Source organism: Brassica napus, chromosome C9, assembly GCF_020379485.1.
Source record: "Brassica napus cultivar Da-Ae chromosome C9, Da-Ae, whole genome shotgun sequence".
Classification (NCBI taxonomy): domain Eukaryota; kingdom Viridiplantae; phylum Streptophyta; class Magnoliopsida; order Brassicales; family Brassicaceae; genus Brassica; species Brassica napus.
In genome coordinates this window covers 11,828,428-11,948,727 of record NC_063452.1, presented here as the reverse complement: position 1 = coordinate 11,948,727, position 120,300 = coordinate 11,828,428, and the positions used below count along the sequence as shown (strand labels likewise).

The 120,300-nt window shown below is 33.8% G+C and overlaps 10 protein-coding genes and 1 pseudogene across 14 annotated transcripts; 7 read left to right on the top strand and 4 right to left on the bottom strand.

Moving 5' to 3' along the window:
• Nucleotides 1-9,642: 9,642 nt before the first annotated feature.
• On the bottom strand, nucleotides 9,643-13,019 carry LOC106398612. The gene is made up of 7 exons (XM_048767664.1): nucleotides 12,950-13,019; nucleotides 12,288-12,750; nucleotides 11,470-11,801; nucleotides 11,166-11,364; nucleotides 10,545-11,004; nucleotides 9,996-10,446; nucleotides 9,643-9,914 (listed from the first exon to the last, which is right to left on the bottom strand). The coding sequence occupies exons 1-7, from the start codon at nucleotides 13,017-13,019 to the stop codon at nucleotides 9,643-9,645; spliced, it is 2,247 nt and encodes a 748-aa protein (XP_048623621.1).
• An 11,115-nt stretch (nucleotides 13,020-24,134) lies between these two features.
• On the bottom strand, nucleotides 24,135-26,573 carry LOC106431246 (replication protein A 70 kDa DNA-binding subunit B-like). Its single transcript, XM_048767662.1, has 10 exons — nucleotides 26,499-26,573; nucleotides 26,145-26,412; nucleotides 25,965-26,061; nucleotides 25,755-25,879; nucleotides 25,596-25,680; nucleotides 25,331-25,466; nucleotides 25,055-25,233; nucleotides 24,855-24,966; nucleotides 24,596-24,778; nucleotides 24,135-24,516 (listed from the first exon to the last, which is right to left on the bottom strand). The coding sequence occupies exons 1-10, from the start codon at nucleotides 26,571-26,573 to the stop codon at nucleotides 24,355-24,357; spliced, it is 1,422 nt and encodes a 473-aa protein (XP_048623619.1). The 3' UTR covers nucleotides 24,135-24,354.
• A 1,579-nt stretch (nucleotides 26,574-28,152) lies between these two features.
• LOC106363790 (transcription factor bHLH157) lies at nucleotides 28,153-31,122 on the top strand. Its single transcript, XM_022711434.2, has 8 exons — nucleotides 28,153-28,658; nucleotides 28,827-28,916; nucleotides 28,997-29,060; nucleotides 29,169-29,210; nucleotides 29,282-29,341; nucleotides 29,459-30,265; nucleotides 30,346-30,447; nucleotides 30,623-31,122. Exons 1-8 carry the CDS (start codon nucleotides 28,561-28,563, stop codon nucleotides 30,959-30,961), a joined length of 1,602 nt encoding a protein of 533 aa, XP_022567155.2. The 5' UTR covers nucleotides 28,153-28,560; the 3' UTR covers nucleotides 30,962-31,122.
• Nucleotides 31,123-39,981: 8,859 nt separating this feature from the next.
• LOC106368985 (mavicyanin) lies at nucleotides 39,982-40,784 on the bottom strand. Its single transcript, XM_013809074.3, has 2 exons — nucleotides 40,572-40,784; nucleotides 39,982-40,497 (listed from the first exon to the last, which is right to left on the bottom strand). Exons 1-2 carry the CDS (start codon nucleotides 40,741-40,743, stop codon nucleotides 40,115-40,117), a joined length of 555 nt encoding a protein of 184 aa, XP_013664528.1. The 5' UTR covers nucleotides 40,744-40,784; the 3' UTR covers nucleotides 39,982-40,114.
• Nucleotides 40,785-46,463: 5,679 nt separating this feature from the next.
• LOC106368984 (methionine gamma-lyase) lies at nucleotides 46,464-48,331 on the top strand. The gene is made up of 3 exons (XM_013809073.3): nucleotides 46,464-46,923; nucleotides 47,078-47,479; nucleotides 47,589-48,331. The coding sequence occupies exons 1-3, from the start codon at nucleotides 46,473-46,475 to the stop codon at nucleotides 48,137-48,139; spliced, it is 1,404 nt and encodes a 467-aa protein (XP_013664527.2). The 5' UTR covers nucleotides 46,464-46,472; the 3' UTR covers nucleotides 48,140-48,331.
• A 6,473-nt stretch (nucleotides 48,332-54,804) lies between these two features.
• LOC106368983 (probable lysophospholipase BODYGUARD 1) lies at nucleotides 54,805-57,277 on the top strand. Its single transcript, XM_013809072.3, has 4 exons — nucleotides 54,805-55,474; nucleotides 55,979-56,310; nucleotides 56,400-56,599; nucleotides 56,848-57,277. The coding sequence occupies exons 1-4, from the start codon at nucleotides 54,925-54,927 to the stop codon at nucleotides 57,173-57,175; spliced, it is 1,410 nt and encodes a 469-aa protein (XP_013664526.1). The 5' UTR covers nucleotides 54,805-54,924; the 3' UTR covers nucleotides 57,176-57,277.
• A 1,167-nt stretch (nucleotides 57,278-58,444) lies between these two features.
• Nucleotides 58,445-69,039, top strand: LOC106368987. Of its 5 annotated transcripts, none has more exons than XM_048769989.1 (8): nucleotides 58,445-59,063; nucleotides 59,194-59,270; nucleotides 59,378-59,438; nucleotides 59,520-59,589; nucleotides 60,943-61,296; nucleotides 61,802-61,958; nucleotides 62,034-63,834; nucleotides 63,920-69,039. In XM_048769989.1, exon 8 carries the CDS (start codon nucleotides 66,285-66,287, stop codon nucleotides 67,620-67,622), a length of 1,338 nt encoding a protein of 445 aa, XP_048625946.1. In that variant the 5' UTR covers nucleotides 58,445-59,063; nucleotides 59,194-59,270; nucleotides 59,378-59,438; nucleotides 59,520-59,589; nucleotides 60,943-61,296; nucleotides 61,802-61,958; nucleotides 62,034-63,834; nucleotides 63,920-66,284; the 3' UTR covers nucleotides 67,623-69,039. The 5 variants fall into 5 exon arrangements, with proteins under 5 accessions (XP_048625946.1, XP_048625945.1, XP_048625948.1 ...); XM_048769988.1 differs by having other exon boundaries at nucleotides 59,369-59,438; XM_048769991.1 differs by having other exon boundaries at nucleotides 59,369-59,438; nucleotides 62,034-69,039.
• A 6,238-nt stretch (nucleotides 69,040-75,277) lies between these two features.
• Nucleotides 75,278-76,099, top strand: LOC106368986 (mavicyanin-like). The gene is made up of 2 exons (XM_013809075.3): nucleotides 75,278-75,509; nucleotides 75,584-76,099. The coding sequence occupies exons 1-2, from the start codon at nucleotides 75,338-75,340 to the stop codon at nucleotides 75,964-75,966; spliced, it is 555 nt and encodes a 184-aa protein (XP_013664529.1). The 5' UTR covers nucleotides 75,278-75,337; the 3' UTR covers nucleotides 75,967-76,099.
• Nucleotides 76,100-77,743: 1,644 nt separating this feature from the next.
• On the top strand, nucleotides 77,744-78,558 carry LOC106417613 (mavicyanin-like). The gene is made up of 2 exons (XM_013858395.3): nucleotides 77,744-77,945; nucleotides 78,020-78,558. Exons 1-2 carry the CDS (start codon nucleotides 77,774-77,776, stop codon nucleotides 78,400-78,402), a joined length of 555 nt encoding a protein of 184 aa, XP_013713849.1. The 5' UTR covers nucleotides 77,744-77,773; the 3' UTR covers nucleotides 78,403-78,558.
• Nucleotides 78,559-79,506: 948 nt separating this feature from the next.
• Nucleotides 79,507-86,357, top strand: LOC106434300 (annotated as a pseudogene).
• Nucleotides 86,358-87,314: 957 nt separating this feature from the next.
• LOC106368982 (transcription factor bHLH157) lies at nucleotides 87,315-91,575 on the bottom strand. Its single transcript, XM_013809070.3, has 8 exons — nucleotides 90,455-91,575; nucleotides 90,188-90,277; nucleotides 90,040-90,103; nucleotides 89,894-89,935; nucleotides 89,763-89,822; nucleotides 88,844-89,650; nucleotides 88,662-88,763; nucleotides 87,315-87,848 (listed from the first exon to the last, which is right to left on the bottom strand). The coding sequence occupies exons 1-8, from the start codon at nucleotides 90,550-90,552 to the stop codon at nucleotides 87,504-87,506; spliced, it is 1,608 nt and encodes a 535-aa protein (XP_013664524.1). The 5' UTR covers nucleotides 90,553-91,575; the 3' UTR covers nucleotides 87,315-87,503.
• Nucleotides 91,576-120,300: the final 28,725 nt, after the last annotated feature.

Genomic DNA, 120,300 nt, shown 5'->3' with positions numbered 1-120,300 from the left:
TGCGATGAAAGCTGCAAAGAGATGCGAGAATAGAGAGGGAAAGAGAGACGAAACGGAATCAGCAAACTATGGAGCCGCCCTCGAGCTATGAAAGAGAGCATAGAAGTCAGAACACCAAAAACTAGATCTTGAAAACCAAGATGAGCAAAGACTGTTGACGGTAAGCCAACGATGAGGAATAAAACATCAAAGACCACTAAACTCTGACCCAACCAAGGAAATGCAATTCCTAACATCAGCTGAAATCTAAAGAAAAAGATGAGCAATCAATATTGACTGGAACAGCCTACAATACCGTGAGAATCAACTGAACAACTGAAAACTCAGAAATCTGATCTACAACAAATACCATATAATCTCACAGGTGAAGAATCCAAAGAAAAACAAGAGAAAGAAGTGAGTCTTTTTTCGGTGATGGTGAGAAGCACCGCACACCAGAAAGGTAACGAACTACATTGACGGTGACGGCTCAAGTCAAAATGTGGGAAGAGGACAAAAAATATCCTAAAACTTTTAATTTTCAAAAATATGAAAAAATATAATACAATTTTGACGTTGAAACCGTTAATCTTAGAATTATTCAATAAATTTTTTAGATGCAAATTATTGAAATTCAATATTCTTTTACGTTAGAGGTTGACTTCACTATTAACAAGTACTGTACACACAATAACACATTATTTAAAAAAAACAAACACAAAATATATTAACCTATCACCTACTACTACATAACATATTAAAAACACCAAATAATGCTCTTAACAAATAAATCATGTTCTTAACAATAATAAAACAATATTCCGCGCACAGCGCGGACACCCCCTAGTAATCTATATAGTTACAAAATTTCCCTCATAGCCATAAAAAAATTGTGGTTATACCCAATTTTTTCGCTTGTGCGGCCTTACCCAATATATCATAGTTTGAATCACAGATATATATGGTCGGATGTTATAATAAGGCAACTTTCGAATGTCCATCAACATAGAAGTATGAACATTACGTATCTGTTTATTTTTAATCCTGAAATTTTCAATTTTCCTTCATTCTATTTTTTTCTCTCATTTATAGCTATATGGTTGAGTGTAATAACAATAACCATGTATATGTTAGGAAATATACGGTCAAATTTTTGCGGAAAACCGAATTTATGGGAGCGGGAAAACACACACACAATTGTTAACGGAGTTCGGCCAATCTTGCCTACGTCTCCGGACCTGCTACAGATCTTTTATTATCAACCCGGGAAATTTTTACAAGCTCTCAACTCACACCCGACCCCAAATACACTCAAAAAATCATAAATTCGGTTTTCCGCAAATATTTGACCGCATATTTCCTAACAACTGGTATCAGAGCTTGAGTTACGGTGATCGGTCAAAATTTTTTTTGCGGAGTTACTATTCACGTGAACAGTAATTCGTGAATAGTGAATTTTTGTCGGTAACATCGGTTTGTCGACGTAGGTGTTCTAATACACGGTGGTTCCAGAAACGATGGGAGGCGAAGACGGTTCGGCGCACAGTATCGGGAAATTTGACGGTACAGATTATGCATTTTGGAGAATGCAAATTGAAGATTATCTGTACGGAAAGAAGCTTCATCAACCGCTGAGCAAGAAGCCTGAGAAGATGGATCAGGATGAGTGGGAGCTCCTTGACAGACAAGTTCTGGGTGTTATAAGGTTAACACTGTCGAAAAACGTTGCTCACAACGTTGCGAAGGAGAAGACCACTGAAGGGCTCATGAAAGTTCTCTCTGATATGTATGAGAAACCTTCGGCAAACAATAAGGCATTTCTCATGAAGAAACTATTTCATTTGAAGATGGAAGAAGGTGGCCTGGTTGCCGCACATGTGAACGAGTTCAACACGATTGTCAACCAACTGTCATCGGTTGAAATCGAGTTTGATGATGAAGTGCGAGCACTGATTTTGTTGGCATCTCTGCCAAATAGTTGGGAGCCAATGTGAGCAGCGGTTAGTAATTCTATGGGTACTCAAAAGCTCAAATTCAATGATGTTAGAGATCGTATCCTTGCTGAGGAAGTTCGAAGGATAGACTCTGGGGAGGCATCAACGAGCTATGCTTTCAACGTGGAAACCAGAGGGAGAAACCCAGATAGAAATAACCGGAGTAATGGCAGATCGAAGTCAAGGAATGGACAGGGTCAATCCAAATTCAGACAGCCTGCAGAGTGCTGGAATTGTGGAAAGACAGGTCACATCAAGAAGAATTGCCGAGCACCACCGAAGAAGGAAGACAACATTAGAGGCAGAGCCAATGTAGTGACACATGAAATCGCTGATGCATTGGTAGTGTCTGTTGATTCCCCGAGGAAAATTGAAGCTCGTGATGCAACTGCAAATACCACCAAAGCGTCAATCTCCTATGTCGATAGCCCAGTCGATTCATGGGTGCTTGACTGAGGAGCGTCGTTCCACACCACACCGCACCATAACATCATGGAAAATTATGTTGCGGGAAATTACGGAAATGTATATCTTGCTGATGGATTACCTTTGGACATAGTTGGTATTGGAGATATCAACCTGAAGATGTCAGACGGACGTGTGTGGAAGATTACGAAGGTCAGACATGTGCCAAAGTTGATGCAAAATCTGATCTCAGTAGGTCAACTTGATGATACGGGGCACGGTGTTAATTTTTGGTGGTGGAGCCTGGAGAGTTAAGAAAGGTTCCATGGTGGTGGCTAGAGGTCATAAAAGAGACACTCTTTATATGACGATGAGTTATCAAGACATTGTTGCTGTTGTCGAGAATGCCAAACATACCAAGTTGTGGCATTGTAGGTTGGGACACATGAGTGAGAAAGGGATGAAACTCATGGTGGAAAATGGCGCTCTTTCGGATCTGAAGACGGTGGATCATCAGATGTGTGAAAGCTGCATCCTTGGGAAGCAGAAACGAGTTAGTTTCTCTAAAGGAGGAAGAGAGCCAAAATCTGAGAAGTTAGAGCTGGTGCACACTGACGTGTGGGGACCCGCTCCTGTTGTATCGCTGGGAGGTTCATACTACTATGTGACCTTTATCGACGACTCCACAAGAAAGGTGTGGGTTTACTTCATGAAGAACAAGCATGAAGTGTTTTCGGTTTTCAAAATATGGAAAGCCATGGTTGAGATTGAGACGAATCTCAAGTTGAAGTGCTTAAGGTCTGATAATGGTGGAGAGTACATCAGCGACGAGTTCAAGGGATATTGCGCTGATAATGGGATCAAGATGGAAAAGACTATTCCTGGAACGCCTCAACAGAATGGAATAGCGGAAAGGATGAACCGAACCGAACCTTGAATGAGCGTGCAAGGAGCATGAGATTGCACTGTGGATTGCCAAAGACGTTTTGGGCAGATGCAATCAATACCGCAGCCTTCTTAATAAATAGAGGACTGTCTGTACCATTGGGATTTAAGATCTCTGAAGAAGTTTGGAGCGGAAAGAAAGTAAATCTTTCTTATCTAGAGGTGTTCGGATGCTTAGCTTATGTTCATATTGATGATGCTGCAAGAAGTAAACTTGACTCGAAGTCTAAGAAGTGTTACTTCATCGGTTATGGTAACGCGGAGTTTGGTTACCGGTTTTGGGATGATGAAAATCAGAAGATCATCCGCAGCAAGAATGTTGTGTTCAACGAAGAAGCGTTGTACAAGGATAAGCTAAGAGAAGGCTCGGAGAAGAAAGAGCCTGGAGCTGTTGACTTAGAAGATATCCTGACACCGGAGTTGCCACAGGATACCGCAACAGCAGAAGAAGAAATCTCTCAAGACGAGAGTGGCGAGGCTGAAGAAAGTGATGATTCTGAAGTGGTCCCATATACACCAGTCACGGAGTTACGACGGTCAAGCAGAATCATCAGAAAGCCAGTAAGATTCTCTCCATCGCTCAACTACATTCTGCTCACAGACAGAGGCGAGCCTGAATGTTATGAGGAAGCTATGCAAGTTGATGAGTCGATCAAGTGGGAGCTTGCAATGGACGACGAGATGGACTCGTTGTTATCCAATCACACGTGGGAGTTAGCAGATTTGCCTAAGGAAAAAAAGGCATTGCATAACAAGTGGGTCTACCGAATAAAAGAAGAACCTGATGGGAGTAAGCGCTATAAAGCGAGGCTTGTTGTGAAGGGATTCCAACAAAAAGAAGGGGTTGACTACACCGAAATCTTCTCTCCTGTAGTCAAGATGGTGACCATTAGAACGGTTCTTGGGCTGGTAGCACAAGAAGATCTGCATCTTCAACAGATGGATGTGAAGACGACATTTCTTCATGGTGATTTGGATGAGGAAATTTATATGAAGCAACTCGAAGGCTTTGAGATCAAGGGGAAGGAAAGCCTTGTTTGCAAGCTGAAAAGGAGTTTGTACGGCTTAAAACAAGCTCCAAGACAGTGGTATAAACGGTTCGACAACTTTATTAAAGGCGTTGGTTTCTTGAGGTGTGAAGCTGACCACTGTTGTTACTTCAAGACGCTTGAAGAGTCCTACTTGATATTGCTCCTATATGTCGATGACATGCTGATAGTAGGAGCAGACTTGCACGAGATCAATAGCTTGAAGACGAAACTCTCAGAAGAGTTTGCGATGAAAGACCTTGGAGAAGCAAGACAGATTCTAGGGATGAGAATCAGTAGGAGCAAGGAATGTCTTAAGCTATCACAAGAGGAGTATGTGAAGAAAGTCCTCAAGAGATTTAACATGGATGACGCGAAGCCAGTTAGTACTCCCCTGGCAAGTCACTTTCGGTTATCCAGAGAACAGTCTCCAAAGACGGAAGACGAGATGGCATGTATTGATAAAGTTCCATATGCTTCTGCTATAGGAAGCCTGATGTACGCGATGATATGTACAAGGCCAGACATTGCACATGCAGTGGGAGTCGTTAGCAGATTTATGAGCAATCCAGGGAATGAACATTGGGAAGCCGTTAAGTGAATTTTCAGATATCTAAAAGGAAATCCAAGTTTATCGCTATGTTTCACGAAGTCTAAGACGGGATTGCAGGGATATGATGATGCTGACAATGGAGGTGACATTGATAGCACGAAGAGCACAACCGGGTATGTCTACACCTTTGGCGGTACTACAATTTGTTGGGTTTCAAAGTTGCAGAAAATTGTATCTCTATCAAGCTGTGCAGCTGAGTATGTTGCTGTAACGGAGGCAACAAAAGAGATGATATGGCTACAGTCTTTTCTAGAAGAGCTAGGTCATGACCAAGGGAAAGGTGTGTTGTACTGTGACACTAAAAGTGCCATCGATTTGGAAAAGAATCCGGTTTACCATGCTCGGACGAAGCACATACATCGTCGGTATCATTTCATCAGATCAGCGTTGGAAGATGAAATGTTGGTGCTGGAGAAGATCCCAGGAAGCAAGAATCCGGCAGATATGTTGACGAATGTCGTGCCGTATGACAAGCTGAGGTTGTGTGCAACCTCAGTTGGCTTGTTGGAGTAACAAGCTGGGGAGACCTGCTACATTAGTCAAGGTGTGAAGACAGATTAAAACCAGTCTTCAAGTGGGAGATTGTAAAGAACATGTTTTTGGTAGGTACAACAAGAAGTTGTATCAAGAACATGTTTGTTGATTAATTCAACAACACATTTCTTTTGTGTTTTTTGGTAGGTGCAACAAGAAGTTTCACCAACTCCTCATAATCTCCTATAAATAACCACACAATGAGAAGAAAAAATCCATCCCAAAACAAAGAAAAAACAAGAGAAGAAGAGAGTGAGCAAGAGAGAGAAAAAAAAAATGTGTTGTTGAATTAATCAACAAACATGTTCTTGATACAACTTCTTGATGTACCTACCAAAAACATGTTCTTTACGGTATATTCATGACAAGACTCCACAAGCCTTGAACATATTCTAGATGGAGTTATGTATGTAAGCTAATTAATGACATGGCATACATACAAAGTTTGTGCCTCCATATATATATAGATATGGGGTTGTGTGAGAAAGGGGAATGATGATAGTTGATGGTAGTGGGAAATAGCATGATGGTGTTACCATAAGAGTTTCTTAGGAAATATAAGGATACCCGTTGAACTGGTCCTTTCTTTGGGGCAAAGCGTGCCGTATTTTCCCTTTTTATTTATATTTTTTTTTTGAAAAACGTATTGTTTTACATCTTGTGCAAACTTCGGTATTTAAACTTTTTTATCTATGACGTGAAAAGTTCTAATCTTGGAAAAACCGACACTCAAGATGCAGAGATAATCCTAGCCATTGTTGGAGTGTCTTAGAATCTTCTATCCCTTAATCAACATAGGATTTTTTTGTGCGCGTAAAAATGGCATTTTTCACTTTTTTTGTCGAGAACCCAAACATTGTAAAATAATTCTTCCTAGCGCGAATCAAATTTTGATAGCGGAAGCTACAACTACAACTCATTTACCACAAGGTTGATTCGTCTGGTTAATCAACATAAATTGATTTTGTAGAAGTCTATTAACTGTCTTGTACAGTGTTGCAATCGAACGTGGATTCTCGCCACATTTCCTTGCGTTCCTCTATCTCCCTTTTCATCGTTCAAAATTTTAGATACATACCAACATTAAGACTGGCAAAAAAATCGAATCCGAAGAACCGAACCGAATCCGATCTAAAAAAGTAGTAGTGAACCCAAACCGAAATTAATTAAATACCCAAATGGGTTCAAAATTTTAGTATCTAGAAAACCAAAATCGAATCCGATCCGAACCGAAGTATTTCGGGTATCTGAATGTATTCGAAATAGATTTAAATACCTAAATATATTAATTATTTTTAGATTTAATGTATATTAAAAAACTATCCAAAATATATAAGATATTTTTAACCTGTCTAAAATATTTGAAATATATACAAATAGTCAAAAGTAAATGTCTAAAATAGATAAAATACACTCAAAACACTAAAAATACAAGAAATATCTATTGATTCTCTATCAAAATATTCAAACCAAACCAATTTATATATTAAGTTTAGGTATTTTGACATATGTTATTCAAATTTATATGTGATATATTATTTTATTTATAGATTTTGAAAATTTTAAAGTATATAATGAATTTTAAATTTTAAAATTCATTTAAATTAGTTATCCGAACCCGCAAAGATCCAAACCGAACCCAAACCAAAATTTAGAAATACCCAAATGGAGATAAAATCTTTGACCCCAAAAATCCAAAACCCGAATATACCCTAACCGAACCCGAATGAGTATCCCAATGCCCACCCCTAACCGACTTATTACGTGTGAGATATCATATGTACATAAGTAACATAACGATTGAGTGTTTGAAACCCTTCTGTCATACGAAATAGTTCATACCAATGTTTATAAACCCGATCCGAACACTGAATTGGATAAGTTTTTGGATCATCAGGATCACTGGATTGGCCGTTGTTGAACCGCATATCAATAGATTAATAAATTGTAATATATAGTTATATATGAAAAGAAGATTGTTAACCATTAAAAAATATAAGATGATACTAAATTTTTATTTACAAAATATTGTTAAATATTTTTTTTTAATTTCAATTTTCATCCATCATGAAAATAAATTATTTGATTATTTTTAATACCAATAAAGAATTTTATCAAAAAATAAGATAATAAATAATTATAAAAATATTATAAAATTAACTTTTAAATCTAAAATAGATAAACACACAAACTTATAATAGATTATGAATAAAAACTAAAATAATAGTCTAATACTATCATATCAATAAATATTACCATTTTCTTTATTTTTATTGAATGACAGTACAAATTTCATCAAAGTCTAAGAATAAAAAAATGTAATTTATTCAATTTTCTGTAATATTAAAGTGTTTGAAAATTTTAATCAATTTTTTTTAAAAAAATTAACAATTTTTGTAGTTTTTATCGGGTTAGACGGTGTCGGATCACACGTTAATTTTAGTTTTTGGGGGGGGGGAGGGGAATTATCGGGTTTTATTAGATTTTAATTAATGATTTTTTTGTTAAATTTAAACCGAATTATTTACGGATCATCAAATATACCGGGTTGACCATGAAACTGTATCGAATATGAAAACACTAATTTGTACCAAATATCGCATGAAAAATCTAAAAAAATTGTACATGATTGTGAGAATAGTGGTATTAAGTAATAAATAATTATACAAATATAAATTACTACATATTAATAATGTCAAAAAATATACGGGTTAGTTTATTGGTAGGCAAATTATAGAAGGATCCGGTTTTAAAATAACCTCGTGACACTAAAGTCTACGTGGATACAAATTAGTTTGGGTCTTTTCATGAGTTTGGAATATACCAACATTATACTACTAAGAAAAAGTTATTATAGAATTATAAAATATAAAGCAACAAATTGTCAATAATATTCTTAAATTGAAATGATGCTCAAGAAACGAGAAAAGGGAGAAATGTATGAGAAACCCACAAACCCATTATTTTTGTTTTCTTTTTCTCTCGGTGGGGATCACAATCTCCATTTTTTGTGTTTAATAGTTAATCAATATAATATTTTACTAGGTGACCGGTACGCATCCTGTGCGGACATAAGAAAATTCAAAATATAGACTAAATCTTATATGATTTTATAAGTAACGGATTTTATACTATGTCAACAACCGTCTTTGGGAGAATTCATCAGGCGTGGAAAAAAGATCGCACACCAATTTGAGATGGACGAGAGGGAACAAAGTAACTTCAGTATGAAGAGGCAGATATTGTGTGTACCGTGTACGTATAATTGCAACGTCCATATTTTCTTTGTATGTTTACGAAGAAACTTTCATTCAAAATATGGAATAAATATTGCATAATTTTAGAAAATTCAGATTTTATATTATCATTAATTAGAAATGTATTGTATATCTGTCGTTAAAATCTATGGTGGAGAATAAAATATTTTGTTTCCATTAATAATAAAATAAACTTTTGTGTAGACATAGTAAAAGAAAATATATTAAAAAAAAATCAAAAAATTATCCATAAAAATATAAATTATGAAGTACAATTGTCGAAAAATAATGCAAAATAATTTAGAAACCTGCAAAAAATTAAATAAATAATGTAAGTAATTTGTCGGATGAACATTATTTTACAGATTTATAAGTAAGAAAATAAAAGTTAACATGAAATAATATTAAAGTAGACATACTTTCATCGAAATAGTCAGAAAACGGGATGCTCCTGAATACAATCAGTTCCTAACCCATCACTACCCATCTGGAAAATACAAAAAGTAAATAATTGTAGCATACTATATACTTAAAATTTTGTATTTGAAAAGAAAGTAGATTAAAATTACATACCGTGACTATGGAATATTCTGAAAAACATGTTTGTAGACAACATTCAACGTTTCTGTCTGCGTTTTCCCTTCTTTACCAGTTATTAGGATTTTCAATCCAGATCTCGACTTAACTCTTGAAAGTGCAACGTAGAGCTGACCATGAGAGAACACTGGCTTGAGCAGAAACAACCCAACACTTTCCAGTGTTTGACCTTGACTTTTGTTGATGGTCATCGCGAAAACCAAAGTAACTGGAAACTGTCTTCGACGCATTCCGAAGGGGAACTTGGTGTCAGGTGGTGTGACAAACATTCTAGGGATCCAAACCGGATGTCAAGCAATTTTGTTTCCGGTTATAATTCTACCTTCTATCACATGGGGCAGTAACTGAGTAACAATTAGCCTAGTACCATTACATAAACCATCTGCAACATCCATGTTACGAAGACACATGATAGGAGCACCAACCTTGAGCTTCAAGCAATGTCTAGGCAGTCCAGCCACTTTAACACTGTTCAAAAACTCTGCAGGATATACGACATTTTCTTCTATGTCAACATCGGATGGGATAATACTGTCAGAGCTAAGGTAAACCTTCTCTTCTCCTGAAAGCATATGTAAATCCGTTTGTTTAGTGATATGTACAAAGTTAGTTGAACATAAGAATAAATGATAAAACATGTTACCTGGCAACTGTGAAAGCATGTAGTCATTTATTTTATCCACTTCATCATTTGTGGGAGTAAGAATGGCTCGATGTCTATACAAATCCTTATCTGTTGAAGTTTGAAAAGCTTGTCCATAAACCTCTTTTGCCATAGTCTCAATAGGGTCTTCTCCACTATTTTGTATCAGCAAATCAGAAGGGATGTCAATCTCAACTTGACCGTCGTTAGGCAAATTTATTTTTCCATCTCCTATATCCAAAATCCAGTTTGAGAAGGATTCAAGCTCTTTTGCTGCATCATCAGTAAGACCAGCCAGCAATCTCATGTTTTTTGTTAGCTTCAGAACTTTGCAGTGCTCCCAAAGATATGACGAATTCAGAGCCGCCAAAACAGTCTCTGCTCTACCACCTCCAGGTATAACCGGTAAAATCTGTCTGAAATCTCCACCGAAAACAACAACTTTACCCCCCTAAAAGGTTTATCTTCACAAGATCTTATAATATCACGCATAGTGCGATCCAACGTCTCGAAACAGTGTCTGCTCATCATAGGCGCCTCATCCCATACAATTAACTTTGCCGCTTTAACTAATTCTGCACGATCTGATCCTGGCTCCATTTTCTTGCAAGTGCTGAATTCGTCTGCATCTATCGGAATACCAAATCTGGAATGTGCGGTTCTACCTCCTTCCAACAACAATGCTGCAATTCCACTTGATGCGGTATTTAGAACAATCATACCTTTAGATCGGATAGATGACGAGAGTGCTCTGTATACGAAGGTTTTTCCTGTGCCTCCATAACCATAAAGAAAGAACACTCCACCGCTATCATTTAAAACTGCATCCAGAATCTGTTCGTATACCCCTCTTTGCTCATCTGTTATCATCGCCATAAGTCTTTCATTTTCCTTTAGCTGATCTTCCACAACATAATTAAGCTCATCATCTATAAGGCGATTGCCGTTGTAATCTCCAAAATTTTCTGGCTTTGGCATGTGGGGCCATTTCTTGAGGCTACGACCATTGCTGAGCAAATGATTTTCGATCTAAGTAAGAGCAATATTTTTGATCTGCTCTATGGTCAAGTTCATATCTGCAAGTTTGATAATTCTATTAAATTAACATAGACATTCTTACAATAAGAAAGTTTAATTGGACAAAACTCACCAGGTCGTCCAGTTTCTCACCGCTTCTTGTAAAGAATATCGTGGATAAGATACTCCCAAGTAGCTTCCCACACTACATGAGGCTGAGACAACGATTTGGAAACCAACATTCTCGCAAAAATCCTCCTTGCATACGTCGCAGAACTACAGTCACTGGCATCTTTGATAGCTTCTATGAATTCCTTGTCATCATCCATCAATCCCAACGCATAGCAAGCATCTTCGTATGTATGATATAAAACACCATCAACTGTTCTTATATCCTCGTATGATGTCGGCCCTCTTACCTAGTTTAGCAATACTCTTAAGAAATATAGCTCATCACCTGATGGCTGAATATGCGCAATCCTCCCTATCGCAAAGCCTCGTTTCCGTGGTACCCATTCTCTCGTACCTGATTTCCAAACGAATTTTGTTGGAAATTCCGCATATGTCAACTCTCTTGCCTCTGCATATTTTCTGTTTGCTATGAACCAGGCCAAAAATATGGATTGGTTGACAGTCTTTTTGTTGAGAATACTCTCAATAGGTTCGTCTTCATCAAAAAATACCAGTTCCTGATCCGGAAGATGAAAGCCAAGTTTCTCTACAGAAGTAGTACGAAAATGTGTAGGAAAAGCAAGAATCCGCCAAGACGACTCGCATGCAGTAATATATCTAATTAAGAAACACGAAAACATAAATGAGTAAAGATGAACCTTGGCCAGAAAATGTAAAAGATAGATAAACTCTATTTGTTAATAATGTATTTATTTTATTTATAACAAATGAGTTATATAAATTTCATCTATGATATTTGATATTTTTTAAAGTTTATACATATATATTTGTACTAATAGTAATAGATTATTGATGTAATTTCGTTTCCTTTGCAAAGACATAGAGTAGAATACAAATTTTGTATTATCTTAGTATTTTTTTCGTATTATATTTTTTTAATAGCGGATTACTTGCGCAAACTTGGATTGGAGAAATTAATTTAATGTATAAAGTTCAATATTATAATTAGTATTAATTTATTGATCTTCTATAATTAATGAATAGCTTATAGAGTTTCTACTGAATTTTTAATATATTGTTATAAATTTATAGAATATAGTACTTTCTAAATAGTAACACGAATTGGTATAAATATAATAATACCTGCAGTCGTAATATGTTTTGATTTCGTCAATGACGCCATCTTCATCTTCTTTATCCATTGCAGCTGAGGCATAATCAGGTCCCTTATGAATATATTTGAAAAGATACTTAACAGCTCGTGTTTGGACGCACCACTCTACATTCATATGGGCGCGATATCGAAGCATGAGGTCTCTGTTGTATGGTACAACAAATCCATTGTCTAATCTGATTCCATTTTTCTCAATGAACCTACCATCAATCCGACGCATGTAAGCTGGAAATCCATTTGCGTCAATCGATGTCCTGATGTTGAGAGGTTTCGGAAACATCTTAGAACATTTACCGTTAACCATACATACATTATCCTTCTTTGCTGCACCGCAAGGACCATGCATCATACAATCCCCAACGATCACATACAGGTCTGGATCTACTGTCTTGTCTGGTATTTCAGCGGAAATAATCTTATCTATATCATCGGCTGTTGGAAATTTTGATCATTTTTCCATGAAGACAAGAATATGAGCGTGTGGCATTCCTCTTTTTTGAAACTCAATCGTGTACATTACTGACAAAATAAAAAAATAAAATAGTTAGTCAATTTTAATAAACAAAACAGCTATCTACATTAGTTGTTTTGATTAAAAAATTAATATAAGTAATATGTAAAGAAGATTTACCTGCAGCAACAGGACCGAATAAGGAGCCGTTCTTTTTAGTCAACTCGCCGATAAGATTATCGAGTTTCATCTTGAAAACTCTACACAATATTTCTGGCCTGTCTTCGGTGGTCAGGTTATATTTTTCAGATACCTTGTAACTTCAGGCCATTTTGGATTACACGTAAAAGTGATAAAAATATCGGAAAATCCATGGTATTTGCACAGAGCCATGGCATCATAGTAGTGCTGCTTCATATACCTTTTTCCCCCGGTGAAAGTTGCTGGAATGAAAATTCAGCTCCCTTGTTCCGCCATCTTAGCTCCAGCTCTTGTAGCTGCTTTCTGGATTGCAGCGTAACTACTTGACCGGAGCTTTTTCTGATTCAGCCATAAGTAACGTAGTCTACTCGATTCTATCATTGTGTAAGCGTCCACAAGGAACTGATGAAACAATCTGCCTGATCTTGTAATTGTAGGTGCTTCCCACCTCCTCTCTAAAATCCGAAATGCAAAGTACTCACGCATAGTTACATTCTTGCGTTTTCTCGCAGTGCTGTCTTCAAAACCAATAGGAATATTTAATCGAAAGCCATCCTCTCCATATGGAAACAATAGTGGATATTGCAGAGGCAAATACACTGGATGTAATTCACTTATCCTTTGCAACTTTCCACTTGTACTCTCTAGAACAATATCTCGTGTCTCCATATTTAAAACAAAATCTCCAGGTATCAAAGCAGCAACTTCATTTGCAGTCGGCAGATTATGGGTCCGTCCATCAGATTGTCGACTTTCAATCAATCTCATCCTATAACCTGTTGATCCTTCCACGTCGAATCTGTCTCTTGCAGACCTAAAAGCCTTGACATGAGGGTTACACTGATCTAACACATTCTTCAGAAGAAGAACAAGTGGTTCTCTTAGTTTCTTAGCAGCAGCTCTGTCAGACCTGCAAAGTTTTAAAAAAATCCTAATATAAGTTAACAAAACGTCGACCATACTACAAAGCGAACAATATAATCATAGTAACTTCATATAATGAAGTAAATTACCCGGCATAAGCGTCAAGTCTATTTTTGATCTCATTTAAAGTGTCAATGATATAGAGCTGGGAAAAGTTTGGAGCTTGTCCAGGCTCGGGAACTATATCACCAATACGATGATAGTTCTCACCGGACATTCGGAAAACAAATGGTCCACGACCATTGTTAATAGAATGATCTATCTTCCCCCCAAGAGATGTGAAAGAGAACATCATATTGTAAGCTCGTATGAACTCTCGATAATGTTTGCTTAACTCGTCTCCTTTGCATAACAAAGTCATTAACTCCATTGGAGGATTCGCGAGCCGAGGAAGTACAACTTTACCATGTTTACAACACATTGTGAATACAGGATTGGCACTACGCCGGCGTTTTCCAATTCTTTCACCATACCACATATATGCTTGACAAAACTTACAATTCCAACCTGGATCTCCGTCGTCGTAGTAACCTGTGTTTCGTCAAATATCTTCATTAAAAAAAAAACTAATATCGAGGTTATTTATTTGTAAGAAACATTGTAGTAATTTTCAGGTCATCACCGTTTTTTTGTATCCCAATGACAATAGGCGAAGTAACTGTATTATTAGTTTCTTGTGGGATATGTTGTGGTGATGTGTTTATCAAAGTCTCTCCAGCTGGATAGGTAGTGTAAGTCTGATTCTCCTCATCTTCATTATCATTTTCATTTTCAGACTCACTTTCCATTGCATATCGATTATTGTAAACTGCGTGAAAAAGTGTACTACAAAGTCAAAATATATGATCCATAAATATAACGTTTTGTATATGTATAGATGGAATAGACATTTTACCTTCAGGATGATCCTCGACGATGAACCTTGGTGGAGGAATGAATTCATTGGTTTTGGTTTGTTGGAATGGACTTTGAGTAGCTGAAAAAGATTTATTTTAACATATAAACAAAGGTCTAGCGCAAATCAATTCATGAAATAGATATAATATTAATTTTTACCTTTCAGTATACATCATATTAGTACTATTACAAATATCTAAAAAATTACCTTCACGAGGTGCATCTTCTACAGACACTGCTGGACCAGTCGGGATACTATGGCGTGTCATGTTGGGACCTTGTCTTGCTGTATAAATTTGTTTAAGTTTAGTCGCACTTTTGAAATAGTAGCATATAACTTATAATAACGACAAAACATTATTTAAAACCCGTTGTTACCTTCCTTATGTCTTGTCTTTGAATTCACCGATGGAGGTGATCCAATTGTCTTTCGTTTCCTCAAGGTACTCCGGGATATAGTTTCTTGATAACCAATAGTACTTTAAGGAATGATAATTTTTAATTATACGTAACTTGTGCTAAACTATTAATTTATTACTATTTTATTAACTATTTGTATACGATCATACTATATAAGCACTACTTATATAATAAGCAGTAATTAATAAACAATGCTATTACTCGATGGGTGCATGTTGATTCCAGAAACACTCAAATTTGCAAGAGTAGGTGAACTTTGCGTTGAATTATAGAGACCTACAGACATAAATAGAATTCATAAGCTAATTTTCAGAAAGGGTTCCATCATTACTCATTCTTTAAAAAGTCTTCTAACTCTTCCTTTGAACATAAACTTATACCTAGAGGTGGTACAACGGATGTCTTGGTTGGCTTGACAATCATGGTAACTGTACAATGTAATGAAAATGAATTTTTCAGAAATGTTTTTAATCAATACAGTAATAAGAATAAACGTGGGGATAATGAAAGCGTTAGGAGACTAACCTCTATTTGAGGTAGTAAGCCCTATTGTTCTTTTGTTATTCAGTATTCCTTTCGTGCAGCTCTAGCTTGATGTGTTAGTCCATCTTTAAAACTTTGAAAAACACAATTTAATGGGACAGTATGTGTCGATGTATTTTCAACGTTTTTTGACGGATTTGACTTTGGTGGAATTGGAATAATGGGTCGAAATACTTGATTCGTAACATTCTGCAAGGGCGTCCTAAAAGGATTTATACTGGGCAGAGGTGAAACGTTAGTGATAGATGAGTTTTGTGTTATATTCCCCATTGGAGTATTCTCTTTTTCATTGGTACCTGCGTCAACAAACTAAGTCTGTGAATAAACTACAGAAACGTTAGTGATAACGTATCATTCTTTGTATTCACTAGTAGGAAAATTCAACATTTATAAATGTTTTTATTTATTTTATGTAGAACATACACTGTTTTTTTTTTTCTTCTGTGATTTATTCCCCGTGTCTGTAGACAGTGGATTACTTCTCTTCATGTTTCCCACTCAAAATCGAATGCTTGTTTTTCAGTAACACCAAGACACTACGTATAGATTGAATCGTATGCAATTAGAATACAGGCTTGAATAAACTTATATAATTTGAAAGGAAGTCGAAGATATAAAGTTCAGAAGCCGACCTCTTCAGCAAAATATAATTGAAATCGATACATGACCATTAGGTTATATCATCTTCAAAATATACGTATAATCCTTTGTTGCCAAATAAAGTTGCCTTATCAAATTTTTACCATGTATGTATTCCTTGCGCAAGTGAATATGATATTTATTGGTAAACTATTTATGACAATTTAATTCAATATATTACCTTCTTTTACTTTATTCGTTTATTAATTATGCTTTTTTGGAACTTTAACATATATATAACAACCTTTTGTTTGAAATGTCGAATATATAGTTCTATACTATCTTCTAGTGATAAGTTCCGTACTTTTAAAGCTTAAAACAATAATTTTGCTGTAATGTGGAAAAATAAATAGATTAAAGGAGTTGTTATATATAACGAACCAAATAACACCTCATAATTAATTCTCATAAATATAAAACCCAAAAGAGAGACAACGGAAAACATTATGAAATTTGATGAACAGAAAAACAAATTAATTCTTAAACTCTTGCACTTTGACGGGCATATTGGACTTCAACTTAGTTCCTTAAGAAAGGATTAGCATCAGTCCTCGTCCGACTCATAATCATTAAAAATCACAAAATGTGGCTGCAAAAAAAAAAAATTCGTTAGAACTTATACTGGTCACAATTAATTTTGATTTATCACTATTATGATTGTTACATGTGGATCGAAGTGTTGAATTACTCCTGCATTGCAATCACTAAATCAACAACATATGCTGCATTATGTTCTTGTTGACCATTACTTGCGATAGTAATCTTAAATAGAAGTTTTCTCCCAATCAAATCAGTTAGAGACTGAGGTAGAAAATGTGGATTTTCCTGTAAAACAATAATACATCTTTCAAAGAATATATATAAATGCAATTTCCTTAGTTCCCCTAATCTTAAAAACGAAGAAAATACCTGACCAGCCTCTTGGACTAACTCAAACGCAGGTCTTTTAATGAGCCTCTCCACAATATTGTTGAAAAGCAAAAACTTGACTTCTCCCTTTGAGTCATCAAAGACACGTACAACCAAGTAGTAACTAAAAAATACACTATTTAAATTAGTATACAAACATATAATACTGATTTATTACAAAGGCATCAAGATAAATCTTTATAAACGGCCGTACCAGTGAATAGCATGTTCAAAATCCTTGTTGCATGTTTTGCAGTTGTATATAGGATTATGTTGAAGATGTTGCATGTTTCCCTCAAAACCATCTCCTTGTCTGGCCATTTTTCTTTTGCAAAAATTGCAGGCAGTGTAGTACCATGGTTTATCCAAATCAATGGCCTCAATTTTTGTAACAACCATATAAGTTCCAGCCTAATTTGAAGCATTTAAATGACAATAAATTTGTAGTTAAATCATATTTGTCTTCCTCTTTCAGAAAAAAAAACGCTTCATATGATAATTCCAAAAATATTTACCGTTGGTGCTTCAATAATTTCAGAAATTGTTCTCTTCATGGTTAACATTGCTTCAAGAATACTATGTTTTGACAAAGACCTATATACAAACTACTTAGATCGATTTGTATAACATACTAACAACATAATAACAGAGAAGATATAGAGTGGAGATTGTAACCTCTTTGTACTCAATACGATATAACATGTCGAGTAAAGGTTAGTTTTATTTATAGGAGCATATGAAAAACCTAGCGTCAAATTAGAAAATCCAACCACTTAAGTAAAACTGATTTTATTATTCTTGTTTGAGCAACAATTTATTCTTATTCATATGAATAAGGACATGAGTACTGGTCAAGTAAACTTCTAACTTTTATTATCTTTTAAGAATGAAGAAATCTCGGATGAACTTATTCAATTGATTTAATGCATTTCCTAAACTAATACATATCGGATATATTATTACCATAAGTTTAAGTGGTCTATTGTTTGAGAAACTATTCTATTCAAATACATACTATTCAAATACATCTGATGTAATATAAACACATTTAATTATTAATTCGGCAAGTGTGTGATATACAGTTTTAAGAAAGATATCAATATGAATTACGTATTGGTCAAGTTAAATCAGTTCCTAGGTTATACTTTATAAATTTAATATTATGACGGCTTCATGCATGTTACCTATAATATTTCTGATATTAAGGTAACTGATTTTTTCTTTCTTTTAAAAGTTGGTTTTACTAATTTTGATATTTAGCCGCCTAATCACTTGAATATTTAAGATATTATTATGCTTCAAATTAATGTATATAATATAAGCATAATATTACGACGGCTGCATTCATAGTAACAGTAATGGATAAATATATCAGAGAAGCTTATATACGACAAATGAAGATTTTTAATATTAAAATTTAAAAAAACCCAACGAAGTAATAAATAAAACCAAATCCAATAATTAAGAGTTAAATACGGAAAAACATATAGTAACTTCAAATCTCAAATTTAGATGACCATGTTTTAGTCAATGGATCCCAAACAAAGTTACGAACAGCACAATACTTTCTAATCAAAGACTTTAGATTTACTCCTCTACGTATTTGTTTGTTAGTCTCCATCCAATCCATAAAATTGGATTTATCTGGTTCATCGTGGATATTAGCTGAATGTTGGTTTCCGTGTGTAAAGTGCATCATAATGTGAAACTGATACCTCTTAATGACTTTATTGTCTGTATGATTGTCAACTTTTCGTAACACTGTCACATAACAAACATCAAATTATGACTTGTAAGTACTCCAAACGTATAATAGAAACAAAATATTTTATGTGTAAAAAAACTTACATAGCCATAGGAATCCAATGGAGATTTTTCAGGATCAAAAGTGCATAATTCCTATAGGATCATAAAAATTATCTTTTATGCTGAACAAATTTGTATTGCAAAAAAATTTAGTTTAGTAGCTCGCTAATACCTGGGTAGGAATTGACCAATTATATTTGAGCGGCTTCATTGAAAGGGGAGAATGTTCGGACGCTATGATTGTAATTTTTGGTAGCAGATTTATAGAGACCTACTAAACACGTCGCTCAATTTAGGGTTTTGAGTTTTGAAATCCGTCTTCTTTATATTTGGGCTTAACTATGTTTTCAGATCGACTTTTAAAATGGGATTTGACTGTATTAATGCATATAAAAGCCTAAAAACGGGGGATCAGTTCCATTATGATTTTCTACATGTTTAAATTCATAAAACAAAGTTGGTTTCATTTGGATAATAGTGGGTTCTGGGTTTATTTATAATCAGGACTCAATGTCATATTGTATAATAACATGTATAAATCAATGGTATTTTTATTATCGGTTTTGCACATTTGACGTTTGTGCTCTCTTGGTGATACAAAATAGTTAATTAGTATTTCTTATGTTCATGCCATCATTATTTCACAGAAAAATGATGGAACGAAATAAATGTCATATATTTCTCAACTATAACTGAAGAAACTCTTTAACCCAAAAATGAAGTCCTATACCCTAAATCCAAACCGTAAAATTAAAATCCTAAATATATATCCCTGGACCTTGTTCTGTACACCTGAAATTCAAACCCTAAACCCTAAACCAAAGTCCTATACCTTAACTCCTAACCGCATACTTTCTATTCAAATTCTAGACCATAAACCGAAACCGTTAATTTGAAATACGATTTCCCTATATAATTGTCTAAATCCTTGACCTTAATCACAAATCATATGCAATAAACCCGCATCTTAGACTTAAAACCGAAGCCGCAAACACTAAACCCAAACCGAAGTATTTAACAAAATTAGCATGAAGGACATATTTGACAATTTTTAGGTTAAATATAGGGCAATTTTACATATAAGCTGCGTAAAAATTTAAAAATCAGTTAAACCCAATATCTGTAAAACGATATATGCAAATCCCCCCTTTCAAGTAATATTAGTATGTGTCGTTTTATAATTACGAAAATCTAAATCTAATAGTAATGGCTACAAAAAAAATATTTAAAATATTTAAAATATTTGTTTAGTCAGTGAACTGGTTTTATATTTAAAAGGGTTCTTTTCATAATCGCGTGTCAAGTTAAGGCCAAATGATGAACAAAATCATAACTGTTTTTCACGATTTCAACCAAATTCATATCACAAAATACTCTTTAAATAGATCGAAACTACACTGACTGAACACACAAGATCAGCAAAGATTGTGTATAAATCATTTAAACGCATTGTTCAACAATCAATCCCCCTATAATGCAATGATCCAGGCTAATATAAAAGCAGTTCATCAATTCAGTACAATACGTTGAAACTATTGAAAATAACATGTTATTAAACTGGTTTACAAAACCAGAAGATAGATTCCGATATTGGTAGCCGAAACAACACAAAAACTAAAACATTGCAAACTTGGAGATTGTTAAAACAGAGACGTCAGTCAAACATTTGTGGCTCACCCATCTTGAACCAATCAACGTAAGGAATCTTAACCCCATCCATCTTCTCCTTTGCGAGCACCAGTTCAGTCTTTAGTTTATTCTTCTCCTTCCTCCTTGCGTCTTTCTTGAAGAGTTCCTTGAGTAACTCTAATTTACCTTGCACGCGATAAAACTTCACGCTCTTCATCATGCTTGGCTATGATGGCTTCCAATTGGTTCTGATACATAAAGAGCATGGCTCGGTAACGGTCCCTAGTCTCATTCTTTCCCTTGTTGACAGCCTCCTCGAGAGAATAACTGTAATCTTCAACGATCGGTTTTTTGAGCTTTAGATCTCTGTTGAATGCCATCGCGAGATCTTGCCTTGCATGTGGAGCAAAGAAATATTGATTAACATATACGTCGTTTATGTAAGCAACACAATTAAAAACAAAATTATACTATTGCTAATTCAGATCAAACATAGAGACAAAGCGACTAACAGTACTGAAATATATCTATTTATTTTGATCCTCAAAATAAATCAACTAAAGATTATATAAGCAACACAAATTATAACATAATTTAACTATTTACAATTCAGATCAAACATAGAGACAAAGCGATCCACAGTGAAATATATATATTTAGTTAGATTCTCAAAATTAAACAATACATGATACTATAGAGATCTTACAAAACCTTTTTAACTATTCCGATGACACCTTATATTTCCCTAGAAAGATGATCCACATGTATTGAAAACTCCCCAGATTATATTACGTCAAATTGAAGTAACAAACCGTGATTCGATAATCAAATAACTGAGTAATGATATACATGTTTTGCTAAGAAATAAAGAAAATGAAAGCTTACAAAGGATTTCTTTTGAGATTATGAAAGAACTGTAGAGACAATGTCGGCGAAGATGACTGAAATTAGGTTTGATAAAATAGGCGTCAGTCAACAGTTTATATAGAAAGATGGGTTCTAGAAAAATGCCTTTCCGATTGCCCTATAAATGATAAACCCTTTAGATTCGTTTCCAAATATTTATTAAACATTTATATCATTGAAACTATAAAGGTTTCCAATATATATATATTACCTTATAAAAATATATAGTCCGAAAAAAACAGAAAGAAATAGATTTTGAACTAATATATGGATCGCAATGTAGATCGTCTTTTAAAATATTGCCTTCCTTTCCGAAAAGTAGATTCTATCATGTTTAAATATATGTCGAATAATTAGATATTTATAAAATATATTTATAATCTTGCACCCATGTCAATAAATTAAATTATAAAGATTTCAAAAAATATCATCATTTCCATACCTCGATCAAATATATTTAACTTCACAAATCCGATACGAAAAGACCTGTAGTTAAATTAAAGATATAAACTCTTATTACGTAATTATTTTGTCAGTACATTTCCTTCTTAAATTTTATTAAATCAGTTTCCATTGGTATTCTAAGATCTCAAGAATCCAAACATGATGCGATATTTTCTTTGACATACTCACGCTACCTTGACTAATGTGATTTAGACAAATCTATGAACAACTTACCCCACCACTATAGGTATAACCTACTTCCTCTTCCAGTTCAAAAAACCTACTTCCTCTTCGAAAGTCTTATATACAGAAATTTATATTTTGTAACTAAAGCAACTAAATCAAACGAAAGTGTAATTGGAACATGAAAGCCAATTATAACAATAAGAAATAAATTGAGATATGCTAATATAAAGGCAGATTATAATATAACAAACTTAAAATAGTTTAATAACCTACCAAATTTTGCTGGAAAACTGGTTTTAAAAACCATAAAATATGTTCCATATTACAACACCAAAATATAAAAAAGATTAAACGTTTTAACTTGAAGCAAACAAGAAATTGACAAGGTTAATCAAACATCTGTGGCTCATTCAACTTGTACCAATCGATGTAAGGAACCTTCACATCAGCCGCCTTGGCCTCTGCAAGCACGAGTTCCGACTCTATCTTCTCTTTCTCTTCGCTCAATGCAGACATGTTGAAGAGTTCGTCAAAGAGTTCCAGTTTACCTTGTACGCGAGCGACTTCAAGTTCTTCAGCATGCTTCTTGATGAGCGCATCATGTAGTTGCTTGTACATAAAGAGAATGGCTTGGTAATGCGCAGTCGTCCCCTCCATTCTATTTTTGAATGCCTCTTCAAGAGAAGTACCATAATCATCAGTCATTGGAGACTTGCGTTTAAGGTCCTTCTTGAATGCCATCGCGAGATGTTGGTCGATCTGCTTATTATAAACAGTATTAGTTATAAACGTTATATTATGCCAACGGAAAAAATAATTACAACGATCAATAATAAGCAGTTGTACACATAAGATCTCCTAAATATTCATTGATTTTTACAGAAAACAAGCCTACCAAGATCCTAGACAGGTTTTTGAACAAAAAGACGCATGACGGATACAAAACCTAAAAAGTCTTAATTCAATTGGTAACCGCTTATACAGAAAACTGATGGATCTACATGCAATATATTTGAAAGAAAAAACTAAAGAGAAAGAAAATAAACTTACCAAAAGTTGGAGAGACTCAATCGGAAAAGAAGTGAGATGAAAGATTTTGTTCACAATTATTCACTGCTGTCTTTATAATGTCTAGGGCACTCTCGATGAGTCGTGTCTTTTCACATTACTTATCGAAAACATAAATTATAAATATGTTAATTGTATTTACCTCTCCAATTAATTGTTTTATATACCGACTTAATCATATTTTCCGTGTATGTTTTTATTTTAAATATGATAATTATTTTCTTCCAAAATAATCTCGATAACCTTTATCTGAAAAAGGTTATGCATTAAACTCCTGTTTTTTTAATAATTTTTGATTTTCACTTCCTGTACAAAGAATCCATTGTTTGCACTACCTTGGGTTTATATCTATGATCTATTTGCATGATTTTTTCAGATAAATGTTTAGTTAAAGAATCAACAAATTAATATACAAAGAAATTTTCATATTAAAAAATATAGTCTAATACTGTCTATAAAAAAAACGTCAAAAAGTATTTAATAGTATAGCAGCTACAAAATTATGGGCTTAAATACTATTCGGGCAATAAATTGGTTTTTAGTTGGGTATTACAAATGGGCTGAGATTGTATTACTACCAATAAAATTCTAATAAGGGGGATCAGTTTGATAATAATGTTACGATTAGTAAAATTTCGGTTACATTTTTTGTTATTCAGTATTTCAAATGGGCTAACTTTGTATTTATGCCAATTTGAGCTTAATACAAAATCTATTGTCAGAACCAACCAAAGAACTCTCTGAATAAGGAATTTTACCAATGTAATGATTCTAAAACGTTACCGATTGGCATAAATACTAAATCAAAAGTCAGAGCCAACCAAAGAAAAGGTTGTCTGGTTTAGATTGGAACTTGATAAATTTTTATTTCAATTAAAAGCAAAAAACAAAGATGGTCGGACCAAATCTTAAACAAAACCAAAGACAAAGATACTCAGACAAAGTTTTAAAAAATGAAGCAAAAACAAAGCCATGACACTATAAAGGACAGCAACTCATCAAAAAGAGACAGCTCACTCGCCCTTGAGTTTCTTTTGAGAGAGTTTCTTGTTAACAGAGTGTTGATCCTCAAGGCAACTGTCGTCATCTTGTTCGCTTTTTCTTTTGGACAAAGGAGTTGCTGTAAAACCACCAGAACCAGAGGAAATATCATCTGCGGACTCCAACATTAGTACCTGCAAGAAAAGATTTAATCGTATCACTATTATGCTCCTATAACAATCAAATTAATCGCAGGTATAAGCGGAAAATTACCGGGTTAGATTTAGGAGGCAAATCAGCAAATTCCTCAACCATTTCACGGTCATCAGTAGCCAATCGAACAACATACTGAGAACTCTTTCCTTTGATGTTATCAGCGTCAACTGAAATCTCAAAAAGGACTCTCTTACCAAAGAGATCGCTCACTGCTTCAGGTAAGAAGTCTTCATCTTCATTCTACAATTACATAGATAGCGGTCGGCTAATATAATTTACTGTGTTAATTGATGTACAATGGAATTTATAAATGTACCTCGTCATAGAGTTCAGCAGCAGAATGACGCACAATTGCTTGAGCATTAGCATCAAACAACAGAAAATTAGCCTCACCGCTATCGTCCTTGACATTGGCAATTAATTTGAACCTGAACAAATCCAAAGACAAAACGTCACAGACTATTTCAATGACGATCTACCTAACTGATATTTTTGTATATCTAACCCGATCAATACCTGGAAATAACATCACTGTGTTCTTTGTCACACGTATTGCAGAAGAACAAGGGCCGGTCATCAGCATCAACATTGGTTGTAGGCATCACTTTTTTGTTGTGGTATTTGCAACTTAGATATTGCCAGCCACGTTCAGTATCAATTGTTTCAATGGTCCCCAGAGTAACAAAAGTGCCAACCTATTATTACTCAATGAGTATTTTTTAAAAGCACTGATAACACATGGAGTATACAAATGTGTAAGAAATTCAAAAGCGAAGAGTGTAGTCTATATACCACAGAGCTATCAATGATCTCTCCGATGGTTAGCCTCTCATTAAGAACAAAAAACCTGGCACGAATAGAAGTAGCAGTACCAACAGACCATTGGCTACTATCGTTGTTCGTAAGAGCAAGTGAATCATCAGGGAGACTGCCAAATAAAATAATCACACTTTATGTTAAAACGTTTCAGTGAAAACGATGTTCAAAAATCAAAACAAACATCTATATGTAGTGAACTTCTCCATAGGTTTCCATCCGGTGAACATCGGATACGTACCTTGCTTTGAACTCCTCAATAAAATCAAGTGTTGTGTTGAGCAGGATATGGGTTGAATTATACCCGCTAGATATGGAGTAAGAACCTACAAAGTATATTAAGCTTATTAATATGTTATGCTCAGTAACATTTTACACAAATCGGAAGAATATTATTTACCTTTCCACTCTTTAACAGAACAGAATCTGATCACACAAATAATCATGGTGGACATGTTACTCCTACTGTAATCGTATACTTGTTTAGCATAACTACCCCACAGAGTACACATCATCTTCACATTACTGTATAATATAAACTTAAGTTAAATACAGTTAATAGATGTTTTCTTAGCAAAGTATAAATAAGATTAAAAATCTTTCACTTTACTTTGGGTCACGCAACTCAACCAAGAGCCTCATGCTGTCTTTTCCTTTTATTATTTTGTTTTCCAGAGACCCGAAGTTAACTATTTGGCCAACCACATCTACATACCAAAAATAAGACTCAAATCAGAAACATGTAGTAGTAAAGTGAAAGACTCTTTAACTGAGTAAGAAACTAACTCACCAACCAAACAGCTATGGTCCAGATTTCCACCGAGAATATCAGAGAAGTCCGCGAAATACTTTTCGGGAACTGCACTTGAAAAATCATCAGCTATTCCAACAAATGTTGTGTGAAAGAAGCCAATTTTGTAAGGATGTGGCGTCGTACGGTATTCACCAGTAGCATCGTACACTTTGAACAACTGGAGGACAATCGCATCTCCCTCGCGTAGCTTGTCATCGAATTTTTTGATGAGTTGTTCACCAACTGAAGCATGAATTCTTGTCCCCTAGACAAGAAATATGAAGTCTTTATATACGCAGAATAATTATATAAACGATGCTTCCAAAAAAAAGCATATTTAAAGTTACTTACTTCTTTATCAACAACCACCATTTCAATGGTGTTTCCTGATTCTTTGTTATAGTTTCTCCACAAGCGAAGAATCATAACTTCAATACGGGACGTATCTTTACGTGGTTTTAATTCTCTCACTAAAGAAACAATATTTTTTTTGGCTCGCACCATTGCCATTGTTCTTGTTAGACATGAATGTTTGTATTTTAACCATTCGGGTATGCCATATATATATTAAGCCGATTTATTTATCATATTAATGACCCCTAATAAAGATTGAAATCGTTTAAAGAAATATTTTAATTGTGTATTGTCATAAATTGATTTGCATATAATATGATTTTAACTTGCGCAAGTAATATAATAAATACGAAAACAACTTCCGCAAGCAATTGATTAGAATAATAAGGAAAGTTAGTAATATGCAAATCTTGCGCAAGTAATCTAATTATATGGGCTTAATATCTATCTAGTTATCTAATTATATGGGCTTAATATCTCATAATTAAGAAAACCAAAATTGAAAATCAGAAAACCAAAGGACCAGATACAGAAAGGAATGAAACCGACTGAACAAACGGATTTGCATATGCTTTCAGGAGAAGAGAAGGTTTACCTTATCTCTGACAGTATTATCCCATTAAGATCTTAATCGTTCTGCAATTAGCAATGCAACAGACCATTAGAATTGTTTTGTAAAGCTCTAAATCGTGCTAATGAAACAAAAAAAACAAACTTTAAAATCACAAGATAGTACTGTCCAAATATCTGTTGAATTATTAAGGAGAAGGTAATCTTACAGTCCTTCTTCAATTACTGAAGTCGAATGCAAGTTTGTTGTGATAATACTACTGTGGTCGTGGCAATGGTCTTGTTTAAGAGAAGCAAGACCTGAACTGCAAGAAGGTTAATCAATCAATTAGATACAAAAGATTCAAAATGTAAATAAGCAAAATGTAATCAATCAAGAAACATATGTCGATTGGAATCAGTGTTATCCAATAATCTTTGTATCATAGCTTAAAAGTCGAATCCAATCAGAGGTATCAAAAAACCTTCGCATCATATCTTAAAAGTCGAATCCAATCAGAGAAGCAAAAAAAAACCTAAAATTCCGAGAGACCCGATAAACTTCACCTCGTCTGGTTGTCGATGCTGTTAGCGATGGATAGGATTGAGTCTTTATGTTATGAAGAACAAAACTCATCTGATCGGACTGTCTTCATCAGATTGAAACCATCTCCCCCTTCAATTGACACGCGATTGGAAAAAAAAAAAAAACTTCAACATAAACAACTGCGTTTTTAATTACGCGAAAGGGAGTGAAAAAATAAATCAAAAAGAAAAATTCTAAAAATTCAACCAATAGAATTATAACGTTTTTCCTGAGAAGCTCTATATGAGTGCCACCGCAGAAATCACTAAAGTGACTTCTCATTTAATGTACAGGGAGATAATAGACTAATAATAATAAATTCGTATCGAGTTTTCATTAATCCATATTTAAAGTAAAAAATCCCCTTCATAGAAATTATACCTCGAAGATCCTCGGCCGTATTAATTTGTAAAGATAACAAATAAATATCCCCATAAAAGCAAGCAGACTTATGTTAACCGGTGATAGCCGGTGAAGTTATCGTCACTTCCGAGGCAAAAGCGTGACTGGATACCGTCAAGCAAAATTAAAATGCAAACATAATCTTCTATTATATAATACTAGTATTATTGTTTTATTAAAGTCCTGCAACTTCTCAGACAAAAAAGTTCTTCCACTTCCGTTCGAATGACAGACATTTGCTTATATATAGATGGACAGAAGCTTTAAACTCCCCTTTTTAATTGCTTGAACAAAAAGCAAAGGAATTATTTCTGTGTTAGTTATTTTTCTGCAGGTTAAAGAAAACCATAAAAAGACATTTCTTCTTCTCTGTTTCCCCGCTTTTATCTTTGAAGTTTGGTTTCTGGAGAAGACAAAAGGTTTCTACTTTTTGTAAAAGTTCGAGGTCTTACAAAAATAATTTACGGGGTCTTCTCAGCTCAAGTTTCATAAAAACTTTGTGAGCCTTTCTTAAGTTTGGTGATGATGGATATGGAGGTTAAGCAGATATTGAAGAGTCTATGTTTCAGCTATGGATGGTCTTATGCTGTCTTTTGGCGCTCTGACCCCATTAACCCCATGTAATTTCTCCCTCTTTTGCATGCTTCTTTCTTGAATTAGATTTCCATAAACTAGTTTTTTTCTTTCCATTTTTATCTCATTGATTTGCCTTAGGTTCATTTTGCATACTTTGAGCTATTACTGTGAATTAATTTTCTTGGATTGAAAAATATGGATTTCATATTCAGGTTACTGAGAGTTGAAGAAGCACACAATGATGAACAATCAGCCGCACTCGTTGATGATATGATTCTTCAGATTCATGTCTTAGGCCAAGGGTAAGAAGCTCAAATATTCATTCAATGTATATTAATATATTTATGTATCTTCATTAGTCTTCTCTCTTTGATTACTCCAGCATCGTGGGGGAAGCTGCTTTAACCGGAAACCACCAATGGCTGTTCTCAGACACACTGTTTCAGGTTTTGTTCACATTCTTCACATTTATGTTTGATTCTCTTATGTCCAAATTATTATGAAGAAGGATAAGGACGTTTTTGATATTCATCTTTGTTTGATTATTTCTGCAGTGTGAGCATGAGTTTCAGAATCAGTTTCTATCTGGCTTTAAGGTAAATTTTTAATTAGGGTTCACATGATGTATTTGGAATCAGATTCTTATATATGGATGGTAAATGTACAGAGTATCGCAATCATTCCAATAGGATCAAGCGGCGTTGTTCAGTTAGGGTCTACTCAAAAGGTTTTTGCATATAAAAATATAAAAAAATGTTTTCCAATGAAATTTAATATTTTCTTGTTGTGGAAGTCAAAGGACTAATTAGTGTTTTTTTCTTTTTGCATGTATCTCTATGTTGAGATTGTTGAGAGCCGAGAGATGTTGGAAGAAACAGAAAGAGCTCTGCAGGAGAAGCATTCTTTGAAAGTAAAGGATCAGTCGGTGGATCTTGATACTTTGTTTGAGTCTCTAATTCCACTGGTAGACTGTGAGATTGTCCCTGAATCTTTTCAAGGACTCAGCTTCGATGACATCTTCACAGAAGAAGACACTAATCCTCCTTCTTTGCTCTTCGATAAACCAGCCTCTGAAGCATCCCCAAAACCTTCTTCTTCAGACATTAATGGAGATGATGATTCTGTGTTCGACATTCTCAACTCTTACTCTTTGGACGATCTTTACCAGCTGCTGGCTGATGATTCGCCAGAACAGAATTGCCCATCGGGAGGTGATAAGGAATGCTCTATGGTGATCCAAGGAAACGACAAGGATCTTTTGGGGATCCATTCCTATGATTTTCCGCAGAAAGGACAGTTATTCTCTGAGCTCATAAGCACTAGTCTCAGCAACAGCACTAGTTGTACTTCTCTCACAAATGTGCAACAAGAAGACTCTTATTGTGGCCTGAATCAGAGCAAAAGACGGAAACTAGAATCATCAACAATCTCAAGCTTCTTCTTTCCGCAGGCGGAGACACTAACACTTCTTAATCCTCCCCTGTTGATTGATGAAGACGTTGCAGGGAATTGGAAGAAACCTCAAGAAGAAGGAGTGAAGAAGAAGAAAAGATCAAAGGCAGGAGAAAGCAGGAAACCGAGGCCTAAAGACAGGCAGATGATACAAGACCGTATCAAGGAGCTACGAGGGATGATTCCAAATGGAGCAAAGGTAAAACACACTTCTTAATTAACCAAATGATTAGCATTGAGATCACAAAATGAATTTGAATCTTTCTTGTTTGTGTACAGTGTAGCATTGATACGTTGCTTGATCTGACGATAAGACACGTGGTGTTCATGCAAAGCATCGCCAAGTACGCTGACAAACTCAAACAACCATACCAGCCTAAGGCAAGTCTCTTAAAATGATGAAACAAATCTACTATTTTTTTTTTTTTTTTGGCAAACCTTCATTATATTAAGTAAAGAAACATAGTCTCTCCCCTCCAAAAGGGAGGAGTAAAACAAATATATATATATATATTTTTTCTTTTGATAATGATTGAATTGTCAATGTATATAGCAGCTGGTGAAGGAGAAGGAGAGAACATGGGCGTTGGAAGTTGGGGATGATGATGAGTCGGTGGTATGTCCGATCATCGTGGAGGATTTGAAGCCGCAAGGACAAATGCAGATAGAGATGGTGTGCCAGGAAAATGGGGATGAGTTTCTTGAGATTGCACATGTGGTGAGAGGTCTAGGTTTGAACATTTTGAAAGGAGTCATGGAAACGAGACAGGGAAGGATATGGGCACACTTGATCGTCGAGGCAAAGCCACACATCACTAGGCTTCAACTCTTCTACTCACTTGTTCACCTCTTTCAACAACAAAACCCACGAAACTCCTTTGACCACCAAACATGACTTATAGGACTCACTTATTATTATCTGTTGATTGGTTAAACCTGATTCTTTTGGATTGGTGAACGGAAAAAGAAATCTGTTGATATATAGTTTAGTTCCACCAATCCTAAAGCGTTCCTTGTTAGAATCATTTACATGAAGGATTTTGGGCTTTACTGCGATTGTGTGTGTGTAATTCATGGAATGCAAAGTTCCCATAATTCCGTAAGACATTCCAAAAATACCCATTAATGCATTGAATGAATGATAAAGACACAGAAGATATAGGGAAAATGGGCATTTAATTCCCGAAGTATTTGAAATCGGCAGTTTTAATACTTAAGTATTGCTTGCGCATACTTATTCCCCAACTAATAGTTGACTGCGCAAAATTAAGAACAAAATAGTCAACTGTTCTGATGAACGGAAAAATAACGGTTTCCGTCAACTTTTTAACGGTGGAATATTTTAATCATGATTTTGCGCAGTTGATTAGTTGGAGAACAAATATGCGCATATAATACTTGAGTATTTAATTTTCCGATTGAAAATACTTAAGGAATTAAAAACAACACTCTTTTTTTATAGAAAATCATAATTTGAAATATTCTCAAGTTAGATATAACCAATATACGAGAGTTTTATCTATTAGACAATTATATGTTGTACATTGGATCTCTACTTTAGACGATCATATATAATTATATGTACTTTACACATTCATATATTGTATATCAGCAATACAATGCAAATGTAATTATCTTATGTTATTTTAAATGCTTTTATAAACTAAATAAATCTTTTTCTGGGATTAAATATCTTGTATATTATTTCAAATTATGAACCTTTCTAACTATGAATTATTTTAAAAATCATCTAAAGTGATTTAAACATGAAGTACATCAACAATACGATGTAACTGTAATTATTTTGTATTATTTTATATGTCATTGTAAAAAATCAACAATCTATTTCTAAAGGCAAATATCTCGTATAATGATTTTATTTAACTTGAAAAAATTTTTACTTATGTTTTTTTTAAAGGGATTGATGTTAGTGACTTTCAATCTTATACGAAATATAAAGAAAAAATGAGTTTTTAATTCCTCAAGTATTTTCAGTCGGAAAATTAAATATTCAAGTATTATATGAGCATATTTATTCCCCAATTAATCATTGACTGCATAAAATCATGATTAGAATATTTTACCGTTAAAAAGTTGACGGAAACCGTTATTTTCCGTTCATCAGTTAACCGTTGACTATTTTGTTCCCAATTTTGCGCAGTCAACTATTAGTTGAGGAATAAATATGCGTAAGCAATACTTGAGTATTAAAACTGCCGATTTCAAATACTTCGGGAATTAAATGCCTATTTTCCCAGAAGATATACCAAAAAAAGAAGGCCCATTCTTTTTTGAAAAAATGTTAAATTAATTAAAAAAAACAGTTTTATACTTTGTGTTAGATTGGTATATAAATTTTTATAAAATCAGGCTTAAGCTTCAAGAGCTATCTCGTTCCGAACTAAAAGGATAAACCACCCGTGTGCACCTTATCACGAATGGAAGAGAGCCTGTTGCAAATGTTCTTGTCCACCATTTTGATTACATGTCCTGGTGTCATTGGTCCTTCTCCATGCTTACGTTGTTTGTGTTCTCTCCATATAGCATACAAAGTTGCTTGGAACACATATCTCACAATAAAAAGTTCTGTTTTGTCTCTGTTTTGATCAAGCAACAGTGGTATAATTTGGTCCCGTTGGCAGGTATAGTGCGTAGCTAACAACTTCTGGGTTAAACCTTTCCAAACCTCCTCTGAAAATTTGCATATGAAGAAAAGATGATCTCTTGACTCCATCGGATCATTGCATAACACACAAGAGTCGGGGTGTTGAGTGTTCCATTGTTGAATCCTGTCTCAGTTGCAAATATGTTGAGTATTGCAAGCCAAACCATGAAAGAGTATTTAGGTGTATTAAAAGCGAACCAGGTCCCAGGGAATAACTAAATCAGAAAATAGATTACCGTTATTCGTTTGGCCCAGGGTTCGAACCCCAGACTATGCAATTTCTTGCGGATTACAGGAAATCCAGGTTTCAAGTCCCGGAGAAAGCGATTTATTAATGCAGACTACAGAAGAAAAGTTTACAAGGAATCTTCAACATGATGCAAGTAAATCTGGTCAGGAATGGATCTTCGTAGAACGTCTCAGATGATGCAGTTAGACGTAGATCTTCATAAGACAAGTAGTATTGTCGGTTATCGAATCGTCTATGTAATCTTTCTCATAAATGTAATGTCATAATAAATCAGCGTTATAAAAAAAAAAGATTACCGTTATTCAAAGGAATTTTTTAGTTGTTGTCTTTAATATGTCTAAAGTGCATCATTATAAATGAACTCTTTTTAGGAAAACATACATCTCCGTAGTGGCACCGGTTCGAGGAAGGGGTTCTCTACTTTCCCAGGGGTTGTGTTGCTTTTCTTCTGGTTTCACTCAAGCTTGGATGATGGCAAAGTTTGGATCTTTTTTGAAGCCGCTTGCTGGTTCTGGTGCTAAATTCCAGCTCCTTAGAATGCTAATGAGGATGGCTTACTTGGTCTTTAGTTTCAATGGCGATTTTGTTTTGTTCTCATTGATGGAACGATGCTATGTGAAGATAGTTTCTTTAAGTTTATGGTATTGTTGTAGCTCTATAGCTTCTGGGGCTTGTCCAGTTTGTGGCTCCGGGTCTTGTCCGGGTTTTCTAAGGCTTTTGTTTAGTTTCTTTTTGGGAATCACTCTATCCTAGTATAGAATGGGATGGTTGTGTATCTTGAACTCTTGTACCTTTGGTGATTAAGATCAATTCAAAGATGACCAAAAAAAGGAAAACATACATCTCCATATAGTAGATTTTTCTAATGGATCAACTTTTCATTTATAGAAATATGTTCAATTCATTAAGTCAGAAGAGTCTTTGATGGCCAAACGAACACTCAAGAGATCTGAAAACAGAGCTGGATGTGATCAAGTCACAGTATAACCACTTGTTCCACCGTCTCATGAGGCTGGATGCTATAGAGAAAGAAGTGGCTTGTAGTGTTTATAAGCTTCGATTACTTGCATCTACTAGCCCATTCTTTAGCTTGTGTTGATTGATATATGTGTTTGAATGCAAGAAAGTAAGAACACACGATAACACAAAGTTCCAAGTTTATTAACGAAACCTTGGTATGTCTCGGAGAAATAAGTAACAAGTTCTTTAAGTGTTCACCTCACTCACCTTTTTCACCAACCTCACGCCACTCACCCGATGATCTAGAACATAATAACTAAGTACACCCACGAAGAAGATGATCTTACACCCATTTCCCAGTGTTTATCTCACCCATCTCTCTACTAGGCTTCAATGACATTACAACAATGAGGTACATTCATATCTTTCTTAGGCCTAGATCGGTAGAACTGGTGACAAAACAGTAGAATTATGCTATAGAAGTAGTATGTTTCACAAATGTAATTAACAAAATGATTGGTAGACGAGTTGGTGCTTCATATATAAAACTAGTATATGATATATAATTTGTTTATTTTTGAAAAATATAGATATATTATATCTCTAATATATATTGTATATTAACTTTTATATTTTTGACGATAATGAATTATATTTAATTATATTTTAAATGTGAAATAATTTTATTTTAATTTTATTTTAAATGTGAAATATTTTTTTTTTCAATTTTTTTTTAAATATAAATTTTAGTTTTTGGATATAAATATAAGTCTATGATATTATTAGATAAAAAATAAATGATATTAAGTTATTTTAAATTTTTTTATATTCTAAATACAAAATGTTCTACCAAACACTTCGTATGAAAGCATGTGTATTTGGAAAGTACTTAAATATTCTACATGCGTTTTTATAAATAGTTGATTAAATAATAAAAAACATAATTATCATGCTAATGTTCTTCCGATCAAACTCTTAGTTGGGAAATTACCACAAATATCACATTCATATTATCACTTTTCATGTCTACACTAATTTTACTTTCACTTTTAATGAAGGATAGAAGACAGTTATACACATACGATTAACTAATCTAGACTTAGAGTTTAGAGTTGAGGGGTGGAGTAGGGTTTTCGGAATATTAAATTTAGATTTCTAATAAATATATAAATAAATATTTAAAAATTTTTAAAAAATTTAAAAAATAGTTTCAAACATAATTTTCGATTTTCAAAAAGAAAATTTGAAAAAAAAAAATAAAAAAAGCAATTTCGAAAAAAAGAATTCAAAAAATAAAAATTTATAAAAAAAATCGAATTTGAAAAGTATATTTCGAAAACATAAAAAAAATTTATTTTTTTATTTTTTCTTTTATTTTTTATTTATTTAAATTATTATTTATTATATATATAGAGAACAAAGTTATAAGAGTCTTTTGTCACTTAATAAAGAAAATATTTTTGAAAATACCCTTTAGTGGTGGTAAAGATGAAAAGTGGTATCATGAAGTGGTAAACATGAAATTTTTCCATCTTAGTTTTCTATTTCTCTTATATACTATGCTTTGTCGTTTTGATTCATCCTCCACTTGCTTTTGCAATCTCACAAATCTTCAACAGTCGTGCACATGGAGTGTACTGGAAAATTGCCACAAATACCGCATTTATAGTACAATTTTTCATGTTTACACTAATTACTTTTATCTTCACTTTTAATGAAAGGTAAAAGACACTTATACCCCTAAGGTTAACTAATCTAGATTTAGGGTTTAGAGTTTAGCGGTGGAGCTGGTATTTGGAATGTAAAATTTATGATTCTAATAAATATATAAATAAATACTTAAAAATATAAAAAAAAGTTTAAAAAATAGTTTTGAACATAATTTTCGATTCTCAAAAAGAAATGTAGAAAAAAATAAAAACAAAATTTGAAAAAAAAAAATCAAAAAAAAGATCATAAAAAATTCGAATTTGAAAAAAGTAAAATTCGAAAACATAAAAAAAAAATTTTTTTATTTTTTTAAATAATAATTTATTATATATATAGATAACAAGAGTATAAGAGTCTTAAAAGAGGAGAGACTCTCTCTCTAGAAAAAAGCTCCAACTTCTCTCTACGTTCTCAGGCGAGAATAGTGATTCCGGCCGACGGAGTGGGCTTCCACAGCCACCGTCGGTCCGGTTTTCTTCTGATTTCTCCATGCATGTATGGTTCGCGCTGTGTTTTTCCCTTGTTTTGGGTTTCTGATCGGTCTTTTTTGGTTCTGGGTGATGGAGGCTTCTTCAGATCCATCGGCACCGGCTTATGACTTCTGAGGTGGAGGCTTTTTATGCTCTGTGCTTCCGGTTTTTATCTAAAGCCTTGTCTTCTTTTACCCTATGAAGACGAAGCTGTTTGATGTGAATCTCCTATCTTCGATTGACGGCTTGGTTCTTCAGATGAGATCTCAACCAAACTTGGCTGATGCTCTCCGATTGAAATGGCTTAGGCGGTGAAGATAAGATATGGTTTGTTGGTTTAAACTTGTCAGTGGTATTTGAAGGCTCGGGATGAGATCTCGAAACAGTTTCGATGGATGCTCTCTGTAAAAACGAGCTCAAATGAAGAAAGGGTGTGTTTTTAGATTCCGGTTGCTCCGGCGAAACGAGTGTTTCGGTCGTGTTCCGGCGTTGACTTGAAGCGGTGACGGTCAAGATGAGGTGGAAAGGACACGTGTCTCCTCGTTGATGAGGATCTTAACACGTGTCTGTGGCTCTCGATGCGTGGATCTGCCTAAAATCGTTCGGGTTTTGTCGGTTTGAGCTTTAGGCCCATTTCGTCTTTTCTGTACTGCAATTTTATTTGTGGGCTTGATGTTGTTATGTGTAATATGGGCTTCGGTCCTGTACTTTCTGGGCTTGGGCCTTTTATAAATTAAAGATGGCAAAAAAAAGAGTATAAAAATCTTTTGCCACTTAATGAAGAATGTATTTTTGAAAATGTTTCTTTAATGGTAGTAAATAGGCCTGGGCGTTTTTAACTCAACCCGAAGTACCGACCTTAACCCGAACCGGAAAAACCGAATCCGAATCCGAAATGTTTTACAAAAATATCCGAATGGGACTTATGAGCTTACTACTTTGGACTTTGGTTATAACCCGAACCGAATCGAAATCCGAATTAAGATCCGAAGATATCCGAAATTAGTTAAATATGTTAATGTTTTTATATATATTAAGGTGATTTAGATATTTTAGAGTATTCAAAATATTTTTTTAGTTTGTTTTATTTGTTATTTTTAATACTTTTTAGTTAATTTAGATAGTTTAACTAATTTTTAATTAGATTTGTAAATAATTTATATATTTTGAACTTTTTTGTCAATTTTTGAGGTTTTAAAAAATATATTTTTGAACGATTTTAAACATTGGTTAAATCCGATCCGATCCGAACCCGAAAGGAACCGAACCTAATCCGATCCGATAATTAGTAAAAACCGAATGGTACTTATGAGCATAACACCAAAAATCCGAAAATCTGAATCACACGGACCGAAACCGAACGGACCATCGAACGCCCAGACCTAGTAGTAAAGATGAAAAATGGTACCATGAAAATGGTAAACATAAAATATGCCCGAGTGCACTTGTGTTTGTGTTATATAACACGACTAGGTTAAGATCCGCTCAATTGCGCGGGATGAATGTTATATATGAAAATAATTTTTATACATTATTATTATGTGTGCTCATTTACGTATCATGTATACAGTTAGATTAGAGTAATCACATAAATCAAAACAATACATCTCGTTTGTTTATGAATTTTTTTGGTAAATAACTAAATTTCCATGACATGGACATATATATAGTATATTTTAATATAAATATTTATTATTGATAAATACAAAATTTCTTGTGCGATTTTTTCAATGCAAATTTTAAAATTAAAATATTAAGGTTTCAATACTTTTTCAATAAATTTAGAAATTAACATATTTATGTATTTTTATATTTTATATAGTTTAATTTAAACTATATTAATATATAATATGAATGTCTATTAAATGAGACTTCATATCCATACGATTTTATGATCATTTGTATTTTGTTATTACAAAACAATCTAAGCCATTGATCACAAAATTTTAGTGTGAGATATTTAACATTTTTAGTAATTTATAGTCGTTTAAAAATTTCAAAATATAACATATAAGAAAAAATCTTATTTTTATTATTATATGGTTAATGTGATTGTTTAATATCTTTTTAATAATATGAACTTTAAAAAAATAGGTAAAATACAAAAATTGTTATCAAATATTTATTATTCATAATCATTAATTATTATATATACGTTAATCATGTTAGGTAATTTCGTAGCTTTTATTTAAGGAATGTGCGAAAATATACTTTTGTACACTAATAATCAATTTGATAGTTAGTTTAATAAAACGTATAATATATGTTAAGATGGACCAACCTATTTTTTTAAGAATTCTGAATTTCATTCTCATGGTGATACGTGGATACAAAAAAATGTTGTAATGTTTCATAATTAATATATAAGGGATTTGGAAGCGAATACATTACTCGTTTATGAAATTTTTAGAAAATCGAACTGACTAGAAATGGAGATTTGGAGGTAATAATAATAAACGATTTAAGAAATAATAAAATATCCGAAAAAGAGCCAATCACTCCTTAGGTTTGTTCACAGAGCCCACCAACTCATAGTTCTCCAACTCAAAACACACTTTCTGCAATTTGTGAGAATTCATACTCTCTGCTGCCCAGATTAAACCCAAACGTCTAGCCTCCAAAAGCGACGACACACCATTTATAGCTCTTCGGCTATGGAGCAAAGTTTCACCTTCACTATTCCTTACAATCCAGCTCAAATTCGCCATACACGTTGCTTTAGACCATGAGATTCCAATATTGCACTTCACTCTTTCACTCTCTGGTACTGTCCATATGTTACCATCCCTTGGCCTCTTATTCCTATTACCCGTTTCCGCTTTTGCTGCTGCCACAACCTCAGTCCAGCGCCTGGACTCCTCACGACATTTTGTGACCGTATCATCTGCCTCATACTCTTTTCCTTCGAAGTTAAATGCATTCTTGTTCTTCCACAATTATCCATAAAATCCACGGGAAGCTACAACTCACATCCTTTGGCACTCTAGAATCTTTTCCAGTATCCAGCAAATGACTAAAATTTTCATATAAAAATCTATATTCAAAACCTCGTTGCGGAGATGGAAAGCCCGACGTCGCCCACACCAGTCGAGCAGCAGTACATGTGAATAAGACGTGATTAATGGACTCTCCTTCTTCCCCACATCTTTGACATCGGGAATCCACCTTCATCCCTCGAGCAATACACTCCTCTGAAACCGCTAGAGCATTTGAAAGAGCCCTCTACATAAAGATTTTGATTTTGGGAGTAGTGTTCACCTTCCACACTTGGCTAGGCAGGTCATTTAGTGATGGTTTACTCCGAGCCACCACTCTCACTTCAGACTGATCCAGAGAACATGCCAACCAGTACCCCGATTTCACAGAGTAAGCTCCCCATCTGTTATGGACCCACTCATACGAATCCTCCTTACCAACAGCATGCTTCATTTTGAGAACTAGCTCAATATCACTTGGGAAGAAAACTTCCTCCAGCTTTCCTCGATCCCATCCTCTTGTTTGTGGATTAATAAGATCACAAACCTTAAGATCAAGATTAAATAGAATATGTTTTCTTATTGGGCGTTTCGGGCGTACAGTGAAGAGTTAAGGGATGTCTTGAATAAAGTTACAGATTGGAAGGTAAGCTCAATAAAGAGAGTGGCTAACAAAGCTGCTTTTATGATTGCTCGGAGTGTGACAAAGGAAAGGAGATATCAATCATATGTAGCTCAAGGTAGTCCATCTTGGTTAAGGAACTTGCTTTGCGGAAGGTGATGTCAACTGGAGGATTTCATTAGAGTGGAAGAGTATCGGGTGGGAGAACGTGTTTTAGGTCGTGATCCTTTTCTTTATTTAATTTGGGTTGGTTGCTTGATCGATTTGTTTTAGAGAAGTGGTTGTATTCTTTCTTTCACAAACATGTTTTTTCAGAGTAAAAAAAAAAAAAAGAGCCAATCACTGTTTGCTTTTTGGGCAGAACAAAATTAATAAAAAAATCAATAATTGCCATTTTCACATGAGAGCACCGACGACGACAGCGCAGGCCAGCGAAGCAACGACAGTGGAGAATAGCGGCGATGAAGACGAAGATTTCTGAGAGAGCGGGATCGATCCAAATGCGTTTTGGTAAGAGGGAGCGTCGGCATCGGCAGAAGAAGAGGAGGGAGACAAGGCGTCTGCTTCGGCGGAGTAAGGGCCGACGGAGACAATGAGCTTCTGGTACTTTTGACAGTGGCCAGGATGTCCGCTGGTGAAGTAAAAGGTTCCGTTTTGGGTGAGGTTGAAGAGAGAGTTGCCGTCGTTCATGTACAAGATCGGATCTTTGGTGTTGCAGCTCTTGAAGTTGGAAGCTGTCACTTGAATCATTGAATCTTCGCTTGGTGGGTACAAGAACACTGTTTCAGATTTAATGAATTTAGATATATTGTTTAATAATAAATTCATGAATTGAATACTTTTTTTTACTCACAGAGGGAGTCACCGATCTTGAAAGAGTGAGATTTGGGCCATTTCGAGTATACTTTAGCATCAGTCGGGATACCCCATGAGTCCAAGTCCCCAACTTTGTACTGCGTCGAAGACACTTGCACTAGCAGTATCATCAACAAAACCATTACGCTGCTCAAACTCATCATTCCCATCTCTCTCTCTCTCTCTCTCTCTCTCTCTCTCTCTGATTGGTGGGTGAGTTTTGTGTCTGAAAAGCTTAGCTCGTATATATTGGTGAAAGTCAAGGAGTAAGGGAATGGCGGTTTTACCCCTGACTGGAGTATTGGGGCACATGGCCTCAAGTGGGCAGTGTCGAGCATCCTATCAATACAATTCATTTTCTCTAGTGTATGTTTGTGTTGTATTGTTCACATGGCCACCATTACATTATTTATCAAGTTTACGACTACTCCCTCGCGTTGCAATTTCCATCAAGATTGGACTTCCTTTTGAACACCAAAACCGTTTCAGCATTTCTATGGTTTTGGGCCAATATCAACTTCTAAAGATTAGTATTCCAAAGCACAAATAAAAGCTGAAAGAAGAATCCCAAATAAGCTGATTGAAAGTTGCACAGGTTTTTGAGTGTCGGCTACATCTGGTGAAAGCACAAGTAACACGAAATTATGGGGTTTGAGTGGAAAGGCTTTATGACTCAACGTATTAAGACAAGTAGAAAATCATTAAGTGAAAGAAGCCGTCTGAGATCTTTTTTTATGTCATTATGGGTTTAGAGGGTCAGCTTCCGAGGTCATCTCCTTTGCTGCTGACCACTCTGGTGATCCTGCAAATGGTAAATAAGATACACTAGAATCACCAGATGATCCGTAAGATGATCAGATCAAACATGTTCGCGACATGTAACGCCAATATTATTTCCTATATTGAATATTCCCAAGTCCGCTAATTACTTTCTATGAACCCAATGAAAGCGTTTGTACCACATGGCTTTTACTTCCCATTAAACTGTTTCGTGAGTAGTGTTAGAACACTTACTTGACTTGTGGATCTCGGCTACATTCATCAACCTCCTCTGCAGACCGCAATATATAGGCCACAAAAAGGAATACAGAGCACATCACGGTCATTGGAAAAGCATCCACCTTTTTAGCATATACAATAAACAAAAAAAAGCTCGTTAAGTACATCTTTCTGGTACTAGTTTGCATCCAAATAATGAATCCATATGATGGAAATTGAATAGATAACTTTTAGTTGTACCTAACGGCTATACTATCCTTGAATCCATATGATGGATATTGAATGGATAGCTTTTATAATGGTACAGCAAGATATCGAAGCTATAGGTAATAATATAAACCACACTATACTCTAAGGCCGAGCATAAGTATCTAAGCGATAAGTAACACTGTAAACGAAAATATACTCAATATACAAGGCGGAGCATAAGTATCTTAAGCAATATGTAACACCTATAAACGAGAATATACTCTAGATACACTAAAGGCCGAGCAAAGATCTACAAAAAAATGTTTGCAAGTTCACGACACTAGGGATGTAATGAGAACTCGAAAACTCACATTGTACAAGATAAGGTAGACAAAGATGTTGAGTGGGATGCGGAAAATTTTGATTATGATGGTGCTTCTGGCTTCCTCTGGAATGTAATGCGATCTCATTTTCATTATAGATGACATAAGATTCCTACGCAAGATTCAAATGTGCAGAAACCCATTACCTGAATGCACCAAGAGAGACAATTTGGCAGTGCTAAGTTGACACAAATTGAAAATTTATGTATTAAAATGGTTAACATAATTAGTTGGAGTAAGTCGTCAAGATAGAAGAAAAAGTCTTTTGTAGCTTCAAAACGATAGGCTTCTATAGTTCCGACACTGAGTTGATTGATTTGTTTGGTTTGTGTTCCTTTTTTTTACTGTTAATTTATTTTAAATATGTCAAAGTTTTTGGTTATTCTTTTGTGTGTTTCTTTCAATAGATTTTAGGAGACAGAAGCTTCGGTTCAGTTGAATAGTTTAGAAAATATAATTGTATCTAGAATCGGATGGTGTCGACGGTTCTTATTGGTTTCAATTGTTGATGGTTCTTTATTCGATGGTGATAGAGTTTTTATTGCAAACTATTATACTCCGAAAACCATCATGAAATTCCAATTAGTTGACTATTTGGAACAGTGATCTCGTTAACTATGTCATTATTAATAAAAAAATGTAAAAAGTTGTATTATTTCGGTGGAGTTGATAAAAAAGTATTATTTCGGTGGTTCCTATTGGAGCAATAAAAAAAGAGTGACAACTTTGATCAATTTAGGCTGAAGCAACTATAATCATTATCTCCATTGAATTTCAACTATTCCAAAAGCAAAGATTATACGAAAATATTTTAGTTTCATTTATATACAAGATGTGTTGCTTACTTTGGATTTGTAATAGTGTATCTATTTTCTAGTTTTGTTTCTCTAGTTTCTAATGTTTAGAATTTTTTCCGATAAGGTTAACTAAAATAATCCAGCGTTAAACTTTTGTTCCTTAGAGTATTGAACTAAGTTCATTTATTAAAGAAATTTAGTTTGTTTTGCTTCTTTTACAAAAGAAAAGAAAGGTAAAGGGGATACCGTAAATATGGAGGTGAGAAAGTAGTAAAATACAAGACAAAAACAGAAAGAGAAGATGAGTTTGAATGTTCCACACTCACCTAACGCTTATCTAATCAGTACTATCGCGAGTTTGAATGTTCCGCACTCACCCAACGATGAGTGATGACAACTTCACTTTATGTATATTGTATTTTCTTCGTGAACACGGATTGAATACTACCATAATTTTCAGTATTTGTGGTTTGTTTCGTATCTAGCGGATATTTAATTTTCTGATTTTCTTTGTTTTGGACAATTGAATATTCGGAAATTTGCAGAAATTTACGGATATTTACGGATATCACATCCGTTTTGTTCAATACAAACAAAATGTAAAAAAATATACCATATTGTTTAAAAAATATCTTTTATATAATATAAAATAAAAAGTAAAGATTAGTGAAACTATATGTTCATAAATTTTTTTTAAAAAAATTTATAAAACATAAAATTTTAGAAAATTGTAATTTTTATAAAGATTTTATATTTCTTCTTAATTTAATATTTTTATAAGTAACTTTATAAATAAAATTATGTGTACAAATAATAATTATATAAAATTCATATTTAAATTTCTATATTGAATTGTAGATATATATATATATATATATATATATATCTATTTGTATAAAAGTTAGAACGGAGCGGATATCCGAAATTCCCTAATTATTTTGTAATCCTTAAATATGAAAACGTGCGTGGTCGGTATCATATTCATACATCCATTACATTAATTTACATACTACAGTAACATCCAAACAATTTCCTAAATTATTATGTACTTAACCTAACAGAAACATTTATCTGACGACTACAACGAGAACAACAACAAAGCTCCAAAAGGGGTTACCTTCCAAAGAGTTAGACAGGAAACACGGGAATCACTCTAGACACTTTTCTGAGTAATAATAGTACAATTCACTTCTATTTACCGTCGTGTTGTTATTCCTCCATAGCATCTATTATCAAATGTGTAAATTAACAACGTCTTAGTATTGGTGAAATAACTAAAAAAAATAAACAAAATTAGATTTCTAGAAAAAGAATAGAGGGAAATAGGAAGAGAAAGGAAAAGAGAAAAGAAGGATTTGATTATATTCTTAATTTGGGTTTTTTTGTTTAGTTATATGGTACAATTTCTTTATTTTAATCCATAGTATCTAAGAAGGATTTTCAAAAATGAAAAACAAACTTAATATTTTATATTGGATGGATATTTTAAAGCTTGAGAAATTCATGCAATAGCTTCTCTTTTAAGATACCATTGCATGGATTCTTAAGCTTTTGAGATATCCATCAGTTCGGTATAAAAATCATCTAATTCAAGAACAACAAAACAAATTACTTATTTGACCAGTTCAGGTAATATCTGAATCCGAACGGGTAATATCCGAACCCGAATGAATATTCGAAAATAACCAAACATAAGTATACTTAACCCTATATTTCTAGTTTACTTCTCTCATTTTATTCAAAATATTTATATTAATAATGATTATTTCTCAAAATTAGATAATATACATATAATTATGGACAAAATCATTTGCTACTCACTTAAAATACATATCAAGCTCTTGTTTCTTGCATTAACAAAAGTTGCATCTAAATTTTTAAAACAACAACTAAATTTGTGTCTTTCTAATCTATTAATAGTTTAGTCTTTTAAAAATTAGAAAACCAGTTAAGTTAAAATATAGTTTAAATATAAAAAAACTTAAACAATGAATAATTTATTTATTTTTTTCAAAATTTAAATATCTGAACCCAACCCAAAATATCCGAACCCGAACATAAAATACCCAAACCCGACTCGAAATATAAAAATACCCGAATGGGTTCTATAACTTTATACTGAAATACTGGATACGAACCCGAACGTGTATCCGAACGCCTACCCCTAGGATATATGATCATTTTTATTTTGCTTGAACAAAAAAAGTTAAACCATTGATCACAAAATTTTCAATGTAGGACTTTTACCATTTTTAGTAATTTATAGTCGTATTAAAAAATTCAAAATATAACATATAACAAAAAATCTAAATTTTTTTATTATATGATTAATGTGATTGTTTAATTTTTTTAATAGTATAAAATTAAAAAAAAAGAGAGATGTTAGAAAAATTGTTATCAAATATGTATTATTCATAATCATTAATTGTCATATATATGTTAACCATATTAGGTAATTCCGTAGCTTTTGTTTAAGGGAAGAAAAAATATTTTTTGTACAATACTAATTAATTTGATAGTTAGTTTAATAAAAATCATAGTATATGTTTATATGGACCAACTTATTTTTCTAACAATTCTAAGAATCATTCTCGTGATGACACGTAACTACGAAAATATGTTGTAATGCTCTAGGATTAATATATAGGGGATTAAGGCTGTATTTAGATCATTTTCAACCCATTTTTATTTTTAAAATATTTTTTTCTAAAATAGAGAATCTATATTACAAAGGTAGATTTGATCCAGTTTATATTTCTATAGAATTTCTCTATTACATAGGAATATATTCAAAATGCTACTTTTTACTCTAAAATTAGAAGTAAAAAATAATATTCTTCTATATTTTCTCTAAGATAAATATGCATTGGATATAACAAAATTCTTTTATTTTAGAGAAAAAATATAGAAGATAAAATATGATTGGGTTGAAGATGGTCTTTCTTTGAATATTTGATATGAGTAATAAAAAGATATGGTCAACACTAATGGGGGTGTATTCTATACAATATTTGAGGTGATTTGACTTTTAATGGAGTTTTAGATGATTTTAATAAGTTGCAGAGATTTAGGTGATTTTTGTTAAACCATTCTAGAATATAACCTAAAATCATGAGATTTGAGTTTTAATTTTTGTAACTAAAAAACTCCACCCAAACACACTAAAATCACTTGAAAACTTTAAAACTCCACAATTTAAAATATTTTCAATAATAGTAAATGTTGGAGTACTCTACGAAATGTTAAGTTCAATAGCAGTAGATTTTAAATAAGTTTTTAAAATTCATGTGTTAAATAACAATGCATTTATCATTTTAATACAAATCACATAAAACTCTTAGTTGAATACACCCCCTAATTCTATATAGAACCTTGAATATTTGATATCAGTAATAAAAGTATTTGATATCAGTAATAAAAAGATAGGGTCAACACTAATTATATATATGGAACCTTGAATATTTGATGTCAGTAATAAAAAGATATGGTCAACACTACTTCTATATATAGAAGAACTCTCTCCTCGCCTTTATGTTAACAACCAAAATTATTTGTATTTCCCATTTCCAAACAGAGACCCTTTTTAACAAAAAAAAGAAAAAAATCACTATGGCCCATATCCTCAACACCCAACATCTCCTCACAACCTCCGGGAAAAAACGAAACGACCGCGATGACGAAGACGGAGTCTCCACCGTTGCAAAGAAATCTTCACTGATGGCATGTGAAGCTGACCCCGCTGTGGCGCTGGCAAGCATCCGACACGAATTCGGGGAGCACGGCGGAGTGAACATGTCCATCGAGGCCTCCGCCACCTTTACGGTCATGGAACCGGACACCATGAGGCGGATGTTCGCCGGAGAACTTGGACCGGAAAATGACTTCTTCGTATACAGCCGACACTTCAACCCCACCGTGCTCAACCTCAGCCGCCAGATGGCTGCTCTCGAAGGCACCCAAGCCGCCTATTGTACCTCAAGCGGTAAGTTGTAACTATATATATAAAAAGAAGAATTATATTATAATATATATTCAGACCATGGAACCTAGTTGAGTTTGATACGGAATTTTTGGTAGAACTACAATTTTTATTGTTTAGGAGAGGCAAATCTTTATTATTTTGAGACTGACGTCAGGTATGGCGGCGATTTCGTCGGTGCTGCTGCAACTATGCAGCAGTGGTGGACACGTGGTGGCTTCAAAGACGCTCTATGGAGGAACACACGCTTTGCTCTCTCATTTCTTGCCACGGACCTGCAACATAACCACGTCCTTCGTGGACATAACGGACCATGGCGCGGTGGCAGACGCGATCGTCGAGGGTAAAACACAAGTCCTCTATTTTGAGTCGATGGCCAACCCGACGCTGACTGTGGCCGACATACCTGAGCTGAGCCGTATAGCACACGAGAAGGGCGTGATGGTGGTGGTGGACAATACCTTTACCCCCATGGTACTGTCTCCGGCGAAGTTTGGAGCAGATGTGGTGGTTCACAGTATCTCCAAGTTCATTAGTGGTGGGGCCGACATCATCGCAGGTAACGTGACTTAGTTTTGTCGCAAGATACGTATTTAGCATCTCTTTCACGTGAGGGAGCGACGCATAAAGTAACCGTACACGTGTTTTTGGCGTGGCCTAATAAGCAGGGGCCGTGTGTGGGAGCGAGAAGCTGGTGAAAGGGATGATGGATCTGCGTGGCGGGTCTCTGATGCTGCTGGGTCCTACCATGAACGCCAAGGTGGCCTTTGAGCTCTCTGAGCGAATCCCTCACTTGGGCCTCCGCATGAAAGAGCACAGCCGCAGGGCCCAAGTGTATGCAGAGAGAATGAGGGAGCTGGGGATGAAAGTTATATACCCGGGCCTCACGGACCACCCGCAGCACAAGGTGGCTACAGAAATGGTGAACCGAGAGTACGGATACGGAGGGTTGTTGTCAATTGACATGGAGACGGAGGAAAGAGCCAACAAGCTCATGATGTATCTCCAAAACGCCACCCAGTTCGGACTCATGGCCGTCAGTTTGGGTTACTACGAAACTCTCATGTCTTGCTCCGGTAGCAGCACCAGCAGCGAGCTCGACCCCTCCCAGAAAGCAGCCGCAGGTATCTCTCCTGGCCTTATACGAATGTCTGTGGGGTATGCAGGTACACTGGAGCAGAAGTGGACACAATTCGAGAAGGCTTTCATCAGAATGTAATGTCTTCTATCATGTCTATTGTGGCCAACGTTTTCTATCTATGTATGGTTTACTATATTTTTGGCGTATTTATTTCTCATGAATCTTGCTTATAACTTTTATTATTGATGCTATATCTCTTATGTATTAATTAAGAAGAATTTTAATGTAAGCTATATACTAATGTGACATCACCAGAATAATTTTTAGTCATTAGAAAAATATATTTAAATTACTATAATAATAATTACTATACATGTTATTCATTATTTAGTCTATTTTAAATTTTGTATCTTCCATTAAAATAACCATAAAATTAATTAGTAATCTAAAAATAAATTATCACTATTTCTTTAAAATATCTAATATAATTTAAAATAAAATATGACAATTAATGATATTGAATAATAAAGATTTGATAACAATTTGTGTATCATTTTCATTTTTTTAGTTTTATATTAATAAAATAAATTAAATAATTACATTAATCATGCAGTTTTTTTTATAAACTAATAATTTTGAGACTATGATATTTTATTAACTTATAGAGTTATTAATTTACAAAAAGTTTCATGCTCTAGATATTTTTATTTTAAAATATATTTATTCGAAAATAAGAAAAATATTTAATTTAGTGTATAGAAATTAATTTTTGAATACAATATTTCTATTTTATTATATTATTTGGTGTATATAAAATATATTTTATTGAATTTAAATGTGATTAAATCTCATCAAAATATATTAAGTGTTAAAAATATATAAAGATAAGTCATTTTGAATATAAAACAAACAGTATTTATACTTATGAAGTATGTTTTATATTTTTAATGAGACTTTATATTTACATAGGATTTTCTAAAAAAAATATTATCTTATTACCTTATATATCGATTTTTAACAAATTTTAAACCGGTCCACCTTGGAACGAGAAAAATTTATTTACACATGATTTTTTCCTATTTCGTGTATTGAATTGGCAGACAGACCAGTTTTTGATTAAAATGCATAATTTTTTATTTAACCAATGACTCGACCTCAAATCGACATAATTAAAATCTAATTCAGTTCTCCATATTTTGTAAAATTTTGAACTTATTGCACAGTTCTACAGCGGAAAGTATTCAATCTATTGCTAAACTTCTGACGTTCTACATCTTCATTTTTTTTTGTATTAAATTAGTCATGCTTATTCCAAGCAGACCAAAAAACAGTAAAACCTTGATAAAGGAAAAAAAAATCTAAGTGTTTGGCTCAAAAAAAATTGTAATGCCCACCGCCGATGAGTAATGGATCTTCCGTACCTGTTCATTCGACCGTGGACTCTATTCGGTGCAACAAACTGTGCACGCTAGGTCAAGAAAAATATTATCCAACCAAATTATTCAATATTTAACGTTACATTCAAGTAAGCCTCTCCATTAACAGAAGTACTGAACCCAGGAAAATGTAATGAAAGCTCAAAAGGGAAGACCATCGTAAAAACCAAAACTATGTAGTTATAAAGAAAGCTTTCAAAAGAAATGCAAAATTTGGCCAAAAAAAAAAAAATCCAACCATACAAAAAACCTAGTATCTAGCAGACCAAAATTAAAAAAAAAAATTTAGATAGGACTAAGCAACTTATTCGAACCTGAAAAACTAAACTGAATCAGATTCAAAAAAATGTTATGCTGAACCCGAGCCAAAACTAGTAAGATATCTGAATTGATTTAAAATTTTGGTGTCTGATGAACCGAATCTGAATCCGATCAAACCGAAACATTTTGGATACCCGAAAAACTCCAAATCACATTTTATATAATTAAATATGTTAATTATTTTTAGATCAATATCTAAAATTATCTAGAATACTCAAAATATACTCTGAATTATCAAAAGTACTTAAAATAGCTAAAAGTAAATATCCAAAAATACTCAAAACATTGGAAATACTTTAAATACCTAGTGGTTTTATATCCAAATATATAAATTGAACCAATTTTCATGTTAATTTTAAATGTTTAGCCTATATTATTCAAATTTATATGATATATATTATTTTTATTTTAAAATTTTAAATGTTTAAAGTACATTGGGATTTTTAATGTGTTTACATAATTTAAATGGATATCGAATCGAATCGAAACCATAGCCACAAAGATTTAAACCGAAATTTATAAATATGCGAAACTTTTGATCCTTAGCGCAGAAAACGTAAAACCTAAAACATTCGAACTTAATCTGAACCATAACGGAAAACTCACTCCTGTACTTAGTGACATTATATTTGATTTGTTGTGAGTAAATAGGTTAAATAATTAGCAAGTGTGATAAAATAAATAATAGAGGCATTTTCAAGTTTCAAAAGATGTGAAACAATTAAATTAAGACAACTCCCTACCGAACTCCATCGACATCGCATTTACAGCTTCTTTAGTCTTTTGACCTTTCCCGTCACCTACGTTATATTATTATTATTAGTTAGTTACTCAATAGTCTCAATTATGGCAGTCGTCGCTGACCACTGCATTACACTTGTGTCATTGCCTGTACGTAACTTATAGTTGTAGACTTGTAGCCAGCGGCGGAGACAGGATAATTTTTGCTAGGGTCAATTTGATAACAACTACTTTTTCCATTTTATAATATATTATGTTTTGGTTTAAAGTATAAAGATTAAAAAAAATTATTTTAAAAAAAAAAAATTTAAAGATATAATTTTTATATTATTCAAACAATTATATAAAAAAAACTGTAAAATCTAATTGGTCGAACAATTTTCAATAAAGTTAAAGTTAACTTTAAAACCTCAAAACATTATATATTTTGAAACAACATAAACATTCTAACATCGTATAATTTGAAACAGAGAAATTGCAATTTAAAAATAACACTTCATCATATTTTTAGAAGAAAATACAAGTAATTTTTTTTTTATGTGGGTCATTTGACCATCCAGCGCCACTTCTTGTAGCTAACTATTTTTTCAACTGTCAAACTTCTTATCATGCTCTATCAAAACAATCCATATGATTGATGTTGAAGGCGGGTTTCACACCACTCTAGATCTGACCTAAGAATCTGATCCAATGTCACAAAAAGATTGAAAAAAACAATGGACTGACGAAGATAGAGGCTCACTCCCAAAAATATGAAGGCCGGAAGGCCCAACAAAATTATGGACCACTAATAGTTATGTTTATAGACAAATAAAATGATTTGTGTGCAAAATGACTTGAGCCCATGATCTCAAAGTTGTTTTAGGGTCTATTATTACTACACTACACGAGACATAATCAAAATTTTTAGGGACGGTAAATTCATATATTAATGTCGACTGGAGTCTGGAAGCATCAGCTTCTAATGTTTGGTGTCAGGACCGGCTCTCTAGACCCACCCAAGATGAAAGGATGATTACTGACGAGCTAACGTGATCAAACCAAAACGTAAGAAAAAATAGAGCATTAAGAACTACTTTAAAGACACTTGATAGACGACAAAATTTGCTTCGCCGTTACAATCCACCCATCAGCGTTAAGCACAGCTCTTCGACAATCCAAACATAAGACGTTGTTTTCAGTTCAATTAGTTATACATGGTATTCATCTAATTAATAAGTCAACTTTTAGTCACACAATAAATAAGATTAAAAAGCAACACAATAAATAAAGGCTACAATTCTTTTTTTTTTTGTATCTAATAATTACTAGTGCTTGATTCGCATGTTCGTGCGAATGTTTTTTATTGTTTTTTGTAAGTTAATATTTTCTTTATATAAATAGTGGTATATACTTTTAATATTTATCCATATTAAATATTATTTAATATGCAATTTTACAGTTTACAATGAGTAATTTTTTCTAATCGTCAACTATACCATCCATATTTTTATCATATTTTTATCATATATTTATCGTATTTGATTTATATAAACCGCTATTATTTAAATATATTGACTGATTAATTTATACTTTATTAATATATTATATATTAACTATTTATATTCTACAGTTTAGATGAATATAACTTCATATATGAAAAAGGTCAAATACAATAGGTTAGCCCGTTAACTTAGTAAATTTGAGGGAACAACCGAAAAAATCTTTATCTAGTTATATATGGTTTTCACAAATTAAATTACTGTTTTAATTATTTATATGTCTTTATAAATAATGAATATTTAATTAAAAATATTAAAAAGTGACACGGAATATACAAATATGTATTTATATTATGATGTAAGGATAAATATTTGAATTATGAGTAATTATAAAATATATATTTGAGATTAAGTGGTGATTTGGTTGTCTATATTTAGAAATATCCTATAAACATATTAGATTGTCTTCTAAATAAAATTTATAGTGTATTTGAATATAATATTAATTAGTTAGAATAGCAAATTATTAATTAGTTTGATTAAAATATGAATTTGTTATTGAGTAGAAGTATTAATTACTTATAATAGCAAATTAGGTAAGTTTTATGTTTGTTTTAAATGTCCGACAGATAATTAATGATGAAATATATGAGTGGTTAATATCTTAACGAAAAAAATTGTAATAAAACAAATAAAAAGAAGATTAATAAATATTTTCATAATTATTATGGTAAAAACAATTAACGAAGTAGTTCGGAAGAGTGAAAAATGTAAAATAAGTAATAAATCACTTAAAAATAGGTAAACTTAGTTTTATACTTCAATTTTTAGTTGCACGATAAATAAGATTAAAAAGCAACAAAATAAATAAGGGATGGAATTCTTTTTTATCTAATAATTAACTCTTGAAGGTATTTATGTTCTTCGACAATATATATTAAAAAATCATATTTTAAACCTTCAAAATGATACTTACACGCATTTTAAAATTTGAATTTTTTTCACTACCACTTCAAATATTCGAATGAACAACTTTAACAAATAAACCTTCACATATTTCCACCAAAAAAATAGATGACATGGCCTGATAATGCGAAAATGATGATGTAACAAGATAACTACATAAATGCTAATTCAATTAAGTTAATATTTATAATTGATTTTCAATTAAAGTACTACACAAAAATAAGAAAATTTTCAAAAATTTACAAAACTATATTTATAAAGTTAGAACTTAAAAAAAATAATTAAAATTTAATTTTTGATTTTAACTGTAGCAGAACATAATGACATGCTATAAATTATAAAATATAAATATATAGTATAATAAGATTAATTTAAAAAACATAATATTATTTTAAAACCTTACAAACTTCTACATATTCACTTACACGTCTTGAGGATCAGTTTGAAACATGTAAGTGGTTAAAAATGAAATTTATAAGAAAATATTATATGACAAAAATGTGTAAAAAGTGATCCTCAAAACGTGTAAGAAGTGATTTTCAAAACGTCTAAGTGAAACATGTAGATTTTTTCACTGTAAAATCATTTATATAATTTTCATAATTATAATATCATAATAAATGAGTGTTAAAAAACTAGTTACTTGCATTTTATACACATTTTGACAACATAGTGGTAATCAACAGTGTTAACAAAAGTGTATAGATATTGTACAATTGACTAAAAATGGGTCAGCCAGGAAACTGTTTAGATGGACCGGTGGGCATTCAGAGTGATGGCTTTGAGTTAGATAGCCACATGTCACCACTGTTATCACTTCTCATTCTTCTTATTTCGCTATCAACATTTACAACGCTTTCCATCAACATGTACAATTGACTAAAAATGGGTCAGCCAGGAAACTGTTTAGATGGACCGGTGGGCATTCAGAGTGATGGCTTTGAGTTAGATAGCCACATGTCACCACTGTTATCACTTCTCATTCTTCTTATTTCGCTATCAACATTTACAACGCTTTCCATCAATATGCCACTACTTCAGTGATTTGATGTAGATTAGTTTCAGTTTCACATTAATTAATATCATATATATATATATTCGTACATTTAGTTGTGCTCTTCAGCTCTTGTAGTTTTAGACACCTAAAGTCAGTTTGGCCAAATCTCTCATTAACAATCTTACCAAACAATGCATGTAGAGTTTCATATTGACTATCTACGTTTTTATTGTTTATTTATATAAAGAAATTAAACATGTTTTTGACAGAAAAAAAAAATTAAACATGTTGTTTTTGACATTAAACGTTTTTTACTCTGATAATTTGTTTTCCATCAAATAAGTTTACTCTTGTTATTAGTTGTGATTGTTATTTGTTAACTAAGAAACACACTGATGTTGATTGGATTACATTAAACACTTAAACTTATTAGTATATATATTTTTTAAAACTAAGTTTTTTAATTTTTGTGTGTGTTTTATAAATAATATCTTATATTATAAAATTTATTAAATGGTAACTGTTTGAATTCGATTTGTTTGCTCTTTTTATGTTAACAAGTTGGAAACATAAACGCAAAGGAACCCTTCATGCATGCTGGCTTAATTGACATTGTGCTGTGTGTAAATTAAGTAAGAAACTATAATGGTTTGTGGATTGTATCACCCGACACGACCAATGGACACCACATGTTGCCAAGTATTGAAGCTCTGGAACAAATAATAAAAAAATAAAATAAATTTGTTGTCCAAAATAAATAAATAAATGCAAGTGAAGTGTGGTGTGTGCTGGATATGCGTGGGCGAGTGGTGAGAAAAAGATTCAACGACCACCCAATTTCATCATTTAAGCCAACAATGTATGTTAAATGCGATCAATAAATTCATCTATCTGCTACCTGCTCTCTCTCTCTCTCTTTCTTCATGAACATGAGTATGATATTATTTCTCACCCATTTACATACATCACCATCATACATACATGTCATCCTCCACAGGACTCACACTCCACAGCATGGGCTTTTCACGGTGGCTCAACCGCAGTGTGGGCTTCTTCGTCTTCTTCATCCTCGACATTGTCGATTTTTTGCTTTGCTTCATATACAGGACGCTTGATTTCTTCTTCGAGTCGGAGTGGAAACCCTGCTACTGTTGTCCGCCGCCCGAGGCCAAACAAGCGGCGGCCGGAGGGAACAGAGGCCGGAAAATGATAGTCTCGGAAAGATCAGGAGAGTATTCAAAGGTGGTCTCGCTTACAAGAACAAAGATCCATTTGGATGAGATCTCCGACACACTCTACTCACGTCCTTCACTTCTTGCCAAGCTGGTGAAGTGCTTCAAAAAGAATGCAGTGGAATGCAGTGACGAGAGATCACCGTCGACTAAGAAGAAGACACTACTAACCGTAAATTCCACGGTGGTCGAGAAGTTGCAAAGAACACCAAGATGGTCTGATTGCCATTGCACATTCTGCACTTCTTGGCTTTCCTCTTCCAACTCTTCTCTTTTTGTCAACGTCCAACAACCCAAAGGTACATGATCTACATTTTACATAATGTAACTAACAATATAGGTTGTCCAAAAAAAAGAACTAACAATATAGATTTGTGTAACTAAGCTTAACCCCCTGTTTTGATTTTTTAATCTCTCTCTAGTGTCTCGTGCAGCATGCATTCTCAATGCTAACCTTAGGATCATCTAAGAGCAGTTATAAATTACCATGAGAAAGATAAAAAAAATGGTTCTTAAAGAATGCATGCTACCTTAAGATAAAATCAAAGAACAATACTTATATGTATTATTCGTTCTGTTGGGCCGTTTCACTTTGGTACAATAAATTTACTTAGTTGCTAAACTAAAATGGAAAGTCTCATTTCATCATGGTTAAATATCCATCATTGTTAGGAATTGCCTTCAAAGATTTTTTTTACAAAATGGGATAAAAATGAACTAGTATGCAAAAAAGAATCCACATTGTACGTGTAACAGTGTTAAGTTAATTCCTGAGGATAAAGTGAATAATTTTGAATGTGCAGACAACAAGGCACAAGAGAACGTAGTGTTCATACATGGGTTCTTATCATCATCCACGTTTTGGACGGAGACTCTTTTCCCAAACTTCTCAGACTCGGCCAAATCGAATTACAGGTTTTTAGCAGTGGATTTGTTGGGGTACGGGAAAAGTCCAAAGCCAAATGATTCACTGTATACATTGAAAGAGCATTTAGAGATGATAGAGAGATCAGTGATCTCTCAGTTCAGACTCAAGACATTCCACGTAGTCGCTCACTCCTTGGGGTGCATTTTGGCTCTTGCGCTCGCGGCGAAACGCCCAGGAGCCATCAAGTCAATCACTTTATTGGCTCCTGTGAGTCATGACTCGAACTATATATAATTTTCTTGAACAATCCTTCTGGTTACTATTATTAGGTGATTGATACATAAGTGAAAATGCAGCCATATTATTCTGTGCCAAAGGGAGTGCAAGCGACACAGTATGTGATGAGACAAATGGCGCCCAAGGAAGTGTGGCCTCCCATGGCCTTTGCAGCCTCAGTGGCTAGCTGGTACGAGCACCTTAGCCGCACCGTCAGTCTAGTCCTTTGCAAAAACCACCATTTGTTGGAATTTCTCACCAAGCTTCTCACCAGAAACAGGTACCTACCTACTCAGTCATCTACTACTAGACAGACGTAGTGTAATTACTGTCGCATGGGCACTTTTGAATCTTGTCTTCATTCTGACATTAATGTTTGCGACGTGAGGAAACTTTTATTGTGGCATAATAAAATTGCACATAATGTAAATGCGCATAAATATTATTGCATTTTCACCTCTTCCAATAATATATATATATTGTAGCAACGAAAAAGGTAAATAATTGGGATGCTTATGATATATGCAGGATGCGGACGTACTTAATAGAAGGGTTCTTGTGTCACACACACAATGCATCATGGCACACACTACACAACATTATCTTCGGATCGGGGAGCAAGATAGAAGCTTATCTTGACCATGTCCGTGACAACGTGAACTGTGACGTCTCCGTCTTCCACGGCGGCCGTGATGAGCTGATCCCGGTGGAGTGCAGCTACGGCGTCAAGAGAAGAGTTCCACGCGCCAGAATCCACATAGTCCCTGATAAAGACCACATCACCATTGTGGTTGGGAGGCAGAAGGAGTTCGCTGGTGAGCTTGAGCTCATTTGGCGCAGATCCTCTACTACTTAAATTCATTTAAATTAGTTAACCCATCCTCGTTTAAGTATATATAATTATAAAAATACCAAACCCCAGTTCACCACTATCATTCAAATCATTATTTTATACCCATTTACTTTTGCATATTTCATTTACTGCATCATGTTAAGAACACAAATATAACTTTGCCTCTTGATACTTTTTCATTATTAATTTTGAATTTAAGAGAAAAATGGTGATACCGTAGAAACTCTATAAATTAATTCGATAATAAGTACGATAGATTAATAAATATTTGCAGTCTCGAGTTCGACTGATTCAAAATTCGATAAAATAATAAAATTTTATTTTTTACAGATTTATAGTCATGTTAACTCATAAATTAAAAATTATTATATATGAAGTTTATATAAGCATAAAAATATTATAATATTTATATTAATTTACAAGGAAATTCATTTTAATTTCACATGTTTTGTGAAACCACCCATAAGAATTATATTCTGACTTTTATAAGGAGAATAACCAACTATAGCTTCCATTGAATGAATAATGGATCTAGATCCTAAAAGCAATAAAGCTTTCGAATAAGTATGAGTAATCAGGGGCACTACGACGCAATTATCAGGGGCGCACTCTACCACTGAGCTAATAGCCCGTCGTGCGGGCCTCCTGCTGGGGCCGGCTATGCCAAGCCAAAAGCGAGAGAAACCCCATCCATCTCTTTCCTTTTTACGCCCCTCTGCCGCCACACGAGAGGGACATGGGGGGCTCTTTCTAGGGTTCCATACTTTGGGACTTTATGTTCATAATGACGTCATGCTTGCTTTTGGTACTCCCAAAAAACAAATCTTGATCAAACCCACGTTTCTTTTTTTTTCTTAGAATAGAGAAAACTGGTTTTTTTATCCATCCATTTATATTTATTCACCCGACCCAAATTGGAATTCTTCTTTTTTTATGCCGTTTCTTTTTTTGTGAACCATTATTTTCTTTTAATTCTTCGTTCTTTTTTTTTGATTTTCTTAACATTTTAATGTTATTTTATCAGATACATCTAAAATATATGTATTTTTGTATATTACATGTCTTGATACATCTCATAATCTAATAAAAAGATAAAGTTGAATCTATTAAATATAACGAGTAAATAACACTGTAAAGTTATAAAAACACTGTAAAGCTATTATTAGTTTTATTTTACATTAAATTATATAAAATTTTAAAATCTATATTTTATAAATTAAGAACTTTATAAATTGATAAAAATCAAAATTCTTTCATCATTAATTTATAGAGTTTTTAATGTTATAGCGGCCAAGAATAAAGCGGTTTGCAATGACCGTCCAATTCTCTTGAGTCTTGAGTGTAAATGTAATGAATGTACGTAGAGACATTTTCTGGATGAAATTTCTATTCAATTATTTGGGATATAAATAGAAGAAGAAAAACAGGAGATAAACGTGATTCAGGCAGGAAAGAAATAAAGATACCAACAAAGATCTTAACGCATAGAACATTGTGAAATAAACGTTGGCCACAATAGACGTTACATTCTGAGGAATGCCACTTCTGCTCCAAGCCTCCAATGTACCCGCATATCCCATCGACACTATTACAACTCAAAAACTAAGAGCGTGTTTAACGTTGGATCTTAGTTGGGCTCCTAAGCCCAAAATGCCATTTAAAAAAAAAATGTGGTAAGTGCTGGGTTCCAGAAAACCCTACGGAGGAGCCGTCTCTTGTGACTGTCTTTTTGTCTCTCTCTCTCTCTCTCCTTTCTCACAGAGAATCCGTTCTTCTCCGACCAAATCCAGCCAAAATCAGCCGCGAGAGAGATCGCTTCATCTTCTTCGACTCGGTGGCCGTGTTTGCGGACCCGGCGAAGCAAAGCTCCCATCAGACCACATCGTCGAAGGTATGATCTCCCTCAATCGTCTTCTGTTCTTCCTCTATCCTCTTCTTGCTCTATTGTCTTCCTATATTGTCATCAAACCCTCGGATTGAAACCCTAATAAGAACTGATTTGATGATTTATTTGTCTTCAGGTGAGCCAAATCGGTCAGAAAAAAGTAGAGATAGGAGCTATTATGATTTCGTGTATCTCGGAGTTGAAGAACAAAAGGTAAACTGTGTTTTTTTCATCGTTTATAGGACAATCATGTGTGTTGAGTTGGTTAGATTCAGGGTCGAACATAATGTGATGTTTTGTGCGTTTTTGAGGTTCTCAAGTGTGATCGCGTGAATCAAAGAGGTAGCCACAACAAGATTCATCATACAGAAGAAGATTTAGGTAAGCTTGTGGTGAATTTGAATTCATATAAGTTGAATCTGGTTGTGAAGAGTGTTGATGCTTTGTTGTTCCTTTTTTTAGGTTTTGAAGAGGGTTGTACTGAATCACAGAGGGGGTCGCAAGAAGAGTCATTCTACAGACAGAACATCTGGTAAGCTTCTGGTCTTTTTGTTTACATATAGATGTTGTTTGATGTTTGCGACAGGTAGATAAACATAGAAATAGACCTGAGTTGTTCTTTGAATTGCTTTCCCATGCTGATTAATTTTACATCCTGTGAATTGTTCTTTCTTTCTTTGATCGCTTATTAGTTTGTTTGCTTGTTTGCTCTATGTATAATCATCATGTTTTCATCTTGTTAAAGCATTCACACATCTCCGATTTGATGTTTCTTTTTGCTGATCAATTCAAAAATGCAATAAGTAATTTGAAATCTAAATCATAAAAGGTCCTCTATATTAAAATCGTGTTTCTTGATGTCTGTCATTTATGGTGTATCCTTTGTTAGATAGAAACATTAAAACATATACAAACATTAAAACTTCATATAAACAAATCTACAACAAACAACTACTTCCTAAAATAATTAAAAGAAATTAAAAGCAACATTAAAACTTCATCTACTTTCCTCTATTAAAGCTTCCTTTAACTTCGTTTACTTCATAAACTTCATCTCCTTCATCTTTTCTCTAACTCTTCTCTGTATGGATTCTCATCAAAGCCAGTCTTCTGGCTTTGTACACCTACTAAACAGTCAACTACCTAACAATGAATACCCAACTCCGTTTATGAGTTCTTTACCAAGTCCAGACCTTGGAGGTTCTGCTTCACGTGCACAAAATGGTGAGGACCGTAAGCAAAGGTGCAAGTGGTCAACAGCTGAAGACCTGGTCCTCATCAGTGCATGGTTGAACACCTCCAAGGATCCACTAGTTGGAAATGAGCAAAGAGCAGGAACCTGTTGGAAGAGGATTACCGCTTATTATAATGCAAGTCCCAAGGTGGTTGGTTTGGCTAAGAGAGAGCAAAGCCACTCACTACAAGAAATATAAGTATTGATAGCACATCACGGTAGCACGAATTCACAAACTGCTACTAAAAATGGGTAGTTTGGATGTTTAACTCTATTATAGCATTAAATCAACGCTACTTAGTATTTTGCAGGATTTTTACGAAGCGGTAAGACAAAAATCCAATTTTTATACTTGTAAAATTCATTGGTGCCAAATACTTAGTGAAAATATCACTTTTGCCACCAAAATATTTTGTTTTAGTAGAACTATTTTTTTTCTCTAGGTCTTTTCATTTTTTTTTTCTTCAGAAGAAAAAAACCTCAATTCTCTATTTTATCTTCTTCTCCATTCGTGACAAAAAAGAATAAACTTCTCTCCATTGTTTCAATCGAGCTTCTTCATCATCCATCTTCATCTATTATGGGTCATCTGTTTCTCTAAGTTTCCCTTTAATCGATTTACTGAAATCGAATCAGTGAAACTAAATCTAGGGATTGAAGAGTATTAACGGAGGAGGAGACGGAGCCACGGCGGAGATGCTGATGGAGTTTCAGTGACGGTAACATCGGCTGCCTTTCTGCAAGCCTGGTAACATCTCTTTTATGTTTATAAGCTAAAGCTTGAATCTTTGAGGCTTTCCATAGTTTTTCTCCCTTAGATTTGGTCTCACATTTTCTTTTAGCTACTCTGTTTCTTTTGTAGAAGAAGCAGACATTTCTGGTGCTTCTGGTTCCAAGGAGATTTTCTAGGGTTTGTGATTTCTGATCTTTGTTTCCAGAGCAACCCGAGTTTGAAGATGGTTTTGACGATGAGATTAAGGAAATCGTTGTGAAGTTTAATTTCAGGTAACCTGTTGCTTCTGAGCTAAGACTCTTTTCTTTTGGCTCTTGTGTTGAAGATGGCTTAAAAAATCGAGTGTTGACCCTCTAAGCATGAACACAGTCTCAGGCTTATGATGTTTGTATCTGAGTGGAATTTGGATTTGTTTGCAAGAGGTAGATCGATAACTGGTTTTGGGCTATGTAGATATATGAATCCAGCGTATCATCTCAAAAGGCCGAAGCATTTGGCATTGCTTTTCATTGTGTTCGTCTCTGTTTCTATGGATGTTTGGGATCGTATATATCTTGCCCAAGAAAATGAGTTATGTTTTGTATGAATATCTCTGTCTAAGAAACAGTTTTAGTATCATTGTAAGCATTAGTTTATGCTGATTTTTTATGTTAGGGAGCGTGAGCGTAAAGCTGTTCGGTTCATTGATGATGGCCAAAGTTCGTTCCTTTAGTTTAGAACAATTTTAAAGCTCATGTCTGAACAAATTTTAAAGCTTATGTTTCTCTTAATTATCAGGTATGCATGTTTATTTCTTCTTTCTTCGAGAGTGCATTCTCATACACAAGACCTGTTGCTGTTTGGTGAGTTACTTGCATCTGAGGAGCTTGTCTTGTGTCTGAATCGCCTTTTGCTGTGACTGGACTGTATTGAAACTGCAGTTTGATAGCTTGTGGTGAGATCTTATTTGTCTTTCTCTGAATCTGATCGTAGCTCTTATTACTGAGTTTAAGTTTCATATTTGTTGCAGATGACTGAACCCATCTTAAAGGCTGCTAGGTATTGATTCAGTTGGAATGGTGTAGAGCCTGATGAGTGACGAAGCTTCAAGGGTTGCGAGTGCCAGAGTACATAGTGACGAAGCTTCAAGGGTTGCGAGTGCCAGAGTACAGAAAATGGAATCCTTGCTCCAGAGCATCTTCACTGCCGGGTCTCGGTGTCGGGCTGAGATTGCGAAGGCTGCGACCGTGCATTCGGATTCTTATCGTCATCCTCTCGGTTTGTCCTGACTTCAAATGTACTTGAGAAGAAGAACACGTTGGGGATTGTATGATCACTTTCTTCTTTGTGATTGCTTCTAGTGTTGTTGTATTGGCAGTGCGTTAGTCTCAAAGCAACTTTCCATGAGAGGAAGACCACAAAGACTTGCATTCACTTCAAAGAATGATTTAGGTTTCTTTGATTTTAATTTTGATATGTTAAAGCTTGTTGAGACATTGGTTCGTAGATGAAGTTCCTAGACTTAGCAAATGAAATAATTTATGTTTTGAAAAATTAATGAAATATAATTTCTTATATATAGATCAAATTGCAATGTTTTGATTTACATTTTGCACTACAATTTATGTGACAATTAACATTTCAACAATAATAAATTTGAAGAAAAAAAAGAATTTTTTATTTCAAATTCTATACCCTAAACATGCCCTAAATCCTAAATTGTTAATATTTCATCATAAAATCCTAAGATAGCACAACTAGTAATATGATAAAAAGAAAATCTAATACAGATAATAAATTAGAAAAAAAAAAAAATTCACCTCATCTAAACCCTAAACATGCCTTAAATTTCAACATCCAACACTTATAGTAGATTTCAAAATGAACATTTGTAATTATCAAACTTTAAAAAATTATAACTTTATAACTTTATAATTTATTTTTTTAATCTTGATTATAAAATTTAACTCCAAAACACTAAGTATGTTTTAACCCCTAAACTCAAAACATAACTAAAACTCTAATTTGTGTTACAAAAAAAAAATTAAAACTCTATTTTTTTCAGACCATAACCTATAATATTAAAATTAAACTTAAAATTTAGTCTTTTATTGTTAAGTTATAACTTACAAACATAAACCTTAAATCTTCAATCAAACTCCATACCCTAAACCCTAACTCCTAATATAAACCATATTTCCACTTAATAAAAACCTGAAATCTAAATTTTAATTCTTTAAAAGAAAAAACTTTATACAAGTGTGTTATAGTAAAAAAAAAAGAAATGTTATAGAAACTAAAAAGTTAAATAAATAAATAACAAAACACAATTGACAAAAAAAAAAAAATAACAAAACACAAACAACATAAATGTTTTTTTGGTTAATAAACACACAAAGGGACTGAAAATATGAACCACTAATACAAAAGTGCGCGGATCACCATCTTAACCGTTGATATACTTTAATCCAATGGTCAGATTTAACCCTTTTGTGTTTATTCTCTTGTCCCTCTCTCTCCTCTGTCGTAACTTTTTCTCCTCTATCTCCCAGTTTTTTTTTATTCTTCCTCTGTCAACCTCTACCACCGATTTTCCTGATTTCTTCCATCTTCATCCTCTTATCTCACTGATTTCTCTTTTCCATCTCTCTCCCCTGTCGAACTCATGAATTTTGTGGCTTTTGTTTAGGGGTTTCACTAAGCTTAACAAAGCAGACTTTACTAAGTTGAGGCAAGAGAAGCGTGTTGCTCCTACGTCCATCTTCTCCGACTCCCTCTTTCTCTCTCCCACGGCTCCATGTCTCTCCATCTCCATACTGGCTATGTCAATGGTAATGAATCCCCTCCTCCTTTTTAGAGCTACAAATAACTACTATCTCATCATCTCTCTTATGTGTGGTTTTAATTTTGGTGAAGGTAGAAGAATTGAACGTGTGAAGAAGAACCAGAGGAGGTATGCGACTGGCGTAAGCGAATAGAGGTTGTGGAGGCTGGAGTAAGAGAACAAAGGCTTGAGGCGGATGCTCTAGAGGCTGGAGGCGCTGCATGCGGAGGCTGGAGGCGGACGCTCTGGTAGCGGCGGCTTATGTTTAGGTTAAGCTTAATTATGTTTTGGTTAGTTAATTAGTTTTAAACCCGGTTTGTATGTAAACTGGTTTAATTTATAAACTGAAAACATTTGTAATCTTCTGGTTTAATTTGTAAACCGAAATCAGGTGTAAACCAAATTTTTAATATCAACCGAAATCATTTGCAAACCGGTTTAATTTATATATCGAAATCAGTTGTAAACCAAAATTTAATATTTAATAATAATAATAATAATAATAATCAATTTTATTTTTTTTAATTTTCAGCAAACGATTTTAATTTTCATAGCATTGAAAATATGTCAATATAAATTATGCCATGGCAAAATAAAAACGCGATAGAAAATAATGTCCTAGCTAAAACAAAGTGCTATTAAAATAGTTTAATATAGTACTGGGTAAACGCTATAGCATCTTTATTTTTTATAGCACACGAAAATACGCTACGATAGAGGAAGGATCTACCATAGCTGCGGCTGTCACGGCGTTCTTCGAAACGCTACGAAAACGATATGGTTGCACATTCTCGACGCTATTAATGCCGATATTTCTTGTAATGACTGTAAGCAAAGGTGGGGGAAGATAAATGAGGGTGTCTGTAAGTTCGTGGGTTCACATGACGCTGCAACAAAACAGAGGACCAGTGGCCAGAGTGAAGATGATGTTCTGAAGGCTGCACATGAAATTTTCTTTATTACAAGGTGAAGTTCTCGTTGGAGCATGCCTGAAGGGAGCTTAGGAATGATCAGAAATGGTGTGGGACTTATGGAAGTAGTTAACAAAGCTCTGGTTCAAAAAAAAAGAGGGTGGGGGAAGAACAATCTTTTCGGTCATCAGCATCTATGCCCAGTGTCAATGGAGAGGATGAACCAATGGCTAGGCCTATGGGTGTTAAGGCAGCAAAGGCGAAGGCTAAAAGGCCAGTGGGAGAAGAAGGGAAGAATCTGCAAGAGTTGCGGCAAATGTGAGAGATAAAGGCGAAGGAATTAATTATGAAGGATAATCTTAGCAAGACCAAACTGCTTGACAGTTTGCTTGCAAAAACAGAGCCACTTAGTGAATTAGAAGTTGCGCTTAAGAACAAACTGATTACTGAAATGTTGTCAATGTAATCCTTTAGAATATAAGTAAATCAATGTTAGTCAATTAGTAGTCTTTGTGATAAATGTTATCAATCTTGCTTAGAAATATAAGTTGATGTGTAATATAATAATCTTTGTGATCAATGTTATCAGTCTTTTAAATATAAGTTGATGGTTTTACTTTTTAGCTTTTCAGGGGAACAGAAACCGAAATGGAAGCAAGAAAACCGATTGTTTGTGGCCTCTCAGCAAGAGGAATCATACCGCCTCTCCCACAAGAAGATACAGATGATGATGTTGCAGATATCACACCAACTGAAGTTGAAATGGTGGAGATATCAGATGAAGAAGAAGAAGATATGGTGGAGTTGAGCTTTGAAGAATACAGGAGAAACATGGGGTACTTGATTAGGGTGGAGGAATCAGTTGAGGACATCGAACCTGAGTTCAGAAGGATGCTGAAAAGGATGGAACAGGAAGAGAAGAAGCTGAGAGAGGAGAAGTTCAAGGTACTGAACTCGGGAATCAAGCTAGAAGTAGGCCAATCTTCTAAGGGTGATGGTAAGAAGAGGAAGGTCACGGACAGGCTCCTGTATGTTGTATTTTGGTTCTTGCAGGTCACAAGACTCATGTATGATGTGTAGTCATGAGGATTGTATGTCATGCATTTTGTATGTTTGTGTAGTCACCAGTCACGAGACTCTTGGATTATTTTGTAGTCATGCATTTTGTATGTTTGTGTAGTCACGAGAGTTGATAGTTTTGTATTATTGGTATGGTAGTCTTGTACTTTTGGTTCTCTTGTTCTATAAATTAAGAACTAATTCTCATTCTACAACACAACTCTTCTTCTCTCATTCAAGAAACACAACTCGTATTCTCTCATTCAAGAAACACAACTCTGCTTCTCTCATTTAAGAAACACAAACTCTTCTTCTCTCCTTTTTTATATTCTCAGTTTGAATCCGTCACATTTTTCAAATTACGCTTGTTCTCCCTTTCTCTATTCTCATTTCAAACAATTCTTGTTCCAAACGTTTCACAAAAAAAAAAAAAAATTCTCTTTCCATATGGCATCTTCTTCACAAAATCCTTTCGAGGGATTGGACGATGAAAAATTGGACGAAAAAATTGATCAATATTTTGATCAACATTTCGATCAAAATTTTGATCAACATTTCGATCAAAATTTTGATCAACATTTTGAGCAAAGTTTCGAGAATTTTACCATTAATTATGGTAATCATGAAGAAGAAAAGAAAAAAAGAAAGAAAACGAGCTTACATCGAAAGAAATCGTGAAGAAGGCGATATACGTTTATGGAATGATTATTTCAGTGAAACTCCAACATATCCTGATAATCTATTCCAACGACGTTTTAGGATGAACAAGCCATTGTTCATGCATATTGTTGATCGACTCTCCAATGAAGTTGAATTCTTTCGACAAAAGAAAGATGCTCTCGGAAGGCTTAGTCTCTCTCCTCTTCAAAAGTGTACTGCTGCCATTCGTTGTTTGGCATATGGTACTGCGGCTGATACGGTTGACGAATACCTCAGACTCGGTTCATCTACAACTCGGTCATGTTTGGAAATTTTTTTGGATGGAATAATATATTTATTCGGCGATCAGTACCTAAGAAGACCAACACCGGCTGATCTTCAACGTCTACTTCATATTGGTGAGCATCGTGGATTTCCCGGGATGATAGGAAGCATCGATTGTATGCATTGGGAGTGGAAGAATTGTCCCACCGCTTGGAAATGTCAATATTCACGGGGTTCGGGAAAACCCATAATCGTTTTAGAGGCGGTTGCATCGTATGATCTATGGATATGGCATGCATTTTTTGGACCTCCAGGTACCTTGAATGATATCAATGTTCTTGATCGCTCAACTGTTTTTGATGACATAATAAAAGGTCAAGCTCCGCAAGTCACCTTCTCTGTCAATGGAAGAGAGTATCATATGGCTTACTATCTCACCGACGGTATTTATCCGAAATGGGCAACTTTTATCCAATCAATTTCAATACCACAAGGGCCGAAAGTGGTTTTATTTGCGCAACGTCAAGAAGCTGTCCGAAAAGATGTCGAACGTGCTTTTGGAGTCTTGCAAGCTCGCTTTGCCATTGTTAAAAATCCAGTACTTTTTTGGGATAAAGTCAAAATTGGGAAGATTATGAGAGCATGTATCATACTCCATAACATGATAGTAGAAGACGAACGAGATGGATACACTCAATATGATGTTTCAGAGTTCCAACCAGGAGAAGACACCGGAAGTTCACATGTGGATCTCACGTTCTCTACAGATATCCCTACAAATATCGGCAATATGATGGCTGCTCGAACTAGAATTCGTGATAAACAAATGCATCAACAACTGAAAGCTGATTTGGTTGAACATGTATGGCGTAAATTCGGACGTGGTGAGGACAACAACTGAGTCGGATGTTTCTTTCAAATTATTCTCGTTTATTTTACTAATCTTTCTTTTGATGTTCTTTTTAAAAATTAATGTTTTAATATGTTTATTTTAATATGTTTAATTTAAAAAATAAATTTTATCTTTAAAAAATTTAAGTTAAATAATTTTTTTTTCTTAAAAACCCCTAATTAAAAACCTACCATTGGAGCTAACAAAATAGATGTCTCTTAAGATCAAACTCTTAACTATGATTAATTACTAAAAAATTATTAAGAGACCACCTTTGGCTCTAAGGGTTAAACATGCTCTGACGATATAAGATTCTGTTCTCTACATTAGTAAAAAAAAACCCTGTTCGAAAATATTATATAACGCTTGTTTTCGCCCGCGTTTACGTGACACGAGTGTGGGCTGTGGTGAATAAGACCAACTCGTCTCTGTTACACTGCCCCGAGTGGAGCGTGGAAATGGTTTACGCGGCGCGTTTTGTATGTAAAACGTTGAGTTTAAAAACTTTTTTCTACGCGGGTTTACAAGTTTTTGGTCCAAAATTGTTTTGGCCAAATTCACTAAAAGTCTTTCTTAGTGATGCCTGTTATATGAATACATGCTTTCTTAGTTCAAGGTAATTAAGAACAAATTTATGTAAGAATGTTATTGTACTATAATGGGGACAACTAATATTTGTAAAAATAATAAAAACATAAATCAAAATTACAATATTGAAATAAACTGATAAAGAAGAATTGCAGAACCGAAAGGGTTAATCTATTTCATTAAATTTTTAAACGCTCTGTAGTGTGACGGTTTCATAGCGCTCAGATTCCAATGATACATATGCATGTTTCTGTTTACCATCACCGAAAACACATAATCTGTCGAACCTAACTTTATGTTGTACTCTCGGACACAAAATAAATAAAAAATACTAACATGACTATTCAAAGTACGAGAATGTGAGTTTTCTTTTGGTGTGAATGTGTATTTTCTATAATGCTAACAAACCCTTTTATAGAAAAATAATGAGAAGCACAAGTTTCATTTTTCAACACAACAATGAAACTCCTCCATGGTGCACTAATGAAGTTTTTAATTCTTGTCAGTTATTATGTGAATTTATTCCACATTTTGACCAAGAAATTAAATAATAAATTATTATTGTTTGACCAATTCAAACTAAATAATATACTTTAAAATATATTTCTTTTTTATATTTATCAATATAAAAAATCAACATATATTTGGTTCATAACATGAAATCCTGTGAGATAACAAACTAAGTCTCACATTGGAGAATTAGAAAAGGAGTGTCTAATATATAAAGAGATGTTCAACTCTAATTAGTACGAGGCCTTTTGGGAATGAATCCAAAAGTAAAATCATGCGGGCTTGCCTGAGGCCCAAAGTGGACAATATCGTACTAATCAGATAATATAGAGTTGGACATGGGCTTAATAAATCCCAACAATTAGTATCAGAACGGTTGACAAGAAATCTGCAAGAAGACCAAAATACCCTTCGAGTAGGAACGGGATCCATCGAGTTAGGATTGGGAGGTATGTGTGGCAGAGATCAAGTCAAAAGATCCTGGAAGTCAGTTGTGGAACACGAGATGAATGTGATCCTTAGTTTGAGGGGGAGAATGTGAGATAACAAACTAAGTCTCACATTGGAGAATTAGACAAGGAATGTCTAATATATAAAGATATGTCCAACTCTAATTAGTACAAGGCCTTTTTGGAAGGAATCCAAAAGTAAAATCATGCGGGACAATATCGTACTAATCAGATAATATAGAGTTGGACATGGGCTTAATAAATCCCAACAAGTCCAACTAACAAATTAAAAACACAAATCCAAGTTCAAATATCCAATGTGTGTATTTGCTACTTTATACAAGTTTCTCAAATCACACACATTGTACTTCTATTTCTCATTCAAATAAAACTTCATTTTTGACATATGATTACACTCTTCATAATGTTAAAAAAAATAGTTCCAACATTTTATATGTTTGATTAATCACTGATTCTTATATTTTTGTGGTGATGTGTCTGCAGAAATGTGTAAGAGGGGCATTGAAAGGAAAGACTGTCTTGCTAGTAACTCATCAAGTAGACTTCCTTCTTAACACTGATTGCTTGTTGGGGTTTGTGATCTAAAATTTTGCCAATGAGTGGTTTCATTTTCACAGGTTATGAGAGATGGAATGATTGTGTAGTCAGGAAGACTAGAAGAATTAGTGAGCAATGAGTTAGATTTTGGAGTTTTGGTAGCGGTGCATGAGACATAAATTGAGCTAGTTGAAGCTGGCCCGGCATCAGCAGCTGCATCAAATGTGGCAATGGTATCACCAAGAATACAAAGATCGATTTCAATAGAGTCTTCTCGTCAACCTCCAACACCAAAATATCCAAAAATACATAGAACTACTTCACTAGAGACTCCAAAAATACAGAGGATTACTTCAATGGAGTCTCGTCGTTTAGGCGAGCTAAACGATGAACACATCAATTCATTCCTCGGCTCAAACATCCCATAAGATGGATCAAGACTGATCAAACACGAAAAAACTAAGTCGAACAAGTGAGCTTTCAAGTTTACAAACTCTACTCAACTAAAGCTTACGTCTGGCGGGGAATGATACTCGTTCTCTTCTTCTGTGGCTTGGCAAGGTTATATAATTACTAGAGATTACTAGCTTGTCTATGCAAGAAGAAACAACAATTATGATATATGATATAACTTCATATTTGATGAATATCTTACATATTTTAAATTTATAATTTTCTAAAAAACGAATCCCCTCGTATTCTTTAAGTTTGTCTCAATTTTTAAATAATTCGCTAGGCATGAGATTGCACGGATAGCGTCTAGCATGATTCCGAACAAAAGTAAAACCTGACCATAGCTCAAATCTGACCAAGCCCATGAAAAAACAATAAAGCCCAACACTCACTGATAGACACACTACAAGAAAACATCGGCATACCGAGGAAAAAAATCGTCGGTATATCGTCGGAATAACGCTATTCCGACGACATACCGACGAAAAAAATCCTCGGAAATAACTCCTCGGAAATTCATCTTTCCTCGGAAATCCCTCGGAAATTTCCGAGGACTTTTTTCGTCGGAAATTCCTCGAAATATTCCGAGGAAGATGTCGTCGGAATATTCCGAGGGATACACTTCCTCGGAATATTTCCAAAATTAAAAAAAAAAATTATAAATTTATTTTTTTAAATTGAAATTCGAAAAAATAAAATTAAAATTAAAATAGAAAACATATTTAAAATACAAAAAATAATAAAATAGTTTTTATAAATAAAAAAAAATGTTTTATAAATACAAAATTAGTTTTAATAAATATAAATATTTTTACAAATACGAAATCATCTTTTTATAAATACAAAATAGTTATAAATACAAAAACTAATAAAATAGTGTTTATAAATCAAAAAAATGTTTTATAAATACAAAATTAGTTTTAATAAATATAAATATTTTTATAGATATGAAATCATCTTTTTATAAATACAAAATAGTTTTTATAAATACAAAAAATAATAAAATATAGTGTTTATAAATCAAAAAATGTTTTATAAATACAAAATTAATTTTAAAATATGAAATCATCTTTTTTAAATCCAAAAATCGAATTTATATACAAAGAACATTTTGTATATTTAAAATAGTTTTTATAAATACAAAAATAAAAAAATAGTGTTTATAAATCAAAAAAATGTTTTATAAATACAAAATTAGTTTTAATAAATATAAATATTTTTATAAATATGAAATCATCTTTTATAAATCCAAAAATCGAATTTATATACAAAAACGTTTTGTAAAATCGAATTTATATAGAAAAAACGTTTTGTATATACAAAAATAATAAACAATTTATAAAACAAGTTCTAAATCAATTCAACACAACCAAATCACAATTCTAAACCTATTACACAACAAATCACAATCCTACCCAATCACCCTAACAAAAATCTATCAAAAATCTTCTAAAATCATCAAATCTACTTAAAAACCTAACAAATAGGACCTAAGAGAGTGGGATAGGGTCCTTACATGATTTGTAAGGGAATGGAAAGGATTCGCCGGAGAGATCGTCGCGAGAGAAGGTGGAGAACGCCGGAAGGAGAGAGAGATCGCCGGAGAAGAAGAAGAGAGAAATGGGGAAGAAGATGCGGTTCGAGTTTATAAAACCTTGGGTCTGACGGATATTTTCCGTCGGAATTCCCTCGGTATTTTCAATTTCAATTTTCGCGAAATATTTGGCGGCTTGTTTGCCCGGTTAAATGAAAATATTCCGAGGAAATTCCGACGGCCACTTAAATATCCGTCGGAATTTCCTCGAAATATTTTCATTAATTCGAGGAAAAAGAATATCCTATGCATGTATTTTTATTAATTTATACTGTTCCTCGGAATTTCCTCGGAATATTCCGAGGAAATACTGAGGAACTAATGTTTGGGGTTTCAAAACATCAATTTTTTTTGCCGTATTTCATTTCTTATACAGTTGTAATGCATACCATTGAGGATTCTTTGTATAGATGAGCATAAACCATGAAATAACAAATTTCAAAACAAATTGTAAGTATTCCCTTTATCGTTCATTAAAGTGTATAAGTGTTTCTCTTATGTTGTGGGGATTTCGTTCATACGATCGGAAAATTGTTTATTATAGGGTAATGAACAAATTTTTGACTTCATAATGAACGTAAGACACTTAATAAGGGTTATATAGGTGTTATTCAAACCGCAAAACGTTGTTTTCGGTTTAAAAACCCTATTTCCTCGGAATATTCCGAGGGAATTCCGAGGAAACCCTTTTCTTCCTCGGAATTCCGTCGGAATATTCCGAGGAAATTCCGAGGAACTAGTGTTTGGGGTTTCAAAATCTCGAATGTTTTTTTATAAACGAATCGATCGATGGATTTATGTCCAAAAACGCATCGATCGATCACTAAGATGGAACAAAGCGTAACAATGTGATCGTTCGATGAGATTATCCCATCGATCGATCGAGGATATCAAGTGTTCCTCGGAATATTCCGAGGAAATTCCGAGGAACTAGTGTTTTGGGTTTCAAAATCTCGAATGTTTTTTTATACACGCATCGATCGATGGATTTATGTCCAAAAACGCATCGATCGATCACTAAGATGGACCAAAGCGTAACAATGTGATCGATCGATGGGTATATGTCCAAAAACGCATCGATCGATCACTAAGATGGAACAAAGCGTAACAATGTGATCGTTCGATGAGATTATCCCATCGATCGATCGAGGATATCAAGTGTTCCTCGGAATTTCCTCAGAATATTCCGAGGAAATTCCGAGGAACTAGTGTTTTGGGTTTCAAAATCTCGAATATTTTTTTATAAACGCATCGATCGATGGATTTATGTCCAAAAACGCATCGATCGATCACTAAGATGGACCAAAGCGTAACAATGTGATCGATCGATGGGTATATGTCCAAAAACGCATCGATCGATCACTCGTTCGCCGGAATTTCCTCGGAATATACCGACGGATTAATGTTTCCTCGGAATTTCCTCGGAATATACCGACGGATTAATGTTTCCTCGGAATTCCGTCGGTATATTCCGAGGAAATTCCGAGGAAACAAAAAATTTGGGCTTCCTCGGAATTTCCTCGAAAATTCCTCAGGAAATTCTGAGGATTTCATTTTCCGTCGGAATGTCGGTCAGAATACCGATATTTTCTTGTAGTGACAATGCAACAAAAAAAAAACTAAAAGATTCAACTTTTTGGTCTAAATGTTAAAATTTGTACCTAGTATTCGTTAACATTGTTGTTGCGAATACAATTTATTACATAAGAATAAACAGCCACAAGCCCGTCAACTGTAAAGATCAACAAAATTGAAGTATAACTCCAAAAGTGGATGAGACAAATTATTTGGTGCAGCAAAAGAAAGAGATGCCCTTATACACCTACCGACGAATGCGAAGAAAGCCTGTTCTCGGATGATACAATATCCCTGAAAATTCTAGCATTGCGTTCACGCCAATGTTGTATATGATGACCTGAGAAATGAGTTGAAACACAACAAAGATCGGAGCTAAAGAAGCAGACCGACTTCGATCGTGCAACAGCTAGGAAGTTCAACTTAAATCAGTGATGTCAAATAAGGTTAAAGGAATAAGTCTCAAAAGATCACTTTGATTGTTTACACATTTTTTAGTAAGTACGTTGGAGGCTGTAAGAAATTCAAGCAACGGACTCTCTTTCTAGTATACAAGTAGAGGCTATGTTCGTAGCTGAACTAAGCAGTCTTTTGACATGCGTAAATGGCATCTCGGGTGTTGTTATTTCTTTTAGGCTTAGTTTGTATTATTTTATTATTTTTGTGCTTTCTGGGATTTGAAAACAGGAAATTAAAATTAAACCTGAAATTAACGTGTTTCATATATCAATTGGTTTAGCTTATTCAAACCCCAACTCATGTTTGAGAACAGAAAACAGTCGGCTCAATCAATCATCCTCGAGACAATTTTTGGAGCAAGGAGATGGATCAAGGCCCAATCTTATAAAAGCGATCATCAGAATAGAAGATCCAGTCGTTATCATTATTCACTGATGAAATGTAACAAAAGCGGTTATTAGTACTAATGTGATTATTGTTTATATGGTTTTTAGATGTTAGATTTTGGTTTTTACGTGTTGATTGTTTGAATTAGTTTTTGGTTTTTTTATTTTAGGTTTTTGGTTTTTGATTTTCACCTTTTGGTTTTTAGTTTTTAGATTTTTGGTTTTAGGTTTTGCTGTATCTTTTAATTTTTTTTCAAAAAATAAATATATATTATTTTAAAATTATTTTAAAATAATACACCAAAATAGCAATAAAATATTTAGTTACAATTAAAATTTATCAAAATATAGTGATTGATATTTAAAAATAAAAAATATTGACATGTTCTAAATTATTATATTTTATAAAAAAATATATCATACTAACATATAAATCATAAATATCTATAAATTATAAAATTGAAAATACTTCAATTTTTGAAACTATTTATAAAAATTTCTTATATATTTTAATTGTTACAACTTGAATGGTATTTTTTTTTCAATTAATATAATTACTGTATTTATAAAACTTTTTATGCTTTTATGACTTTAATATAATTTACTTTTATGATTTTTACTTGTCTTAGTACGTTGAGTCATAAAGCCTTTCCACTCAAACCCCATAATATCGTGTTAGTTATATTTGGATCTTGTGCTTTCACCAGATGTAGCCGACACTCAAAAACCTGTGCAACTTTCAATCAGCTTATTTGGGATTCTTCTTTCAGCTTTTATTTGTGCTTTGGAATACTAATCTTTAGAAGTTGATATTGGCCCAAAACCATAGAAATGCTGAAACGGTTTTGGTGTTCAAAAGGAAGTCCAATCTTGATGGAAATTGCAACGCGAGGGAGTAGTCGTAAACTTGATAAATAATGTAATGGTGGCCATGTGAACAATACAACACAAACATACACTAGAGAAAATGAATTGTATTGATAGGATGCTCGACACTGCCCACTTGAGGCCATGTGCCCCAATACTCCAGTCAGGGGTAAAACCGCCATTCCCTTACTCCTTGACTTTCACCAATATATACGAGCTAAGCTTTTCAGACACAAAACTCACCCACCAATCAAGAGAGAGAGAGAGAGAGAGAGAGAGAGAGAGATGGGAATGATGAGTTTGAGCAGCGTAATGGTTTTGTTGATGATACTGCTAGTGCAAGTGTCTTCGACGCAGTACAAAGTTGGGGACTTGGACTCATGGGGTATCCCGACTGATGCTAAAGTATACTCGAAATGGCCCAAATCTCACTCTTTCAAGATCGGTGACTCCCTCTGTGAGTAAAAAAAAGTATTCAATTCATGAATTTATTATTAAACAATATATCTAAATTCATTAAATCTGAAACAGTGTTCTTGTACCCACCAAGCGAAGATTCAATGATTCAAGTGACAGCTTCCAACTTCAAGAGCTGCAACACCAAAGATCCGATCTTGTACATGAACGACGGCAACTCTCTCTTCAACCTCACCCAAAACGGAACCTTTTACTTCACCAGCGGACATCCTGGCCACTGTCAAAAGTACCAGAAGCTCATTGTCTCCGTCGGCCCTTACTCCGCCGAAGCAGACGCCTTGTCTCCCTCCTCTTCTTCTGCCGATGCCGACGCTCCCTCTTACCAAAACGCATTTGGATCGATCCCGCTCTCTCAGAAATCTTCGTCTTCATCGCCGCTATTCTCCACTGTCGTTGCTTCGCTGGCCTGCGCTGTCGTCGTCGGTGCTCTCATGTGAAAATGGCAATTATTGATTTTTTTATTAATTTTGTTCTGCCCAAAAAGCAAACAGTGATTGGCTCTTTTTTTTTTTTTTACTCTGAAAAAACATGTTTGTGAAAGAAAGAATACAACCACTTCTCTAAAACAAATCGATCAAGCAACCAACCCAAATTAAATAAAGAAAAGGATCACGACCTAAAACACGTTCTCCCACCCGATACTCTTCCACTCTAATGAAATCCTCCAGTTGACATCACCTTCCGCAAAGCAAGTTCCTTAACCAAGATGGACTACCTTGAGCTACATATGATTGATATCTCCTTTCCTTTGTCACACTCCGAGCAATCATAAAAGCAGCTTTGTTAGCCACTCTCTTTATTGAGCTTACCTTCCAATCTGTAACTTTATTCAAGACATCCCTTAACTCTTCACTGTACGCCCGAAACGCCCAATAAGAAAACATATTCTATTTAATCTTGATCTTAAGGTTTGTGATCTTATTAATCCACAAACAAGAGGATGGGATCGAGGAAAGCTGGAGGAAGTTTTCTTCCCAAGTGATATTGAGCTAGTTCTCAAAATGAAGCATGCTGTTGGTAAGGAGGATTCGTATGAGTGGGTCCATAACAGATGGGGAGCTTACTCTGTGAAATCGGGGTACTGGTTGGCATGTTCTCTGGATCAGTCTGAAGTGAGAGTGGTGGCTCGGAGTAAACCATCACTAAATGACCTGCCTAGCCAAGTGTGGAAGGTGAACACTACTCCCAAAATCAAAATCTTTATGTAGAGGGCTCTTTCAAATGCTCTAGCGGTTTCAGAGGAGTGTATTGCTCGAGGGATGAAGGTGGATTCCCGATGTCAAAGATGTGGGGAAGAAGGAGAGTCCATTAATCACGTCTTATTCACATGTACTGCTGCTCGACTGGTGTGGGCGACGTCGGGCTTTCCATCTCCGCAACGAGGTTTTGAATATAGATTTTTATATGAAAATTTTAGTCATTTGCTGGATACTGGAAAAGATTCTAGAGTGCCAAAGGATGTGAGTTGTAGCTTCCCGTGGATTTTATGGATAATTGTGGAAGAACAAGAATGCATTTAACTTCGAAGGAAAAGAGTATGAGGCAGATGATACGGTCACAAAATGTCGTGAGGAGTCCAGGCGCTGGACTGAGGTTGTGGCAGCAGCAAAAGCGGAAACGGGTAATAGGAATAAGAGGCCAAGGGATGGTAACATATGGACAGTACCAGAGAGTGAAAGAGTGAAGTGCAATATTGGAATCTCATGGTCTAAAGCAACGTGTATGGCGAATTTGAGCTGGATTGTAAGGAATAGTGAAGGTGAAACTTTGCTCCATAGCCGAAGAGCTATAAATGGTGTGTCGTCGCTTTTGGAGGCTAGACGTTTGGGTTTAATCTGGGCAGCAGAGAGTATGAATTCTCACAAATTGCAGAAAGTGTGTTTTGAGTTGGAGAACTATGAGTTGGTGGGCTCTGTGAACAAACCTAAGGAGTGATTGGCTCTTTTTCGGATATTTTATTATTTCTTAAATCGTTTATTATTATTACCTCCAAATCTCCATTTCTAGTCAGTTCGATTTTCTAAAAATTTCATAAACGAGTAATGTATTCGCTTCCAAATCCCTTATATATTAATTATGAAACATTACAACATTTTTTTGTATCCACGTATCACCATGAGAATGAAATTCAGAATTCTTAAAAAAAAATAGGTTGGTCCATCTTAACATATATTATACGTTTTATTAAACTAACTATCAAATTGATTATTAGTGTACAAAAGTACGAGAGAGAGAGAGAGAGAGATGGGAATGATGAGTTTGAGCAGCGTAATGGTTTTGTTGATGATACTGCTAGTGCAAGTGTCTTCGACGCAGTACAAAGTTGGGGACTTGGACTCATGGGGTATCCCGACTGATGCTAAAGTATACTCGAAATGGCCCAAATCTCACTCTTTCAAGATCGGTGACTCCCTCTGTGAGTAAAAAAAAGTATTCAATTCATGAATTTATTATTAAACAATATATCTAAACTCATTAAATCTGAAACAGTGTTCTTGTACCCACCAAGCGAAGATTCAATGATTCAAGTGACAGCTTCCAACTTCAAGAGCTGCAACACCAAAGATCCGATCTTGTACATGAACGACGGCAACTCTCTCTTCAACCTCACCCAAAACGGAACCTTTTACTTCACCAGCGGACATCCTGGCCACTGTCAAAAGTACCAGAAGCTCATTGTCTCCGTCGGCCCTTACTCCGCCGAAGCAGACGCCTTGTCTCCCTCCTCTTCTTCTGCCGATGCCGACGCTCCCTCTTACCAAAACGCATTTGGATCGATCCCGCTCTCTCAGAAATCTTCGTCTTCATCGCCGCTATTCTCCACTGTCGTTGCTTCGCTGGCCTGCGCTGTCGTCGTCGGTGCTCTCATGTGAAAATGGCAATTATTGATTTTTTTATTATTATTTAGCAAACAGTGATTGGTTCCTTTTTTTCTCTTTTGGATCTCCTCCTAATTATTTATTATACCTCTGAGTCCTCCATATCTTGTCGTTTTCTTAAATTTCATAATACGATAATGTATTTCCAAATCTGCAACTCCCCACAAAAGCTATCTAAGCGAGCATTATGGGTCCGATTGGTAATGACTGTAGCTTTAAAATTTTCGTTGTAGAAAAAAATCTGTAGATTTTTTGTTGTGGCTTTAGATTTTATTGCTGTAGAATTTTATGGAAATCACTAAAAATTTGCTTTGGATATTTGGCTCTGCAGAGCGCTTGTACAGCTGTAGGTTATTTCAAGAACTATAGTTTAAAAAAAAAATTAAAACTTGATTTCTCTAAATTTGGTACTGGAGAACTAAATAGAGTTGTGGACAGCACCTACAGCAACTACCAATCACCCCCTACGGTTCGGGTTACTTTTTGGTGGGTCTTTAACATGTTTAAGTACTTTATGCCGAAGGTGTACAAGTCTACTTTTTGTATTTTTTGTTTCTTAAATACCTCTCTTGGAATCTAACAATACTAAAAGCCAAATATGCTCAATGGAGAGGGTCTCCACGTAGGCTCAGAAAATCTACCATTAAAAACGTGACATGTCAGCATCTTTAGTCATGACCTGTTTCTTATTTGTTTTAGTCGATGTCTCTCATTAGCCCATGCGTTGGCCCATAATGATTATGAATCCTATCACCTTTGGTTCGACGCATCAGCTCCTCTTTCCTCGCCTTTAACTACATATAACCCCATTTAATCAGTCATAAAGCTCCATCCTGTACTGTAACTTTGAACCGCCATGAAATTCTTTCGATTCCCTCAGTTTTATTCTTGATATGTGCCTCTGTTTTACTTCAACTTTCAACCGCCATGATATCAGCTCAACAGCGCCAACCTCCCAGATTACCTCCATCCCTGTCTAAAAAACCCGAACAAGAACGTTGGATTCAACTACAAGGGTAACAATATTTTTTGACTAGGTTGTGATTATCATATGAAGAAATTTAATTCCTTCTTATTCTTTTTCTAGCTGATCGAATCATGGGTACTTCTCAAATTCAGGAAGATCAGATCACTAATTCTCAGCGAGTGATGTTCAACAATTCTCCCAAATCTTATCGTCTTCTACTTTAAATGACTATTGATTAATTTTGAATTGTTGGGCCGTACAACCCGAAGAATCTAATGTTTGTTATCTGAAATTAGGAGACCGAACAAAGAAGAAGATCCACACAGAGGAAGAACTTGAACTGAAGAAGACGAAGGATGTCAAGGTTTGACTTTTGATTTTTTTTTTGTTCTCTTCCAATGATTAGAATCAGCGTTGTTATGTTGTGCTCAACGTTGTTTTGATCCAAGTGTTTGTGAGGTTTTTCAGGAGGTTAGAGAGGAAGATTTTGAGGAGTTCTATCAGACCCGTTTCCACTTGCCATTTAAGATGATGCTGTTACACTAGACCTTAAATAGGAGGAAGATTATATCTCTTATTGCTGACTTTGTGATGTAGAGGTTTGCCTTTTTCAGAGCCATTTTTATTATGCAAGTTAGGACTTCTATAGGCGATTTCTTTGTGCTTTTATTTATGTTAAACTCAGTAGTAAACATTGCAGGACATGTAATCGCGTATTGAAGGATTTGATCACCATTGAAGGGTAAGGTTTGGTGGTTTAACATCTAAATCTAAAACTATTATTTTGTTTGTTTGTTCACCCATAAGCTTTCTCTTTGTGTATTTGGTGTAATCAGTGGATCAATAACTACGTTGGGAAAAGGAACTATACCATTTGTCTTGCTTATGGTGTGTGTATTGCCGCCTCTCTCTCTCTCTCTCTCTCTCTCTCTCTCTCAAATACTTGAAACAGAAACCTTTAGCTCATTCAAGTCACGATATCAACTGGCTTTTGTTGCAACAGCTAATGATAGAAGGTGGAAGTGGAACAACCATTGACATATTTTTCAGGTGTTTTGTGGACAAGAAAGGGATGGAAACAAAATTGAAGCGAAGGCTTCATGTAAAGTTCCCTAGATGAGCTCTTGCTACAATATTTGTATGCTCTTCACACTTGCTTATGTCTCATAAGATCTGATGCAACTTCTCTTCGCTTATGAAGTTTGTAATGTTTTGTTTTCTTACATGTTATATTGGTTTTGTTAACGGCCTATGGTCCAACATCCTTGCGGCAGCTTTTCCTCTTCCATGTCGTTTTCATAAGAAAGGTAACCCTTACTGTCTCCAAGCTATAAAGCTAGCAGAGTTGCTATGCTTTAGATTTCGTTAAACAAGTAGTGCTCAAATACTTGAAGGGGATGAGAACATATGACTACTATATATTAGCAATGAGGGAGAAGAATCAGTTTACAGTAATGGACCCTTTTGATGAGTTGGATTCATCTTCAGATGAAAGCTCCGATTTCGATTCGCCTGAAAGCCCAAGACAAACGTTGATCTCAAAGTTTATGTGCAAAAAAGAAGATGAGATGAATACATAAACTCTTTATCAGTGTATACATCTTTTCTACTCAAAGATAATATTCTGTTGTCGACGTAATCAACAGAGACTATCCATAAAGATAGAAGGAGATGGGCGTTCAACTTCTTCGACGCTCATCAACAAGAAACCAGGTTTCTATGGAAGCATAAACCCACGAAATCTGATCACTTTAAGGTAATATGGATGAATGCAGACCTCTGTGGAAGAGGACATGCGTTTGATGCGTTGTGTTGTATCTGGGTTGGCAGATCGTAGTACACTCATTGCAGTCACTGAACTTCTCTTTGATGGGCGTTCTAGAATTTTTTCGGGCCCTAAGCTAACTTTTATTGGTTGCAGTCGTTGAAGATTTAGAGGATGGGAATCTTACTTTTCAGGTAGGATCCTTACACTACAACACATCCCTTTTGATTTTTGAGCTGTAAATTTCTGTGGCAGATGATATGTGTTTGCCTCTGTATGTGAAAATAACTAACTGTCCAACTCATTTTTTGCTTATTCATATTTGTAGCCAAAGGACAGTGTTGTGACATGGAACCTGCCATTGTCGAAGTGATACATCATATATGGTTACAACATAAGCTTACGTGGAAGAATTTAATTTGCAAATATTGAGCTGTGTTAGTGATTCTGATAATGTAGATATACAAAAACATTGGAGAGAAGTACTCGAGGCTGAGATACTTAGAAGATGCAAAAGAGGACAACAAAACCAAGTGGTGGATCTGATGAGAGATGTTTCATATAGCCATGGATAGCATTATCCTTGCATTATCATTGAATGACGATGAGAAGTTACAGCTACTTGCCTTTTTCTTCTACAGTTAATTAAGTTTATAGTTTGTCTTAACGTACAAGATAAATAGGAAGAGTAGGCGTGGCGATGATAATTATTTGGTAGAAATCTTAGGTGTATCTCTTTAGTTTGAGGGTTTGATTCACTAGCATCTATGTGCCATCTTTTGGTTGTATCTGGTGATGCTGAAGTTCTTGGTGGGAATATGAAAAAGCAGATAATGGATGAGTATGAGAATTTGAGTTTGAAGTGATTGGTGCCTCATCCTCCATTGCTTCCACCATCTCCAAGATATGAATCAAGAGAGGTTGAGGGAGACATCATAACCCATAAACAGATCAACAAGTTCTGGAGGCAGAGGCAGATCTAAAGAGGAGCATCTCTTTGCTGCTACTGAGGCTGCAGCTCAGACCCGGTAACCTCTCTCTATCCTTTTGGTTTTGACAATTCTTGTGAAGGTCTTTAAATCACTGAAGAGAAAAAACAATATTTCTCAAAGTTTTTATAATCTTCTGCTATAACTTGGATAGAGACTCTTTAGATCAAACAAATTATGAAGGTCGATATCAATATCTATTGGTGTCTATTGGAGATTCAAACTCTTATGTACAGTTACAATAATATGAGTTCAACTTTCAAGTCTCTGATACATTATTTTCGCAACCAAAAAAAACAATTTACTGATTTAGACTAAGCTAATATATTCTTTGAAAGTCTATGAGAACATTGGGAAATATGCAAAAGCGTAAATTTTTGTTTTCGTGACAAAGTTAAGATAATGAACTAAATTTTGATCGTCATGAACTTTTCAGTTCCTATTTAAATTTTTCAGTTTTGACCAAAGAAAACTCAAAAAATATAGTTCTCTAGAGTCCTAATAAAAATATTATTTGAAACATTTGTTAACCTAGCGATTTCTTTTCATGAGAATTCAACTAAACAAGATAAAAAATAGATTTATAAATATTTAATTGCCATTTTATTCATTTTGCTGACTATTTCATTTGGATATTAATACACAACAAATTTCAAATTCGACCAATTTCAAATTTTAATAATGTATCTTTCTGAAGTTACAAAAAATAAATAATAATGTATCTTTCTGTATTACACTATCATTATACATAGATTATATATACATAAATAAATATAATATAACAACATAAGTTTGCTTTCCGCGATTCATTTGAATACTTTTTAAGTTATCCACCTAAGAAAATTAATTGAATCAATCAAATTGTTAGAAAATAACATGTCATCTATATTAGAGCTGGGTATAAAATCCGTCCCCAAATCCGCCGATTCAAAATACTATAACTTAAATCCGGTTGGATCTATAAAAATACTGAACGGATATTAAGTTGGAAGAAATTAGAATATTGAACCCAATTAGATAATGTCCGATATCCAAAGTCAATCCAAACATATCCAAAAATAATATAAGATTTCACCCTTGAATATATTTATTTCCTCAATTTCAAATATTATGTGTCTTTTGTTGATATATTAAGTATTTTGATAATTTGAAATTAAATTTATTTTTGGATATTTGGGTTAGTTCGAGCACAAATATGTTAATAGTACATATATAAGATGATGGAAAAGTAAGATATCAATGTTATATATATTGAATATATTTAATACATAGTTTGGATATATCCAACAGTATCTGAATTGAACCCAATATAAATACGAAAAATACATGAACGGATTATAAATCATTAAAATGAATCATATGCAGAAGCAATTTAAAAAACAAACAAATAGGAAGCAGATACATATTGAAAACATACATTCAAATATATACATATATATATATATATAATATATGGATAATTTTATAAAATATAGGACTAAAAATTAAATAACTCAAATTAAAACAAAAATCACTTATTCATTTTTTAGTAATTTTACATCAATTTTCTGACTTCATAGTATAATTGTGATAATTCATAATAACAGAATATATAATTAGTCAAATTTATTGGCTTAATATTTCATAAATAATTGACACACAATATAATATCTCTTAAAAACTATTGCTCACAAAGATAATTTATAGTAATATTTTAATATCTGCATATGTTTTTTCTATTTCAATACTTTTAACTTTGGGATTTAATATAATAAAATAAAAACGTAATAACATAATTTTATATTTTCCTACTTATTTATGACATTGGGTTTTAAAAACCGAAATGTTATTCCCAAAACGGAAGTGTAAGCTTCCAACATGTGTTTAAAGAGATTATTAAGTGTTTCGGAAGCAAGATTCTGAAAGTTTTTACAAGCTTCTGATTCCAATTTCGGTTTCGGAGTGAGAAGATAATGTCTGATGAAGCTTTCGTGCTACCTAAGGAAGAAGTGTTCATATGAATGTGTTCTTTTTGTATGATTTATTTTTAATTGTGACTATAGGTTGTTGCAATTTGAAAACGTTATTGGCTCAGGTTTGATTGGAATGTTTACTGATATTTATGTATTTTTCTATTTATAATTGTTTCTTGCAATATCCAACTCAGTGACACTGATATTTTCTATCCAACTTCAAAAAAGACATAGAACTTCAACAAGTTATTTAGCTTCAGAAAATAATTTACATGTTTAAAATAGATATAATATATATTGTGTTTGAAATTATACATATAAAACATATAATTATCCAACACATAATTATATTAAAAACAAGAATATGTGTTTGGTAGACACATTCTAAAAAATCTTATTTCTATACAATTAAATGAAATTGTATAATATATAGTATGTATAATCCTCGCATAGTGCGGAAAAAAGCTAGCAAATGATAGATCTCCATCGAAGACGAGAGATATGATAAAGATATATATAAAGAAGAAACTCACAAGAACTGGTTCTTAACCTATGAGCTTCTGAGTCGAGAAGAACACAACTCGAATCGAACCAACAAAGTGTATCAGCTCAAATCGATCAACATTTGATGATTTTAATGTTAAAACAAAGTTTGGTTATATATTAATTTAACCACATTTTCATTGAAACTCTAATAAACGAGAAAAAATAATTGAATTTTAAATAAGATTAATAAAAAAAATATTCAACATGCTCACCAGCCTTTGTGTTTTATCTGATATTGAAAACAAAAATTGAATTTCAATAATTTTAAAATTATAGTCACCAAAAACAATACAAAAATATAAAATTTTCTAATAATTTATAGTGTAATTAGTCTAACTATAAAAAGTACATGCTCAAATACAAATTATAAAATAATCTAAATTAAATTTAAATATATAGGAAAAAAACCCGGGCGTAGCCCGGGGAAATCTCTAGTGAGAGTTAAAATCTAGTTAAGCAAAAATTAAACACTAGTTAGTCTTTTTCTATTTCAATTAATTGGTAAGTTTATTGAGTAGTGGGATTTGTTTGAAACCGTTAAATTAAAGTATGTTAAACCCAATCGTTCAGTAAATTAAGCAGGCTAACACAATTGTTTTGTGGTCAGATACATGTGGTTGTGGGAGACAGAGGTATGGTTATGGATGGGATTACGATGGATGTGGTGAATGGATGGGTTAGGATGGAAGTGGTCATGGAAGAGGTCAGGATTAAGATGGTTGTGATCATGTCTCAAAGGTAGAGTGGATGTGGAGTAGACAGCTTGTTTCTGGGATAGTTGTGGATAGAATGAGGTTAGGGTTATGATGGTTGTGGTCATGGCTCAAGTTAGAGTGGATGTGGTCAACCATTTTCTGGGAAACTTGTTTGTTGCAAAGAGTCGTGCGACCAACGATTATTTGGTCCAAAAGATTCTTTGACAACTAAACAAAAAAAGAGGATCCTGATTAATAAGAAAATTAGGATTTGAAACACTAGGAGTAAAATTAGAAGGTAGTGAAAAGTGTAGAGAGTTGATATCTTTCAACTGCAGATTTATCGAATTCATAGTTAACAATAAACGACTAGATCAGAATTTGCGACAAAAAATATGCCACTGCAGAAGAAAAAAGATGAACATGCTGAAGTTGAAATGAGAATTAATATAATGAAATCAAAGTTGATTTTGTCTGGTTTGTTGAAGAATCTTGTAAGCATCAACCATGAAATTTTTTTTTTTGAGATGCAGAAGAAAAGAGAAAGAAAAAAATAAAGTGTAAGAGATAATGGATAAGACGAAACAAGAGGTTGAAAATGTAACCAAACCACATGTTCTCAATTTTTTTAAGTCATAAAGACTTTTTAGAAAATTTATAAGTATAGAGTAATTGACATGTTGAAAGTATGTCTATGTGTAAATAGAAAAGTGAAAAGTATGTCTACATGTAAAATTTTCGCTATTTAATCATGTTTGCTTACGTAAACAGAAGCGGTGAGAAATGAAAACTTTGAAAGAAGGCAACAAGCATAACCTAAATCCCGTGGCTACTATATAAGTGGGGAATCAAAACGACCAGACTTAACCGAGGTGTTTCTCCATTTGGTCAAAACAAAAACAGAAAATGCACATGCTGTTTGACACAAAAAAACATGCACATGCCAAAAGAATACATGTCCACAAGGTCATTGTATTCTTCTACTCAAAGCTGCGTGAACATACTTAGGTTATGAATATAAGAGTGAGAGAAAAACAGATGATCTCCAAATTTTAGCAAAAAAGAAAAAAAAAAGAATAGAAAAACAGATGATCTGATATGTAGGAGAACTGCATCTGAAACACCATTCAGACATTTGCTGATGTTCACCCATTTTTGTTTTTGAACCAATAAATAATTTTGTCATAAATCATTAATATATTTAATCTTCTTCAATAAATAGTATATTTTCATTTTCTTTTATTTACAACTTTGACAATACAAAAAAAAAATCATTGTCTATTTATCTCTATTTTTATTTTTCTTATATAAAGTTTACATTTATTTAAATTGTTTATATGATGCATGTGTTTTCAGTTATAATATGTATTATGTAAATATATAGTATTATGGTTAAATATGTATATTAATGAAAGATAGATGTACTAATGACTATTTTTTTATATTTTTATTTTAAAATTATAGAATAATGGTTATAGTAACATTTATTACTTTTTCATTTATAACTATTTTTGTATTGTATTTATATATTATATGTTTTGTTTTTTTGTAATTTTTATTATTTAAAAATATATATAATTTTGATGATCCTAGTATATGGATGCTCTCGAAAGAGATCCGACTAGCGTCTAATGACCGTCCACTGGAGCTAAGCTGGGAAACCCATCGAATGCATCCAGGAGACCGTCTTTTTCACCCTATTTTTGACGTTGGCCGAGACTCAGCGGAACTCACAGCCGTGAGCTTTTTACCACCAGACCACTATATATATATATATATATATAATATAATCTACTTTATTTAAACTGTTTTTATCATTCTAAACTGAAATAGACTTTTTGATCTGTTTTTCTCCCACTTAGTCTGCACTTGATCCATTATATGTGTGATTTGCATTGGTTCAATTGCTTTTACCATTAGAGTATTCAGTACTGGTCCTCTTTTAATTATATGTCTATGGGCCTTTGTCTTACATAAACACACACACTCAAAAACTCAATCATCGCTTTAAAGCCAAAAATCTTTAATTTCATGTTTCTTACTACAAACGTTTTGGGATGGAACTACTAAACTATCAACAGCTTTCTTTGCCATTCACTAAACAAATATGGAAGAAAAATAAAATCAGATGTAAGAAATCAACAAAAGCATACATAATGAGTAGTAAGTGAGTCCTATACGTCATGTTTGGTGGTCAAAGGAGGAGGAGTGTGGTGGATTTTGTTGTTGAAAGAGGTGAACAAGCGAGTAGAAGAGTTGAAGCCTAGTGATGTGTGGCTTTGCCTCGACGATCAAGTGTGCCCATATCCTTCCCTGTGTCGTTTCCATGACTCCTTTCAAAATGTTCAAACCTAGACCTCTCACCACATGTGCAATCTCAAGAAATTCATCCCCATTTTCCTGGCACACCATCTCTATCTGCATTTGTCCTTGCGGCTTCAAATCCTCCACGATGATCGGACATACCACCGACTCATCATCATCTCCAACTTCCAACGCCCATGTTCTCTCCTTCTCTTTCACCAGCTGCCACATACATTGCCAATTTAATCATTATCAAAAGAACAAAAATATATATATTTGTTTTACTTAGGCCTGGACATAAAATCCATAATCCGAAATCCGAACCGAACCCGAACCGAAAAACCCGATCCGTACCCGGTCCGAAATGTAAAAAATACCCGAATGGATCTTGTAAGGTGGTACAAAACATATCCAAACCCGAAGTGTTATTAACCGAACCCGAACGGGTAACCCGAAAAGCCAAAAAAACCAAAAAATCCGAAAAGATATCTGAAGAAACCGTTCCGAATGTTCAAACTAATATACAATATAATTATATGAAACATGAATATATACTTCAAATATTCAATTTCATATTTATTTTGATATGGTATCTAACAATAAGTATTTAAAATTTAAATAACTACTTTAAATACTTAATTATATATACATAAGTATATATTTCTTATGTTTTGCTTTTAAATTTTAGATTTTATTTCGGGTATATCCGAACCGATCTGATATAACCCGAATCCGAATGATATATGGTTACTTTATGGGTTCTATGACGTGATACAAAACTGACCCGAACCCGATGTGTTATATCCGAACTCGACTCATACTTATAAATTTACTAGAATGGGACCTAGATGGTGTTACAAAAAAGAACCGAAATCCGAAAAACCCGACCCGAACGCCAACGGATACCCGAACGCCCATGCCTAGTTTTACTCCTCCCTTTTGGGGGGGAGAGACTATGTTTCTTTACTTGATATGAAGGTTTGCCCAGAAAAAAAAAAAGGAAAAACAAATAGTAGATTTGTTTAAGAGACTCACCTTGGCAAAGTATGGTTGTTTGAGTTTGTCAGCGTACTTGGCGATGCTTTGCATGAACACCATGTGTCTTATCGTCAGATCAAGCAACGTATCAATGCTACACTGTACACAAACAAGAAAGATTCAAATTCATTTTGTGATCTCAATGCTAATCATTTGGTTAATTAAGAAGTGTGTTTTACCTTTGCTCCATTTGGAATCATCCCTCGTAGCTCCTTGATACGGTCTTGTATCATCTGCCTGTCTTTAGGCCTCGGTTTCCTGCTTTCTCCTGCCTTTGATCTTTTCTTCTTCTTCACTCCTTCTTCTTGAGGTTTCTTCCAATTCCCTGCAACGTCTTCATCAATCAACAGGGGAGGATTAAGAAGTGTTAGTGTCTCCGCCTGCGGAAAGAAGAAGCTTGAGATTGTTGATGATTCTAGTTTCCGTCTTTTGCTCTGATTCAGGCCACAATAAGAGTCTTCTTGTTGAACATTTGTGAGAGAAGTACAACTAGTGCTGTTGCTGAGGCTAGTGCTTATGAGCTCAGAGAATAACTGTCCTTTCTGCGGAAAATCATAGGAATGGATCCCCAAAAGATCCTTGTCGTTTCCTTGGATCACCATAGAGCATTCCTTATCACCTCCCGATGGGCAATTCTGTTCTGGCGAATCATCAGCCAGCAGCTGGTAAAGATCGTCCAAAGAGTAAGAGTTGAGAATGTCGAACACAGAATCATCATCTCCATTAATGTCTGAAGAAGAAGGTTTTGGGGATGCTTCAGAGGCTGGTTTATCGAAGAGCAAAGAAGGAGGATTAGTGTCTTCTTCTGTGAAGATGTCATCGAAGCTGAGTCCTTGAAAAGATTCAGGGACAATCTCACAGTCTACCAGTGGAATTAGAGACTCAAACAAAGTATCAAGATCCACCGACTGATCCTTTACTTTCAAAGAATGCTTCTCCTGCAGAGCTCTTTCTGTTTCTTCCAACATCTCTCGGCTCTCAACAATCTCAACATAGAGATACATGCAACAAAAAAAAACACTAATTAGTCCTTGACTTCCACAGCAAGCAATATAAATTTCATTGGAAAACATTTTTTTTATTTTTATATGCAAAAACCTTTTGAGTAGACCCTAACTGAACAACGCCGCTTGATCCTACTGGAATGATTGCGATACTCTGTACATTTACCATCCATATATAAGAATCTGATTTTAAATACATCATATGAACCCTAATTAAAAATTTACCTTAAAGCCAGATAGAAACTGATTCTGAAACTCATGCTCACACTGCAGAAGAACAATCAAACAAAGATAAATATCAAACATCCTTATTATTCATAATATTTGGACATAAGAGAATCAAACATAAGTGTGAAGAAGGTGAACAAAACCTGAAACAGTGTGCCTGAGAACAGCCATTGGTGGATTCCGGTTAAAGCAGCTTCCCCCACGATACTGGAGTAAACAAACAAAAAGATAAGACTAATGAAGATACATAAATATATTAATATACATTGAATGAATATTTGAGCTTCTTACCCTTGGCCTAAGACATGAGTCTTAAGAATCATATCATCAACGAGTGTGGCTGATTGTTCATCATTGTGTGTTTCTTCAACTCTCAGTAACCTGAAAATGATATCATAATTTTCCATCCAAGAAAATTAATTAACAGTAACATCTCAAAGTATGCAAAAATGAAATCAACCTAAGACAAATCAATGAGATAAAAATGGGAAGAACAAAAAAACTAGTTTTATGGAAATCTAATTCAAGAAAGAAGCATGCAAAAGAGGGAGAAGTTACATGGGATTAATGGGGTCAGAGCGCCAATAGACAGCATAAGACCATCCATAGCTGAAACATAGACTCTTTAATATCTGCTTAACCTCCATATCCATCATCACCAAACTTAAGAATCCAAGGCTCACAAAACCCGAGAAGACTTCTTAAATTATTTATGAATGATCTCCACTTATATAGTACTTATGGATAATGGATCTCGAACTCTTAAAAAGGTAGAAAATTTTGTCTTCTTCAGAAACCAAACTCCGAAGACAAAAGCTGGAAAACAGAGAAGAAGAAATGTCTGCTTATGGTTTTTCTTTTAATCTGCGGAAAGAAAAAAAAAAACAGAGAGAATTGCTTTGCTTTTTGTTCAAGCAGTTTAAAAGGAGTTTAAAGCCTTTGTCCTTCTATAGATATAAGCTATATAAGCATATAACGTGTGTGTACACTTTGTGATTCCATAGGAAGTGGAAGAGCCTTTTTGTCTGAGGAAGAGGAGAGAGAGATGTTGCATTGCATGACTTTAAAGTTATGATATAGTAAAAGTCTAAAAGATACTACTGATTTATTGTATTTTGATTTGTTTGCCAGTAGTAGGCCTGGGCATTTTACCCGGACCCGAAGACCCGAACCGGAACCGACCCAAAAATACAGGTTCGGGTCCGGGTCCGGGTCCATGCTAAGTACTATTAGGTCTTTTTTTTTGGACCCGCGGGTCTCGGTTCGGGTTCGGGTCCTATCCGAGACCCGTTCGGGTACCTGAAGTATCCGCAAATAATTGTATATACTAGGTATATTTGGGTGATTGGGTATATTTTTGGTATTTTGGATTTTTTTTAAAGTTTCGGGTTTGGATTTTCGGGTATAATTGTAGGTTTTTGGTGAAATTTTAGATTTTTAGAAAATATAATTTGGGTATTCGGGTAAAATTCGGGTATGTTTTGGGTTTTCGGGTCTGATGGATAAATTTTTGGGTATTTTTGCGGTTCTTCGGGTATTTTTAGAGTTTTCGGGTCCAGTTCGGGTACTTCGGGTCTATTTCGGGTCCTAAATACCCGAACCGACCCGGATCCGAAATATACCCGAAAATTTTGGGTATTGTACGGGTATTGAAATTATAGACCCGAACCGACCCAGACCCGACAAGACCCAATCCGGAACCGATCCGAAAAGTTATAGGTACCTATAAGGGTCTAAATTGCTAGGACCCGAAAGATCCGGACCCGACAATACCCGATCCGAACCCGATCCGAAGACCCGGATGCCCAGGTCTAGCCAGTAGTCACGCTTTTGCCCCGCAAGTGACGATAATTACACCTGCTATTACCGGTTAGTGAAATGTCTACTTCCTTTTATGGGGTATATTGCGAGTTATTCTTGGGTTCACCCCCTAGGGTGAACCTAAAGATTCACCAACCAATAAAAAATTATTATTTTAAATCTAGTATCTTTTAATTAAGGAAACCAAATAACTTGGCAAATTATATTATTTTTTCAAAATAAAATTTAAAAATAAATAAAAATAATATATAAAAAACGAATTCAAAAAAAAAATAATGTTGTCAACAAAACACTAAACCCTAAACCCTAATACTAAACCCTAAACTCAAATCCTAAACCCTAAATTCTTGGCTAAACCCTAAATCCTTGGGTAAACCCCTAAACCCTTGGAAAAACACTAAACATGTTGTCAACAAAACACTAAACCCTAAACTCTAATCCTAAACCCTAAACCCTTGGGAAAACCTTAAACCTTTGGGTAAACCTTAAACCCTTGGGTAAACCCCAAACCCTTAGGTAAACCCTAAACCCTTGGAAAAACACTAACCATTTGGATAAATTCTAAATTATAAATCTTAAACACTAAACTCTAAATCTTAAAATAAATATTTTTTTTAAATAATCTTTTTTTAGAACTATTGTTATTTTTATTTATTTAATTTTTTATTTTTTATTTTAAAAGCATAATATAATTTGGCAAGTTATTTTGTTTCCTTAATTAAAAGATACTAAATCTAAAATGACAATTTTCTATTGGTTGGTGAACCTAAAGGTTCACCCTAGGGGGTGAACCCAAGAAAAAGTCATCTCCCGCTTTTCTCTGTTCATTTCCTTTTATTTATTTATTTTTATCTCACTAGTCTACTGTATTTATTATTTTACTTTTCCTCCTATTCCATCTATTTTATTTACTTTGAGTTTCGCTGCCCTTTACCGATCACACGCTATAGAATGTGATTGGTAAACAAAATAGAGTAACTAGGAGTAAAACAGATAGAGTAAATTGGAGTAAATATTAACTTACTTCCACTTAGAGCATTTCCAAAAAAAAACTCTATTTTGAAGTTTTCAAAACTCTATATTTGAAGTTTCAATGTGTTCTTCTCCAAAAGTAAAACTTAAAACCTAACTTCAAAATTATTTATATTTTACACTATAATCCTTATATATGTCATAGTTGATGTAAATTCATAAAACTTCTATAAATAACTAGTACATATATATAAATATTACAGAAATATTAATTAAAAAATCTTACACTAAAATATAAAATTATAAATAAAAGTACATAATTAAATATTAAACTGCAAGTAAATAGTACATTATTCCATAAAAGTATTTCCGTAATACTCTCATATATGATCAACTAGTGCATTTCGAAGTAAGAAATGATTCTCTTTGTTTTTTATTTGTAGATTACAAGCAAAAAATTGTTGAAATCGGATATCCTCATAATATACCCGCTGATAGTTTGATATCATCAAACGAAAAAATCCTTGATGTTTTAAACAAAAGTACAACAAGCAGGGAAAAAATCATGGGATGATTGAATTACGACTGCAAAATGAAGTAAAAAGTTAGCTTTTAAATAAGTAAAAGAGGAAAATAAAATATTGCTAAAAAACTTAGCTTCTATCGATGATGTTAATATTCGTGAATACATTCGATCTGAACAAGAAATAATCGTACGAAAAAGGCGTCAAGAGCAACAACAACAATCATCTTTGGTTACACAAAATTTGTTTGGGCAATATTTTGGAGATTTGAGAGGTTCTGGAGCAAATTTACCAGACTATTAGTGTTGTTATAATATTTAAACTTGAGTAATAATTATGTCTTCATGTGTCTTTTTAATAAGTTTTTATTATGGTTTTTTGTAATATTCTTGTTGTTTAATTCTAGTTTTAAAATATTATAAATCTTGTTTTAAAATTTTTATTAAATTTCATGTGTAAAAGTTAAATTTATAAAACAAATTTGAATATTTATGAGATATAAAAGTTTTAAGGATTAAAAAATAAACAAAAAGAATATTTAAGAATTATAAATATAATGTATAATTGTAAGGACCAAAATGCAAATAAAAATATTAAACTTCAAATTTGAAGTTTTGAAAAGTGAAACTCCATGTTTGGAGGAGCAAAAAACTTTATATTTGAAGTTATAAATTTCTTTTGAGAAGAGGTGGAAAACGTTGCTTGGCAAAAAAAAAAAAAAAAAAAAAAAAACGTTGCTCTGGAAATACTGGGTCCAACTAAAATTTCTTTTATGTTATAAAAAAAATGAAATTTTATTGTATCGCTGGAATTTAAACAGAACAAAATTTTATACCCGTACGAAGAAGATAACACTGGAATAGAGAGAGATTTTATTATAAGGGAGAAGAGATTGTGTTTTTTTGAGATGGTCTTACAATCGATCGAAATGATCGATTTATATAGAAATGAAAAAGTTGAAGTTACTGTGCGTGCATAGTGACAGTGGGCTCCACACTTATTATATTTATTCGTTCTTCGGTGCTGTCATTTTTTACTTTTGATTACGATCATAACACTCCCCCTTGGAGACCAGTGTCACTATCATTTCCTGCTTAACGTCTATGTTGCCTCGTTAAAAACCTTTCTAGGAAAACCCAATGGGAAAAACCATAGTAAGGTGAAAAGAGTACAACTACGTAAGCTCCCCCTCGAATGTGCAGTCATAGATCCTTCTGATGACGCATTCCAATGTTACGGACATGTTTTCTGAATACCGAAGTCGGAAGTGATTTTGTGAAGATGTCAGCTGCATTGTCGCATGATTGGACATATCTAACTTCAATCTCTTTCTTCTTTACGAGCTCTTGAGTGTATGAGAAGAACTTTGGATGAATATGCTTCGTTCTATCGCTTTTAATATATCCGTCCTTTGTTTGAGCAACACATGCTGCATTATCTTCATATAGAATAGTTGGCTTCGTATTTTCGCCAATCCCGCTGCTTGAACAGATGTGTCGGCTCATTGATCTCAGCCATACACATTCTCTACTTGCTTCATGGAGTGCAATGACCTCAGCATGATTTGAAGAAGTAGCCACGAGCGTTTGTTTCTGGGAACGCCAAGATATAGCAGTGCTTCCGATCGTAAAAACGTATCCTGTTTGCGATCGGGCTTTATGTGGATCTGAAAGATATCCTGCATCTGCAAAACCAACCATTTGACCATTTGAATCTTTAGGGTAAAATAAGCCTAAATCAATAGTCCCTTGTAGGTAACGAAAGACATGTTTAATTCCATTCCAATGTCTTTGTGTTGGAGATGAGCTAAATCTTGCTAGAAGATTAACAGCGAATGATATATCAGGCCGTGTACAATTTGGAAGGTACATCAAAGCTCCTATTGCACTTAGATATGGTACTTCCGGACCAAGTATCTCTTCTTTTTTCTCAGGTGGTCGAAATGGATCACTTTCAATATTAAGTGACCTAACGACCATCGGGGTGCTAAGAGGAGTTGATTTATCCATGTTAAATCGTTTCAACACTCTTTTAGTGTATGTGGATTGATGCACAAATATACCATTTTGTGAATGTTCTATTTGTAGGCCAAGACAATACTGTGTCTGTCCAAGATCTTTCATCTCAAATTCTCCCTTGAGATAGTCTGATGCCTTTTGTATTTCCTTTTGAGTTCCGATAATGTTAAGATCATCAACATATACCGCGATTATTACAAATCCGGATATTTTTTCTTGATGAAAACACATGGGCATATAGGATCATTCACATATCCTTCTTTTGTTAAATGATCACTGAGACGATTATACCACATACGTCCAGATTGCTTTAACCCATATAATGATCTTTGCAATTTTATTGCACATAACTCTTTAGGTTTGGAACTTAATGCTTCTGGCATTTTAAATCCATCAGGAACTTTCATGTAGATATCAGTATCTAATGATCCATATAGATAAGCTGTAACAACATCCATGAGACGCATCTCTAGATTTTTATCAGCTGCTAGACTCATCAGGAATCTAAACGTGATTGCATCCATAACTGGAGAATACGTTTCTTCATAATCGATTCCAGGTCTTTGAGAAAAACCTTGAGCCACTAGACGAGCTTTGTATCTCGTAATCTCATTTTTCTCATTTCGCTTTCGAACGAAAACCCATTTGTACCCAACTGGTCTCACATCTGCAGGTGTGAGCACAATAGATCCAAATACTTTTCGTTTATTAAGCGAATCAAGTTCAGCTTGTATTGCATTTTTCCATTGTTCCCAATCATGTCTCTTTTGACATTCATAGACAGATTTTGGTTCTGGATCATCGATTTCTTCATTTATTTCACTTGACACAATATATGAGAAAGCATCATCAAGGTCATTTTGTTCATTTCTATTCCATATCCTTTTATTATGGATGTAATTAATAGAAATCTCATGATTATCTTTCGATTCATGATGCTCTGATTCATCAGAATCCTTATCATTTATTTCTTCCAAAATATTTTCTGCTATTTTGGGTGCATCATATATTTCAGCTTTCTTCTGTTTCCTAGGATTCTTATCCTTAGAACCAACAGGTCTACCACGCTTCAGGCGTGTTTTTGGCTCTCGTGTGTCATCCTCCTTTTCTTGTTCATTTGGCATTTTGATACGAGCAGGAGCATTTGCAGCTGGTATATGAGATTTAGTTACCGTCTTGGTATCTACAAATGCATCAGGTAGCTGGTTAGCTATACTCTGTAAATGCATAATTCGTCGAACTTCTAGTTCTGACTCTTTAGTAGGAGGATCAAGATATAACAATGATGGTACACTCCATTTTATATCACTTCCAACATTTTTGTTTTCTCCCCCTAGAACTGGGAATACATTTTCGTCAAAATGACAATCAGCAAAACGTGCTGTAAAGACGTCACCAGTCTGTGGTTCTAGGTATCTTATAATTGATGGGGAATCAAAACCAACATATATTCCCAATCTTCTTTGTGGTCCCATCTTTGTACGTTGTGGTGGTGCTACAGGCACATATACCGCACAACCAAAGATTCTAAAGTGGGAAATGTTTGGTTCTCGACCAAACGCTAACTGTAGTGGGGAATACTTATGGTATGCACTCGGTCTGATCCGAATGAGTGCTTCTGCATGCAAAATAGCATGTCCCCATACAGAGGTTGGAAGTTTTGATCTCATGATCAATGGTCTTGCAATCAATTGCAGACGCTTAATTAAAGATTCAGCCAAACCATTTTGCGTATGAACATGAGCAACCGAATGTTCAACTTCAATTCCCATTACCATACAATAGTCATTGAATGCTTGGGATGTGAATTCACCAGCGTTGTCTAGTCTAACTCTTTTAATAGTATAATCAGGAAACTGTGCTCGCAGTTTGATTATCTGAGTTAGAAATCTCGCAAATGCCACATTTCGAGATGATAATAGACAAACGTGTGACCATCTACTGGATGCGTCAATTAATACCATAAAATAGTGGAATGGTCCACAAGGTGGGTGTATAGGTCCACATATATCGCCTTGAATTCTTTCAAGGAACTTTGGTGATTCTTTATCGATTTTGGTTGGCGATGGCCTTACGATCAATTTTCCTAGAGAACATGCAACACATGTCATTTTATTCCCTTGAGAAATCTCCTGGATTTTCAGTGGATGACCATGTGAACTTTCTATGATTTTACGCATCATTGTAGTTCCTGGGTGGCCAAGGCGATCATGCCATAACGTGAACTCTTCTGGGTTCCGTTCTACTACAAGATTTGATTCGATCTCATCGATATAAGTATGATGTAACCCCGAAGGAAGCTCTGGAAACTTTTCCAATATGTGTTTTCTGCCACATTTCTCAGAAGTTACATACATGTATTTCTTTCCATCCTCAGTTGCAGACTGAGTATCATATCCGTGAAGATATATGTCTTTAAAACTCAACAAATTCCTTTTAGAACTTGGAGAATATAGAGCATTATTTATGGAAAATTTTGTTCCATTCGGTAAAGTAAAGTTTGCTTTACCAGTTCCTTCAATCACGTCTGCAGGACCTGATATTGTATTGACGACAATTCTTGTTGGTTTTATATCAGAGAAATATCTCTTTTGTCTCAGAATAGTGTGCGTTGTTCCACTATCTGGTATGCATATTTCACGAATCCGTTTCTTGGATTTTGCTTCATTAGCATTCTGATCCATTTCTGAAATTGTCATAAATATTAATAAAAGAAAAACATAAAATTCATTCATATAAAGAAACACATAATAATTATACAATAAGATGATGTTAAAAACATCATTATTTGTTTAAAACATGAAATATAATAATTATACATGGTAATACTGAAAACTATTCAATACTCTTATCATAGGCATTTCGATTCTCTTCAGGAGTAATCTAGTCCAGCTCATTAGCGAAGTCGGAGGATTCAAGGTATGAAGTCCCTTCAACATTTTCCGTGAGGTTCACCTCTTTAGCCTTTCCTTTTATGGACTCTTGATATAACTTGCACAAATGTGGAGGAGTACGACAGGTACGGGACCAATGTCCTTTACATCCACATCTGTAACATACAGTCTCAATTTTCTTTGTGGTATCCTCTTCGATTTCTTTGCCTTTAGGAGGTTGTTCAGATCTAACCCATTTGTTAGATCTAATACTTTTAGGATAGTAAGGCTTTCCACGTTTGTTGTTGAAACGCCGACCACGACCTCGGTTGGTCTGGTTTCTCCTTCCCGAATATTCTACCGCCGTAGCATTCACTTCGGGAAATGCCTTGGCTCCCGTAGGTCGGGAATTATGGTTTTTGATTAGTAACTCATCGTTCTTTTCAGCCAACATGAGTGTTACCATCAATTCAGAAAATTTGGTGTACCCACATTTTCTGTAAATTCGGGATAAGACGTTGTGTTCTTTGTGGAAAGTATTATATGTCTTGTCAAGCATTTCTGCTTCGGTGACAGGGTTACCACAATATTTTAATTGTGCAACTATCCTCAAGATAGTGGAATTGTAATCTCTAACCCTTTGGAAATCCTGAAACCTCAGGGTTTTCCACTCTTCAAGAGCGTGAGGGAGATTGATTTCCTTTTGATTATCGAACCTATCTTTCAAGGCTTGCCATAGTACGGCTGGGTCCTCAACGTCTCCATAGTCGTGAGTTAGATTCTCATCTAAATGCTTCTTCAGGAAGGTAATCGCTTCGGCTATATGCTCGGGTGGCGATTTGTTACCGACTTCTATCGCTTCGGTTATCTTTTTTCATTACAAGATAAGGTTTCACATTTGTGACCCATCTGACATAATTTTCGCCGGTTACTTTCAGAGCCGGGAACTGGAGTTTCTCGATGTTTGCCATTTGTATTTCTAAAACACAATATAATAATTTTATTAGAACTTCATAATTTAAAAACCGATTACATTAATCATGCAAGCAATTACAAGGAGAAGTGATGTAAAGAAAATTAAGCCGATATTCATCTTAAATTCACTCGGAGTAAATTCTCCAACGAATAAACCATAAATAGAAACACAAATAAAAATGGCACATAAAAACAAAAGTGTGCGAATCATCTTTCTTGAAATGAAAAATCGGAGGAGAGCGATTTGAAACTTTTTGAGAGAAGATGAAATGTTTTGGATGATGAAATAGAGTGAAAATGAGTTGTATTTATAGATGAAAATTACTGTTCATGACCGTTGGAGAAAGGGGAAATTTTTGAAAAAATTTCTTTGTGACCGTTGGGGTTAAATCGAGTGCACCAAAAATTAATCCGAAAATATTGTATTAAACAGTCAATCAAATCTATAAAATTTCATAAAAATTAGTAAAGGTAAAAATTATGGCAACAAATCATGCGACGGCTCAGTCGGTCAATGCAGAGTAATAAATGAATTATATGGCGGCTCGGCCAACCAATTAGCAATAAACAAAATATAAGGCGGCTCAGCCGACCAGTTAACAACAAACAGAAAATAAAGGCGGCTCGGCCGTCCAGTTAACAATAAATAGAATATAAGGCGGCTCGGCCGACCAATAAATTAATTAAAAATTAATAAATAATATAGGCGGTATTCCGGCCATTATAACATAATATAAATAATAGTACAGGCGGTATACCGACCATTATAGCAGGGTATATATGATACAATAAATTTTATCGAATTGCAGAACGATCGTGCTGATAACGTGTTATAAAAAGGAATGAAATTTTATTGTATCGCGGGAATTTAAACAGAACAAAATTTTATACCCGTACGAAGAAGATAACACTGGAATAGAGAGAGATTTTATTATAAGGGAGAAGAGATTGTTTTTTTTTGAGATGGTCTTACAATCGATCGAAATGATCGATTTATATAGAAATGGAAAAGTTGAAGTTACTGTGCGTGCATAGTGACAGTGGGCTCCACACTTATTATATTTATTCGTTCTTCGGTGCTGTCATTTTTGACTTTTGATTACGTTTATAACATTTTACTTTTTCTTTTTCCACCCATTTACGCTCATTTTTTACCAATGAGAGCTTATATGAGATATAGTAATTAAGCTGTCAGTTATGTGTGATATAGGTTAAAAACATGGTTTTCACATGACATTACATCGGTAAATATCAACTAAGCATGCGCACTTTAACCTGATCCAAAATACAAACCGAAACCGACAAGAAATACCCGATCCGGAACCGAACAGAAAATTTACAAGTACTTTTTGAGTCCAAATTTTTTTACCAGAAAGAATCAGAACTGAAAAGAACCAACCCGAATAGACTCGTACCCGAAAAAACCCAACCAGAATAGACCCAACCCTATAAGAACCGATTTGTATTCGACTTAAAAACATGTATATCCAAAACTATATTTTTTGTGCTCTATTTTATATATATATTATTTTATGATTGAGTTAAAATATCTTTTGTTAACAATATTTGTTATTATTTTGTAACATTTTTAAATAATATGAAGCTTTAAAATATAAAATTTAGAGTTTGAAATTTTTTTATTTTAATTGTTAATAGTTTAATTCAAGTTATTTTGTAAAATTTTAGATATATATGATAAATATCGACTAAATTTGATGGAGTATGGGTATTTCATGCCTTTTCAGATTCTAAATACATGAACTTGACCCGGACCCAAAAATTACAAATATTTTATAGGTATTTTAATTATAGATCCAAAGCGGTCCAGACCCGAGAAGAACCAATCCGGACCCAAGAAGAACCGAACCAAACTGAAAATTTACAAATAGCTATTGGGTCCAAATGTTTAGGACCCGAAATACACGGATCCGAAAAGAACCGGCCCGAACCCGATCCAAAGACCCGAACGCCCAAACCTAATATCAACCCCGATTTGGTTACAGAAAAATGTATATATCTTTGTTCTGTACTTCGAGCTTGGTCATGTACCCACGTATTGTTTTTGTCAGGGTTCTTTTCATGAAAATAAATGTGTCACTTTATATAAGAACAACATTAGATTTTGATCCGCGTTTTACAGTTATCTTGATCTTTTGATAAAACATGTTTAGATCTATAATTTTTTATTAGAAACGAATAATTTTGAATATCTTCTATTATAATGTTTGAGTGTCGATCGGTATTTTCATATCCGACTCAGATCCATGGTTGAACAGATAAACCTAAGGATCCATATATAACTCATATATAGCATATGTTAACATATATAATTTGTTAATATTATTAAATTCCTAAATTTATCATACGTTCTATATAAATTATACATATATGAAAAATCAAAATAGTATATATTTTTCTATTTAGAGCCATCCTTCATTATTTTTAAATGTTTTTTTTAATTTTTAAAGTTCGATATAATTTTTAACGATAAAAAATATTTGACAATATTTTGGTGAAGAATATAATTTTGTTCTGACAAGTTCCCAATTTTTTTTATTGATATGTTAAGTTAAATTATTTTATGCAAATTATTAGATTGTTAGTTAAGATATTTTTTTACATATTTTGATATACACTTTAATAAATATAGTGATACGTTTTGAAAATAAAGTGATAAAGCAGAGAAATCATACATGATTTAATTGTTTTTAGTTTTGGAATATTTTCTAAATTAATTGTTTAGTTGATATTAATTTATTATGATACTCATAAATGTAGGGAGTGGCATGTCGTAATAATTATCTCACAAAACAAAAAAGTATAATTATATGAGAGATTATATTTTAATAGTATAGATTATTGAATAGGTTTTCAAAATGATGATTTTAACATAAATATCATTATTTTAAATACATTGTAAGTTGATAATGAAATTTTAATTTAATTAAATAATTATACTAATTGAATGCTGCCGAGTGGAGGAAGGGCTCTCATGAGCGGATATAGCATCTATAATAGTATGCGGGCACAATATATTATATAGCAAAATATAGTCGTTAGATTTGATTTTCAACCAGAGGTGCATGGGGGCAATGAAGACTAACCATATGAATTTCTAGGTTTTTTTAACAAAATTAATGAAAAATAAAAATTATGTATGTGGCACTTGTCCAGGTTCTTATGAGTCTTTGGAGAACTTATTGTTATTTTTTCTCCTATTTTTTTTTTTTAAATCATTAGATATCCACTTGAATCTCTTTTTTGAGAAGTTCTAAGTTAGCTTAAAAATTAAAACCATTAAAAACTCAGGTGTGATAAATAAATGATATCCACACTCATAAATAAACAAGGCACCGTAAGGCTATAATTATTGTCAGATCAGTGTCACAGTCTCGCATTTTCTTGTTTGTTTGAACCATCTACTTAAATGAAAGTTTTCAGGACTTTTTCTTTGAGTCTTGCCTCCCACCTTCTCCTTGGTTTTGAAATGATAGTTCCACATGAAGCTGTCTAATTTTTTTGAACTATCTACTCTTTTGATTTACTAACAATAGATTTTGAAAAATATAATTTTTGAAAGAAATTGTTTCAACATAAAACATTCTCTCTCTGTTTGTTAATACTTGACACTTGAAAGAATTTTTTGAAAAAAATTACACTCACACGTACTTTATATCTTTCTATTTACTCGAGTAGATGCTTTGTGTTTGTCACACACTTTATATATGATGAATAGCGAATATACCCCTCAACCATTTTTCTCCCTCTCGTTACTTTACGTGCCTAAAGATACATCTGATTTTATTTATTTATTTTTCCTTCTTCACCTTTCCAGATCTACTTGAACCACCACCGAGAAAGTACAAAATTTTACTCTTCCTTGATTTTTGTTTTCTCTTTTGATTATGTTGTTCTCTCGATATATATATATATTGTTAAAAATCCAAAATCGAAACTCATTCCTCTTTCTTTATCGATCTATTTAATCCTCTTCCTTGAACGTATGAGATTTGGAGAGTTCAGTGAAGTAGCGCAGAGACGTAATTTCCCGATGAATCAGCTCCAGTGATTAAAGCAATTAATACGGTAAGGAGGTTCGAATTGGACCGAAGCTGAGATCGGCGAGCTTTCAAAGATTGAGCGGAAATCTGGGGATTATGGTGGAGATGTAGAGGAGATGTGAGTTTTTGAAGCTTGATGCAGTGATGAGGCTCAGTCCCGTGGAAAAAGTGGTGGCAGTGGAGGACGTGGTCGTGGATACCTCAATGGAGACAGTTGTGGATATGGGGGAGGCTGTGGTGGAAGACGTGAGGGTGGGGTATACGAAGGTGAAGGCTTTGGTGGAGGTGGCGGTGGATACCGCAGTGGAGGTTGTGTATAAGGAGATGGTGGATATGGAGATGAAAGACGTGAGTGGATACAATGGTGGTGGAGATGGCTATTCATTCTTGTTAAAAACATTCTACTTGTGGTCTCAGGATGCATATTTGGGATTATTGAATTTCATAGATAATTTTACCACAACTTTTGCAAAACGTGAAGGTGGGGGATACAGAGGTGGTGGTCGTGGTGGAGGAGGCGGTGGATACCGAAATGGAGATTGTGGTTGCTATGGAGAAATAGGTGGTGGATACGAAAGTGGAAGACGTGAGGGTAAAGACAATGGTAGTTGAGGAGAAGGTGGTGGTGGATAAAGTGGAGGTGGAAGAGAAAGTGGTGGTGGAGGACAATTCCTTTCTAACTAATATAACAATTTAATATAACAAAGCTCCGTTTATAATATAGCAATTTAAAGCCAAATATCTAAAGTGAGATGTGGAGGGAACTATGGTATAAAACACACCTCGGTTTCAGCAATTGTGTGCATCAAGTGAAATGTGTTCTTTCCTGTTTATAAGAGAGAAAAATGTTCTTCTTTTTTTTTTGACATAAGAGAGAAAAGTGTTATTTTGTGTAATTCATTCGAATTATATTAGTTCCAAATCAGATAACGTGTGCAGTTTTAATATAAAACTAGATTTTGACCCGCGCTTTTAAAGCGCGGGATTTGTTCTTTTTATTTTTATTACAAATATTTGTTATGTTATAAGATTAATTATTTTTATATAAGAAAATTTAATCTTATTTACAATTGTGTTGTTTGTACATTAATATGTGTTAGACATAAATACATAATATAAAAAGTTGCATATTTATACTCAAAGAATTAGTTTTTAAGAGTTTAATAGTATAAACTTTATTATGTAGTAATTTTTACATAATTTATTTGTTATTAAAAATTTTATTATATTTTTAAAAAAATCCCTAAGTAAATCTAATACGCAATCCTTAATCATACAAAAGCTGGTATCAATTGAGATTATGGAATAGCTGACGTGAGTACTCGACCAACATATTAACAGCCATTGGGTAAATTTTGTGTATGTTATGGTTTGTCAATAAAGCGTTTGGTGAAACCAGTACAAATAGGGTATTCAGTTTTAGGAAAACCTATGCATCATATTTAATCGTAACTTTGTAGATACTTTATTTCAAAATATAGTTAATATTGTTATTTTCCATATATAGTGGATCCTAAAGTATCTTTAAAATATTTGATTAATCATAAAAAGATTCTGATTGGTTGTATTTATTGTGGCCGAAATTTATTTAAAATAATAAAAAATGATAATGGCATTGAAACGTAAATAAGTTAAAAAATTAAGGGCGTAATCCTAGTAGGGATTCTGCTTTAATATTATAGATTTATTAGTTTTTGTGTTATATGTACTTTTATATTTTCATTTGATTTTTTGACTGTTTGAATTATAATTTGATAATTTTGATTGTTTTATTAATCGATGTGCATATTCATAATAAACGAAGGGAATATTAAAAATTAGAAAACACATATGTCAATATACAACACATATGCATATATGACACGCATTCATAATTTAATTGAACATCTTTTAAAATCTCTTATTTATTAAAGGAGAACCATTTGCAATAAATGTGTTCACAGACACAATGACACGTGTCAGCTTCACAATCATTTTAACTTTAGAATGCTTATATGTCAGCTTCACAATTATTTAGCAATTAATATGTTCACACACTAATTTTTTACTCTATCGTAGACTATTTAATGTGTTCACACACTAATTTTTTTTAATCAGCTCATTTTCAGTTTTCATATTTTTACCATTTGTATTAGTGAATTGAAGTTCTTTTATGGCAAGAACTGAATAATATTTTTGTTGAAAGAAATAAATTACAAAATCATTAAGATTTACATTAACTAAAATGCCGGAATAAGAATGTTTTTAGAAATTGAAAGTTTTGGTAGCTTGCCGAACTTGGCCTTGGTTGAGGTTTATGCATATGAAAGCAACAAATAATTAGAAACATATGCCAATGCTTGTTGAAAAATGCCTTGATTGCTTTCATATGAATAAACCTCAACCAACAAATAATTGTGATTGGTTATGAATTAAGAAAACTGAAGTGAAAAACGCCACATACAAAGTTGGATCTTTAGTTTAGCCAAATATTATTTTTCTTTACAGAGTTTTCATATCAAACCAAGAATTAGAAACATAATCAAATTTTTAGAAAAATCAGAAATAAGAAAAGCTTTAAAAGAAAAGAAAAATTCCCGAAATCGATTGAAAAAAAAAACAAAATTCATGTACCGAGTGAGGAGATCACATTATTTTCGACGCAATTCTAACCTATTATCGAGTAACGTATTTTCATTATATTTACCAAAAATATTCTATAAGAAAGTACACGTTATTGGTTATAGACTACCCCAATTTTTTAACATGTCCAATGACACGACGCCCAACCATTTTTATTGGTATTCTTAAAGAAAAGTCCAATAATTATGTATGTAAAATAAGCCCAATATTAGTTTTACATTTATTTATTTTTATTTATATTAATAGAAGAAAGTAAGCCGGGGTAAAATATTTGGATCCGAAGAACCGAACTTGATTTGAAAGTAATACTAAACACAAACTAAAATTGATTGAATATTCAAATGGATCTAAGAGTTTAATATCCGGATAACCAGACCCGAATCCGATCCAAACTGAAATATTTTGGATACCAAAAATATGTAAAACACAATTATATACTTAAATATATTAGTTATTTTAATTTTTATATCTATTAAATATTAATTAATATGAAAATATCTAAAATAACAAATATGTTCAAAATACTAAAAAATATATTATTTTTCTCCATCTAAATATTTAAATTGAACTATTATTTATGTAAATTTAAGTATTTAGTCTTATATTATTCAAATTTTTATTTTTTATATTACTTATTTTCGGATTTTGAGGATTAAGTATATTTGGATTTTTTAAAAATATTACATAATTAAAATATGTATCCGAACTCGAATCTGAACCGAACCTACAATGATTCGAACCAAATCTAAACCAAATTCAAATCAAAATTTGTAAATATCTGAATCATATTTAAATTTTTAACTCTAAAAAATTAAAATCTGAATAGATAATCTCAATCCGAACGAATATCTGAATGTCATCCTTTGAAATAACTATACGACAAATTTCTTATTACAATGTAAAATAAATAAATAATCAATTATTTCACTATGCGCAAGGGCCATATAACTACCTAGTTTCGTAAGTATTGTATATAACAAATTATGAAGAAAAGCTCGTAAGGTTTTTTTGGTTTATTAGGAAGTCATAATTTGGTCTTACACTCATCACACGCTCAATCATGGCCGTTGAGAATAAAAGTCAACGGCATCAAGATTTTCTCTTAATCTTTTCTTTTTAGTACAAGACTTTCCGTTTTTATTACAACGGTGTCCGAAAGTGGTGAACCAAATCCAAAAGTGGGATTTTATGCTGTACGCTTGTTTCTTATTATGAGAATTATTTTTAAGATTCTCCCTTAAAAAAGTAGAGAACAATTGTCTTTCTTTATCGCTTTTGAAAACAAATTTGCGCAGTTGCTATCGTTTTAAATCTGCTAGAATGATTTTATTAGTAAGTTTGTGCAACATGCTTGACGGGATGTGGTAGCTCGTTTGGTAAGAAATTTGGGGGTCAATTGTCATGTTCCCTGGTTCGATGCCAGGCGGAGGGGAAATGCCCATCTTGTCATCAAATGCGGTACTGGGTGTTGGGCCTTGTCTCCAGCCCAGGTATAGCCCTCCCGGGTGAAGTGGACCGCTGCCTAACCGGATCCAGGGAATGACCCCACTTACATTGGGAATCCTGGATTATAAAAAAAAAAAAAACATGCATGATGCATCCCCTTGTAGCACACATATGTAATGTGTTTTTCTTTGTTTTTTTCACATACGTAATATGTGTTTCTTAGTCCCTCTCAAGTCTCAACCGTATGATTTTCCACCTTCAAATGTATATCAAATTATGAATCTTACCAAATGATAAGTATGTATATTTGTTTGTAATTCGCATTCAATTGGTCATATATATATTTTGCTGTACATATATAACGATTTAGTATTTTGTTGTGTTTAATTGTATTCCATTAATAACCAAGACGATGAACCACATTTCTTGATGCAACACCAACGTCAATAATTATGTCTTTTCAAATTTGGAAAATAAAACACAGTGCTGTCTCTCAAGTAAATTAACGTTTTAGATTCAGTTCACCCACCACTTCATATCTGTTATTACTTAAATATTGTTTATTTGGTAAATTATACAATCCCATAATTTCCATCTAAGAGACGGTATTCTCGTTTTAACCAGAAAAGAAAAAGAATCAGTAACCTCGCATTCTATGCAGATACATAAATCTCTATTTGGTCAATCGATCTCATATGATAAGTATAGATACATGCAATCTCTATTTGGTCAATCGATCTGTATCGAATGCTCAAACACTCAATCGTTTCTTACACATATCAGAGTTCAAATTATAATATTTGGCAGTGTAGAAGTCGGATAACCAGACTGAGATAAACGATATAACAAAATAACATGTTAAGTAAATTGACGATTTGTAAAGCGAATAACGATAAGAAAACGTATTCGCAAATATACATGGAGTCGAGATATAATCTCTTTCCTTAACTCTAAATATTCGCTCCGTTATTGAGACGGTACTGTACGAATATCGAGTCCCAGGATACAACCATGGCACACGATCACGCTTCACTCGTGAATCGCCCTATCGAACTATAAACTCTACGAAACACTCTCTTATTCACGACTTACACTAAGGGATTTTTGTTGTTGGTTTCGATGCGGAAAAAAGTTAAGAAATGAAGAGAGAAGAGAGTCGATATATAAAGAAGAGACGAGGAGCGGTTTTTCGAAACTGTTGCCAACGTTTTCCGAAAATCTCTCAAGGATCTCGTAGTGGAACGTTGAGCAACTTTCTCCGCAAGTTTCTCTCTTGTTGACTCGGTTCTGATCCATTTCGAACATATAAACTTCGTGTCATTTTTAGACAAACTACATGTCGTTTATACACAAATGTCATGCTATTTTTTAGAAATGAAATGGCAAAAAACGTTGAGCTTAACTTGGTCCAAAAAGAATCTTATTGGGCCGGAGGCCCTTCACCAAGACCCAAGCCCAAGCCCAAGCCCACGCCCACGCCCACGCCCACGCCCACGCCCACGCCCACGCCCACGCCCACGCCCACGCCCACGCCCACGCCCACGCCCAAGCCGAGCCGGACGGCGGCGGCGGCACGCGCGTGGGGAGCCTTCCTCTCTCTCCAAGCTGTTTAAGCTCTCATAGTGAGAAGGCATATTTATATCACTCAATATTTTTACTCTTGGCCGATGTGGGATACTTCCCCATGACCTCTTATTCATTTAATTGACATTTCCTTGGGTTTATTATATCTAAAGCCCATGTCATTTACATTCACCTTTTAATTAAAGCCCAAAGGCATTTAATTGATCCAACAATCCCCCACATGAATAGAAATGACTCTTCTAAACATATGCAAACTAAATGCAGACTCGATAGACTCTAAAAAAAAACTATACTTATTCTAATCTTGACTATACTAGACAGACTTATCGAAAGTGTTTGCGAAAAATTCACTGTGTTTGAGTTGGTGGCATTTTTAAGCCTTGAACCACTCATAGTTAATATCTGTCGGGTTTACTTTACCAGAAGGTGAACATGATGTCTTGAACCAACCGGTGTTTTATGTAAACCGAGACAACATGCATAACGCAGCTTCATTTTCTCGTAGAACTTAGTTTTCTATTGTGTTCATTGTGGCCCTGAACTATTCCTGGTTTTCATGAGTGAACTTAGAGAATATAGCCTTGCATTCATTCTCCTAGAAACGGCCCCATTTCACACTCATTAGGTGATTGATCATGAAAAGTATTGAGTAATACCCCGCTTAGAAGCTATGGAATCATTAAAAGCTTATGCTTATCCTTCACACATTTGTTAGCACTTTTATCATCTTAGGAGCTGGGAATAGACTACTTTGTCTCAAGTGCTTTGGTTAGATTCTGTTTGATTTTGTTTTCCCTTTGAACCTACGTCTTGAGATCTCCAGTCATGATAGGTAGGGTTGCAATCAAGCATCCTCATTCGTTATAGGCTTTAAACCCATTCCTTTTGATGATTTAGCAACAACATCTCGTGGCAAACCTTTAGTAAATGGATCCGCTAGGTTGTCAGCCGATTTGATGTAGTCTATTGTGATTACACCAGTTGAGATAAGTTGTCTAATGGTTTTATGTCGTCTTCTGATGTGACAAGATTTTCCATTGTAGAGATTATTCTGAGCCCGAACTATTGCTGATTGACTATCACAATGTATGCGTATAGCTGGCACCGGTTTCTCCCACATCAGAATATCTTCCAAAAAATTTCTAAGCCATTTGGCTTCTTCTGCTGCTTTGTCTAAGGCTGTGAACTCAGATTCCATGGTAGATCTGGCTAACACTGTTTGTTTGGTAGATTTCCATGATATTGCTGCTCCTCCTAGTGTAAAGACATATCCACTCGTGGATTTTGAGTTTTTAGAATCTGATATCCAGTTAGCATCACTGTATCCTTCTAAAACTGATGGTTCTTACCATAGTGAAGCCCAAAATCTTTGGTGTAACGCAAGTAATTGAGTACCCTCGTTATAGCTTTCCAGTGTGTATGACCTGGATTACTTGTATATCGACTAAGTACGTTTACTGCATGCGCCAGATCCGGTCTAGTACAATTGGTCAAGTACATGAGACTTCCAATCACACGTGCATACTCGTTTTGTGAAACCGCTTCACCTGAATTCTTTGTCAAGTGCATTTGGGGATCTAACGGAGTTTTCGCCGTACTATTAGAGTAATTATTAAATCTCTCTAATATTGTTTGAGCATAATGAGATTGGGTTAAGATAATTCCGTTTGAATAATTCTTGTGACTTTAACCCCGAGAATTACATCTACTAAAATCCCAACTCTTTCATCTCAAATGTCCCTTTGAGCATGTTTTTTGTTTGATTGATAATGTCTTTATTGCTTCCAATAATGAGCATATCATCTACATATAGACATAGCAAAACATACGCATTTTTTGTATTTTTGTAGTATATGCATTTGTCACATTCATTTATTTTGAAACCATTTGACATCATTGTATTGTCAAATTTTTCGTGCCATTGTTTAGGAGCTTGTTTAAGCCCATAAAGTGACTTTACAAGTCGACATACTTTGTCTTCCTGACCGGGAATGACAAAACCTTCAGGTTGTTTCATGTAAATTTCATCTTCTAAATCCCCATTTAGAAAAGCAGTTTTTATATCCATTTGATGGATTTCTAAGTCTCTTAAGGCTGCAATTGCTATCATCAGTCTTATTGATGTTATTCTCGTCATTGGAGAGTATGTATCAAAATAGTCAAGGCCTTCTTTTTGTCGGAATCCTTGAACTACAAGCCTAGACTTTATTTTCCACCAGGTTTTCGTGTCATTATCCATTTATTCCCTAATGCTTTGCAGCCAGGTGGTAAATCCAATATGTAATAAGTATAATTTTGCATGATCGAATCAAATTCACTCCTGGCAGCTTCGTTCCAGAATGGAGCTTCTGGTGAAGCCATGGCTTCTGCCAAAGTTTTTGGAACATTTTCTACTAAAAATGCCATTAGGAAATCTTCTCCAAAAGATTTTTCTTTTCGAGCTCTTTTGCTCCTTCGAGGTTCATCTTTTTCTTCATTTTCTGAAATATCATTTATAGAAATCTCGACGTTTGTATCAGTTTTCAAGTTCTTGTCATTGTCTCTTTCTTCTCGAGTTCGTTTTGAACCTTGTTTTTCTTATATGGAAAAATATTTTCGAAAAAAGATGCATTTCTTGATTCCATGACTGTTTTTTCATGAATGTCTGATATTTCAGAATTATGTACCAGAAATCGATAAGCATTACTATTATGTGCATATCCGATGAAGATGCAATCCACTGTTTTAGGTCCAATAGTGACCTTTTTTGGTGGCGGTACCGCAACTTTTGCCAAGCACTCCCACACATTGAGGTATTTATACGAAGGTAAATTACCTTTCCATAATTCATATGGTGTTTTGCCAGTTACTTTGTGTGGAATATTGTTGAGGATATAATTAGTGGTAAGCAACGCTTCCCCCCCCCCCCACATGTTCTGGGGTAACCCAGATTCCTGCAACATTGCATTCATCATCTCTTTTAGAGTTCGATTTTTGCGTTCAGCAACTCCATTATATTCTGGTGAGTAAGGAGCTGTAGTTTGATGGATTATTCCATGTTCTTTACAGAATGCATTGAATGGACCATCATACTCGCCTCCTTTGTCGCTTCTAACTACTTTAATAGTTGTTTTAAGCTGATTTTCGACCTCGAGTTTAAATTCTTTAAATTTTTCTAAGGTTTCGTCTTTGCTATGTAATAAATATACATAACAATATTTTGTGCAGTCATCTATGAAGGTCACAAAGTACTTTTTACCACCTCTAGTTTGTAAGTATTTTAAATCACATAAATTGGTGTGAATTAAATCTAGAGGTTTATTAGTTCTTTCAACACGAGGTGATGGCGTTTTCGTGAGCTTAGCCTGTACGCATACTTCACATTTTTGTTTACTTGTTTTGCATTTAGGAATTAGATTTAAATTTATTAATCTTTGTATAGATTTGTAGTTTACATAGCCTAATCTTTCATGCCATATATTAAAAGACTCAACCAAATAAGCAACTGGCTCTTTCTTATTCATTGAAACTTTTGAAGCTACGACTTTCGGAGGGACTGTCATTACATTCAACTTGACAAGTCCACCCTTAACATACCCTCTTCCCAAATACATCCCATTTTTCCTAATCACGAGCTTGTCCGCCTCAAAATTTGTGGCGAATCCATTCTTGCTGAGCAAGGTTCCCGAGACCAGGTTCTTCCTCATGTCAGGCACATGCTTCACATTCGTCAGAGTGACCTCATGTCCAGATGTCATCTTCAAAATCACATTGCCGCGTCCTTCAATCTTGGAGACTGCAGTGTTTCCCATCTTGAGCTTCTCCTCAGTCATGCTTTTCTGATAGGTGCTGAACATCGCTCTATCGGTGCAAATGTGGGTGGTTGCACCAGTGTCATACCACCATTCCTTGGGGTTGTTGCTTTCAACCATGTTGGCTTCAGTCACCACAACAAAGAGATCCTCCTCAGTGAGATTTGCCTGAGCCTTCTCATCCTTGATCTTTTTGCAACACTCAACAGTCTTGTGCCCCACTTTGTGGCAGTAGTGACATTTCCCCCTGAACTTCTCCACATTCACATTCGCATTGATTTCAATGCCTTTGTTCTTGAAGTTTTTTCCAGAAGCCTTCAGGGCTGCAGCAGTTTTGGAAGGCTTGGCAGGAGAATGGGTGTGTGCCTTTCCTTTGCCTTTGTGCTCAACCATGTTAACACTGTGCTCCTTAGCAGTGACATTGCCAGCAATTCGGTTTCTGGATTCCATCTGAAGCCTCATGATGAGCTCCTCGAGCCCCATCTTCTTCTTCTTGTGCTTCAAGTAGTTCTTGAAATCCGCATAGCTTGGAGGAAGCTTTTCAATGAAGCTGAGAGTTGTGAATGTCTCGCAAATGGACATTCCTTCAGCAGCGATTTCATGGCAAATGAGCTGAAGCGCTTCCACCTGATCCATGATGGGTTTTGAATCCACCATTTTGAAGTCGTGGAACTTTGAGACCACATACTTCTGGCAGCCAGCGTCCTCACCTCTGTACTTCTTGTCCAGTGATCTCCATAGCTCTTTCGCCGTGGGGATCTCACAGTAGACACGATACAATGGGTCAATGAGACGACCCAAAATGTAACCTTTGCAGATGAAGTCAGAATGCACCCATATGTCAACAGTTACAAGACTGTGAACATCATCAATCCCGTACGGAATCAGGGGCTTGTCCTCCTGGATGAATTTGTCCAGTTTCATCGTTGTCAGAAAGAACATCATTTTCTTCTGCCACGTTTTGAAGCCTTTGCCATCAAACTTGTCTGGCATCAGTCCTTGAGTGAACAAGCTAGGTACAGCTGGAGGAATTTGAACTGCCACCGGACCACTTGCAGTTGCTGATATTGAACCCGTCTGATAAAGACCAGCACCGAATAGGCTACGGCGTGTGGTTTCATCAACAGCATTTCCCACAGGGAGGATAGTGCTCGTTGTTGCTGCAGCGGTTGTCACGCCAGTTGCATCAGTTGCTGCAGCGTTGAGTGGAGTCTGAATGACATCCGTGGTGTCAATGGGGGTGTTGTTATCGTTTGTCATTTTTCTATAGAAAAAACATGAAGACGGATTAGTACTCCAATCAACAAATAACATATTATTTTTAAGCAAAAAATAATAGTCTAAAATTGATTTTCATTTTTGGTGTTTGAACCAAATCATATCGATATAAGTCTTGAGAAAAAAACGTTTTGCAGACTCGCTTAAAAGCGTTCGCAGAAATCGTTTTGTATAGACTTAGAATGTTTCACAAACTCGCTTAAGAAAGCGGTTATTGAAACGATTCATGTAAATAACATTTTGATAATGTATCAAAAACGTTTCGCGATAATGCTAGAAAGCAATCCGTAAAGCGTTATGAAACAAAACAAGAAACGTTTCGCGGAAGGGCTATAAAGCAAATCGCAAACTCGTTTTGAAAAAGAACATAGAAACGTTTCACGGATAAGCATATAGCAAATCGCAAACATCGTTTATGAGATAAGTAAGAAACGTTTCGCGGAAATGGTACAGAGCAAATCGCGAACAGCGTTCTAAAAACTGTTAACAATTCTTTGTTGAACCGTTTTTCAATCCGATTAAACGCTTTAAATAGAAAGCGAAATTAGAGTTAAGATTGTAGAAGTCGGATAACCAGACTGAGATAAACGATATAACAAAATAACATGTTAAGGAAATTGACGATTTGTAAAGCGAATACAAGAACGATAAGAAATCGTATTCGCAAATATACATGGAGTCGAGATATAATCTCTTTCCTTAACTCTAAATATTCGCTCCGTTAGTGAGACGGTACTGTACGAAAATCGAGTCCCAGGAGGGAGGTGGCAAAAGCCTTCTATTCGCCATTGGGAACTACGTTAATCATAGGTTGTTACACCCCTTCCATGTTCTCGCCCTATCGAACTATAAACTCTACGAAACACTCTCGTATTCACGACTTACGCTAAGGGATTTTTGCTGTTGGTTTCGATGCGGAAAAAAGTTAAGAAATGAAGAGAGAAGAGAGTCGATATATAAAGAAGAGAAGAGGAGCGGTTTTTTGAAACTGTTGCCAACGTTTTCCGAAAATCTCTCAAGGATCTCGTAGTGGAACGTTGAGCAGCTTTCTCCGCAAGTTTCTCTCTTGTTGACTTGGTTCTGATCCATTTCGAACAGATAAACTTCATGTCGTTTTTAGACACCAAAAATCTTATTGGGCCGGAGGCCCTCCACCAAGACCCAAGCCCAAGCCCAAGCCCACGCCGAGCCGAGCCGGCCGGACGGCGGCGGTAGCGCGCGCGTGGGGAGCCTTCCTCTCTCTCCAAGCTGTTTAAGCTTTCATAGTGAGAAGGCATGGGATACTTCCCCATGACCTCTTATTCATTTAATTGACATTTCCTTGAGTTTATTATATCTAAAGCCCATATCATTTACATTTACTTTTTAATTAAAGCCCAAAGGCATTTAATTGATCCAACAGGCAGAGTATCTAAAATGTTGGGATGATGAAAAATGATCTATATAGTTAGAGATGAAAAGGAATATCAAAAAGGGAAAGGGAAACAAGGCACGCTTTGTCCCAAAGAAAGGACCAATTTTGATGGCTATCCTTATTCTTTTTGTTAAGGAACTCTTATGGAACTCTTATGGTAACCTTTACATTTTTACCAAAAAAAAACAAAAACTCTTATGGTAACACTATCATGCTATTTCCCACTACCATCAACTATCATAATTCCCTTTTCACACACACAGATATATATATATATATATATAGAACTATGGAAGCATAAACTTTTGTATATGTGCACAATGTTATTAAATAGGCTACGTACAAAACTACAACCAGGAAATATTCAAGGCTTGTAGGTCGTTGGTATAAATCACGGTTCACATATATCCCCTATATATTAATTGAGAAACATTTGAAAAGATGTAAACTCAATTTTGTATTAATTAAAATAGACCCCAATGCATAGGTGGCATTCAATTAGGTAGTCAATTACATTCAATTGAAAAATAAGTAGGTCCACATTTGATTTTTATATGTTGTTAGATACATAAGTTGGTCAAACTATATGATATAATGATATGATATGCTATTTTCTTTCCTTAAATAAAACCTACGGAATTACCATAAATGACTAATATATATATGACAATTAATGATTTTAATAATAAAGATTTGATAACAATTTATATCTCCTCCATCATTTTTTGTTTAATTTTATATTATTAAAATAAATTAAACAATCAAATTAGCTATAGAAGTAAAATTTAGATTTTTTCGTATATGTTATATTTTGAATTTTTAAAAACGACAATAAATGACTAAAACTATTAAAATTATTATGTTAAAAATTAATCATCAATGGTTTAACATTTTTAGTATAAGAAGATACACATGATTTTAAAACCATATGAGTAAAAAATATCATTTAATAATAAAATATATATATATATATATATATATATATTAAACACTATATACCATAAGATTACATAAATATTTTAATATTAAAACTTTCAATGAATTTTCAAGAACATTTATAAATTATAAACTTATTAAAGATTTCAGATTGAAAATTTTGTTATCAATGATTTAAATATTTTGTTATAAAATGATATGAATGATCATAGAACCGTATGATTATAAATTCTTATTTAATAAATAACTATATAAAATATACTATTCTTAGAAAAATAGGTTGGTCAATCTTAACTTATATTACACTTTTTATTAAACTAACTATCGAATTGATAAATAATGTACCAAAAAATGTTTTGCACTTTCCTTAAATAAAAGCTATGAAATTACCTAATATGATTAACATATATGTGAAAATTAATTATTATGAATAATAAATATTTGATAACAATTTTTGTATCCTAGTTCTTTTTTAAAATTTTATATTATTAAAAGATATTAAAAATCACATTAAATATATAATAAAAAACATTTATATTTTTTTTATATGTTATATTTTGAATTTTTTAAAACGTCTATGAATTATTAGAAATTTGAAGATCTCCACTATTAAAATTTTGTGATCAATAGATTATTTTTTTGTCATAATAAGTTACAAATGATCATAAAATTGTATTAATATGAACTTTTATTTAATATTATAAGAAGATACACATGATTTTAAAACCATATGAGTAAAAAATATCATTTAATAATAAAACATATATATATATATAGATTAAACTATATACCATAAGATTACATAAATATTTTAATATTAAAACTTTCAATGAATTTTCAAAAACATTTATAAATTATAAACTTATTAAAGATTTCACATTGAAAATTTTGTTATCGATGATTTAAATATTCAGTTATAAAATGATATGAATGATCATAGAATTATATGATTATAAATTCTCATTTAATAAATGACTATATAAAATATACTATTCTTAAAAAAATAGGTTGGTCCATCTTAGCTTACATTATATTTTTTATTAAACCAAATATCGAATATTCGAATTGATAAATAATCTACCAAATTTTGTTTTTGCACTTTCCTTAATTAGAAGCTACGAAATTACCTAATATGATTAACGTATATATGAAAATTAATTATTATGAATAATAAATATTTGATAACAATTTTGGTATCTTAGTTCTTTTTTTTTAAATTTTATATTATTAAAAGATATTAAAAAATCACATTAAATATATAATAAAAACATTTATATTTTTTCTTATATGTTATATTTTGAATATTTCAAAACGTCTATATATTATTAGAAATTTGAAGATTCTCACTCTGAAAATTTTGTGATTAATAGATTATTTTTTTGTTATAATAAGTTACAAATGATCATAAAATATAACGCATATGAATTTTTATTTAATAAATATTCAAACTAAATAATATATATATATATATATATAAAAATACTAATGATTTAAAGCAACAAGATTGGCTGATCAATTTAGTTGTCCAGTTGAAATCTTTCAAAAGTATGTGAAAGATTAAAGTCAAAGTAAATATGGATTTAGAATAGTAGTTATATTTTACTAACCAAAATACTGAAAAAAACCGAACCGAACGAAACCAATCCGATATCTGGATTGAACACCTCTAATCCAAATGAAGCCAAACTATTGTTTCATTCTCCAAAATATAATAAAAATAATAACTTAATTCCGCGCAAGGCGCGGATCTTATCCTAGTATACATATTAGTCGATGACATTAATTAGATACATTCATCCAGCCACATATAATAAGTATTATATCCTCGAGATTTAGCTATCATGTACATGTGCATTGTAATAACATTCTACTATGCACACATAGGTTTCCTGTTGGCTAGTGTTTTGCTAAAAAAAAGAATAAAGCAAAAAAATCAGTCTAGTGATATTGAAACAAAATGAATAGAGACAAACGGCAAGATTTGGCTAAACTCTCTTTGGTTGCTTCTTGACTTCTTGTGGTGAATCTGCCGTGGTGGGAAAGTGTTGCATGTCCTTGATTTCTTCTTGTGGTAAATCCTTGTTCTGCCTTTGTGTAGGGATCTCCGGCTCGATTTGTTTGGATATGGGGCTTCGGCCTTTTCTACATCCAATCGTGGAAGTTGATTATTTAAAGCTGTGTCTATCATTTTCATGGGTTTGATCTTCTGCGTTCTTCCTCGTGGCTTCTGAAGTGTTATTCGAAGCAATATCATGAAGTGTAGTTTCTTCCCTAATAAAGATCGACTTAGAATACGCTTCTATCCTATCCTTCTTTGAGTGTTTTGCTCCTATGATCTAATTTTTCTTCATGTGTGTATTTAACCCTTTCTATAGTTAATTAGTTTGTTTTATGTTTCCGGTGATTCAGCTTGTTTTCAGCTGGCTTATATCTCTAAAGGAATGTCCTTCCAGTTGGCTTAGTCTCTAGGAATTTGGTATAACTCGTTAGCTTTGGGTTTTAATTCTATCTTTGTGACTTTGGTTATGAATTAATGGATTTTACAGTGTAAAACTGATTATCAAGAAAGAAAAAGAATGAGGCAAAAAAAAGTCCTCAAATATCAGTGAAACGTGTTTTCATCTCAAATAGTACATAAGAATAAAACATTTTCAAAATGATGTTCATTAAAAGGTAAAAAGACAAATATACATCATACTTATTGCCATATGATTAATTAAATATTACAATTTTTTAAAAAAAATATAATAGTAGCCAGAGCTTCCAGCTCTTGTAGTAAAGGGCTCACAGCTGTGAGTACCGTCGTCTTGGTTCGAGTCCGGTCACTAAAGACGTCTTAAATGATAAGAAAACGTTGATTTTTTGGGCTTCGTGGTAATTAATCCTTAGGTCTAGAAAACATTTGAGATTACACCATAGTTATCAAATAAGTATATATAAATAGTAAATAATAAATTATATAATAAATACATATTTTATATTTTTATTTATGATTTAGTGATAGGACTTAGTGTTTAAATTCAGCTTCAAAGAGTGGAAGTTAGGATTGGAGTTTATGATAATTTAGTTTTATTTGTCTAATATATGCTATTTTATTTTAAGATTGTTTCGAAAGTCTTTAGTGTATCTGTGAGATTTGTCCCAAAAAAGGGGGAAAATGAAAGAACACAAAGAATACCTAATGTTCAACATGTGTCTCGACGGACATAGGTTTGTGTATTTTAACCTTAATCTGAAATCCAAACCTTAGACCAAATAGAAAAATCAGAATTTAATCCAAACCGTTATTAAAATATCTGGACAGAATTTAAGAGTTAGGTATTTTGGGTTCGTGTGCAATCCAAATTAAACCAAACTAGGATCCGAAAATATTTGAATTAGTTAAATGTGTTCTATATATGTTAAAGTAATTTAGATATTTTAGAGTATTTTAAAATATTTTGTAATTTTTTTATTTGTTATGTTGAATGCTTCATAGTTGGTATAAGTAATTTAATTATATTTTTGAATAATTTATATATTTTAACTATTTTTGGTCAATTTTAGTGTTTTTTAATAGGTGATTTCAAAAATTGATTATAACCTGATTCAAACCGAACCCTACCCAAAAATTAGTAAAATCTGAATGAAATTTATGTGCATCTTGTTGAAATCTGAATCAGTCGAATCGAATCTGAATGGAACACAGAACACCCCCAAGCCTAGATGGACATACTAAAGTGGTATGGTATAGTATAACATTCTACCATACATATTTATAACCGAAACTATTGATGACATATTAAGTAAGGAAAATGAATCGTTTTAACATACAGATATTATAATATTATATCTTTGAAAATTTAAGTATGTGAAAGTTTATAAACAACATGCAAATAGTTCTAATACCGTAAAATTAAACAAAAATGATAAAAGGCACACAAACAAATTTTTATTATTTAAAATCATTAATTTTCATATATATCTTGAACATATTGAATAATTTCGTAGTTTCTATTTAAAGAAAAAAAACTGTTTTATGCATTAATAATTAATTTTATGGTAAATTTAATGAAAACTATAGTATATGTTTAGATAGATAAAGATATT

Excerpts from the sequence above, each read along its gene's own strand:
- LOC106363790 (XM_022711434.2), top strand. The coding sequence starts at position 28,561 with ATGATGGATATGGAGGTTAAGCAGATATTGAAGAGTCTATGTTTCAGC. Across the intron at positions 28,917-28,996 it reads ATTCATGTCTTAGGCCAAGG|CATCGTGGGGGAAGCTGCTT; the intron begins GTAAGAAGCTCA and ends TGATTACTCCAG. Across the intron at positions 29,342-29,458 it reads AGTTAGGGTCTACTCAAAAG|ATTGTTGAGAGCCGAGAGAT; the intron begins GTTTTTGCATAT and ends CTCTATGTTGAG.
- LOC106398612 (XM_048767664.1), bottom strand. The coding sequence starts at position 13,019 with ATGAAACTCGATAATCTTATCGGCGAGTTGACTAAAAAGAACGGCTCC. Across the intron at positions 11,365-11,469 it reads TGCGCATATTCAGCCATCAG|ATGCTTGCTATGCGTTGGGA; the intron begins GTGATGAGCTAT and ends ATACATACGAAG. Across the intron at positions 10,447-10,544 it reads TTAAAGCGGCAAAGTTAATT|GGGGGTAAAGTTGTTGTTTT; the intron begins GTATGGGATGAG and ends TAAACCTTTTAG.
- LOC106431246 (XM_048767662.1), bottom strand. The coding sequence starts at position 26,573 with ATGATTCTTCGCTTGTGGAGAAACTATAACAAAGAATCAGGAAACACC. Across the intron at positions 26,413-26,498 it reads TGGTGGTTGTTGATAAAGAA|GGGACAAGAATTCATGCTTC; the intron begins GTAAGTAACTTT and ends TTTCTTGTCTAG. Across the intron at positions 25,234-25,330 it reads AGATCATTGATAGCTCTGTG|GTTGGCACTTTTGTTACTCT; the intron begins GTATATAGACTA and ends GAGTAATAATAG.
- LOC106368985 (XM_013809074.3), bottom strand. The coding sequence starts at position 40,743 with ATGGGAATGATGAGTTTGAGCAGCGTAATGGTTTTGTTGATGATACTG. Across the intron at positions 40,498-40,571 it reads CAAGATCGGTGACTCCCTCT|TGTTCTTGTACCCACCAAGC; the intron begins GTGAGTAAAAAA and ends AATCTGAAACAG.
- LOC106368987 (XM_048769989.1), top strand. The coding sequence starts at position 66,285 with ATGAAAAATTGGACGAAAAAATTGATCAATATTTTGATCAACATTTCG.
- LOC106368986 (XM_013809075.3), top strand. The coding sequence starts at position 75,338 with ATGGGAATGATGAGTTTGAGCAGCGTAATGGTTTTGTTGATGATACTG. Across the intron at positions 75,510-75,583 it reads CAAGATCGGTGACTCCCTCT|TGTTCTTGTACCCACCAAGC; the intron begins GTGAGTAAAAAA and ends AATCTGAAACAG.
- LOC106368984 (XM_013809073.3), top strand. The coding sequence starts at position 46,473 with ATGTTAACAACCAAAATTATTTGTATTTCCCATTTCCAAACAGAGACC. Across the intron at positions 46,924-47,077 it reads CGCCTATTGTACCTCAAGCG|GTATGGCGGCGATTTCGTCG; the intron begins GTAAGTTGTAAC and ends GACTGACGTCAG. Across the intron at positions 47,480-47,588 it reads TGGGGCCGACATCATCGCAG|GGGCCGTGTGTGGGAGCGAG; the intron begins GTAACGTGACTT and ends CCTAATAAGCAG.
- LOC106368982 (XM_013809070.3), bottom strand. The coding sequence starts at position 90,552 with ATGATGGATATGGAGGTTAAGCAGATATTAAAGAGTCTATGTTTCAGC. Across the intron at positions 90,278-90,454 it reads TCTGACCCCATTAATCCCAT|GTTACTGAGAGTTGAAGAAA; the intron begins GTAACTTCTCCC and ends TATCATTTTCAG. Across the intron at positions 89,651-89,762 it reads AGTTAGGGTCTACTCAAAAG|ATTGTTGAGAGCCGAGAGAT; the intron begins GTTTTTGCATAT and ends CTCTATGTTGAG.
- LOC106417613 (XM_013858395.3), top strand. The coding sequence starts at position 77,774 with ATGGGAATGATGAGTTTGAGCAGCGTAATGGTTTTGTTGATGATACTG. Across the intron at positions 77,946-78,019 it reads CAAGATCGGTGACTCCCTCT|TGTTCTTGTACCCACCAAGC; the intron begins GTGAGTAAAAAA and ends AATCTGAAACAG.
- LOC106368983 (XM_013809072.3), top strand. The coding sequence starts at position 54,925 with ATGTCATCCTCCACAGGACTCACACTCCACAGCATGGGCTTTTCACGG. Across the intron at positions 56,311-56,399 it reads CAATCACTTTATTGGCTCCT|CCATATTATTCTGTGCCAAA; the intron begins GTGAGTCATGAC and ends GTGAAAATGCAG. Across the intron at positions 56,600-56,847 it reads AAGCTTCTCACCAGAAACAG|GATGCGGACGTACTTAATAG; the intron begins GTACCTACCTAC and ends TGATATATGCAG.